A 144,179-nucleotide genomic window follows, 5' to 3' on the forward strand; every position below is an offset into this window, starting at 1 on the left:
CTGAATTCTGATGATTCTGATGTCATTTTCTAAGCTAAAAGTGTTCTTTCAAGTGACATCAATCATGGCTCAACCTGGCCTCTCCTGCCATATATGACAAAGGCTCCTATTTTTAAACTTTCAGACAACTAGAGCCTGTATAACTTTTTTTTTTTCCTTTTTGCCAAAAATACGTCAGTTCAAATCTCACTATTCTGAGCATGTTCTGTTCTTTTGTGATACTTGTCAGCTGGCCTATTTATATCAGGTTTGCAAGAAATTAGATGTTTTTCTAGAAGCAAAATAACAATCTTGGAGAACAGAGCTTCCACCTTGCATTATTAATAGAGCTCATGGTAATCTGTGGTTATATTGTCAAGAAGCACAGAGACTAATTGCACAGAGCCAACAATTCACTCAGCGTGGTGGTTAAAATGGATAAATGGATAAAAATCATTTGTATTAGTGCCTGCAGTCTCTTGTAAATGTCAAATACTTTCTCGACATTCTAAACCCCAGGCTGTACAGCAAAAGTGGGAGAGAAGCATTTTGTATCAATTTAAAAATGCATAAAACTGATGACCCTCTTCTGGCACTCAGTATTTCACTCTTCCACGAAGGCTCTAGGTGCTGCTCATAAATGGGCTGTACTCATTCAGCTTGTATCTCTCATTTTTCTTTCAGCAGAGCAGTGAATGTTTTACTTCAGAGAAATAAAATTTTACTTCCCTTGTAGAAAGATATTTACAGAGATTCTCCACAACCAGTTTTCCCATTTGGAAAAAGTTGTAAATATTCATCTCTGCTCTTTCCCATGCATGGCAGACTTGCCATTCCTGCTGTTCCTTTGGTGTAAATCCCAGTCACATGCAGGTACCTTCATGTGTTTCAGTATTGTCACTTCAGTTTTTTACTCTTTGCTTTAATCACTTCACAGGGTTCAAAGAACACCTGGACATATTCTCATCCCCTAGTCTTTAAAACATTCACAAAATGTTCTAGCATAAAGGATTTATGATATTCCCTTGGTTCACTCCATTTGTGTGTTTACCACACATCTGTTAGATTCCATTTTTTTTTAACTCTGCTATAGTAAAATGATGCACAGGTGTAACTGGATTGACAAAAGAGTTAATGTTTTTCTAAACCAGCTCACTTATATTTAGTACCACTGACATTTTACTCATTGTTCTCATTAGTCCCCACAATTATTCCAAAAGAATGGTGAAATGAAGTCATCAAAAAGCTACCAGCTGCACAAATCTTCTGAAACCTCTGTTGTCTGTCTCTGCCTTATGCATTACAGAAACATGCAAAAAAGCTTAGAGGTTTTTTTTAAGGAAAAAAAAAAAAAAGAATATCCAGGTGGCTTTTTAACTGTGGAATACAATAAAATAAACGTTGGAAAGTATTACACAGAAATGTAATAACGAAAAAACAAGATAGGCAGTTTACAAGTTGAAATATGTAGTGCTGTGGCTTTGCTTGAGCCCAAGTCAGCCCAGCAGGCAGAGCTCACTTTAGGGGGGTTTGCTCACTGCTTCCCAGCACCGAGTTTACAAATGAATGACTAGCAGCTTACAGGCATGCTGATCAACACTAGAAAATCTTTTAAGGCTTAAGGTTAATGAAGGTTAATTATCCTGAATCACTGTTTTAGTGATTGCTGTAATAACTGTTTAAAGTGAGAGAGACGAATTGCTGCCTCCATTTTGAGAGCACTTGGGAAATTACTTTAAAGTGTGTGAGAAGATTTATTGGGAACACGTTGTAGGTGTAAAAGAAATGAAAGCCTGGGAGAAAAGCTCAGCAGCAAAGGGCACAATCAGTCTAACACAATCCCACAGTTTACATTAAACAATTTGGACAAAGTCAATAAATTTATCAGCAACATTTATTTACTATCATGTACTTGACAGGACTTAGATGCATTTGCACTGAAATTCACTTCCAGGTACCAATCTCAAATAGTAGTCCAGAGATAATAACCAGACAAGTCTTAGATGTTTGATTTTTATCATCTTTGCTGATTGTATTTTTATCTCAAAACCAGACCCTGAGCCTAGAGAAGTCATCAGCTTGGTTCCAGGGTAAGAGCTGCCAACCCCATTGTGAGCACTGTTATTGAAGTCAAAGGGACCACACATGAAACAAGGCACTAAAGCTCAACAGTAAAAGTCAGCAAGACCTGGCATTAGATTACAAGGACTTCAAAGCAAAGGCATTCCTAATTTCCCAGGCAGAGAAGGACAAGAGGTAAACCTTTGATACTGCCAACACAAAAAAGAAACTTCTCTACTAACTTCACTAGCACCACAGTTTTACTCACCACCAACTCACCTGTGCCACACTCAACTGGATGAAGAAGCCTGTGTTTTCAAGTGCTACAGGTGAAAGTCATTTGAGGCTAGCTATAAGAATAGTTCCTACTATCACTCATGCGGGGTTGAAGTGGTGTCAGCTATCTGTTGATATTTCATACTTGTCCCATACACATAATACAGAAAGCAGGAGCAGCCCTTAGGTACTAACAGTAAAGCAATCCAGACTAAGCACTTTTCAATAGCACAAAGTGAGGCAATTTACCAGGAAGAGAGGGAGTTGCGTTAACATTAAACAAAGTCTAAGTTATTCACAAGATGCTAAAAGAGAAGGAAGAATCATCAATCCTGAACACTGGAACCATGAGGATCCATAAGGATTTTACATGATGCCAGTGGGACCAAGCCAAATAACCACTGCTGTAAGTGGACCTGTGCAGGGAGCAGTGTAGTAGCACTGATTCTGTGCAGAGCTGTCTCAAGTCTTGAGAGAAATTGTGTTCTCCCCTTTGATTTTGTGACAGGTAAGTTACTGTAGCTGGGAGCAACCCAAGAGTTCCTGCAGAAAATCCAAGCAGGAATGTCTCACTGGAAGTACTTAAATACGATCACAAGGACAATAACAAACACCAAGTGCATAAATGCATGACATTTTGCCAGTGGTAGTGAGAGTTAATACCAGCAATCACCATCCCTCTGGTATGAAGAAGGTGAGGGTGAAAGAGGTTAAGGACTAAGAATGTACTCACCTTGTCAGTGATCCAGAGATTTCAACCACACACACCTCAGGACTTGTTGGACTTGAACAGACTCTAAGGCAAGCTTTAATGCCACTTTTCAGAAGATGACTTCTAGAGACCACAAAGTCAAGAGCTATATTCAGATTATGACACTTCTAAGGGAAGCCACAGGCAGAATGGCACAGAGGGCAGCTGAACTGCTCCCTATTAAATGCTTCTGTGAAGGGCACAGGGGTGGAGACTTCTTCTCATAGTTAAGAGGGAGTAAACAACATTTTGCTGCTTAAATCATTTTCACCTGCTGTTTTCACCCATAGGTTGCTCAGCTTTGTACCAGGTTTGCAGACTTCCTGGTGGTTCAGAGCTCAGCAGAGTCCCAGCTTCTCCCTTCCAGCAGTTCCTGGCCAGCCTCTCTTTTCTGCTCCACATTGCCCACGTTAAACTATTGGCCTATGACATGGAGAGGCTTTTTGAGAAGACTGGTTAGGAAGAAAGAAAACGAGATTAAACAGAATAGGTCATCTGAGAACAGCTGCAGAAATGTTGTCTCTATTTGCTTGGTCTGGTAGCTTTGGAAGATAGGAACTCCACATCAGTTACATTTATATAAAGAATAAAGGCTTTAATTACTCCAGTTCTTGCATTCAAGCAGGCAGTAGGGAAGCCAAAAGAAAAACAGAAGGGTTTGCAGAGTAATAGTGTCTGATAATCAGAAGCATCACATAAACCTCTGAAGATTAAAAACGGGATATCAAATTATTTTTCTCTTTTACTCAGTTACTGTGTAATCTGATCACTAAGAGCATCTCCCATTATAGACACTGTGACACTGATGGCAGTCTCTACCATGGCAAAGAGTGGCATGGAATAGCTTCTCTGGGGCTCCCCTGCCATGCCACAGCAGCCCCCCAGCCCATATGGCTGGCTGACAGTCACGGAGAGAGTAGTTTCAGAACGGGGGTACATATGTAGTTGGACTTTTGAAGGGAAAAATAGAACCTGATACTTCAGTTCCCACAGGATACCACCACAGAGACTATTTTCTGTAAAACGAAACCAGTGGAGTGGTGTTTTACACCACAGCATCACATAAAAGGCAAGACAGTTGGCCCAGTGATACTCCTACACAGACAAACTTCTGTCTCTCCTGACAGGTTCACGTTTCTTTATCTGGCAAGCATAAAATTGTAGTCTGTGTACAAAGCAGGCTTTTCATTTAGGGAACAATTAAGCTAATCCCAGCAAGATTTTGTGTTTAACCAACTTTGCAGTGAACAAGTCTGCATTCAATTAAACTCTTTTTAACTTTCACAAAATAGGGGCAAAAAAAGTGCATTTGAATGTAAAATTCTAAGCTTCCTGAGATGTGTGAGAGTTCTGCCTGAGTAAAACTACACATCTATTTGCTGATACTTTGGTATTGTATCAGCAGACTTCTTTCTTTAGTCTGGTATTAATCTTCCAATTAAGCAATGAACAATATTTTTGTAAGCCTCCTTTTTTTTTTCATTAAAACACATTTTTATCCACTGCAGCACTTGATCAATACATCCATATGCACACATGCACCATAAAATACAGTTGTTATTGGCATAAAGGTAACATCAGCTGCACTCATTACAAGATGCAAACTCTTGGCCTTCAGAGTCTCACCTATTCAAAAGTGCGGTCAGAGTCTGTGCTTCTTTCAATTTGATTTGAGCAGGGGTAGGATTCAGCTGTGGCCAGTGATGATTTGAATTCAACAAAGTCAAAAGAAGACAATAACTCAGGTTCAGTTCTGGGTTTTGACAAAACTATGGTTCCAATCAATCTTTGGTTTTGGTTCTACTTCCTGTTTAACAGCTGTGTAAAGAAAAACATCTGGAAGCATAACCCAGCAGGGCCAATAACTGAGGCTGCTCTTTCATACTATCCAGATAGCACCAACAATAACAAAGCTTTCAGGCCAGTCTTCAACAACAACAGAAAAACCCAACCAAACAAAAAGTTTCCTTTTGTGATTTATGATCAGTAGTATCCCGGACTGCAAATGGGACTTCAAACACACTGCCTCCATCTGCATCAGTCAGTAAAAGGGACCAAGACCTGTTGTTCTGGCTCTGAAGGAGGACAGAGGACAGCTCATATATACACAGCTGAATTCCCTCCTGCAGTCAAGCTGGTCTCACAGCTGCTAGGTCAAACCTTCTGCCACTCCTCAGCTGTGCTTGGGCACTACCTAGCACAGGCTGAAGCCCTGCCAACAGTTTTGGCTTTGCTTATCAGTAAAGGTTTACTGGTGCTTATTTATATTTACCAAGGAGGGAACAGAAATGACAGAACATTCACAGCCAACTTGCTCCCCTTCTTGTTTAGAGACTTTAGAAGAACAAAGATGCATTTCCAGGGTAGTACTCGTGTGTTAACACTCTCAGTCCCTCTGTGCCATACCCACAGACCCTGTGCCTTTAACACATGCACCAAACCCCCTAAAACTCAGTTTACATGAGCCTGTGCATAATCCTTGGAACATCTTTGTTAAATCACAAATCTGTATTTCACTGAAGAAAACTATGGCATGCCTTCCTTTAATTTATATTAATATGATTACTGAAAAGAAATAGACCTCATCACAAAAGAAATCATGTCCAAATTTTCTCTGTTTCTTATCAAGAAGTTTTCAAATATTGCTTTGTGCCATTCAAGCCCTTCTGGAAATCCTGAAGCTATTTTTCTCCATTCATATTTTGAAATGTGTAGCTGACAGCTTTGTGCCACTAAATCTTTAAAGTTCGGTTTAAACAGACATGAGCGTGCAACTAAAATAGAAGCCAAAAAAAAAAAAGGTCTCAATAATCACAAGAGGATTTACCCTCTTTGTTAAAATGTTGGATGTCAGCTACATGAAATGCCCCAATATTTTATTATAGAGATGTAAAATCATTCCATGCAGTCTTCCAAATATCCAACTTGTATTTCAGACACAGATACCAAGAGGGAAAAAGCCTCCAGCTGTCTACAACTCAAAATTCTCTCATTTCTATTGTCATTTAAAATAACACAAAATTTAAGACCAGACTTTAACTGTTTCCAAATGTTTTTGTGTAAGTTTCTGCTGAAACCTTTAACTGTTATTTAGCAGAAGAATTCTAAATAACAAACACATCCACTGCATTCCTTTGTGTTCAGTTTTCTGCTGAATGCTTGGTATCATACATTAATCATGGTAATACGTGATAAATACTTAATGACTTTGACAGCAAAAGGATCTTGGGCAAATTGCAAGCACAAATGATTTTAAGCATCAATAGTCAGAAAACTCTTAATCCTATAGGGAAATGGCTGTAGATATTGCAGCAGCAAAAACAGACTCAGGTTGTAATTTTTAAGTGTAAATCTCTGAAGAAACTATTCACCCTTTGAGACAGTCTCACCAAAACTAAATATGAGATTTAGTGAGTAAAAAATTCTCCACACAGAGCAGAAACCTCAATCTAAATACGTGTGGGAAATACAGAATTCTGCACAGCAACAAAACAGAAGGGGCTTAAAAGTTTTCTCTCTAATCCTGCTATGTGTTAGGCATATTGTAAAAGACCTAACTAGAGGCAAAAAGTAACTTAGCTACTTAACTTTCTTTGAGCCCTACAAATGAACACAACCTCCCATGGGACTTATGAGCCACCTAGGAGCATCCACCGGTGTCCGGTGAAGCACACCCAGCTTGTAACCCATGTAGCAGTCCAAGCATGTTACAAGCCCAGGCAAGCCAATATCTCAGTTTCATGGAATCACTGAAAGGCTTGAGTTGGAAGGGTCCTTAAAGGTCATCTAGTTCCAATACCTCTGCCATGGGCAGGGACACCTCCTCTACTAGACCAGGTTGCTCAAAGTCTCATCCAGCCTGGCCTTGAACACTTCCAGGGATGAGGTGTCCACAATTCTCCGGACAACCTCTTCCAGTGTCTCACCACCCTTGTAGTAAAGAACTTCTTCCTAATGTCCAAACTAAATCTACACTACTGACTTAAGCCTTCCCTCTCAGAAGGAAAATGGTTTATTTTGGGGTGTGCTGCAGGAAAGGGAAATCATCTGTTTTTAAGAACGAAGCAACAAAAGTAAAGATTAAGAATTTTAGTCCTTGTTCTAGGTTGCTTTATTTTCCCACTTAAAGATAATTGGAGGATTACAGTTAGTAGAAAGACCTACAGAATAACTTACTAAGGCAGTTGTACTTCTGAGGTCATTAAGCCTATATGCTGTGGTGCAATTTACAAAAAAGAAAGAAACACCTTCAGTGATATATCAATAATTTATTGGTTTGCATAAGAAGGTATGATCAGATTTCAGGTAAGACATCAACCAAGGACCTGATGGCAGATTCAAGTATAGAGCATGGTACAATATTAAAAATACTACCATTTGTTTGACTATGGCAAACAGCTAAAACACAATAAAAACATCTGGACTTAACTGTCAAAACAGAGAGTTCTCTAAAAACCCACACAGCACAAACTGAATATTGGAAACACGTTTAGTTGTCTCCATTCCCAAATTCTTAGGAGTCAAAGGAATAATCCCCACACTCCCTCCACCTTGATATCCCAGAACAATTCAGCACATGTGCGCAGTGTCCATCATGACAAGCAGGCTCCTGTCCTGTTGAAACTGTTGGGTTAAGACATTTTTCTGCCTCGACCTGCTATCAGTTCTGCCTCGTGGAGGCTAGTGGCTAAGATTTATTTTGTTGTAAGCTAACACTGCAGTAATGATTTTCAAGAGCAATTCAGTAGTTGCATTAAAACTATTTCTCACTCCTGAAAGCCCCTGTGCACATCTTACTCTGTTGGTTGAATTTATGCTTCTGTGATTCCCTTTCTTTTGCAGGTGTTACAATTCAGGAATTAGCTCCTGGCTTGGAGTCGGGGCAGGCAGCCATCTGTCTAGGAAACTCTTGGCAGGACTGTGCTGAGGAGCAGAGGGTCAGTGTCTCTGTGAATGCAGCAAAGTGCTACACAGTGTCCTGCTGCCCTGCACAGCAAACTGCAGAGAGGGTCCTCCTAGACCACACTGAGCCAGGAATGGGAATGAAATCAATTTCAAAAGGACAAGAAAAACAGTCTGCAGGTAAGGTAGAACTGTTTCTACCAGGGAGTCTGCAGATTACTCTAGTTCTTAAAGAGAAAAGCAGGTCCCTTACACGAGTGTTATTGTACACTAATGTTGTGTGACAGCCCAGGTTAGAAGCAGCGTTAAGAGTGTTTCTGCAAGCACTAAAGCCCCTCTTGCTGGAAACAGTCAAATCCTGAGAGATGCTGAGTGCCCTCCCAGTTTGGGTTCATGGCAAGAGATGATGAGGGCACTTGGTGTCTCACAGGCAAACAGACCCACTGAATTCCAGATCCCCTGAAACAGTTTGATTTTCAGTAATAAAATTTAAAAAAAAGAAAAGATTTTCTTAGCTCACATAATCTCCGTGCAATTAATTTAATCAACAAATTCTTATTCATTTTACAAAAAAGTTTAAGTCCACCAGGAAAAGGGTGAAATTTGACAAAAGTTACATTGGAGCTTTCCAAGCAGAGCATGTATCCCTACTGGGATTCAGGACACCTGTAACTCCTGCACAAACACTTCCAGACTCCTAGGGATTTTGCTGTTGTTCCTTTCATTTCATTTGTTTTGTCCGACCCTAAGCCAAACGCAATGACCCACACATTAAATACACATTTAGAATAAAACTACAACGTCTGATGGCTTCATCAGTGTAGGAACTGAAATTAAATATTTACATGGAATGTTGAGCTCCATTTACAGAGACAGTGTTTCAAATTACAGACTTCGTAATCTCTTCAGTAAATGATCACATTCACAAGAAATTTAAATCTGGACATCCCTTTCTCAACCCTTTCATAAATATATAAAGTTTCACTAAATTCTTTTCTCCTTAAACAAGACAGCTAAAGTCTCTTTACAGATTGCCACGAAACATGGTTTCTTCTTTGAATGCCACAGAGGGGACGATCTGAAGTCAGCAAGTTCCTATCCACAGCCTGTACTTACAAGACATATTCACAACACAACACACAGGTGTTACTTGGTCTTTACAGCTGTACTCATTTCCTGCATATCAGTAGTAAATGAAGAAAAATACTAAATTATCCATATTAAAAATACATAATCTAATATACATTTGATTACACTGCCACAACAGATTTTAAAATGAGGTTTCCACCTGTGTCTGACCAGTGACAAGGATATTTTTTTCACAGTGAGGTCTACACCACTAATTAATTTTGGAGTGGAGACAAAATATCTGTTCTGCTACCAAAAATATCACTATGTAGTAAACAATAAAAAAAATAATTTCTTGCAAGTGCTTCCCAGATCTCCTCACTGGCATCCTCACTGTTTGCAAATTTCTGAGGGGAGAACTGTTCTAAAGGATGACAAAAAGACTTGAAATTGATTTAAGTGGGGGAAAAAAAAGGTTACTCTCTGCTTTGTTGCTATTAATATCACTTTGCCACTGATTTTGCAGATGAATCCCAAAGACTTTGAAGTTATATACACAGTAACTCACTTTTTCCCTGTTTAAGTACATATTCCCATGAGTTTTCTTTGTTGTGCCATAAAGCATGCATGAAAAGAATTTCAACCCATGCATGCTCCCAGCATTAAGCCACTGAATACATCTCCCTTTCCATGACTGTAAGTGCAAAGGAATCCTAACATCACTCTGGACAGACAAGACAAGGTTCACATCTAGAAAAGTAAAAACATTTATCTCGATACGTAATTAAACTATGATGTCTTCCTCATAAAAATCTTGGTCACTTTTGCCTGTTTCAGTTCTCTCAAGCACTTAGGAGTAATGACTTCCAAGTGCTGATGTGCTCTTTATGGGAGCAGTTATGCTTAAAACCATCAAAGTGCTGATCTCCAGTATTAATTAGGATCTTCTGCAAACTCTCCATTAAAAAATCTTGCCTTGGAAATACACAGATGATGACAAAGAGGTGTTTGGCAGTTTTGCTACACTAGTATTAGCTCACTTTATGGAGCAGAGTAAGACTTCAGTTTAATCTGACCATTCTACCCCAAAATCGTGGGCAGGTGGATTGAAGACACAGGAAAACAAGACCAGTTCCAAGTGCATGAAGAATGTACCTGCTGCTCAGGTAGAGTTAGAAAGCCCTCTTACCAAGAAAACAGCCATTGAGTAATGCCTAACCATGCCCCATGCTTTGATGCTGAACACAGATTGTTTTGTCTGTTTAAAACATTGTTAGGAATGTAGCCAGCTGACAGGAACCCAGAAGGTCTCAGTCTCCAACCTGTCAAAAGTTGTTTTCAGCTCGCTGTAAGCCGTAGCGAGGTCATCGTTGACTATCACCTTATCAAAGAGGTGGCCGTACTGGCTCTCCATCACATGGGCAGATTTAATCATTTCTTGAAAATCTTCTTCCTAATAAGACCAGTGCAAGGTGTAGTCAGACCAGAGCAACATTACATCACTCATTCTGCAGCAAACACAAAGCTACTTGCTTAGTCCTCATCTCATCAGGAGATAGAAACTGCGCTTTAAATTAAAAAATAATGACAGGAATTACCACGATAAGTGATCTCCTAGAGCATTCTCACAAGCAGACTTTACTCAACAAGCAATTCTTTCAAGTCTTCCCTTGCAGTGGCACAACTGGTCACTGTGTGGTAATTACAGAGATGTTTTCTGTTAGCTGTACCAGTGGGAAATGTTTCTGGCTGTTTACTTTGATGATACACTCGAAGTTTCATGACTTTAAGTCTCAGCTTGCTGTCAGCATGTGATAGATTACAGTGCAGGGGTGATCCAGGGATCACCTTTGTGTTCAGGGTAAACCACTGCAACAAAACTTTTAACAACTCTCCTGTTTTACTGTCTCTAACTCTACTTACTGTAAAGGGTTTTGCAGTACCCTTATCATCTTTACTTGAAATAATCTTGGCATGTTTTCTGGTCTCTCTCAAACGGTCAAGTGCTGGAGGCTTTATAAATATAACAAATGGTTTAAATTCGTATGTCCGTAAGTGTTTCACTGTCTGGGAAAAGGAAAGATTTTAATTAATTAATTTCACACAATGGAATTTACCATAATAAAAGAAACTCTCCACCAACCAAAATAAACCCAGAAAGCATTCCTAGAAGGCTATCTGTCGTTTACTGTCACCCTGCTCTGCCGATTGACATGGATTCGTGTAAGGAGAATTTTCACGTGAAAGATAAGCAAACCATTTCTCCAAGGGTGACCATTTCTCTTGATTTCTACATGGCTTGCTGGAAGACTCCATTAGCACAGCAAAGGCTGGGCTGTGTACACCAGTGCCACCAGCAGCAGGAGGATGAAGGGGAGCAGAGGGCATTCAGGAGTGAAGGAAAAGTGCAACACACTTTATTGAGAATGATACTTTCGGTACCCATGAGAAGCAATGGGAAAAGCTGTCTGGGACACTTGGTCACAACACGTCAATGATTTTTCCCTTCAGAGCTGTTTGTCCACCACACAACTCCCTGCTCTTCACTCCCAGTCAGTGGAGTGGTGCTATGGTATGGAGTTAGAGGTAAGTCTTGTGATTCTGATTGCTGCACAGGGTGAAGCAGGGATGGCCAGCTGCCCTTTTCACAATGTCAAGGGCCACAGGAAAATGCTGTGTCAGACAGTGGGATCTCAGGATGGCTGGATCCCCAGAATTTCTGGTTTCACTGGAAAACAGCTGTGCTAGACACAATATCAGCCCCAGGAGCCCAGCTCCCCTCGTGTGGGGTCTGGCTTGCCTGGCCACTCCTCTGCCAGCACAGCCCCCCTGTCCTGCTCCTGGGGCACAGTCTCATGTCCAAGAACTGGTCACAAGCTGCAAGGATTCAGAAGTCACAGGCTGGTCATGCTTGCAGAAGAAATACTTTAGCTGGGTTAAACAAATTAGTCCAGCTCCTGGAAGTAACTGTGGTTATTAAGCAGCATAGGAATTCCCAGTGGAGCTGTTTAGCAAGGTTGAAAGACAAGGTCAGTGAAAGAACAAATGGTTTAGAGAGAAATATTCTTAACAATTATCCAGCCAACATTACATTTAGTGCAGATCTTGACTTGTGTCCACCCTGCATGTAAACCCTTGGTATAAACAGTTTGGTTACACATGTGGGAGAGAGCTGCTGGACTGGGTGATTGCTCAAAGCCATTCTGAAATTGCAGTTTCAGGGAGAACCTCTAACCTCAACCAGCAGAAAGACAAATGGAAATATAGGAGCATTTTGTAATTAAATCTTTGGTATTATGCTGCAGGATTTCAATTCCCTTAATTGCCAAGCTAAATACCTGCCAACATGTATTGAAGTTTCCTTCCTTCTCCTTTCAGAGAGCCTTGCTGTGATAAAGAGACCCAGCAAGCCCACTCGACTGTCATTCAGCATGGAATAAAATATACATTTTAAGAAACAGTGTTTTCCCTTGAGTATCAACATGCAGTGTGAGGAAATACAAGACTCCAAGAGATGTGCTTACTTACATGAGGCTGCACATCCAACAGGCAAACTTTGTTTTTAGCCAAAACTGATCGCACAGAGTCCAAGCTCGTGCCGTAGTAGTTGTTCTTATACTCGCCATACTCAATAAACCTGTGGCAGAAGGTGAAAAAAAGATGGAATCATTTCCATTTTCTCCAGAAAACAAAACAAACAAAAAAACCCAACAAACCAAAAAACCTTATCAGTTTGGTTTATAAGATCTAATTCAGGAGGAAAAATATTTTACTTTACATGAGAGTTTTACCATGTTTCATAAAGGAAATGCTGTCAAGTACTTCAGCATGTCAATTTTAAGAAATCTTCTACTTTACCACTTTCAAATCAGTAACACCTGCTTGTATTACAGTTAAAGAGAAAAAAGTACTGTAGTCCAACAGCCCACTAATGTTTTCCATCACCTCTTTTTCTGAACTAATGCAATGTAATAAAACAGTGGATAAACTAAACAATAGAAACTACTGAAATTTCATTGCACACTACAGAATATCCAAATTCTCTGTCTCAGAAGAGGAGGAGGAGCGACGATGGTGCTAATGGAACCAAGGCGGCTGGTTATGTGCTATAAAAGTGCAAGTGCTAGTTGCCAAGAAAGCAAACCACAGTTTGAAATTTCAATAAAACCCACAGCTTTGTGTCTAATACACTTTTGCCCTCTGAAACACTGGGGCAGAATTTCAAGCTACAGCATTTTACAGGCTGCTAGAGAACACGATGCTACCACTGTCTTCATTTTAGTTTAGTTTCTGGAGGGTTTACAGGCAAAGGCTTCACTGTAGATCTCTAAATTCAAAAGCAGAGGAAGTGCCTGGTCTGAAAGAGAGCAGAACTATGCAAACATTGACTCAGGTACATTTGCAGCACTTCCACTCCCACCCTGCTCCTGGAGCTGCAATGTCTTATTGCTATGATAGATGATGCTCTATTAAAAGAATGCTCCTCCCATTGAACAGCTACAATTTGAGTGTCCTGAGGACCTGAAGTACTTGGAAGCTTAAAAACATTTGTGTTTGCACATACTGCCTTTTTTTTTTTTTTTAACTGGGTGTTTTTGCCAGCTGCTTTGAACTGCTTATATATCAAAATGTTGTTTTAACACGTCTCCAAATCACTGCAACTTACATCCACACAGACTTATTATCTAAAATTACAAACAGCCCCATTTTATAACAAAGCCATTGTTTTAACAGTGGTTTCAGTTAAAATCTCTTCAACATACTTGTTATTCTGCACGTCTGTCTCAAACAAGTGCTTGGAAATGAAAATGTATTCGACACCATCACTTTCTTGGCTTCTCCTTGGACGGGTAGTGTCTGCAGTTTCATTAAATGGAGAGGAAAAAAAGTAATGAAAAAGAAAAAAAGGAAAAGAAGCACAAAACAACATAATGCAAACCAGCTCAGGAAACAGTGAAAAGCACACCAGCCTTGTGTAATACTCAGCACAGCAGTCCCCTCACTTCTGATAGACATCAGGCTGCTCTGGAGCTCATGAGCAGCACAGAAGCACATGACAGGACTGAGTTTTAAAAGCATGTAGGAAAAGCAGGAAAAAAACCTACTGGACAAGTATCATATCATCATTTTTATTAACTAGTGGAAAAATCCAATAAAATGAGGACAGCTGAATAATAAGAGGGGCAGCAGTCTGTAACAATTACCCAAGCCTCACCACTTGTTAAACTTATTAGCATATGAGACCATAAAGGGAAACAAAGCTCACCAACCTGATTTATAAAATGTTCACTAACAACACTTGTACCTATGGCATGTGAAGCACGCTAATAATAAAATGGGGTGTGAATTTTATGTTTTAGTGCTTTTTCTGGTGATGGAGTTGCTTCTTCTTCCTGTAGCCTTGTAGTATTTGCACTTCTTACCACGAAGTACTAGGTATAAAGTTTGTGCTTATCAATGGAACTTATTTGTGGGGTTGCCACTTGCACTTAATGAACCCATTCAAAAGTCCTATTTAATACAAGCTGTAGGTTACAGCATCACATATTGTCCATCACATACAATCAAACACAACCTGCTTGCAGCAACACAATCTTAAGTGCCATTTGATAGCACTCCTCTCAGGCTGGCACAAACAGGAACATTTCCAAGATGAGAACCCCAGTCCTCCCTCCAAGTCCTGACTTACTGAATTTCAGGAAGAGGGATTTCTTTACGTGTTTATTTCAAATCATAACCACGAATTTGGAAGAGAAAAGAGAGGAGGCAGCTTGATGAATACTGGCAATATTTAGAGACATATTTTTGGGCAGATGATTGCATGTGCTTCAATGTGTTAAATATTTGGGAACATCTGGCTTTTTGTTGTTTTTGTTTTCAATACCCAGCTGAAGCAAATATGTGTAAAGGAAATTATTTGCCAAAACCAAATGTAATAATTTTTCTACTTAATTCATTCATATATGTATAGAATAGATTCATTCATATATTTACAGAATATCTGCACTTGCAATAAACCTGTGACAGTATCTCCCATACTCAGAATGCTGGACCCATATTTTGAAGGATTCCTACAAGAGGTACAAGTACAAGTGTAGAGCAAATCAAGAAATGAAAGACTAAACCTGTGAAGTCCTCCACGTTAAAGAAAATCCAATAAAGTGTTGTAGAACTTAATATAGCACAATGCTGTTCAATATTATGAAAAATCAAGAGGAAAAAAATCCCCAAATCACCTTTTCTAAAGTTAATCAGAGGGATTTAATTAATTTATTCACAGGATTAAACTGTTTATCATCAGTCTTCATTTTTCAGCCAGTCTAAATTACACAGGCCACTTTGCTGAAAGCAAGCATTGCTACCAGAGCATGTTTCACTGCTTTACAGCCAAATCCAGGGTGTTCTTCAGCTGAGTTTCATTTACTATGCCTCACTGACATCAATCATGTTAAACTCATACTAAAAGTCTACTGCAGTGCCTCTGAGCCAAAAGCTCCTATCACTTTAATCAATGCTATTTAAAATACAACTGCAGCAGCACTTTTCAAAATTAGAAAAGTTATTTGGATGGCAAGCAGGCATTTAAAGACCCAGATTTGGAAGTGCCTTAAGGTAATGCAATAATAGAGGACAATAATGAACACATAGCTTTAGGAGAAGTGTGATTTTACTTACGTGGCACCGTCACCCCGTAGTGCTGGGTGTCACTGATCAGCAATTTCCGTTTCAGTTCATTCAGGCCAACCCCAACAGGACCTGGAAGGGAAAAAAAAAATCTGTGCTGTTTCCCAGCAGGCAGTTCTCTCTTGTCTTCAGGCCTAAGTGCTCTCCGAGATAAGGCTACACAGCAGAGAGCTGTAGCATGTACTGGCTCTCAATCAGTCATTTGGAAATGCCCATGGATCCAGCCTCTCCTAGAATACAGAGCCCTGACAAATTTCAGGGGATGCAGCTGGCAGTTACTCTGCTCTGACTTTATTACTGAGGGAAAAATCAGTGAAAAAGTTGACAGCAAAGCTCATTTTCTCTTCTACAGTGACTACTCTCAATACCTGCCTATCTCCATCCTCAGCTCTAGTGCAGACCCCTGAGCTCTAAACTGCAGCTCTCCAGCACAGATTCTGGTTTGGCTATTCATTTTGCCAGAATATCCTCAGCTCCTGACAAGAAGACTGCAGCTGGCATGCATGAAGTTCTCCCCGAATCATCTGCGCTCCATGTGTCAGCATGGCCTTTTCCTCACTCCCTCCAGCAATCTGCACCAGTCTCCCCTGAGGAGCATTGCTCTCACCTCCCTCCACCCAGGGAGCACTGCTCCTTCCAGCCTTCCAAGTTGCAGGAAGGAATACTGCCTGGCCACTGGCTGGCTGTAGCTGCTACCATCCACCTGGGTTGACTGGGTCAAGGTGTCATTGCCCAGTGAGAGCAAAAAAGGGCAGCACTTTCCAGGTCACAACCCATTTAGGCTATTTGAGTTTCTTTGTTGTTGATTTTCTTTTAAGCTATGCTTGTCTCCTGCATGCTCTCCGAACTGGTCCAAAGCAAATGTTTCCGTCTTCGCACTGCTGCCGAAGAGAGACGATGGCAGGAAGAAGCAAAAACTGCAGGGAATTTTTGTGACCCATCTCCTCCACCTCCACTTGAGCACTGCTGTCTCAGAAGCAACTGCACAGACATTCCTCTTGGCTTTTGGGTTGTCCCTAACTCAGCCATTTTTCAGTGGTGCTTTAGGTCTCAGTGAGGGCACCCTGTCCTGTGAGGTGTCAGGCTCCAGGGACAATCACTGCCTGCCCCCAGGATCCCTTCCTGCTGGGCTTCAGGCTGCCTGGTCTCTCTCTGGTGGGGCCACAGTGTTGCGTGTGTGAAGGGAGCTCAGCTCTGCATGCTCATGTGATTGTGATGGTGCAGTGGCTTCATTTCCACAGATCCAAGTCAACAGCAGAACACAGAGGACAGTGAGTCACTGGAACCATATCCCAAACAGTACAGGGATAACACATGTGGTTTTAAGGAAAAAATCTGTCCCTTCTAGTAAAAGTGACACATCTATGCATGCAGTGCTTCTTAACAGAGACACTCTAGACATTAGAAATACAAAACCTAATAAACATTTTAATGAAGTAGTGATATATTGGTTAAGTACTAGTGAGAGAGTGGTGCTTCAGCACCTTCAGGTGCCTACTTGTAAAAATTGATATCTGTCCTCTCTGGTGTTAGAAACACACAATGATGAAAAGCAAACATTTGCTACTTTGCTGCTACCCCCAGACTGTGATCCCTCTGTAAAACCCTAGAGTTTTCTGCATTTATAATTTTTATATGTTTACATAAGTCAAACACACAACCACATTTCAAGCCACATCTCTGAGCTGCCTGTAAATTAGTCCATCAGTATGTATAAATGTTTATTTAATATGGTGCACAGCAGCCTCTACTGGTACGTGTCTGCAGAGGAGAGCAACATGTTTTGGAGATAATGGCATTGCTTTTGTAAAAGTCATCCTTTTGAAATAGTTTAGCTATTTAAAGGAAGTAGAGATTTTAAAAGGGAAATTAATTAAAATTCACAATACAGCCTAGCAAAGTAGAATGAAACAAGTAGAAGTAAAATTAAAAAAAAAAAAAATCAAAGCACTCCTTTCCAGCAAAACATCTTTTCCAACAAATCTATACAAATATCATTTCCTCAGTCTACATGCTGTCAAATCAACAATATGCTTTTAGCTCTATTTATACATAAAGAATCCAGGCTTTGCTACCTGTGACAGATGTTCTGGAAACTTAGATCAAATGTCTTTCCAGACCAAAACCTGACTGCTGCTCTCTTTCCCCTTCCAGATTACCACTTTAAAATAATCTTTGAGTTGCACTATTGGAAGGTGTGAATTCTTCTTTTTCAGTGCTGTCTTTGCAAAGTTCTCAGAACTGTGGCACATGGGTGCTGAAGGTCAATTTCCAGTTAGCAACACCACCCAGCGTGCTCATTTCCACATTACATCCCCACAGTGTAATGTACACTTCTATTCTGAATTGTCTTTTCATTTTGATGAAGCATGGAAAGATGCTAGTTTCTAACAAATATGAATCTGAACACAATTTGAAGTCAAGAAACCTTCATGGGTATATCTCTGGTCCTTGCTTCCACCACTGCCCACTTAAGAAAGGTGCACCACCATGGGTGACTGAAGCACCTGAAAGGCTTTGCATTGACTCTGGTGAAAACACTGCAGGCACATCTCAGTGTGCATCTGGGGGGATGTGTGTTCATGGCTCAGCAGTGCTGACCTTGCTTTGTCTTAGCACTGCCCTTCAGATATCCCTGACTGAGAGGACACTGCTCCATGTAAACTTATAGCACGAGGCACGTCTGTTCTGACTTTTTGGAAAGAAAAGAATGAAGGCTAGTCTGGCCTTCACCATTTCTGAAGCAGAGCCTTTGTGAGCAGGACTCTAGAGATTTTCAAAGTGCACCTGGATGTGTTCCTGTGCAGCCTGCCCTACGTGATCCTGCTTTGAGAAGGGGGTTGTACTCAATGATCTCCAGAGGTCCCCTCCAACCCCTAACATTCTGTGATTCTGTGACTCTTTCCTCATTAATGGAAATGTGTGGTTTCCAGGCACGCAGATCTGTGTGATTCTGTGATCATCAATATTCAGCTGTGCCCTGGCCCAGCCCCAGCTGTTTGCTCAGGCAGGAGGGTCTTGAGAACAGGTCTTACGAGGAGCAGCTGAGGAAGCTGGGGTTGTTTAGTCTGAAGAAAAGGAGGCTGAGGGGAGACTTTCTCACACTCTACAACTCCCTGAAATCACAACTGATAGGACAAGAGGAAATGGCATCAAGTTTCACTAGGGGAGGTTTTGGTTAGACATGAGGAGAAACTTCTGCACCAACAGGGTTATCAAAGACTGGAACAAGCTGCTCAGGGAAGTGGTTGAATCACCATCCCTGGAGGGATTTAAAAGCTGTCTAGACATGGCGCTTAAGGATATGGCGCAGTAGTGGCCCTGGTAGAGTTAGATAATGGCTGGACTTGATGATCTTAGAGGTCTTTTCCAACCATGGTGATTCTGTAAAATGAACATTCTAGTGTCCAAATAATATGTTTCATATTAAAATATTCTGTGTTTGCCTGACAGGGCTGCAAGGTATCACACTTAGCATGCAGGCAACATTTGTGAAGTAAGACTTCAAGGATTCGTTTGCCACCTGGGAACAGTAAATTACCAGAAGACATCGTTTTGGGTAATTTTGTTTTTAGCAGACATTCACAACACCAGTACAGCAGAAGCTTCTGTATCATTACTGCTTCAAATGACCTGCTATTTTAGCCCCAAGGATGTGGGAGACCTAATTCATGAGGCTATATCTGCAGACAAAGTAAAACCATGACAAACTAATACATCTAGCTGAGCCTGAGACCAGTATAGCTCACACTGCAGGGGGCTAGAAAAATACTCTATGTGCAATCTGCCTTCTGTAAATTAGGCTAGACCTACTGAAAAGAAAGCCAATAGAAATTTTCATTCCAAAGTTGTCAAAGAGCAAACCAGAACTTAAAAAACAAATAAAAATCTTCCAACAGTAAATGAGACTTCTAGGCTCAGCATAACAGACATTTAGTGCACCCACCAATTACAGCTATGAATTAATTACATCTGTTCCTGTGTTTCCTAGTACTAATACCCAAATGACATTTGACTGATCACATTGAATGCTACTACTGGCACACAAAAGGTTTGCTTCTCCCCTACCTGCATTGCTTAGCTCTGCTAGTTTTTCCACATTTTGCCCAAGACATTTTTATGGTATTGGCCAGACGTAAGCTGCTCTTAATATCCAGAGAAAAACATTAGAATTATTGGAGTCTGCAATAAATTTCTGAACTGCTTTTGTTACTGAATAAGCACACTTTCTTCATTTGATTTATTACAACAAAAATCAAATGAAATCTCTAGGTATTCCTCAGATCAGACATATGCAATTTATTATAAAATGTCTAGTTATCACACTTTTGCACTGCACTCCGTTGATGGAACTGTAAAGTCAACTCGACCATGTTATTACTTGTTGTATATAGCCTACAATCTCACAGTGATCACACTAGTAGGTGGCTGAATTTTAGTGCTGGAGAGTGACAAAACTGTTTATTAAAAGCTAAATTTAATGTTCCCTTGGATATGAGCAATATAAAAACACAGCTACTCAACAGTTCGTAACAGCCCCTGATAGAGGGTCATATTTCTTTGCTCTGCTGCTTTCAGAATGAGGAAACTTTCCTAATGAAGCATCAGCCTATGTGCTAGTGGCAAAGGGAAAAATAAGTAATGAGACGTTATGTACAGGTAGGAATGGTTCCTCATTACTCACTGGTAGCCTGGGAGCTACCTCTGAAAAGTCCAAGATGATGTACATTGGCTTAGCAGGGGGAGACTGAAGCAATGCATTTTGATTAGATAATAAATGCTGTAGGGAAGCCATGGCAGTGACAGACTACAGAAGAACAGAAAGCTGACTAAGGATGGCATCTTGAGTCTTCTGCAGCTGTGCTTACATCTGTTCTTGGCCAACAGAAGTCCACCTCCCAGGCACCTTTTTGTTTACTTGTCTGTTTATTTATTCTATCACAGTAGATGGTTTTGTTTCTTTCCACTTAAGTGTTCTGCCTGACCTGTGAGGAGAGGCTGAGGGAATTGGGCCTGTCTAGCTTGGAGATGTCTTCAGGGGGACCACCAGCACCCTCTGACACCCATTGAGAAGATGAAGCCTACCTCTTTATGAGGTGCGAGGTGGGAATCCAGGAGAAGACACGGTGGGAAGAGAGGATCCCAAAGTTGTTGTCATCATCAACCTGCTCTGAATTCAGTTTTAATCCTGCTGAGTGGGAGGCTGGACCAGGTAACATTTCAAGATCCCATCCAATCTAAACGATTTTTTGGTAAGCATTGTGCTAATCAGCTGTGCTTTGTTTGACTGCGTGAAAAATAAAGGAAGCAACTTACCCACCAAAACTACAAGCCTGTATTTGTCACTAGGCTGTCGTCTATATTTTGCTACTTCTTCATACGTTGGGATGTCTGCTGTGTCATACTGGTCACTCTTCTTGCACTCATACATGGATTTGTTTGTTTTTTTGTCTTTTCTGCTAAGACGGAAGCTTCTTCTAAAACCAGCTGCAATAAGAACAGGGTTTTTTCAAAGTAAGAAAAGAAAGCTTCTCAAAACAGTTGAAAACAGTCTCTTCCAAACATTCTAGGATTGGTGCATGGATCAAAAAAAAAAAAAAAGTATTTATATGTTTAATAAGCCAGGCCATTAGAATATTTTCCCCCAAACTACGTCAGGTGGCTATTTACACTGCAAAATGAAGATTATAAATACATTGTAACAGTTGCAGCACAAGCTGTAAAATATAATTCCTGTAAGTTGTTAGCATATTTAAATGAGTATCTTGTACATTAGTGCATATACAGAAGGAAATTCATGCAGTCTAGACACTCCTATCACACAATGCATTTCTCTTAAATCACTGTGGCACACAGACATCCAATATGACATATGACAGAAACACATCTGATGGCTGAAAGGGTTAATGAAAACTAATCCTTGAACAATTTTTGTGTGCTTAGCTCCACAACGAGAGTATAAAATAAGTGCTCCAAACCTTCCCCAAAGTTGTTTGAAAGTAAAACCAAACACTGTTAGTTAAATTCCCAAACACTCTGAAACATCTCAGCCAATACAGTACCAATATTACAGATGTGTCAGCATGAAATTGAAAGTTAATATTCCTATTAAATTTGCATTTGCAATTGTGACATCTCCACTGCTTATCAAGAAGACTGGAAATGTCACACCTCTTGTCAGTACACTCTGAGGATGTCTTCATAGGCACTTTCAGGCAGAACACCACAAGAAACCTTCTACACTCTATGTTAAGAAGCAATTAATTCTTCTGTTAATGATTGCCTTACAGTTTTCAAATAAATCTTTTACATGACATGGTATTACATTGTACTGGTATCTCTATGGCACCACTAGAAGGAATTAAAAGAAGGTTCCAGAAGGAACCACATGCAGGACTGCAAAGCTGAGTTCATGATTTGGGGCTAATACAGTAAGATATGAACTACATTTCAAGTACTGGAAAAATCCCAGCAGCTTTGCCCAGAATATTTCATTGGGCAGTAAACGTGTCTAAACTCGTGGCAACCCCACATTTTTCTGCTATATGATTTCAGAAACTGTAGTGGCACTGATGTTTAGATTTTTGTGAAGTAATCATGATACAGTTGTTTCTTCACTGGCACTATCTGTCAGGACAAGGGAGGTAATTCTCCCACTCTACTCTGCTTGGGTGAGGCCCCACCTGTAGCACAAGAGGACATGGAACTGCTGTAGTGAGTCCAGAGGAGGCCATGAAGATAGAGGGCTGAAGCACCTCTCCTATGGGGACAGGCTGAGAGCTGGGAGAAAAGAAGGCTCTGGACCTTAGAGCAGCCTTGCAATACCTTAAGGAGGCCTATAAGAAAGCTAGGAAGGGCCTTTTTACAAGGGCTTGTAGTGATGAGAAGGAATGGATTGAAGCTTGAGGAGGGGAGACTTAGACTGGAGAAAAGACTCTTTAAAGAAAAAACTCTTTACAGTGAGGGTGCCCAGGGAGGTTGTGGATGCCCCCTTCCTGGAGACGTTCAAGGCTAGGTCGGACAGAGCTTTGAGCAACCTGGTCTAGTAGAAGATGACTCTGCCCATGGCAGGGGGGTTGGAACTAGATGATCTTTAAGGTCCCTTCCAATCCAAAACATTTTATGATTCTATAAATTCTATGAATTCAAAGGCTCAGTTCTGCACATATTTAGAACCAGATATGACACAAAATCCTACAAGACTTAAGTCTTAGCCTTTTGCAGACACAGGGTTTCATTGAACCTAAATCTCTGCAGAATCTGGATCACAGAGGATGCTAACCAAGCTATTTTACTGATGTGATACCCTATGGGAATCTGCAACACATGCATACACACAAAGAGGGAAGAAAAATTCCTTTGAATATACAGTGATGTCAAGCTGTTCTTATTCTGGTAAAGTTAATGTTAGAGGGGGAATTTTCAACCCACCACAGCCAACATCCACAGAAAAGGCTGATGGCATTTTTAATAGCTGCACTACTGTATAGGCTGAGAAGGACATGGGCTGGTATAAAAAGGGGGCCAAAATTTAAAAAATACATTAAATTCACTACAGCAAACCAAATCCAATACTGATGTGCAATAGAAACCCAGAATTTCTATAAAATTATTCAGCTTAGAAGTAAAATCCTATAAGGAACAAAAGGAAAAAGCACTGCTTGCCCAGAATATCTGATAATATAAACCTTGGTGAATATGAAAGGAGCTGCAGGCTATACTGCCTGTGCAATATAGATATCAGCAGAATTTAACCTGAGCTGCCAAGTATGTAGGCTGTAAAGTAAAAGGGGAACATTCTGTCACTAAAGCATCATAAAATTCTGAACATTGAAGAGCTTTCACCAGCTCATTGGTTTCAGCTACAGGACTAAAAGCTTACTGAACATGCAAACCCATAAACTACTGCTGGAATGTAACAGATTTGGTAAAATAAAAACCTCTGGAAAGAAAATATGAAGAACAAATGTTCTCGAACTACAGATGTCTCCAAACCTTATAACACTTCTCAACCTGAAATAAAAAATAAAAAGGCAATACTAATAAATTAAGGCCCAATAACAATCCAAGAAAAACTACTTACATCTCACAGAATTAAAAAAAACATTAGCAGGAAAGCGTGATTATTCTTTTAACCAACAGCAATATACATTTGCTCATCTCACAACAACATCTTTCTGTTTACAAAGAGAAACCTATTTGGACCTCAGGCAGAAATCCAGCTGTAAATGGACAATGCAAGAACCTGTCTCCCTTAAAATATTTTAAAGGGATGCTGATGTAAAAAGGGATAGAGAGAGTCCAGAGGAGGGCCACAAAGATGATCACAGGGCTGGAGCATCTCTCCTACAAAGACAGGCCAAGACAGTATGGAAAAGAGAAGGCACTGGGACCTTAGAGTATCTGCATTTGAGTATCTGAAGGGGACCTACAGAAAGGCTGGGGAGGGACTATTTAGATGGACCTGTGGTGTCAAAATGAGGGGCAATGGTTTGAACTAGGGCAGAGTAGATTTAGGTTGGACATCAGGAGGAAGTTCTTCACCATGAGGGTGGTGAAATACAGGAACAGGTTGCTCAGGGAGGTGGTGGAGGCCCCATCCCTGGAGACATTCAAGGTCAGGTTTGATCAGGCTCTAGCAGCCTGGTCTAATTGGAGGTGTCCCTGATCACTGCAGGGGGGTTGGACAAGATGACCTTCGAGGGTTCCTTCCAGTCTAATGCACTCTGTGACTTTATGATTCTATTTGAGAAAAAAACTGTGTGCAATTATATTTAACTATTGAATCCTAAAGAAGTGAACACAGATTGTGACTATGTTGTGCAAATTAAAATCCGAATATATGCACGAAGGTAGAAAATTCCGTTTCTTAAATTCAGAGAAATGACACTAACAGCAAATATTATCATTTAAATTCACCTATGACTCATATATTCACCTGTAAGGCTCCAGAATGCTGCAAAGCACTTACACATGCTTTTGTTCACATTCACTCACTAAAACAAGTGCTTAATTATGTGCTTAAATTGTGTATACTCTTCACTGGATTTAATCTAATTTTACATAATTCAGATTCTGTTTAGATTGTGTTTAATTGTAGATGTATTTATGAGTACTTTTTCTATTTCTATTACTGACAAAAGTAAGTTTGTTATTGTGGTGATTATGCAGGTTTGCATGAATACCATATTTTTAACTAGCTATTTCTGGATTATTCCCCCACCCACCCACCCACCCACCCAAATACTGGGATTTTTTATTCTGGCTCATATACCAAGTAGGTCTATTGTTACACAGGAACTGCACAAACACAGAGCAGACTTCTTACTCTGCTCACTTCTGGACGGATTCCCAGCTTGCACATTTAGACAGGGTTAATAAAAACTTAGATTATGTCTGGATTTTTAAGACAAAATTGAGAATAGTAAACAGATGATATTCATCTATATTTACTGTATGTTCATAAAGATTCAAGTAATGTAACTAGAATTTAAGCTTGGCAAAGGAAAACTCCTAATGTTCTCCCCAGCAATTCCTCAGGAAATTACAGCAGAATCATACCATTCTACACTGGAACTTGAAATATTAGAATTTGGTGAAAAATCATGACATTTATCTGAGTCACTTTAGAGGGGAACATTCAAAATTAATACTAGCATAACCTTGGACATGAAAGACCTGACTCCAAATGCAGACACTCAGCCTTTTGAAACCTGCCTCTTCTGCTCCTCTTGATGGCCATCTCATGTATGTTTAAAGCACAAACTCTTTAAGAGAGGGTCAGATGTTCACAGAATATCCTGGTTCACAGACTGAAATAGAGAGCCCTAAATCCACAATGAGTCATAAAATCAACTGAAAATTCATTAACTGATCTTTGAATTCTTGTAGTTCTCTTGGTGTGACACCACACCATCAAAAGCTGCATGGAGCATGACTTACTCATTCTAGTTTCAGGAAGTAACTGGTCTATCTCTGCTTTGAAAACTGCTTCTAGAATTTAGACACACAAACAATTTATCATACTTCAACTTACCTCCTGCTAACTCTCCACATGGGTGAATACATATCAGGCCAACTGCTTCCTCAGCAGTTAAGCTAGTTCAGACTTCCTTGCTTTTCTAATAGGTTGCAACATATAGATAGGCAGTCACTCAGGTATCACCCTGAACTTGCTGGTGTGACCCAAGTCCTCCAGTGACAATGTTTTAGGTTTCATTTTCAATGTACTCTGTTTAATCAAGACTTTATGTTATAATAATGAAGAGACTTGTCTAGAAATTCTTAGCTATTTAGCACAAGGGATGCCATAAATGTCTATCAGCTTCCATGAACATGTACATTGAGGAAAAGGGGATGTTCAGGATTCACTTCAAAACCAGTGCTGAAAAGCACAGGTGGCCATTCAGAATAAGCCCTCTTCAAAAAATCAGACATACTTGTTTTCCCACTCTCCCAAAAGATCAAGAGGCAGGGAAAAAATGCATATATTTTGAAGGCCTTCACTACCCTTGGGATTGAAGGAAGCAGTGGGAAAGAGGCCCTTCCTAAGCAGGAAGGTGTACTGCAGCACTTAGGTATGGTATTAGCTCCCATGTACTTAAGAGAGGTTTTATAAAGTGTCTTTGCCTGGGACTCCTTTACCTATAGACTGAGAGTTTTTTGCACAGCACAAAAGTAAGAATTTTCTGTCCTCTGCAGCTACTCAGCAAGATTTGCTCAAATTAGTACACTTCAGGCAGTGGCATTTGTCCACCCTGGGAAGTTATTCCACAGTAGCTTGTTCCTTGATAAAATACAACTGAGAAATAATTCAGGAGAGAAGCAACCCTAAATGTGACTTAATAGAATTGTCCTTCTAATGGTTTGTGAATCCAGGTGACCTTGAAGCATGAGGCAGTTTGAATTACTGATCACTGTGTCCTGTTACCATACACAAAGGAATGATGACATCAGCTTTCAGAACCTACCTGCTTGATCTTCAGATAGGATATTTAATGAACCATTCTAAGTGAAGAGCTCCAAGGCATCTCTAAATTCTAAACCAAATAGGTAATTATTTGCAAACAATGAACATACTTGTGTTCTTACCCCCAAACTGGTCCTAACCTTAGACAAGTCTGTTTCTCCCTATTGTTTCATCTTCTGGCTCTCCACTCCAACATCCCACTTCCAATAGCAAGGACTCAGGATGACAAGACTGAAGCTACCATCTCTGAACCGATGGTAGCACCACACCATGTGGAAGACTTCCAGAGACCAATCACTGCCTACACTGTAGTCATTCTCCAATATTTTTGTAAAGTTTTGACTAAGTAAACTACTCCCTCACCTTTCTGTTCTTTGCATCAGGGAAAACAACAGCTTCTTCCTTAGGACATCTTCCCAGACTGGCCAAGCTTTTCTGGTAACCATAGGCCAAAATGTATTACTGAAAGGGTTACAGCACCAAGAAAAGGTAGACTCTGTTTTGCCACCTTCAATTTTAAATAAATCAGCAGCTGACTAAGATCTGATTCAAAACCCATGACAGTCTCATCCTGAGAATTCATGCAATCCATATTTGCAGACAGAAAGAAAAAAATTTGGGTGTGTGTGTGGGGGTGTGTAATTGTCTTTTCTCTTTCAAAGAGAGGATTTGATAAAGAAAATGCAGTTCATCTTCAATCATACCCAAAGTGTCATCTCCCAAACATATTTCAATCTCAGTATAATTACAACTCAACATCAATTTAGTTGATTAACTAACAAGGGTAAGAAGTCTATTTTCAGCATGATCAGATGACCACTAGTTCCACAAATGCATAATGAAATTATACCACATGAAGGTTTTGGAAAGAGGTTAAAGTTCTTTCAGTTCTATAGTTAGTGTGCTCCTGATGTAATTTATACACTAAACTTAAAATCAGTGTTGTGCAATATGAAAACCATCCCTAATTTACAGCAGTGATCTAGGGTGTTTCAGTGAGCCCCATGGCTTGGATGTACTTAAGCACTTTGACGAGTTCCTTCCCATTCCTCTTGTAGTAGGAGGATGAAAGCCTTGGGAAAAGGGCTGGTTGCCACACAATCTCCTCCAGCCAGCCTTCAGCTGGCAGGAATTCTGGACAGTTTCAACTAAAATATTTTTGCATAGCTTTTAAAATGGCACAAATTAAAAAGTTGAACCATATCATGGAACATTCACCTTTTTAAAATGTTACTTTTGTTTGAAATTTGGAATGTTGAAGCCAAAGCCAATGGTCTCCTTCCCCTCCTCGTCCTCCTTCCCCGCAATGATACATTGAGCCCAGGCTAGCTTTAAAGCTAAATTTAAGTTGTTGAGTTATTATAACTTATTTTATTTTGTAATGTGGAAAAAAGAACCAGAGCCTGCAAACCTGCTTGTATTCTCATTGAATACTCCCCAAATTGTTAGACAGACATGTACAAAGAAAGAAAGTGTAAGCAAAAGTTGGATAAAACCTTGGCAGTGCGTCTTCAAAGACTTACTCAAACTTTGCACCATACAGGAAACCTTTTGTTTCATTAAACACATTGCTGCCATAGTGTACTTTAAATGTCAGTATTTTCCCCAAAATTTATATACAAATTTTTTAAAATTTTGACTTAAAAGTCAAACCAGTATTTTAGTAGCTTATGTTTAACCAGGTAAAGGGACACACTAGATAAATCCTTTATGTCAAATCCAATGAGCCATTTTTAAAACCTTAATGTTCATGCTTTCTTCATGCACAGTAAGGACATTTGTATGCAGATTACCCCCAAAAGCAAAGTGGACACAGTAGTTCCAGGGAAAAGAAGCTGAAAGAAAGGAAAAAAATTGTCTTTTGTAACCAATTGCTCACCTAGATAGGATCCACTGTTGTAACCAGCACATTCAGCATCTTCTGGACGAAGGGTAAAAGCATACAGAATAAGAGCCGAGAAATAAAGCAGAATAGTTAGAAGCCCAGCAAAAAAATACAGAAGAAACTACTTAAAAGATGAAAACTGTACCAAGCATAGCATTGAAAAGCCTTCCATAAGCCATTGTCTTAAAAACATAAAACAATGTTGATTGTTTTATATTTTAGCTGGAGATATTCAGGAATTTTGCAGCATGCACACTGATCCTTTCACCTTTAGCAAGCAAAAACTGGGATGACAGCATTCTAAGAAGTTCTAACACTGTATTATTCACACTCTATCAGTTAGTAGAGAATACAATGCCACTTAAAAGAAAGCAAAATGTATTTGATGTAAATCAAGCTTTTTTTTTTTTTTGTCCATTCCCCCCCCCCCCCCCCCCTAAATTATCCATTATCAGACTGTAGCTTTAAGTTTTGGCTCACTGGATTAGACAGAAAGGTTTTTGATCAAAAACACATCCTCTCATTTGATGTAAAATAGCTATAATGTGTATTTTTACATGCCAGAGGCCCTTTGATCAAAAATATGAGCTGCAATTTCTAATGCCTTTATAAACAAAGGCCTCTTAAGTTAAAACCCCCCAAGAAATAGAAGAGATCAGCTGCTGTTACTTTAACATACGCTGCAAGCATAACAGTAACCAGCTACACTCGGAGGGAAAGACTAAAGGTGATACTACATGCATGAACTTTCTATCATCTCAGAGAAATACTTTGTTAGTATTAATTAGAAATGCAAGACCTCTCATGGTCACATCATTAAGTCAGAACCATCCCTGCAGCCCAGCCCGCCCAAGTTTTGCTAATGGCGTTTTATGATACTACTTTTCTATACAGGGAAGTTCAAGAGAGAGAAGGCAGTTTAAAACAATAGTTGGAATCATTGATCTTTACATGAAGCAACAAGGAATAATCTGGTATTTTTATCTACTTGAAAGATGATTCAATGTATTTGGTGGCAATATAAAAGCATTCTATGCATAACATCTCTTAGAAACGCTGGACTATATTCAATTTAATTCTAAACACATGTTCTCTAAATAAAATCATTGGGCTATGCAGGGAAACTTTTGTACATGTACCTTCAATTTCCTCTGAGAAGCACAAAGGAAAAATAGGAAAGGAAATCATTAAACAGAGTGAAAACATAACTTAAGAAAGCAAAGTTAAATTGAAGAAGAAAAATGCACCTACCACACTCAATCGCTTCCTCATCTTAGAACAGCCAAAAAAGCAAAGTATTATTGTTTAATACTTCATAAACAGGGAAAAAAAGTCACTTTGTAAGCTACTCTAAAATCCCCTTACAGGACCTATTATATTGAGGCATAAACCAACATAACAGCACCAAGTTGAATTCACATTTAACTACACCATTAGAAAATAACCTAAAAAGACATTGAAATATTCTGTGCACTTTAAATTTCCTTCTGTTTCTCCCAACATTTATTAGGGAGCAATGACCTTACCCAGTTGTCATGGAAAAATCACTTTGGTATTAAAGGCAAAGTTTGTTAATTCTACTTAATTAGTCTTAACCTAGAATTTCTAACAACCAGTACCATGAACATCAACTCAGTATTTTTCTGCACTTATACACCTTCTGCTTGCCTCTATAAGTGAGTAAGTTTCTGCCTCCTTGATAGTGGAAAGAGTATATTTTCACAATCACCTTTGGGATTTCACAGAAAGGCGAGAAAATATAATCACAGAATGCCAAGTTGGCAGGGATCCGAAGGATCATCTGCTCCAACCTTGCTAGGTGATAGTGAGGTTGGAATGAGATGGCTCAGCACTCTGTCAAGCTGAGTCCTAAAACTGCCCAGTGTAGGGGAATCCACTGCTTCCCTTGGGAGATGATTCCAATGTCCAGTTGTTCTCACAGGGAAAAGTTTTCTTCGGGAGTCCAATGGGAATCTCCCCAGCAGCAACTTGTGCCCATCACCTCTCGTCTTTTCCATGTGACTCCTTGCAAAAAAGGAGTCTCCATTCTCCTGGTATCCATCCTTCATGTACTGGCACATGGTATTAAGGTCCCTCTTAAGCCTTCTTTTCTCAAGGCAGAGCAAACCCAGTTCTGCCAGTCTTTCCTCATATGAATAATGAATTTTTGCTCAAAAGATACTATGTACTAAGGTCTAGACTTATAGAGAGATTTTACAATCTACATCTCATTCACAATTCCTTTGGAATTTATCTGTATAAATATACTTCAGATAGAAATATTTCAAAGAGTTTCCATGAACATGAAGAAATTACTCAAGAGATATTTGGAACCTTTCTGGTGTACCAAACAAAGGCTAGCTTAAAAATCTCCTGCTTATTCAACTGCATGGAAGAATTTTTCCCATTTCATGTCATGCAAGTCTTTTTTGCTTTGCAGAATCAATTTGCTGAATCAACAGTACTGTTTTGCAGAATCATTTCTTGGTACCTTTTTTTCTTGCACGCGAATGCTTTAAAATATTGATTTGGAAGATTTCTCTTAACCCTGTTTAAAGTTTATTTCTACAGTTGAGGTGATCAAATGGTTTTAGAAGGCTGGAAACCTCTCTAAGGTGGTTGACCACATCTGGTGCCTTAGCAGCATGACGACAGTTTTGTGAGTTGAGACTGAAAGTGTTGGATCCTTTCTCCTCTCCTGACCTTAAAAGCGCACGGTTCTTGAAGTGATGAATGCCCTAAAGCTGGACCTAGGATGCCAGGCTGGCTTCCAGGTACTATTTCTTTCCTCTTCTCTGTGCTGAGAGACCTCTTACACTTCCTGGTATGTCTGACGAGTTTCTCTGCATTTCTATTTCCATGACTTTCAGTAGGCCACTCCTGCTAGTAATAAATCAAAGACATCAACATTCCCAAGTGAACCACCTGATCCCAGAGAGTACAAGCCAAAATGTCAACAAGCTTGGATTATACTGAAATAAACTGAAGAGTTCTGAACTTTTTGTGTGTTGCTAAAAAACTTCATTCTTAATACTGCTCTTGGCTTTCTTGAGGTACTCCTATGGCTGAAGATAACAGCTTAAAATTAAAAGATGTGGGAAATCTGTGGGTTTTTGTAACTTAATGCGTCTATGAAAGAGTCATCAACATGTAGCTTCCAATTTGAACTTTAGCAGGAATTTTACCAGGGTTTTTGCCTGTGCCTGTCCCCAGTTAAGCCAGAGGGTATTTGCCAGGAAACTTTGTACTATGATTCACCACTAACTAATACAGCTCTGTGTGTTTGAAGGTGTTGAGCCCATGCAGCAGATACGTTCCTGAAGTTATCGAGTTTAGAGACATGGAAAATTGGTGTAGATTTCAGGTTAATACAGTTTCACTAAACTGAAGTGGGGTGTTTGTCTGGAAGGAATAAATAGGAGACTAAAAGATGACAGAGAATAAAGAGGAGGAAATTGTATGGGAAGTGAGGAAAAAAGGCAGGGACAAAACTGAAAAAAAAAAATCCAAACAAAAATATACCCAAAACAACCCCAAACAAACAAACAAAACCAAACCAAAACCAAACAAACCCCAAACCCAACCCATAAGGCAACATGGAGCAAATAAAAGACCAAGAAAAGAAGATCAGTTAAATGTAGTGTGGTAAGAAGGGACAGGAAAGTACAAAGAAAATAGTCAAGGAACAGGTTTATGAAACAACAGCAAAGCAGAACAAAGACATAAATGGGAAAAAAGAAATAGGAAACAAGCACAATGGAAGCTTAGGAAGTAGGAGTTTTATTCATTGTAGAAAGATTTCAGCAGAGCCAATCTGCTAAACTCTAACAACACAAACCAGTATCACACACGCTGTATTTTTATACCTATTTTAACCGAAATATATTAAGACTTGGTTTCGGGGGCCTCATCTAAATCATATTCCTTATGTAGTTCAAAACCAGTGCCACTCCAGGAACTTCCTCAAGTCTTTGGAACAGTCCAGCACCAGATAAAAAGTTCAAGCTTTTGCTGACTTTCCTTCAACAATATTTCCATCAAAGAAAATTGCTGAAATATTTCTCAATCTAAAATTAGACCCAGCAGCTCTCTTCCCTTTCCTTAGAAGTTATCCTTTAAATTCTATTTCACTCTAGTAAGCAAGAAATTTGTGACATACAATGATCTGCATTACAGTGAATATATTAAACACTCCTGAATTTTGAGTGATGAACAGCCCCACACAGCAACCAACATTTATACTCTTTTGCAGGCTTCTATTCTATAGGATTCTGTTGATTGAACAATACATATATGTTCATGCTATAGGAAATTTAAGGTGATCTAATTTAATCTTCTCATAACATCATCAGATAACAGTATCTCTACCAAGATAATTTGGAAAATGAAGAAGGATAGTCTTGCAGTGAAGGACAGAGCAAGAGTTTATGAGATCCATTTCCACTTCTGTCTCATGTGACCTTGACTCAAATGTGATCCAGCTTCAGGTTTCCTTATTTTCTCTGTGGTAGCAGGAAGTTAGCATTTGTAAGGAGAGGAGAATTTTGAACAAAGATGCTAATGTGCTAATTTAACTGGTTTATTTTTTTGTTTTTCCTTGTAACTACCTACAGGTGGGCAATCAAGTTTCAAATATGAACAAAGAAAAATACTGAGGAGAAAGGCAGAATGAAGATCGTGCAGCAATTATAACCAGCAAGAGTCCTACTATGCATTTATCCTAAATGCTTGGTCTTCAAATAAAAGTGGTACAAAGTGTTCATTCTTTCAGCCTGTTTAAATTCTTTTGTTGGCAGAACATGATCTTCAATTCACAAGACACTCATCTATGGATAAACTGGGTTACATCTTGTTTGAATGAACACCACTTGGCTGCAGTTAAATATTTCCTCTTGCTCATACAATGCCAATCACATATGGTAAATCAAAATTGAAAGTAAAATGGGTTTTAAGCCCCAGAAAAATGACATGATGATGGCTTTGCCACAGTGAGTATTTACAATGAGCATTAAATATGCAGACCAAATGTAGTTTCATGGAAAAGCCATCTCTGAACAGCTCTGTCGTGTAGGCTACACACATATACATATTTATATATAACTATACACATACACATATGCATGCACTGCCCAAGTTAACACAAGTTACAGGCTATGCTAGCATAAAATATAAAGTTACCAGTAATTTTCATACCAGAGACAACACATATATAACTTAAGAATAAACACAGTAACCACTGTGAAAGCAAAATCATGCTGAAGGAGCATGTCATGGCTGATTATTGCAGTTTGTGATAACTGCAGAACAATGAGTTCATTCTTATTCAAAGAAATGTACTTTTTTAACCCCCTCAAAAACCCCAGGTGATCACAGTTTTATCTACAAATTAAAGAAACATACAAAAGCAAGAATGACCATGATTTTGATGACTATTACAGTCAGAGCATGAGAAGTCCTTGCGTTCAAGTTAACAGACTAGAAGCTATGAAACAAATGAGTTCTTCCCTGTATTGAATCTCATGTCACTCCTATCTGGCCAGGATGCAGCAACAGGAGACCTTACAGAGCTAACTCTGGCTACAAAGTTGTGCCCAGGCTAAGGCAGGAATGCTGTCAAGCATTATTGAGGGACACCAGGTGAGCAGGTTTCTGTGGAGCTGGCATTCAGTGGTGGCTCACAAGCTCAAACACACCACAGCTGGTTGCATGCAGCCAGACACACCTCTATTGTGCCTTCCCCTGCATCTCACAGAGCTCCCACCCTCCCCACATCAGGGGAACTGCACCTGGAGGATTCATCCTACTCATACAGTCTCATGCAACTCTGGTCCTTTATTTTCATTCCATTTTCTTGTTTTCTTTTCTGTGCTTCTTTTTCTTATAATTTTCCCCAGTGTAATTTTCCAACAGAATTACTGCATAACACTGCTTCTTGCTGAAAAGTTGTTGCTAGCAGCTATTGAGAAAAACACTGAAAATGCATGAGAGGTTTGATATCCCTCCAGCATTTCTGCACTAACCCAGAGCCTGGGAGCTAACACTCTCCATCCTATCAGCACATCTGACTACCACTTATCTCATGCTTTTGAGACGTACCAAAGATTAACATTGAACTTATCGAGGATTTCTACCAATAATAACAAAACAAAACAGGGCAGAGATCCCATTAGTAGTTTCTGCAATCACCATTTCAAAGACTTTTAACAAAACAAATATATTAAATAGAATCCAGCACCAACTGAATTACAGTGCAAAGAGTAGCAATGCTCTTGTCTAATACTGTTGTGTTCATCTAATCATTTCAAAACCCATCCTCAGTGGGGTTTTGTCTAACAAGTTTCTGGGCAGCTTTTGTCCATCTGTTCTTCCATTGCCCTTTTGCAATACTTGCTTCTTTTTTTCATCCTCAATATGAAATTTTACTTTCCTGCTTTTGCCTTTATTCCTACTTTTCCTGCACCTTCCTCTCAATGTAAAACTATCTCCTGTCATTGGAGTCTCCACCTATATTATCAGTTTCCGTCCTACCTCCCTCTCAGGTAACATCAAACAAGTATTTAGGATTTAATAATGCACATTCTGCATTTGCAGATGAGAAGGTGTGCTTGCACTTACCTTTCCACACAGAATGCACAGTTTTGCCCTATCCTGCAGTGTACACATGACAGCTTAGAGGTTTTTCTCTTTGACTGGCACAAGATAAGAATGATTCTACTTTGACTTTCAAGAAAATAGCTAAAGGCTGGGAGAGGTGTGTGTGTGGATCTTCCACAGAGCTAAAGTATTTACTTGTACTTGCATTCACTTTGCACACAGACACAATTAAACACTTGGCTACTGAAGTCAAACTAAGAATTGGCATTTCCATTCTAAACTGATCCTTTTAATAGTTTAGAACTACACTGGGTTTCTGGGTTGGGTTTTGGTTTTGCGTTTTTTTTGGGTATAAATAATTCTTGCTGAAGAAGTTGAAAGTATTGTCTCCTCTCTTTCCTCACTATGTGTATACATACAAACATCACCAAAAAAGGCCACTTTTATTTCGGTTCCAAATTGGTGATGCACAAAAACATGCACAGATGAGCAACTTCACACAACACGCATTGCTATGCCGAAAAGAGTGAAAAATTCACAATGCAAAATAGAAAGAAGGCTTCTCCGAAGTAACCAGTCTAGCTTCTTGCAGGTTTTGAACCTTATTTAATTATCAAAGCAAATCCTGATGGATGTTAATGTTACAGTTATTGACTGTTTCAGTGAGCTCTTTTTCTAGACATGATAATCCTTCCTGGTTCTACAACTGGCTTGAGAGGTAAAAAGGAAGTTGTAGGATATTTCTCGTATATTATAAGATTTTGACTGATTTTCAGATTAATTTTCAAGTAGAAGGACCTTATCACTCTGGAAGCTCCACCTAAGAAAGTAGAGCTGACTCACATTTTCTGGGTAGCTAAGAAAATAGAATGTTTCTCCCTGATTCTCCCTGACAAAAACAAAGCCACACACCCGGGTTTCTTTACAAAGTGTGGGATCTGTGGAATTAGTTGGCTGCACAGAGCAGGCTGACATCCAGTGCTACTAATGGTGTCCTGTCAGGAAAGGGACTTGTTAGCAGCTCTTTTGAAATCAATCGGGTTTTGGTTTTGGGAGGCTATAAGAGTATCAGCTGGCAAAATGCCCTTTCCCACCAAACTAAGGAAATTCAGGTTCAGCTGCAAAACAATCAACCTCACAATACACAGCTAGTTCAGGAAGATCTACAGAGCACCAATTTCAACATTGGAGAAGCTGATGTCTTTCAATACAGGATTAAAAAAGAATCAGACTAAATCATGCATTACCAATTTCACACTGCACAGAACTGTTTTGGTTGGAAAAGACCTTTAGGATCATCAAGTCCAACGATTAGCTTAACACTGCCAAGACACCATTAAACCACGTCCCTCAGCATCACATCTATATATCTTTTTAATACTGCCACTTCCCTGGGCAGCCTGTTCCAATGCTTGACAACCCTTTCAGTGGAGAATTTTTTCCCTGGCACAACTCAAAGCCACTTCCCCTTGTTCTATCACTTGTACCTTGGGAGAAGAGAGCAACATACAGCTTGCTACAACATACTTTCAGGGAGTTCTGGAAAGTGAGGTCTCCCCTGAGCCTACTTTTCTCCAGGCTAAACAACTGCAGTTTCCTCAGTCACTCCTCATAAGACCTGTTCAGCTTCGTTGCCCATCTCTGGACCTGCCCCAGCACCTCAATGTCCTTCTCGGAGTGAGGGGCCCAAAACTGAACTCAGTACTCAAGGTGTGGCCTCAGCAGTGCTATGTACAGGGGGGCAATCACTTGCCTGGTCCTGCTGGACATGCTGTTCCTGATACAGGCCAGGATGCGGTTGGGTATCTTGGCTACCTGGGCACCCTGATGGCTCATGTTCAGCCAGCAACCCCACATCTTTCTCTGACAGGCAGCTTCCCAGCCACTCAGCCCCAAGCCTGGAGCATTCATGGGGTTGTTGTGACCCAAGCGCAGGACACAGCACTTGGTCTTGCTGAACATCACACCACTTGCCTCAGCCCAGTGATCCAGCCCATCCAAATCCCCCTGAAGAATCTCTCTACCCTCAAACATCAACACTCCTGCCCAATTTGGTGTCTGCAAATGTACTGAGGGTGTCTCGATCCCCCCATCCAGATCATCGATAAAGATGTTGAACACAATTGGTGCCAGGACTGAGCCATGGGGAATACCACTTGTGACTGGCCTCCAACTGGATTTAGCTCCATTCACCACCACTTTTTGGGCCTGGCCATTCAGCCAGCTGTTTATCTAGCTCATCCAAGATATGAGCAGCCAGTTTCTCCAGGAGGATGCTGTGGGAGACAACGTCAAATCCTTTACTGAAGTCTAGGTAGACAACACCCACAGCCTCTCCATCATCCACTGAGCAGGCCACCTTGTTGTAGGAGATCAGGTTCATCATAAACCCTGCTGACTGGCCTGATCTCCTGGTTACCCTGTATATGCTGCATGATGGCACTCAAAATGATCTGCTCCACCACTTCCTTACACAGGAACTTGTTGAATAAAACTTTAGAGTACAGTAATCAGTGGGCCATGCCCCACAATACAGAAAAGGGCTAAAAAAAAAAAAGAAAAATCAGAACCAGCAGCCCTTTCCAATTTTGTTTCCTGTGCCACCTTCCTTACATGTTTCCAGTGCTGGCAGTATGCTGTTTGCCCAGTTGGGCAATGCATGATTTTCCATTATTGTGATTGTACAAACACAGAAACAGCCTCCACTTCCAACAGCTTCACTGCTTACTTGATAACATGAAAAACTGTCTCACTTTAGAAGGATCACAAAGGCAGAGTTTCCCAGATTACGTGGAATATTCCTAAGAAGCCAAGCAAGTGGAAAGTTTTCCTGAGAGCAACTTGAGCTAAGTCCTAGTCACAACGATTTTTTATAGCTGAATTCAGGTCCTCTGTGAAGATCTGACTCTCCTCCCAGCACTAAAACCCTGTTTCATCTTTGTAGGAAGGGATGGACCTCTACTCAGAACAGCACTTCCCCTCTTCCCATGGACATCTGGCAAATTGTCACAGGATATGGGGATGAGAGAAAATGACAAGCCTGGAATCCCTCTGCAGTCTTTCCTTGTTCAAAAGGCACCACTGCCTTCTAGATGGCATTTAGCTGGACCCTGATTTGTTTAAAGAAAGTCTAAAGGAGAACAATAACAGAGACACTGCTTGACTCCGAGGCTTTGTCATGTTCTAAAAGAAAGGGGAGGAAAAAAGTCTCTCTTCTCCCTTGTTTAAGCAAATTAAGGCAACAGCAGACAACAATAGTAGACTTTGCACTGTGGGTCTTATTTGGGTTGTAATTTTGGCAATTTTCAATCAAATCTGGGCTGCCTATTCAGAAGGCTGAGATGCATCTTGTCGAGCCTTTCACTTGAAAGTCACTAAAAAGATGCAGCCCATAACAAAAGGAACCATGCAGGTTTACTGCAGCAGGTGATTTACCTCTTCAAAAGCACCAGTGCCACCTTAATTGAAGGCTCTTGCTGAGGGTATTATCCAGATTCAAGAACAGTGGACAGAGAGAAATAGCTATACCCTGGGATCAGACACTTTTCCAAAACTGGGGCAGAGCAACTTGACCTAGAACCTAGAAAAACAACAGATTTACTACAAGCTGGAGGAGGCTCCTCTTTGTTTCTAAGATCTGTGTAAGTTAGAGAAGCTATAGTTTAATCATAGAGTCTATTATTCTAATTACCAAACTAATTAAAGGCTTTGGAGTTAACAATAGCATTAGGGCACCCCATGAAATAGTGAAATGGAATGGATAATAGAAAAATGCAGACTATTGGAAAACTAACAGTAATTATTAGTAATGGTTAAGCTTCAGAACACAAAAGCCATAGCAAGGAGTTAAGAAAACTGCAATAAGAAACCTCAGTAAGAAGCTTTAAAGTTAAAAGCATTTAGGTTTGCACTTCGTGTGCCAGCAACCACTGCTTGCCATAGTGTCCATACTCTCTGTTTTAATGTTAGAGAATGAAGGATGTTTGGAAGCTTTAGATCACTTTCTGAATACTTCTAGCTGAACTCACAAACGGGTTGGCATTTAAGATTTAGATCCTGCTGAAGCATAATAGCTTCTAACACTGCACTCACTTTGCTATGAGCCTGTACAACCAAAAGAAATAACAGGTCAAGTAAAAGACACAGTAACAATTTAAACAGATGTTGATGTAAATTCCAGTGGGAAGAAAATATTAGTTTTGATGTATATGCTTTCTTGGAGCTTATTTTTCTTATGTTGTGCAACTACTGTACTTAAAAGACTACAAAGAACGAATTTTAAACAGTAAGAAGTGGCCTGTCAAAGAAATGAAAGTCCTGACTTTTAAAACTTCTTGCTGCTTCATAGGACACAGGACCACACCAATGATATGGGAAGCCTATCTGACCTTTTATCTCACCTTCAACATAAATTTCACTATATTGATGCAGACCAAATTATCTAAACTCCAGCCAATTCTGCACTATTTCAACAGGAAAAGAACACTCTTCAACCTTTATAATATTATATATCAAAACATTCATTTGGCTCAGTGCTTCAAAAACAAAGTCAGAGGTTTGGGGAAAAGTCTTAGCTGCTTTTAAAGCTTTTAATTTCAGCTCTTTCATTTATTTTCTCACTGATACAATGTGATCAAGAAGATGTGCCCAGGAGAAATGCTCCTGTAGTCATAGGGCTGAAAGGAACTGCTTTATAAGGTGAGAGATCTGGAGTATGATTTCTATGCCAGGTTAACAGACTTACATGACTTTCTGTTGGAAATTTTCAGTGGTTGAATCTGCACTTCTGGTCTTCTTAGTGCAAATCTCCTATAAAATGGGAGGTGATAGGGGAAAGACACAAACTCCTCAGTTTTCACTGCAAGTTTCAGATCAATAAACACTTAACATCACAAGACTATTGCAAAATATCCAGAAGATTTAAAAAATATATTAACTTAATGCAATCTATTCACCATGTTAAAAAAAAAAAAATCCTCAGCCTCAAATTTTTGTTAGTTCTCCAAAACCTCCTGCAGTTCCTATTCCTGCAGAGCACATCACTGTGAATGCAGATACTGATGTGCTCTTTTCCATATGTTTTTTCTTTCACTCTGGATCAGTGATATCCTATCAGTTTTTATCATTATTGATTCCAGCCAGACAAATAAGGAAATCTAAAGGACTCCAGCAACAGGTTTCCAAGTTCAGTTGTCTTGCTGCAAACGCAGGTTTATCGTACCCATGTAACTATGAGCATTACTTACGTCAACCATGCTAACTTAATAGCTTGGCAAATGAGTGTCTTCTCTTACTACCAAAAAGAATGAAACTGTGCTTCTCAGTAGCTCACCTCTCCTGGAAATGCTTTGAAGGGATCAAGCCTGCTCTGGGATTGGCATCACCTTCATGTTTGGCCTGCCACCAGGTTGCATCATCCTGGCTCATGATCTGAAGGATATCTCCTTTTCTGAAAGCAAGTCCAGCTTCTTTACAAGGAATTGCTTTATCCTCATTAGGATCATAGTCAAATAGGGCTCTGATAAACATCTGAAAGAAACCATGTTTGATCTTTATAATCAAAGCATTAAATCTAATCCAAAGGTATTCCCCTTTTCTGCTTTTACTGTTCAAAACTGTTGAACAAAATAACATGAAGCAATAAACATTTATAGCTGTAAAACACTCTCATTGAAGTCTAACATTAGAAGTTCATAACTGAATGTTAAATTCATTGCTTCTGCAACCACCATGTAGTAAAGTCTCTGTGGTTCAAGGCAAACAGGACTCTGCAGGTGCATAGTGTGCCCATATGGGGGACAGAAGAGAAGATACTTTTGAACCAAGGTGCTGTCAAGTCTGTGATGGAAGAAAAGGAGTACTTGGAAGCAAGTCAGGTCCTCGCTGAAGATGGATGATTACCTATGTGATCTTCACAGCTGCAGAGTCAGAGCTTAAGGACCATGTTACACTCACCTGTAAATCCAGCGCCTGAGTACTGAAGTGTACAATGCACTACACGTTGTCACATTAGGAAAACAGAGTCAGGAGGCATAAATCATATTTTTTGTTCTGTTATCCAAGCAAACAATATTCATCCTCAGCACAACAGTTACTGGAAAAGCTTTTGGAAAAGTCTTGCCTACCTTGCCTTCCTTCACTGGCATTTCTTCCTTCACACTAGGTATAATTTTAAATGTAATCGCTCCTTGAGACTGAGCCTGGTGAATATTTGAAGAGAAAATGCACTGAGATTTAAGCTGTACATTTCAAAGAGAGCTTAAAAGAAATTCTAATTAGTTCTAAAATACTGAAATAGAATTAATCCATCCTCTCACAAGCATGCTCCATAGAGTTTGACATCTACACTATGACAAACTTTACATTGCAAAAATTAAAATGCTTGGTTTTATTTGCTTCATTGATGGGCAGAGACAGATTGTTAAAAATTGGGAGCTGCACGTTGCAGAGGTCCCACTTTGGCACTGAAAGCAGGAACAAATGCTACAGCTAAAATATATGCATAATAGAAGCAACTGCTAGACTCCTGGCACAGTTTGGACATCCCTGGAAAAATCCAACTAACATTTCATTTTTCAAAAACACAGAAGATAGAAAAATTCAAACAGGCTTATGCCATATTTATCATATAAAACCATTGGGGGGCGGGAGGGGATTTATTCTTTTGGCAACTTTAAGAAACTAGAAAAGAAAAACATATTTGAATAGTCTACGTGTACTAGATGGAATAAAAAGAGCTCCACTATAAATCTTGAAACAAGTTAGCCATCATCAACCACCTCATCCATTCATCTTTCCCTACATCCCACTTAAAGTGTGTCTGGCTGCACGTTACTTATTAACCGCAATATATTCCCACCGCCTCAGTGACACTTTGCTGCTGAAGGAAGTGCTAATCAGCTGGAGCCTCTGCTTGCTATTGCATGTGGCTGAGGAGTTTCATAAAACCAGGAGAGTGCAACAGCCAGCCAAAGGTTCTGGCAAAATGGAAACAGCCCTGTCCACTACCAGGCGAGACACACTTCTGCCGGCACGTCTGCGCTCCAAGAGCTCACTGTTTGACAAGCAGCAGCCAAGCTCTGATTTCACCAGCCCTAGCACTGGAATCAATAATTCTGTTACTTTTGAAATCTGCTCAAACTAGCTTTTGATGTTTATATTGTACCTCAAGGAGATAAATGAGGAAATTGTTCACACCTTTTCTAGTGCTATTGTGTTTCTAGAGATTTTTAGGTATTCGTTTTTGCTGGAAAATGTTTCTGTAGGGAACACAAAACCATAAAGGAAGTAGGAATATTAGCAGGCTAACACTAGAAATTAATCATCAGGGTCATTGAACCAAAACTGTGAGAGAGGCACTCAATTCAGCAGGCCAGCAAGGTATTAATGTATATTGAACTGCCTACATCATGACCCTCAACAGCTTCTTTGCTGTAAAAAATACTAATTATTTCATAAGAAGTCTAAATTACTTACTTTGCAACAGTGCTACATAAGTGAGAAAATTAGACTGGTTTCAGGGACTGTAGTTCAGAGGATTGCAAATGCAGTCAGATATATGGATCCATACCTCCAATCCATATAAAACATAATCTTAGTACACCACTTTTAGATTCTATCAAGTATCATGTATCATGAATTAATTTTCACATGGAATTAGTGTGTTGCTAATTAATACATTTTAAATAGTTTAAATTCAACAGCTCATGATGTGCCTTAAAAACTGTAGATTATACATTGAGGTCTGCAATATTCTGCAACATATTTACAGTCATATTACCATCATTAACTCTTTACAATAACATGTCATTGCATATTCCTGTAACATGTGGAAGATAATGGTTTAAGAGAAAGGAAACAGAGGTTTGTAAATTATGGCACTGGAAGAAAAGTCATTATTGTAGAATATACTTTTTTCAAAGAAACACATCAGAAATTGTGAAGTCCAATTATTTTTTTCTTGACTCTCCTAAATTACTTTTCAAATGTTTGGTATTTACCAGGATGTGTATTATTTCTTCAGGTTTTTTATCATCTACTGGAATTCCATTGACTTCTCTCAGTTCATCACCAACGTGAATAAGACCTACAGAAGACAAAGAGACAAACTGACTATGCGTTATACAAAAAATACCTTTAACATTTAGGGGTTTTTCTCCCTTGTTCATCCACTTTAAGATCTAATTTAAAAGCAAGACTATATGATGAACATGCCAGCTACTGTCCTCACAGATAAGATGAGAGGTTGGTTTACTCATCTCCCTTCCTTCCTCTTGAAAATTAGCACCATTTCTCTACGACTTTTCCAGACCAATACGCAGATGTTTGAAAAATGTCTGTGCCAATTCTTTTTCTAATCCTACTTTCTTACTGCTACACAGCTGCAAGTACTGCAAAGATCACTGAAGCTGCTGAGTGCTAATTTGTAGCACAAATGCTTACTAAATTTAAATATATATATATACACACACACATATATCTATCTAGATTTACTCCATTACCCCATCTTAGTGTGAAAAACTGTCCTAGATTCTCATCAGTGAAAAGAGGCACTTCAGAGTCTAATTCAGGATCTCCTCCTTGTTCTTGTAGTCTTTGAGCACCCCGAACTAAACAATGGCAGTCAAGGATGTGCTGCTATTTTAAGAATTACCAGCTGAAACTCCAAATGGATGTCCTAATACAAAACAGTACAACCATCCTGAGTTACTCCATCAGCAGGATATGATCCTGGCATATCCCATTATTTCTAAGTGGATGTCTTCAATTGGAAACAAATAATGATTAATTAATTAATTAATCAGTGTATATGCTAACTGAAAGATACTTGGTTGCAACTAAATAGGGGGGGGAAAAAATGAGCAAAAAGATTTTCACCAGTATCGAAATATCACTTTGAAAAACTGTCCAGACCCCAAATATTTTTGTGACAGTGACATATTTCATTTCTACAAAGGATGCCATTTTATCTCATCTTGTTCCAGGCTCTAGAACTTGAATGGCTAGTGCCAAGCAGCAATATCTTACCACTTCTATCTGCAGCTCCTCCACGCATTATCCTGGCCACCACAATTGCACCAGTTTGTTCATCCCTTTTAATAGTAGCTCCCTTGGTTAAAAAAACATGGAAAGGAAAAGGAAAGAGAAAAAATGATGGAAAAGGGGGGAAAATGGGAAATGGGAAAAGAGAAAGGAAAGGAAATGATTTGGTTAATTTCACCATAACTTTAATTCTCAACACTGAAAAATGTTTGCTTTATAAAGCTGCAAAAAGTTGTCAGCACATCAATGTGTGAATAAGCCAGAAATGATACTTGCTCTTGAAAAGAGAATACAAAATATGTTGCTCTGTTGCCATCCTCTTAAATTAAAAGTGACTTCTTTTCCATTTCCCATTCAGCAGTAACTTGTGCATTCTGTATGGACACAGGTGTGTTTTGGGGTTTTTTTGTGGGTGCAGGTTTTTGGGTTTTTGGTTTGTGCTTTTTTTTTTTTGTGCAGCCACTCATCATCATTTTGCTTTACAGAGTTATTAATAAATAAAGACAAATTTGAGAATTGCTCCTGCATATGGGGGATCACCTGGAAGGCCCACGGGACAGAAGTGCAGAGGAGGGGAACGTTTCCTGAGGTAGCCACGGCTGTTTTCATACATTACACAAACACAGTGCGAGGCATTCAGGTTAAATGACATCATGTAGTTGAATTTCCAGCAAACAGCTGTCTAGATGAGAGAAATGCCTTTGTAACTAGAACTGCGAGGGCCAGCTGAAGAGAGGCACAAGGTGATGGGAAATCAGCAGGCAGCAGCAGTGCCAGTAAGAAGGAAGGGATGAGGAGGCACAGAGTTGCTGCCTTGCAGACAGATGGGAACCAGTGAGGAGAGAAATGCTGGACCTGCTCTGGTGGGTGGAATTCCCAGAATAAGGAGGAGGATTTTAGCTAGATAAACATACTGTATAATCATCTCCAAAAAGGTTATTTGATCCAATATTTAGAACAACCACTAACAACAAAAATCACAAAAAATGCACCTTCTGGCCAATCGCTTTTTACTTGCACAGGATTATTTTGCCATGTCTTTAGTCACCTGTGATAGGCTCTGTCTTGGTCAATCAGCAGAGAGATGTTGAGGGCTCTGATAGGTAAGGCAATTTGCTGGAAATTTCTATAGTTGTGTTTGGTGAAGGAACAGTTTTTACTTCACCTCTGAGTATAAGAGTGGTTAGACTTTCATCGAAGAAGTGTTGTGCTTGAAGTAAGGTTCACCAGTACTTTATGAAGTTCCTTAATTAGATTGTTTTTATAGCTACCTTCCTCTATTTGCTTACGTTAAACATGAACATGATTTTTATCACTATTTCAGGTTTTCACTGTTTCATAAAGTTGAAATATGTGCAAATGAGTAGCAGGGGTGACATTTTACTGCAATTAACAGTTTAACTGACTATTGTGGCAGGTTTAGGGTTAAGCTTGTTTCCCTTTCCTTCTGCCTCTAAGATAAAAACACAATGCACGACATGAAGACAAAACAAATGGGAAATTAATTACTATTTTTTAATATGTAACTTACATGTAGGACAAACAGAGAAAAACTGGAACAGTCACCACACATTCTTTCTTGGTTGAAACTTTAACAGCAAACAGCACTCCTCAGAGAGACTGATGTGCTGTGTTTATGCATTTTGTTTTACATCTTAAATTTATTAGTATTAAATTCTATTCATAAGCAGAGTAATTCTGCAATTTACTAACCTTCTTATGTGGTTTTTATCATGTAATTACATCAGGAAACATTTGTTTGTGTTACAGTTTTAAATGAGCCTGAGAGTTTCAAAAAGATATTTAACTACAGCTAGTCTCACTTTAAAAACACACAATTGGACTTCTGTACAAGCATTGCATACCACCAGAAATGTGTTAAGCAAAGCATTAATGCCTCTAGCCTATATCTCAACAGTAAGTTCTGACCTTGCAGCAACAGATATTAATTTGAAGTTTATTATTAATACCTTGAAAGTTACTCTGTTGAAAAGTACAAAGCCTCTTTTCTCTCAATATGTCCATCAAAAAAGAAGAAAACGACCATTAGGATGCTAGAACCAAATATAAATACAGGATATTTCCACTATATTTTTCATATAAAACAGAGCCTCCCCTAATTAATCAGGAAAAAAAAAAACCTTGAACAGAAAGGCTTTATGCCTTTTACCTGGAAGTCAACACTATTAAATGCTACTGAAGGCAAAAGGATTTCTGACAGCCTTCCACTGTGACCACCCAGCTACCCCAGCCCTGTGCTGATGTCTGAAAATGGGTACTTCATTTCACTTTGTTTTCAGACAGACACTGAAAAAAAACCCTTGTGTGCAATCAAAGCCCACAGTATTGACCCAGACAGCATCTGGAAGTAACAACAAGGCTCTTGTCCAAGTGGAGTGGTCATTTCATACTCGATATCATTATCCCTATTGGCACAAAATAAGTTTTCCTAACACAGATTAGCCAAATTTGAAAGATGCCAGAGTAAAGATAACAGGTAAATTGGAATTTTTAAACAAAGCACAGAATCAAGTTCACATTTATAGGGAAGTTCTTTAACCCAAGTTAGCTCGCTGTCAATAACTCCTTTACAGCAAATGCAAAATGCATGGGCAGACTCATGAAAACCAGTTTGAGTTTATGTATTTTTGCTGTACATACAGTACACAAAGAAAAAAGTAGGTTCTTTAAATTCCCCTTCCCTCCCAATTTAGAACACTTAAGAAGAAAGCAAACACAAGTGGATTTCTTTTTGAAAATCCAGAGAGCTGATTTTCTGAAAAAGCAGCTTCTCTTGTACTGCTGCCAGCCCTGCTTAAACTCTGAGGTATATATAATCTGGCAAGATTTCTCCTTATGAGATGTTCAGCTCCAGTACTTTCAGTTACATGTGCAGTGCAGCTCCTCATTTAGAGCTTTAAAAATGGAAGAAGGTTAGACTGGACCTTGAGAGCTGGAAAATATTTTTAGTGCTGCTAGCCAAAAGTGTAAGTTACCCTAAATGAGACATATACAGATGTAATAGCATAGCTCAGTTTAAAATACTTTTAAAGGGAAAAATAAGGAGTTTGGGAGCCATATGGTGATCAGACTGAGAAAATGTTTAAAGGTATACCATGCAAAAGCACTAAAAATAATATAAGCCCCTTCAGCAAGGCTCTTTCATTGGTTTTTGGGTTGGTTGCATTGGGGTTTTTTCACTTTTAGCATGAGAATCACACTGATTGGTGAGCATCACTTAGGATTTCACAGGTGGGACCTTTATTTATCCATATATCTGCAGGTTCCAGAATATAAACATTGTAAGCCTTAATTTTTAAAGAAAGAAAGACTAGCCTATAAAAGAAACTGTTAATAAGACAGTTTGAAACATCAGTAATATTTTTTGCATACCTTTCTGTTAAAAAAGAGCACATGCAGTTGTTGAATGGAAGTGCTTCAATAAGCTTTATTTTAATTAATTTTCTATCAAAAATGCAAATACAAATATCAGTTACTTACCTCATGGTGAAGAGTTAATCAAAACCAAACTATGCACACTAAAGCAGTCCCTACACCCAAATCAGTCCTTATAAAATTGTGGGGTTCATTCATTACTAAGAATCATAGAATCCTAGAATGCACTGGGTTGGAAGGGACTGAACTTGAGAAAGTAACTTTCTGCTTTCATGCAGAAGCACTGCTTTTTATAGAATAGAATCATAGAATGCATCACTTTGGAAGGGACCTCTAGATGTTATCTAGTTCAACCCCACTACAGTAAGCAGGGACATCCCCAAATAGATAAAGTTTCTCTGAGTCCCATCAAGCCTGATCTTGAATGTCTTGAGGCAGGGGAGTCTGCCACTTCCCTGGACAACTTGTTCCAGCATTTCACCACCTTCACAGTCAAGAACTTCCTAATATCTAATCTAAATCTACCCTGCTCTAGTTTAAAACCATTGCTGCCTGTCTTAATGCTACACGCCCTTGTAAAAAGTCCTTTCTCAGCTCTCCTGTTGTCCCCTTCAGGTACTGGAAGGCTGCTCTAGGGTTTCCCTGGAGCCTTCTCTTCTCCAGGCTGAACAACCCTAATTCTCTCCACCTGGCTTGGTTGGAATGGTGCTCCAGCCCTCTGATATGCAAGCAAGAGCTGTAGAATCTGCATGGGCAGAACATGCCAACGACCGTTTTAAGTCATCACCATTCATTTCACTCAAGTTCCACTACGGAAATCAGGTTTGTAGTTCAAGCTACATAGGAGTTAGTCTCCTCCTATAGGTAACAGAAAATAAATAGGAAGCTCCAGAGAATGAATCATTCCTTCCTTAAGGCAGGTGTCTACAATGGATGTCATTCTCTAGAGCTGCCTGTTTATCTCTTCTCTATAGACACAGCACAGAGATTAGTTTTCAAATGGTTATATTTAAGTGAAATGAGCCTGTGTGACAAAGAGTCCTAACGTGAAAAAGCATCCTGTTAAGAACAGCTGCATGACAGCTGTAACAAACCTGGAATATCATTTGGGAGCTGGAAGCATTGAGAGGGCAGGAACTGAACTGCTGGTAGTATGGTTTTGCATCTCAGATATCAGGAATGCTAACTGGGAATATGGCAGTGGCTGAAAAAGCCCTGGAGAAGCAAGCATAAACAAACCCCTTCCAAGCTGTCCAATAAAAAGCCTAATTACAGCCAGGTGATTTTTGGACTATCTCTAAAAGAAAAAATGTTTCTACTTCTCTTTATTTAAGATTCAGAGATGTTCAAAATTACTTTGTTCAGACAAAACCTTCTATTCTAACATAATATTACCTTTCTTGAGTGAGATGCTCTGGGAATGGCATTTGCCAATAGAGGGAAAAAAACCAATCAACCAACCTGTGGAAGGATTAGCAAAAGTTCATATCATATTTTCAAAAAAACTGGAGGAAAGTTCAGTACTGACTTCTGAGCTGATGAAATCTGGCAAGCAGAAGGTCCTCCCACAAACCATGTGTTTCCTTCTCTTTGGAGATGATTACTCCAGGGAACTCAAGCTTCATTAATATGTGATTAACACAGGCTCAGCACACCGGAGAGGTGCTTAACTCAGAGAAAAGCACGAACGAGTACAAGGGAAAATGTGCTGCACTTTTCTATAGAGATGTTCACTAGATATATTCCAAAGAAGTTAAGAAAGTGTCTGATTTGCTTCAAAGAGAGCACTGCTGAAAGTCATCCAAAGGAGACATCCAATTCAAGAATGTCCAGGGTGTGAAACTGATGTAAAGTTTAAGGCTTTGCAGAAAAACAATCTCTGCTGTTTGAGTACAGTAGAGAATTGGAATGTATCTGAGGTGAAAGAAAAGTTCAGAGAGCTCAGTATCTTCCAGTCAAGAAACCAGAGAATCCTCATCCCAGAAAAAAATACTATATGGTACCTCCAGCCTCAAGCTCAGTAGCAAGAATCCTGATATAATGATGAAAGCAGAGGAGGACAGCTGAGCCCAGCTGACCAAAGGGATATTCCAGACCCTATGACATCATGTTCAGCACACATAGCTGGAGGAAGAAGAAGGAATTGGGGACGTTTGGAGTGGTGGTGCTTGTCTTCCCCAGAAATGACTGGGTCTGATGGAGCCCTGCTTTCCTGGAGATGGCTGAACACGTGCCTGCCCATGGAAGTAGGGAATGAATTCCTTGTTTTGATTTGCTTGCACATGCAGCTTTTGCTTTACCTAATAAATGTCCTGGTATCAACCCAGAAGTTTTCTCACTTTCACCCTTCTAATTCTCTCCCACATCCCACTGGGGAAAAGGAGTGAGTGCCTGCATGGGGCTGAGCTTCCAGTCAGGGTCAAACCACTACAGACACAGAGGTGCCTGAGGAGCTTGGTATCTTCTGGAGTGAAGGGGCAAGAGCGGATTTTGAGCTACAGACCAAGGATAACCTTTGGCTAAGACAACTCAAACTTTCTGCTTAAGAGAGTTTAAAAATCTCAAAAGCTAATATAGAATGTATGCATCTCATACAAAAAAAAAAAAAAAAAATATCCATCAGTGTTGTTTTCAAAGTCATTTCCAGTACCTGAAAGGGACCTACATGAAAGCCAGGAATGGACTTTACACAAGGGCTTGTAGTGATAGGATGAGAACAAATGGATCGAAGCTTGAGAAGGGGAGATTTAGACTGGATATTAAGAAGAAATTCTTTACAGTGAGAGTTGTGAGACACTGAGGTACTCAGGGGGGTTGTGGATGCTGCCTCCCTTGAGGTGTTCAAGGACAGGTTAGATGAGGCCTTGAGCAACCTGGGCTAGTGGAAGGTGTCTCTGCCCATGGCAGGGGCGTTGGATCTGGATGATCTTTAAGGTCCTTTCCAACCTAAACCATTCTGTGAATTATGAATTTATCCAATTCATTTGGAGATACTATTAACTTACAGTATTTAATTCACAAAAGTCCTAATAGCAAATCATGCTTGAAATGTGCAACTATGTAAATTAAGATTTTATTAAGATTAATTGAAGAGAAAACAAACCTAATTTCATTAACATTAAAAATAAGCTGCTCAATTAGAATTCATTGCATACTATATGTTCTAATTTCTTCACACCTTTCAGAATTAACGCTTTCTGATACAGTAATTCTAGAGCAAGTTTGTTTTCTTTCTCAAAGAATTTTTTTGATTAAAACAAACAAACAAAAACCAACCAAGCAAAAAGAAAGCTTAGAGCTGTGACTTAAATATTTGTGATTTTAATTTTTTTTTATTATGCCCATGGTCACCTACAGCCAGTCAATACCAAAGCTTCTTCCTTGTTTATTGATGCCAGAAATCCATCAAGAATAAGACTGATAGTGAGATATCTACTGTGGGACACGTTATCTCTCTATGTCTAACAGAGGCACTGCTCTCCCACTGTCATCTGAGGTACAAAAATCATGACTTTCTCAAAGTAACTCTGCAGATATTTGCCCAGGATCCATTAAAACAAATATCCAGTACAACATAAAACAAAGCTCTTACTGGTTTTCAGGAGAAATATAGTTAAATTTTACACAAGATGACTCCCACTCTACAGCAAATAAAAATATCCAAATCAGTACAGCATTTTAATATACTTGCAGCACAACCTGGGGTTAGTCCTTTCATTTTTCCAGATATCCCCATGAAGATATTAACTTTCTAGTATTCATAATCCAAAGTAAAACAACAGACCTCTTAAATTTGACCAAACTTCAATTCAGGCATTTTAAAATATGTTTTTATGCTTTCTTTCAGTGTACCAAAAGGTCACTTTGTTTTTCACATGAATGCTAACAGGCACAGTTCACAACCAAGGTCAAGATTTCTGTGGGGATTCATTCTCCCTCTCTCCATTCTAAATGATTCAAATTCAAGATAAACGATGAATATATTACTGATCTAACTGCTCAGGCTGGCCCACATATGTAATGCTCAAACATCATGAATGAACAAAATCTTATTATTCATTTCCTGTGCTTGATTAACAATGACTGTGAATGGAAGTCACAAGGGTATTGCTGAATGTAGGAACTGCTGGAGAGAGTTCAATGGAGAGCTAGGAGGATGGTTAAGAGACTGGAGCATCTCTCTTATGAGGAAAGACTGAGAGGCCTGGGGTTCTTTCACCTGGAAATGAGAAGGCTTCAAGGGGTCCTTACCAATATCTACAAATATCTGAAGAGAATGGCTTTCAGGAAGATGAAGCCAGCCTCTTTTTGGTGACACCCAGTGACAGGATGAGGGGCAATGGGTGTAAACTCAATCATAGGGAATTCCACCTCAGCATGAAGAGAAACTCCTTTACTGTGAGGGTGCTGGAGCTCTGGAACAGGCTGCCCAGAGAGGCTGTGGAGTTTCTTTCTCTAGAGAGCTTCAAAACCTGGCTGGATGCATTTCTGTTTGACCTGCCTTAAGTGGTCCTGCTTTGTGGGGGTGGTGGACTCAATGATCTCTGGAGGTCCCTTCCAACCCCTAGCATTCTGTGATTCTGTGAACAAACACGTGCAAAATCCATCTGTCCACGTTTCAAGGTGATGTCACCCACTCATCTTCATCATCTGAACACAAACACAAACCCCCCAAACAAAAGACAGTTGCTCACCAATGGTTCCCTGTTTTTGACAAGCCTGATTATCTTAACTGAGTCTTCTTCCTCATCGATATCATCAGGCATGGGAGGCAAGACAGGATCGTAGTTCTTCTGAGCAACAGTATCATGTACAGAGAGCAAAGCCTGGAAACATTAATAGTCAGGATGTTATTTGGCATCTGCAAAGCTCATGAAACACAAAGCAGAGTCTGATGCATGTCATTCTTGCATACAATTTTAACACAGGTCAAATTGATGTAAGAACTCCATAAAGTATGTGGTTTTGTCTGCATGATGTATGCCACCTAGAAAACTGTGTCTTTATCCACACAAAAATATCAGCTGCTTTGCAAATTAGCTTGAAATTACAAGAACTATGAACAGAGCACCTAGTTTCCTGAAGTAAGGACATCTTTCTGTTTGTCCTGCATAAAAAATTTCTTTGTGACAGTAAGCATTCCTATCAAACAAATAAGCAAATCAAGCATTTGCCAGTACTTCTGATCAAGCATGAGATGTATGTCATTAACCATTCCTTTCAGAATTCCTTCTAGAGTGGTTCTAGAAGCTCACCTGGTTACTGGGTACCTTTCATACTAAGACCCTTTCATACAAGCTCCACATTACGTTAGGAATTTTTAATTTATTGTGGAATTCACAACTGAGATTGAGGAACATAGCGCTGAAATATCTTGGTTCAGGCAGGTGCTTACCACTCACCATCAGGCATGTCATTTTGATAAAAAACATTGCAAAAACACTAGTCATTTCTGGTTTTCTTCCCAAGTCACAGTTGTACTAATTACCACCAGTAACTATCAGATCCTCCCCAACAAAGATTAGTTTTACTTCAGATTTGAGCTGAAAACTTCAGGCTTTGTCCTAGACAAGTATATTACGAAGTATTACTGATGTAAATGGGGTGCATTATGAAAAGTGGTCTAGGGAGGTTCTCCTCCCCCTCCACTCTGCTCTGGTGAGACCACACCTGAAATACTGTGTCCAGTTTTGGGTTCCCCATTCAAAACAGAGAGGGATCCACTGGAATGAGTCCAAAAGAATGCTACAAGGATGATTGTGAAACTTGATCATCTCTCCTACCAAGAAAGATTGAGAGGCCTGAGGCTGTTTAGTCTTGAGAAGTGAAGGCTGAGAGAGGATCTATAAACACCTGAGGGGTGAGTGTCAGGATGAAAGTGATGGTCTCTTTTTGGTGGTTCCCAGTGACAGGACAAGGAACAACAGGTACAAGTTCATGAGGAGAAAATCTTTTCCTATGAGGGTGCTGGAGCCCTGGTACAGGCTGCCCAGAGAGGTTGTGGAGTCTCCTTCTCTAGAGACTTTCAAAACCCACATGGATGCATTCCTGTGTGACCTGCCCTAGGTGATTCTGCTTTGGCATGGGGCTTGGACTCCATGAGGTCCCTTCCAACCCCTAAGATTCTGTGATTCTGTGAAAAGCCATGCAATCGCACACAGTCCTCTTAAGATGTATGTGGAATATCAAAGACCTACTAAAACAAAAGCAGTGTTTGCTTTTACTTCAGGCTACTTACAGTTAAGACTTCTAACACTAATCTTCTGCAATTGCATTTTCCATATGAAGCTAAGGTATGTTCATGAGCTGGTTCAATTTAATGAGGTTCTATATTGCAGTTCAAAAACAATCAGGTAAATAAAGAAAACATATTAAAATAATCTGAAGCATCACTTCCAGAGTAAAAGGCAGCAATTTAAAACATGTTCAAAAGAACCTATTGTTTACAATAAGAGTAGTGAAATACTGGAACAAGTTGACCAGGAATGCGGTTGAGGCCCCATCCCTGGAGACATTCAAGGTCAGACTCAGTGTGGCCCTGGCAGCCTGATCTAGTTGGAGGTATCCCTGATGATTGCAGGGGGATTGGACAAGACTACCTTTGAGGGTCTCTTCCAAACCAATGCAATCTGTGAATCTATGACAACGAAACTTGCAGAACAGATTCTGTCCACTACGCCACTGAGTTCTGCCAGACAAGACTCTAGGGGACCACATAGCTGCCTTCCAGTACCTGAAGGGATCCTACAGGAAGGCTGGGGAGGGACTTTTCATAAGGGTGTGCAGCAATAGGACAAGGGGGAATGCTTTGAAGCTGAGGGAGACTAGGTTTAGATTGGATCTTAGGAAGAAGTTCTTCAGTATGAGAGTGCAGGGACTCTGGAGTATGTTGCTCAGAGGTGGTGTGGATGCCTCTTCCCTGGAGGTATTCAAGGCTAGATTGGATGAGGTCTTGGGCAAGCTAGTTGAGAAGCATCCCTGCCCATGGCAGGGGAGTTGGAGTAGATGATTCCTGAGGTCCCTTCCAACCTAAGCCATTCTATGATTGAAAAACCCTGTGTATCAGCCTAGACTTTTATAAAAGCAAACAAAATACAAGTGCCAGGAAATAAAACTTGTATCCCATGATGAACAAGCTTCACCCAGAGTAATGGTGCAGCAAATGTACAAGGCAATGTAAAGGCAGTAGTAGTGTCTTTTTTACATAAGAAGTGATCAATTTACTTCCATAATCCTAATTTTGACCTGTCACAAGAAACTGCAAGAAGTGTAGACTTTTTTTTTTTTAATGTTTGGGGTTTTGTTTTCAAATAGACATCTCTTCAGAACTATGCATCTATGATCCAAGATTCAGGTCATGTCTATTTAAGCACCTCTGGAGAAAAAAGATTTTACTTCAGCTCTAAGTTCTATGCTTATGATTCACTAATGTAAACACAGCCCATATTTATAACTTGAAAGAGGGTATGATTCAAACTCCTGCACTACCTAAATATAAATATTGATGTTCAGCTAAATTCTTAGACATGATCTAGCTGGAAATGAATACTTCCATCAGACTTTTCAAATGTCTAATAACTAGTGCTATACTTTTCATGTTAAACCTATCACTGATTATTTCACAGTTTATAAATTGACATTTTACTCTATCGACTTACACACAGAAAAATCTGGAAACTGGAAACATTCTTTTTTCTTAAAAGTGTTCTGAAACTTGAAATGTTTACTTAAATTGAGAATGTTATTAATGAAAACAGTTCTATATTTTGAAAAATGTGTACCATCTAACTACACTGGCAACATTTTTGCTCCTGTAAGAAAATGACAAATTTGATACTATTTTTTGCTTTATATTTTGAGATCTGTAAGAGTAAAAATACCCCAACTAGCTCCTGACTCGTGAACACAGCTCCTTATGTTGTTTAATTCTCTTTATTAAACACACACACACATAAATTATATCTCAAAGCTTTATATTTTGGAAATATTTTGCATTTATTAGGCTATAAAAACATTTGAGACATTTTTAGAAATGCTGAACATTTAACATCAGTAAATTAAATAAAGAAGCAAGAGAGAATGGACAAAGAAACAAAAGCATCTTTTGAAGGAAAACCCAAATATGTTAGAAAATGAAGTAATTAAGATTATGGAGATAAAATTTATAGGGACCCAAACCAAGCTTTATGAAAGCCAACAGCTGTAGCAGGCCGTGTCACTGCCAGCCCAGCTGCTGGTTACCTTGCCTCCAGAGTAGATTACTGTCCTTGGCAGCAGAGTCAGCAAAATGGGACAAAATGACCCATGACTTTGCCATCCTAGTCCACAGCTCAGATCATTAGCATCAACCACCTTCCCTGGCAGTTCAGCTTGAACTCGATCAGGTGAGATCAAGACATATTCCCACCTGCTTGCTTTGCTAGGGTGATGGTAACTTGCACTGAGGCTAGCACACAGAAGTTACATCAGAGGGGAAAAGTAACTTCATTAGCAACCACAGCAACATGCCTCTGAATTCACCTGGCAGAGCTCCAGAGAGCCCTAGCCATATTGCATTTTCTTTTGAGAGAAGGTTACAGAAAACAAAACAAAACACACACCAAAACCCACAAACAAACAAACTAAAAATATTGGGGGAGAAAATTACCCACGACTGGAAAGATTTATTCATGAGTAATTTGCACAAAGTTAAATGAAGTGAGTGAAGTGATCCTGTGATACATATTGAAGAAGGAAAGCTGAAAGAGCTGGGAGAAGACTGAACCCACTGAAGGAAAGTCCATCAAAATGGAAGGAGAAGCATAAGAGAAGTAACAGCTAAATGTGTAAGGGTTTTGAAAGCTGGAGAATAAAATTAGATCCCTTACACTTTCAATTTGACTTTGAGGCAGTTGGGTCACAGTAGTGATTCAAAATATTGAAAACACATAATCTAGATGTAATGGGTTTGTATTTTTAATATCCAACATATATTAATGGTCTTAGCATAGCAACATCGCAGTTAGATCGATATTCAGTATATATTACTTTTTCCTCTTCACTATGGTGGATTTATTCATGACTATATTAACTTCCTTTCACAAAAGGGTAATTTCCCTGCCTGAAAATGCAGTTTCTTGATTTCAGATTCACCAGTCTGAACTGATGGGTTTACCTGCAGCTGGTAGCCAGACAGTGATAGCCAGCAGAAAGTGAGCATTCTGCATCTTCAGACTCCTGCTTCCTCTGGCTCCTTGTTCACAGCCCCTAGAGATGCTTCCAAAGTCAAGCTGTTCTCACTGTTCACAGAAACATTCAGCCCATCTATGTCATCTGGTAAAGGTGTTAATATTCTTCCAGATGACAGCTCTATGTTTTTCTTCAGTTGTGGATAATGGTAGAATATGCTCTGCTTTTAAATCAGTAGTGAAGAATCTGAACAAAGTCTCTTTTACAGTTGCAATGTGATTCATTTAGCTAAAGTGTTCTTCAGGCTTTAAGCCCTATTTAAGTAACTTCCAAGAGGACGGATTGCTTTCAGAGTGGAAAATACTGAGACAGGAGCACTCTTCCAATACCTTGGCAATCCTTGATCAACACTTTTTTTAAGGAAGTGGCAGCATCCTGATGATATTAAATATCTACAGCAGTAGCAAGTTATCTTTCTTTGTTGGAAACTACCTGAAAACACTTACAGCCCTGCAAGTAGTCCAGTGAAAATATGGAGTAAAGAAAAGGAAAAGCTGAGCTGGCAGTTGCCCTTTCTGAAGAAGTGGCTCTTAGAAATGACCCAGCATTTACTTGACAACAGCATGATGTAAAAGACTTAAAAAGAGAAGAAAAACATCTACTGCTCCATGAGGTTAGAAGAATCTCAACATAGTTAATTGCTCTAGAAAATAGTAATATATGTCTGTTTATGATAAGGAGGGTCTTAAATTCAGCTACAGAGTACTCAGAGTACACGGACACTTAACTAAAAATATTGAAGCAATTTATTTTTTTTCCTGCTTTGGAGTTTTCCCATATTCAGCATTAGAAGTTTTATTTTTATATACCGATTGCACTAAATTCACATGTTATTCTGGAGAACCAAAAAAAGCTGAAGCTGCAGTGAGTCTTATCTGCACCATTAAATACATGTAAATCTTCTTTAAGTACTTAATGAAGACGTAAACAAAGAACTATAAAATATTAAAAATAGATGTGGTGCAATAGAATGAATCCTCTTAAACCAGCAACATTCTTTTTAAAAGGCCAACAAAATAGCAGGTGTAAGGAAAGAAAAGCTCTCTAAAATATTTGTGATAAAGGTACTTAGAGATTTATGAGTTATATAATCCGAGTCCTACCACTGACTAGAAACCCAGCAAGATGCAAAAAGGAGAAAAATAATGATACTGGGCTGTTATTTATGATTCATCAATGAACTAGAAAAGAGAAGACTGTTGAACAAATGAATGGAGAATTCAAATAAAATACAGTCTGGCAAATGTGGAGGAAAATCACCACTGAAGGAAAAAGCAGCATAAAAAGATGACAGCTGAAAAGAGATGATTTGCTTCATATTGTGCAGTTTTTCCATTTTCACTAGCTGAATAGAACTGCTAATTGAATGGGATGATGCTCTCCATAGTGATTTTTTCCTAACCCTAAATTACCAGCTTTAGTGGCACTGCCAACTGGATTGCCATACTGGATGTGAACATTCCAGTCAGGTGTGCACAGTTCAGTGTTCTTACATGGGCTAGAGTTGGGTCATCATTAGAGAATCATCATAGGATGGCTCAGGTTGAAAGGGACTTCAGGGAACACCTACTCCAATTCCACTGCCTTTGGACACGGATGTCTCTCAACTAGACTTGGTTGCCCAAGGCATCATCCAATCTGGCCTTGAACACCTCCAGAGAGGGGGCATCCATGACCTCCTGGGGCAACATATTCCAGAACTTCTTCCTAAGATCCAGTCTAAACCTACTCTCCTTCAGCTTAATGCCATTCCCCCCAGTCCTGTTGCTAGACATCCTTAGGAAAAGTCCCTCTCCAGCTTTCCTGTATGTTCCCTTCAGGTACTGGAAGGCAGCTGTCAGGGGCCCTTGGAGTCTTTTCCAGGCTGAACAACCCCAGCTCCCTCAGGCTATCATCATAGCAGAGGTGCTCCAGCCCTTGGATCATCCTTGTGACCCTCCTCTGGACTTGCTCCAACAGTTTTATTTCTTTCTTATGATAGGGATACCAGAACAGGACTGGGTCCTCCATGTGGGCAAGTCTGTATGTGCAATCAAAGAATTTCTTTGATTTGCTTTGCAAATCTTTTCTACTGCCAATCTGTCAGGTTTCCCTTTTGTTTGTTATATCTATCTCTTTGTTTATTATCTGCTGGCTGCTAGCGAGCATTCTCGTGTCCATACATCTGAGAAGATTGACAGACAAGCTGTCCATTGGACATCAGCTGAGTGATCACAGGAGACAGACCTGACAGCATTTCCAGAGTAATGTGAGGGTGGTTACTTAAACATATTCATGCAGTATTCTTTCACATCCTTTATATAATTTTACATGTATGCTTATGCTAAGTTGTATATTGTTATACGTATGTTCTGTCAGCTCCTACCACAGAGTTGTGCCATAACTACTTGCTGATTTTATCTGCCTGTCAGATGTTGAAATTCAAGGCTTTTCTTGCTGTTTTAAAAAATACTATTTTGCTATTACATTTTCACTTTGCTTACTCCACTCCAGTAATGTGAGCATTCCAAAAATAAAGACAGGAATGCATTCACCCAGCACTCCCCACTCAAAAAGTTCTATTAACGCTCCTTTGAAATTGAAAGAAGGAAATCAAGGGCTAAAACTTGAGAGTTAAGAATCAAATCTATTTTTCCTCTAATGAGGACACAAAGATGAATGATAGGGGGTTTCCCAAAGTAGCAAATTAAAGTTTAAAGATAGAAAACACTGGGCAAAAGGATCTCATCTGCTTGCCAACAAAAGTCTTCCCAGCAATGTCTCCTCTCCTGCAGCTTCATGGCTGGTATGCTCAGAACATCTATTGGCTGCCCACCAACCAGTGTTACCAAACCAAATGCTGTGGCCCCTGTTTATTGTTGTGGTAGTCTGCATATATTACTTAGGGGGAAAATGAATATTTCACAGCACATGACCCAAAATCAAACAGGCTCTTGCAAATTTACAAATTAATGGTGTTTGATTTTGCAAAAGAGGACTACAGAGGTAACTTTTGAGTTGGGAAATTAAGCAGAATGTCCTTCAGCTCACCATACTAATAAACTAGTTTGTATAGCAAAATCCCTGTAGCCAGTCCTACCAGCAAGTCTCAAAGACCACTAATGAACAAATAGTTACAAATTACAGGAAATCACACTCCCTGAACAGACATTGTAGCTTGTGTTGCCATGTGTGAACATGAATATTACATACAGAGGAGGAGAACTGTCTCCTAGGACATGAGTGTTCACAAAGACAGGTCTCTAAAGGGACAGGGCCAAAAGGTCCCTTAGGTGCCTGGGATAAAGAAACAGCCCAAATATGGCTCAAATGTTAACTGTCCTGAAATTTGTATTTGGGTACCACAAGTGCAAAACGTGAACAGTTGTAGGCAAATCCCAACAATTTCCATTGGAAAATGTTGACTTTGCAGAAATCACATATTTCAGTGGAAAAGCCCTGATGGAAAATCCTGAGCAAGTCTAACTAGAAACAAAATCCTGGGAAGGAGACAGAAGTTCAGATTAAATTTTTTATGATTCCATATTACAAGAAATGCTTCATGAATTTTTCAAAGCAAAATGCAAAAGCCTCTTTTGGTTTATATTATCGTAGCCCAGTATTTGCTCTGAGTGCTTCGTATGTTAAAGTTCTTGTAGAAAAAGCACCTGCTGTTTCCTGCTCAGTAAATCATAACATCCATTTTTGCCAGTGGCTGTAAGGCAGCTGTACAAGACTGCTGATCAAGGCATAAAACACTTGGGTTTTTAACTGAACAAGAAGCACTTTGATCAAACCAGTCCATTAGGCCACTGTGCAAATCTAGTAAGATGGATGGGATGATGGTATCAGCAGTTGCTTATCAAATCCAGTTTAGAATTTACAAACTTCCAAGTAAATACACAACAAACAGAAGAGGAGAGGACAATGGATAAGGTCTGCTTCAAGCTAGAAGCAGCACTGTTTCTTCTTTGAAAGAAACCTCAACAAATGCTGGAAACATTTATGTAAAGAACAAAGAGCCCTAGTTTCATTATCTGCAGTTTTAGGTTTTTTTTCTCTCATGGTTCTATTCTGAAGAAAAGCTACAGTGGAATTTATTAGATGAAAATGTTTACACATGCAGATTGTTTATGCTTTCTGAAACTGAAACGAATTGCAAATAAAACAGCAAGTGTAAAGCCTAATTTACAAGGGCTTTTTGGTGTCTGCATCTTCGCCATTTGAAATCAAAATAAAACCACCCAAAAACATCTTAAGGAATCTGTATTTTCTCTGAACAGTACATTGAAGCTATCCATGGATAAATTAATCTGAAAACATTCCCAGTCATATGAGAGCACTTTTCCTTTCACTCTCTCAGTTATCTTGCAAAATTCTGTTTGTTCTGCTTTAATGAAAGAGAAGCCAAGAAAAACATTTCGTGTATGTCCACTGCTTGTTCCCTGGGCTACAGGTACAATGCCCAAAGTGATCCAAATACTTCACATGCTTGTATACCACGATGCACTGAAGTCATTCACAGTCCTGCCTTGTGCCCTTATTTAGGTACCTGTTTTATGTTTCAGACTAGCAGCTGCAAACCTTTGAGCACACATAAACAGAAGATAAACTCCTCTGAAACAGGCAGAGGCACCATTGGCATTCTCAGGAGGTTTTAAAAAGCTTCATTTACTCTGAGTCATAAGAGGTACAAACATCCTTCAGAACAGCACAGTGGTGTAAGCTTTCAAAATAATTATTTGTTCTGCCCATTACACCAACGACCACGAAGGATGCATTTAGCAGGAATTTAAACCACACTAAATTTACCTTAATAGAGATGAGGTTCAAATGGTAAATTGCTCATTTGGATATGCAATGATCAGGAATGTAACTGCTGTTATAAACGTGAAGTTAAGAGCCAGTTAGATCTGAATAATATATCCTGAGCCTCTCTCAAGGTTAGCGTATTTGTGATAATTTTGTTCAATGGACTCAGAGATGGCACATTCTTTCTACAATCTTTTCTGTTTGCAGCCCACATCAGCAAAACAAGTGCCTAAAATGCTTATTCCTATAATTAATTGGTTTAGGATTTCAGATTTCAAATAATTTAAAAAATAAATAACAATTATGCTTCTGTGCTATGTCATTGTCTCAGAAAGAACACAGCTTTTTTCCACCTTCTTATAAAAGGAACAGAGAGCTACTGTTCAAGAAAGCTTTTTAATTAAAAGTGGAAGCTACTTTGGAAGTTTTAAAGTCTTCCATCCTTAGTTTGATCATCTGTCATATATACTACATCTCCTTTCTGACAGTGCCTCTCACTGAGGTTCTGGCCAGTCACTGACAGAGCAACTCCAGTGCTCTTCTTTTCTTCCCACTTGCATCCCTACTGACAGGTAAGACCAATTTGCTAACTTGATTGTGACATGTGCTTTGAAAATCCAGAATTATGTTCCCTTTTAGGTATAGTTTTATGTTAATATCTTGAATCTTAGACTTGCCCAATTATGTTTTATTATGTTGTTTTGTTTTGTTTTTAAACAACCAGCTCAACAGACCTTTTAGACTTGCATGCCCTGGAAGTGTAAGCAATTATTAACAGTTATCCTCAACTGACTGCAAACATTTGATCACACACTTGTGGTTTTGAAGGAAAAGAGCTGAAGCCTAATGAGTTGCTGTACTTGTGCTTCCTGAGTCAAAGATAACAAGATGCATTTCAAAGAGCTAATTTCTGATGTGCTTAAAAATCAAATACTGCATTCAATTGGATTTGGGTGCTAAGGTGTGGAAATGCTGTTTTACTTGTTGATATCTTTAACAAGGTATAGCAGGATTACAGAATGTAAATTCTAAGTCTTATCCAACATAGGAAGTTAAAAGCAGCAGATGTGGCTGGCCTGCATCCATGGGACTCAGCAATGATATTTTAACTCTATAAGGCGAATGCAGTATCTCACACAGAGATAAACAAATCCACTTGATTTCCCAGAGCTGCAGGCTTTGTTCTACTTCCAGAACTCTGTTTTAATCAGAAAAGATAAATCACAACCATTAATAATTCATTTAATTGTGGTAAAGGATGCCACATTTTAGAGCAAGAAAGAACCCACTCAGTGTAACTGGATATTGCATCCAGTTTTATTAAAGACCAGAAATACTCCTTTTTTTTTTTTTTTTCCCCAGAACAAAATGCACCTGACAAAACCCTGGGATGACTTTTAGGACACTTTGAAAATCTTGGCTCTGATAAATGTAACTGCCTCCGAGAAATTATTTTGTTCTTTAAAACATTTCTCTGCAGAGGAAAACCACCAACACCACAACTTGTCAAAGCTTCACTCATCAGCACAAACACTCCGAAATACATTCAAACAAAACAATGTTATAACACAAAATGAAAATACAGAAATATTATTGATGGAAAACTCTCCCAGCCTTTTGGGGCATGTTAACCAAATCTGCAATGCTCTAATCACCTTGCTAGACCTGTCCCTTTACATCATCAAGCTGATGGAAGCAGTGATGTAGTGCAGTAAACTAATCCTAACCATCCTTCTTTGTGCCATGAACATGAGAAGGAGAGCTGTAGGAAAGTGAATGCTCTCCTGCTGGCTCCAGCTAACATTGCAGTTATAAGCCAGGTTACAAGAACAAAGCTCTTTCCCAAGAATAATATGCAACCATTTAAAGTCAGTCCCAAATCAAGCCATATACAAGTTTTTAGATAGAGCCTATGAAACACCATTGGAAAAGACAGATTAATTATCCACAGGAATTTCAGATCTTCAGAGAAGATGTTCTAGACATCATTTTGCTGTTGGAATCTAGAAGGTAAGAAACAAAGAAACCCTCTCTAGCTATCAGCCTAATAGTGAAGAGTTAGAAAGTTTCATGCAATGTAGAGCATAAGCTGAGATACAGCTGAACAGATCAGGGCATCTCTGGGAAGGAACTGGAAATGCTGAGTCCCTTCCTTCCTTTCCTCTTCCACTTGTGAAAGAGCAGGGGAAATCAGCAGAAGAATCTCAGCTGAACAGCCTCTGACTGAATGCAATACACCTGCCTAGTCAACGTGAAGGAGGAAGGAGCAGTGATAATTTACCACTTCTTCCAGACATGCTTGCCATGAGATAGCAGATGGAGAAGATAATGGATAGAAAAATCTATCACACCTACAGTCAGTTCTTTCCTCTAACTCACACAAACACCTGCAAACGATGCAGGGCAGGGAAACATACACCTTGTGCAGGATTAGGCAGCGTGGCCACACAAAGGGCTTGGTACCCTGCAGCTGGCCACTCCCCTCTGCAGCCAAGACAGACGTTTAGCTAAGTTGCTGCAGTTGTTCAATCATATTAAGCATGCTGAGGGTAAGACACTTGATTCCCTGAAGTCCCAGTAAGATTATCACATTGCGTTTAACTGCTTCCAACAGACATCAAAAGTGAGTGAGTGGATGGGAGAGAGAAAAGGAGAGAGGAGGGGAGGGGGAACAAGACAGCAAGGGTGGGGAGAGATAAAGAGAAAACTAGAACGGGAGAGATGCAGTTGTGGCAAACAAGTTATCCTCACACTCAGTTTACTAAAGCTTCAGATGTATGAAATACACTAAGGAAATAGCTGCAGTAAAGCTTAGGATCTATGCAATTCCTCTGATAGAGGAACCAATAGTTTCTCTTGTAGTATGGCATTGGCACTGCTTCCCCTCTCTGTTTTCCAGAGAAAAACAGCTTGGCACTTTGCAAACTATGGAACAACCAACTGTGCAAAAAACCTTTAAAAACAAAGCATAATTGGTTTGCAAAATTTGTAGCACTCTAAAAATATCACAGTGCCTCAGGTTTCGAGATCAGTGTTTTACAGGGAATATAAGGAAACAACAGTCTTAAAACAGGCTCCACTCCACAGTTTTTCCTCTGAACTTATCAACTGCTGCATTTAATTATCATTGCAATAGGCAACTACAGCATTATGTTCTGTGTTCTCTTTAGAGTGGAAAAATAACGTGATAGTGTGCATAAACAATGATACACAAGGGAGGTTCCTGCTGGATTTAAGGAAACAGTTTTTACTAGGAGGCTAATCAGTAATTGGAGCAGGCTGTACAGAGAGGTTGTGGAATATCTGCTCCCAGGCATTTTCAAGATTTGGTGGGAGAAACCTCTGTGAGCAGACTGCTCTGAACTCAATGTTGATCCTGCTTTGAGCAGCATGTTGGACTAGACAATCTCATTCCAACCTGGGCAACTTAACAGTTCCATAACCTACTGTCAGATAAAATCCATCAAGTTCCACAAAAACACCACAGAGAACTCCAGGTATTTTCAAGATTAGATTTTTTTAATAATATCCATCAGGAATTCTGTTTCAAGTACCAGGCTGTGTTACTCATGCACAGTACAATTAAATCGATGTTATAACTGAAAAGCTTTTAGTAAAAGCCCATTTTTAATAAATTCATCAAGTGCATGCAGCAACAGTTCGTGAAAGACACAAAAAAGATCTATTATCTACTTTTTGGAATATCCACTGTAAATAGGTGATGGCTCTTCACTGAATTCCTGTTATAAATATCAGTAAAAGCAATAACAATGTATAAGCAACATTAAATATGTTTCTTCCTGAAGGGCATTTCTGATTAGCACTGTGCCCCTTCTTAAAAGCCCAGCTATTCCTTAAGGCAGACAAACCCCACGCAGCCCACGGAAGCAGAGGCAGACACCCATACGGAAAACACTTTGCAGGTGCAACACATCCTCACCTTGAGATTGGGTTTTGAGAGGAGTTTCAACAGCTCTCTGATCTCATTGCTCAGTGGCTTGCTCTGCAGCTCCTCAGCCAGCTGGGTGGGAGATGGAATCGACACAAAGACCGTTAGCAAAGTGTTGTTTTACCCAGTGCATCAGTGACGACCCAGAATCTATCTTGTTCAAGGTTATTGCTTTCCAACGTGTTCAAACAGAAGCCAGCATGAAGAAAAACACCATTAATCACCGCGCTTCTTTTTCTGGCCCTCAGTGGAGCAGATTTAAGCCAGGCCTTTTGGCTCTGTTTAACACAAGTAATCATTTCTGGCAAGGGTGCAGCCAGATCACATTCTGATTTATAGCAATGGGGGCAAATCCCAGCACTTCATTGAAGTGAATGGTCCTTTGCGTGCAGACAAAGGACTGCTTGTAAAAATGACTGGATCAAACTTTGACACTGTCTATAAAAAACAGTTTTGAATGAGGTGGTGAAATCCACACTGCTTCCAAAAACCCACAGTAGCTGTGCTGTTTAGGAGTGGGATAAGAAAGCAAAGTGCCCCTACAGTGCAAGCAATCTGACCCTTTTATTATGTTTACACATACACTGGAAGGAGCTTGTTAAATGTGAAGCAGGTTAATCATAATATAGTTTATAACAGGTCATCAGCAATTCAAGCCCTCAAAATGCACAAACTATGTCCTAACAACAAGATCAGTAATTTATGTTTGGTTGTACTACAAAACTGTGGTTTGCTGAACAATAGAGCAGCAGTCTAACATTTAATCCCACAGCTATTTGGCTCATGCCTTGAGTTTTCCTTATCACGAAATTCTCAACTAATTTGGACTCAAGAGGCATATTTGACTGCAGGATTTCAGATTCAAACTGCTTTTCCAGAAGAGGGAAAAACTAAAACATATTTCACAACACTGAGCTTTAAAATTCTGAGGCTACGTAGCTCGTAATCCAAAACGTGGTTTCAGATAATCACTTATTTTCTTTGCATTAAATCAGCCTCATAAAAATGTCTCAAAGAAAGATTGGTTATTTGCAGCAAGTTACTTCATTCATCTAACCTGAACTTAAATTTGTACTTTCATTTTGTATACATTTTCCAGAGAAATGGATAGAAGGATGCTTTGTACAACTATATATAACAGACAATTCTAGAAGCAATTATATGCATCAGACATGGTTTGAATAACTTCTAACCTTCAAATTAATACAGGGGTAACAGGATTGAAACAAACAAACGAAAACCCATCACCTGCAGTTCAACAGCCTTTTAACTATTAACAGCCATCAACATAGAATCATAGAATCATAGAATCTGTCAGGGATGGAAGGGACCACAAGGATCATCCAGTTCCAACCCCCCTGCCATGGGCAGGGACACCTCACACTACATCAGGCTGGCCAGAGCCTCATCCAGCCTGGCCTTAAACACCTCCAGGGATGGGGCCCCAACCACCTCCCTGCACAACCCATTCCAGGCTCTCACCACTCTCATGGGGAAGAACTTCTTCCTCACGTCCAGTCTGAACCTCCCCACTTCCAGCTTTATTCCATTCCCCCTATTCCTATCACTACCTGATATCCTAAAAAGTCCCTCCCCAGCTTTCTTGTAGCCCCCTTCAGATACTGGAAGGCCACAATAAGGTCACCTCAGAGCCTTCTTTTCTCCAGACTGAACAGCCCCAATTCTTTCAGTCTGTCCTCACAGGAGAGGTGCTCCAGCCCTCTGCTCATCCTGGTGGCCCTTCTCTGGACACCTTCCAGCATGTCCATAACATCAAATACATCAGTGCTAATCTTAACAATATTTGTGTCTTAATGCCAAAAGATTAGAAAATTATCTCTGTAGGAAAGGTCAGAACAAAATACTTTAGGCACATAAAGCCAAGTATTGAGGTAATCTGCCTGCAATCTCGTCTGCAAAGCTGAAAATAATCTATCATAGGAATGACAGCAGGTATATGGCACAGGTTGCCCTTGGTTCTCTTTTCATTCTTTAGCTTGTACTACTCATCATTAGACAATCAAGTCTGTGTTCCATTGATGGTGACTAGTAATCAGTAAGAATGACTGCTTCAGCATTTCTCTCTCAGGTGAATTGTGCACAAGCACCTATTAACTTCAGCAGAAATGGGGTTTGTTTTGGTGGTGCAAACGTAAATGCAGGTACAGAAGGTTTAGAACTGTGAGAAACAGGAGGATATATTTTTTTTATTGCTTTAACAGGCTTTTAAATCTCATCATTTAGAAAATATTTGTTTGGAGATTAAATAATTTAACATTTGTTTTCAGTCATACAATTTCCAAGGGTTTTCCAAATATTTCCGTAAGTCTTAAAGGCATTTGTAACACCCCATGATGGAAGAGGAGGAAGACAATGACTGAGAAGAAGGAAAACAAAGCCATGTTTCCAGGTGAGCTAACAGGTATCACCACAGCTGCTTATTGTGCTTCTAGCTGTTTTGGACTGGATTTTTATTTGTTGTCACTGTTGAAGTGCTGAGATTTGTGACAGCTAGCAGCACCAGTACCAACTGTATGAAATACTTTGGGCACACTGATACCATGCTAATCACCTCCTACACCAAAGACTGCAGGAAAATCTGTCTGAGAACCAGTTCTATGTTTCTCTATTGAGGGAACCATAACCAAACACTTTATGAAGAGCTGCCAATATGGAGATGGGAAAACGAAGGAAAGGCAAGAGACAGACATAGAGTGAGGCTGGCAAGATGAGGAGCACCAGGGCCTGGGGGTTTAAAGCTTCTGGAGAAAGTGCTGAAACTTTGTCTCCCAGAACAGTCTTTTTTACAACCTAGAAGCCTTATGTTAGCAGCACCTGAAATTTAGGTTTTAAATCAGATGGGATATATTCACCTGCTAATAAGAATATCTCCTTCATTGTTTAACTATAGAACAGTTATAATCATGAGAAGACAAAGCATTAATTCAAAGTCTATTGAAATAAAAGTGTGTTTTATATCACCAATAGGCTCTTAAATTCCTGAGGCTGACATCTGGTCAAGCATATGTGCCAAAAAATTGAATAACACTTTAATCCTGGAAATTTGTGGGTTTTGGAGATACAAAACCCACTGCATATAAATTATCTTCCTCAGAGTTCACTGATAAGTATTCATAGATCCATAGAATGGTTTTGGTTGGAAAGGACCTTAAACATCATCTAGTTCCAAGCCCCTGTCATGGGCAGGGACACCTCCCACTAGACCAGGTTGCTCAAGACCTCATCCAACATAGTCTTGAACACCTCCAAGGAGGAGGGATCCACAACCTCCCTGGGCAACATGTTCCAGTGTCTCACCACCCTCACTGCAAAGAATTTCTTCCTAATCTCCAGTCTAGATCTCCCCTCCTCAAGCTCTAAGCCATTCCCTCTCATCCTGTCACCACAAGCCCTTGTAAGAAGTCCCTCCCTAGCTCTCCCGTTTTCCCCTTCAGTTACTGGAAGGCCCTTCAAAGGTCTCCTGTCTCCCTGCCCCAACTCTCTCATCCTTTCCCCATAGGGGAGGTGCTCCAGCCCTGTGACCATCTTCATGGTCTCCTCTGGACCCACTCCAGCAGCACTGAAACACCCAAAATCATGCACTGTGCTGGTGTGACTTCAGCTGCCACGGAGACATTCTCACTCTATGGGATGCTGCCCATAAGACCAACTTTTCAGCTCCACATAAGCACATGAGCAAAATGGAGAACCAGCAAGAGGATCTTTAAAAAGAAGTTGTGCTTAAAAAGTAGGCAGATGTCTAGAGACACTCATGTCCCAACATGTGTGTGTTAAAAAAATACTACCACACATATAATAATACACTCATGGGGTAAAAAACCCTGACCTCATTTAACTGAGGAATGACAGAGGACTTTAATTTGGGGATTTCCAAAAGTATGTGTTTTAAATGGGGCTGAACAAAGAATGAGATTGCTCAGCACTTCTGAATATATAAAAAACTAAGCTTTGCATCCAAAAATAAGAAATGTGTCTTATTAAGAATTTTAGTCTAGAGATTCATAACACAAATGTTAACAAGGATTATTAATATGTCACCAGGAACTTAATGAAGAGAATTTCAACCAGCTTTCTAATTTTAAAAATTACTATCAACATTATTCAATGCTACTTGAAGGTTAAAAAAATATTACTAATAGATGCCTGATGTCAAAGCTAATGCATTATAATATTTGGTATGTTACAGGATATAGCTCTCCTACTGAAACATGATTAAATTACATTAGATCCTTTTTTCAATTGACTTCAAATATACTTTTAATTTACTTTTTGGTTAAAATGTTACCATTCTCAATTCACAACATCTAACCATATGTAACATTTAAAAATCAAAAGCTATTAATTATATTTTAAAAAAAAAAAAGACAGGTAAGATTTTAAACCGTCTATAGAGCGTGTTTAAGTTCCAAACATGCTGTCTCTGAAATGGAGCTGAACACATATTGCTGTTTCCAAAAAAACAACCCAAGATCATCAATTGAAACAAAGACTTCTGGATTTCACCTAAACCACAGTTTATTAAACATTTCTCTATCCTGGCCTACCTCAGGTTCAGCCATAGTTTATACAGGTGTGTGCACAATTCATCTGAATCCTAGAATTAACCAAATAGCAAGAAATGGCAGGTTGGATTTATTTTTTTTTTCTTTAAAATAAAAATTACAGTAACAGGAAATTAACTACTCCATCAATGCCCACCACTTTTACAATTTAGTTTTTGGTTATGAAGGTAATTTGGAAAGCTTCAATATGAATAAATCACTACTGTATTTTTTTTTCTTAAATAGTTTTTGATTATTATTTTTTTTTCTAACAAACCTCCTTCCTAGGCATTTCATATGCTCCATTTCTGTAGTATTATCTGTCATTTTTCATGTTCTGTCAGCAGTGCTGATATCACATTTGTCTTTATTTTTCCAAAGCATTCCTCTTGTCTGTGACTTTCTCAAAACATTAACAGTTGACAGCTTTTCCCCTCCCAGTAGACTTCCAACCTGTAATTTCTATTACGTAGATACTAGGGCAGAACAAGAGGCTATCTAGATGCAATGTTTTTATAACAGGCAAGTGAATAAAAATCAAAGTAATATCAGCAACAAGCCTGGTGATGACAGCACCTTTGGAAACATTTGCAGCTTCTTATGATTTCAGCTCAGAGGATTACATTCATATGCTTGCACTATGAAGAGTTCTGCTTGCAGACAGTTTTTGGGAGACTTGGTACCAGTGATCTCAGCAGGGGACACTTACATCATCTGCCAAGGCTGCTGCACCATGGAGTATGGGCACTGGGTTCTGTTTTTCGTAATAATGGAGTTTTTCATGAATCTGGAAGACAATAGCAGAAAGCAGTAAGTTTATTTAGCAGCACACACAAAAATAACCAGTACAAAATGACCCTGTTGAGCTAACCAATCTGTTGAGTGTTTGTAACTAAAGAAACATCCTTATAGTAACCCACAGGCAGCAATCATGTAAATGTAATTCATCATCATCCTCTGTTGAAGTGCTAAGAATATGAAATCAGATGGAAAAAATGCTCGGCATGTAGACCAACCCACAGAAAAACTAAACAGTTGTGATTTTTCTCTCCTGGCTTTCTCTGTCCATATTTCTAACATATTGCTTTAAGTATCAATTACATTTTATATTGCTGCTGAAAACACAAAGCATAAAGTGTTTATCCCCAAGATGGATATAAAAAACCCTGTAAATTATGATTTATGAAGTGAAATAATAGCTTGCCACCCACATCTTGACAGACAGCTTGGTGGAGTGGCTGCCATCATTAAAATAATTCAGAAACAAGGGCAAAGTAGTGCTAATATGAATTCTAACACATCTGAAAGAAAAAGGCAGTCCTTCAGCAAGCTAAAGTCATTTAGGAGCACTTAAAGTTTTTAATGGGGATTTAGCAACATTAAAAATGCAATGTGCTTTAGTTCTTTCAAAAGTGGAAAGGATACACCATCATTTAAATACTCAGCCTCTTCCCTCCTCCACGAGTTATGCATTTCAAAATTTAAATTTGTTTTCCAGTGTGAAAGCGTTAAAGAGCCAAAATATTTTAAGGCTTCTAACAAGTTTCTTAAAAGTTATTTCAGAATGGCATAAAGTGCCACATTTAACATTTAAATCTATTTACATTAGTTTCCTGAAGATGCACAGATGTACAAATATTTTAAAGGAGAAGACAACAGTAGTCTGACGTGATGCAAACACCTCCCCTTCTTAGATTTCTACTTTAGTTCCACTGCTCTGAAGAAAGCATGGACTCCAGATGGTTGGAGGAGTTGCAGAAGGAGCTAAATCAGGGACTTCTGTGCCTGGCCAGAAGGGAAAGATGAGGTCTGGCACAGGCCATGGGGTGAAGAACTTGGCTGGGAAGCCCCTTGCATCCTTGGAGAACGGAAACCCTGATGATATTCTACACTGGCCCAGCACAGTGCAGGGGGAGGAATGGGACAGATGCTGAGCAACCAATACAGCTTTAAAGAGCAACCAACCCAGTGGTGTTCGCACACAGAAATTGCTTGCAGTTGTATTTGGTTTTCACTGACTGAAGGGCAGTGAAAAGGAGGCTGAGGGGAGACCTCATTGCTCTCTACAACTACTTGCAGAGTCGGTCTGTTCTCCCAAGTAACAAGCAATAAGACAAGTGCAAATGGCCTCAGGTTGTGCCAGGGGAGGTTTAGCTTCACTGAAAGGGTTGTCAAGCATTGGAACAGGCTGCCCAGCGAAGTGGTTGAATCACCATCCCTGGAGGTATTTAAAAGACATGCAGAAATGTCCCTCAGGACACGATTTACCAGTGATTTCAAGAGTTAAGCTTTATTTAATAGACAGCATTTTGCCTTCTTTGTAGCTGAACCTATTTATTTTTTTTAATCAGATCTTTACGTGACGATATCCACCTTCCATCTCTCTGTAATTTAAAAGATTTACCTAGGAAAATTACAAAAGCACTGATCTGTGCACAAAGCTGTAACCAACACAAAATACATATGCATCATAAAAATGGTACTGCCTACTGGGCTCCTACAGTTACTGCCTACCTCTAACTTCTGAATAACTAAAGTATTCATCATACATGCAGCACACATATAATAGCTTCCTGAACACAGTAAGACAATAGATTTGGTGGAATTCAACTAACAAAGCAAACATTTCAGTGATACAAAACCACTAGACCAGGTTGCTCAAGACTTCATCCAACACAGCCTTGAACACCTCCCAGGAGGGGGCATCCATCACCTCCCCGAGCAACCTGCTCCAGTGTCTCACCACACTTACTGCAAAGAATTTTTTCCTAATATCCAGTTTAAATCTCCCCTCCTCAAGCTTCAATCCATTCCCTCTCAAGCCCTTGTGAAAATTCTCTTCCCAGCTCTCTCGCAGGCCCCTTTCAGGTACTGGAAGGCTGCCCCTTTACAAATCTCACTCAATGAAATCAAACTGTAACAGAAATGAAAACCAGCCTGAAACACTTTGAGACAACTATAAGACTGGATTCAAAAGAGTAGAATAGAGAGCATTTACCTGCTCAAGATGAAACCTTTTATATTTGTAACCAGTTATTTGAGCTTCATTCTGAAGAATTCTGTTTAATGCAATTGACAAATTTATTTTATATCCTGTGGCTCTGTCAGATGTCCAGAAACTTGAATACTTTAATTCTTCTCTCTAGCAGAAACTTATGGAATGTATGGAGAATATAGGACTGGATCATGCTTAAAAAACAGAAAACATAGTACATCTGTTTTAAGTTCTTCTAACATTTAAGTGTAAAGCTTGAACCCTGAAAATCTCTTTGTGGATGAGACTGAGTCTGTTAAAGCAGGAGCTATGTATTGCAAATAAAAGATATAAAGCTGTTCTGCTGAACAGATGACTAAGTTGCTGGGGTTTTGGTTCTGGATTTATTTTTTTATGACTACCTGTTCATTTCACTGCAGGATACTTTGAGAAGACTTATGAGGTTGTGTGAATACTGACAATTTACTCTGAAGACATACCCCAGGAGGGAAAAATAATAATTTGCAAATCTATACAATTTTTGGCACATTTGTAGGCAAGGGAAATTGCTTCTAGAATTTCCAAGAGGGACTGAATTAAGCTTTCTATAACAAAGTATCACAGAAATATGTTTTCTGCAGCATCCCCAGCTTGGACTATTTCAAAGTCCACAGGGAGATTTCCGAGTCAGAAAACCATAACTCTTTAGCAAAGAATCATACAAAATAATCTTAATTGCTCCTTTTATATTTCTACAGTTTCTACATCTTTCCAAGCCATTCATGACAAAAAATGACACATCTATGAATAGTGCCAACGTTTACAGAGTCTCAAAGATGAGAATCAGAGTCCTTGTTTGATCACCAACGGTACTATCTTAATTCTAGAATTTAGACAGTAAGTTCACTGTCCCAACACTGCCCCAACTACCCGAATCAAGGTAAAAGAAAGTACCTAGGATGAAAAAAAAAACCAACAATGGGTTACAGTGAAACAAACAAAAATAACCATAAAAACATTCACAAAGTACAGCTGCATACCATCAGCTACGCTGACGGAGGTTGCACAGTTTGCTTGATGTAGAATTTTCATTAAAAGCTTTTTAATTCCCTTCTTTTCTCCCCCCAGAACCCTACTGTGTCAGATGAAAGGAAGCAGAAAAATTATCCTATTTTTTTCTTTCTTTATTTTCATCATTTAGCACGTGCCTGTGATATGGGCTGAATGCAAAACTTACTTTGCATTTCTTCTCAAAGTTTCCTGCAGTACTTACCATTGCAGCTTTGGCATGCTAATGAACTTAAGTATATGAATAACTCTGCAGTAATATGGCATGAACAACACATGAGCTATAGAAAAAAATGAGCAGCAAATCATATGCCAACTCATTTCAAATACCCAATGCAACATCTTGAAAAGTTGCTTTCTTAGAAGACACAGAGTCTTTAAATCACATTCTATTCAGGCCAATTGACTTGAATTGCATAGAACATTGCTGAGAATTTAGCATTACGTATTTTAGAAAAGACAAACAAAATCAAAATGCATAAATCATAGCTAGCTGCTCAAAGTTTGCCCAGGGAATTTAATTCCCCATAGCAGCATTAAATTGCCTCAAATACAAATTAAGTGATTGCACAGTGCAGAAAGGCTTTTTGAAAGAACATTGCAAGTATCAAAGCAAGGCTCAGAAGACGTTAAAACAGATATTCAGAAACCTCAATTCTGGCCCAATTTTCCACTGTAAAAAGTTTCATCACAACAGATGAGCAATTCTCTTTCAATGATTTGTTTCAAAGAGTAGAAGCATTAAATTTGTAAGAATTGAAAAGCAGGCTAATGGCATGGAAATATCTCTGCCTCCACTGCTAAGAGTCAAGAGTCAGAGCAATGTTAGACAATTGTAACAAAAGAACTAAAAAAATCACAGTATAATAAAAGGATCACAAACTATCACTCTAGCATGAAATTGCTTTTAAAAAAAAATCAGAAAGCCTGCAGACTGTCTGGTGTAAACTGTTGTAATGGGCCTGGTTAGGAGGGAGCTGGTTTTCTTCACAGCAGCCCATACAGTGCTGGGTGGCAGATCTGCAATGAAAACAGTGCTGGGAGCACAGCAGCGCCTTAGCTATTGCTGAGCAGTGTTTATGCAGCATCAGGGCCTTCTCTCTTCTCACTCTAACCCCTCAGTGACTAGGCTAGGAGAGGACACAGCTGCAACAGTTGACCCCAAATGACCAGAGAGATATTCCAATCCATCTAATGCCATGTTTCTCCAAAGCAGCCATTGCCTGGGAACTGGATGGGGCTGTTGGTAAGTGATTGCTTTTTCATCACTTGTTCCCACTCCCTGCAAACTGTTGAGCAAGGGAATAACCAACAAAACATCTACATTTTTTATGGAAACCCAACACCACAGACTCTTTAGCTTGAGCCTTGTCTCATCTGCTGCTAAAGGGTGTTTTCTTTTAGGTGGAGAGGAGGGTTGAAACTGAACACATGAATACCATTTGAAAACACAGGTGTTTCTGGCCATGATAAAACTTGCTAACTAGTTCATTTAGCACTCCTTTAATTAAGCAACTCATTCATACAAATGAAACAAAGTGCAAGAGTGAATTTGTTCATTTATATCAGCTTAAAGCATTATGTCCATTGAATATTAAACCCATCCATGTCATCACTCCAGGGAATATTCCAAAGTATCACATGAGAGAAACCTGTTATCAAGATCCTAAGCCTGCAAAAAGCAGGTGATTTCTGCTGAGCTCATTTTTGTGCTACAGCTGAACATATGAAACAAAAGAAACTACCAAAGGTCTTTTTTCCAGGTCATAGGCATAATTGAAGTTCATTATTTGAAAAGAAGCCAAAAGCAAATATGCACATTGAGACCAGTGCTCAAAGTCTTTGCAGTTGTCTTAGAAGATTGCAAACCAGGCTCCAAGCACAGAATCATAGTGTGGTTTGGATTGGAAGGGACCTTTAAGGTCACCCAAAACAAAGCCCCTGACATGGGCAGGGACATCTTTCACTAGACCAAGTTGCTCAAAGCCTCACCCAACCTGACACTCAATATTCTAGTAATGAGGATTCCACAACTTCTCTGGGCAACCTGTTCCAGTGTCTCAGCACCCTCACGGTACAAAAATGTGAATTTTAAATCTATATTAGCATCTGTTTGGCTCTTAAAGATAAGGGTGCTAAAAATCCAGGATCATGCTGGATGACACTTAAAAAGTGTTCTTTCCCCAACATTCAGAATTATCTGTATCCAAACCAGAACTCCTCCAGAAATTCCTAATTGCATTGCAATTTCAGAAATAATTTTTCAGAACTGTATGCACTGTTAGAGTAATTTTCTGAATTATAAAATGTGGTAACAGAGTTACATGAGATCATATTTAAGGGCATTTTTCTTGTCACATTATGCTTTGTAAAAATTATACAATGGTGTGCTACCATTTACAGAGTTACTGGCGTGGCATTAGTTCAAATCAGGTGCTATCAATGCAAATCAGCAGCTGCCTGGAGAAGCCACCATTTCAACTTAATATTCTCAACAAGCACTTGCTGCTTGGACTTTGAATCAGCAAGCACTTGGTTATGGAGTGTGCCAGGGTTGGTACAGCAGAAGTGCCCAGTGAACAGCAATGGCAAATCATAGAATGGTCTGGCTTGGAAGGGACCTCCGAAGGTCATCTAGTCCAACCCCCAATATAATGTGGTTGTTATGAATTAGATTGATAAAGCCAATAAATGAAGCATAACATGCTGGAAATGAAAGAATAATAGAATGCCAGGGGTTGGAAGGGACCTCCAGTGATCGAGTCCAACACCTCTGGAAAGCAGGAGCACTTAGGGCAGGTCAGGCAGTAACACATCCAGGGGCGTTCTGAATGTCTCCAGAGAAGGAGACTCCACAACCTCTCTGGGCAGCCTGTTCCAGGGCTCTCTCACTCTCACAGTGAAAGAGTTTTCCCTTATGTTTATGCAGAACCTCCTATGCTCCGGCTTGCACCTGCTGCCCCTTGTGCTATCATTGGACGTCACTGAGAAGAGCCTGGCTCCATCCACCCAACACTTGCCCTTCACATATTTATAAACATGAATGAGGTCACCTCTCAGTCTCCTCCAAGCTAAAGAGACCCAGCTCCTTCAGCCTTTTCACATAAGGGAGATGTTCCACTCTCTACAGACATAGGAGCAGCAGCCCTGCACTAAACTTGCATGTTGCTGTAGACTGGTATCCTGACTTCTCATCTGATTATGGAGAACAGTCATTCATGTTGTTTGTGTGATGGTCTCATCAACATGAACACTTAGGTTACTTCTTCAACCATCTCTAACTAAACCCAAAGTCTTTCAGTCTTCCCCCATGGATCATGTTTTGCAGTCCCCTTGTTTTGCTGTTCTAACCTCTCTTTTCTGGAATTTCTACAGCCTTCTTAGTGGCCTTACCTGTGATCTGCTTACGATAAATACATTTTTTTTTTCTTAACTACTCATAATCCACAGTACTAATACACAGAATCTACTTTTCATACAGTTGATAACTGTTAAAATGGCAAATACATGAAATGTTAATTTCCTTAGTCATTCCCATTTACAGAGTAGTCTAACATGCTTATTTGTGATTTTAACCCTTTTATAGCTAACCTTGTGAGATGCTGCCCTTTTCCATCCTTATTTTTAAAAGCTTTTTCTTTAAAATTTGTTTTGACCTCTGGGGTTTACTTTATTTAGTCTCTGTCACATAAAAAGACAAAGGACTCCAGAATAAGAAAATTCTGGTCTGAATGAACATGAAAGCATATGATAATAAGACTAATGTATCAGCTATTTATTTTTGCAGTGTTAAGCAAAAGAGATTAAATACTGGCTACAAAGCCCAGCTATTCCTTGCAGAGTTTCTTAAAATGTTTATTTTTCTCTAAAAAACACTTTTCACTTTGAATTCATTGTTCCTTATACAATAAAATAAAGCTGCTATTATATGAGATTTCACAGACTTCATTCAAATGCACTTTTTTTTTTGGTCAGTAATAAGAAAAGGTTTTGATGACTTTGCTTATAGGAAAAGGGTCCCTAGGTAGACAGAGGAAGTTCAGACCAAAGCCAAACAAGTTGCACTTGCTCCAAAATAAATTTCCCTGCTCCTTTAGAGCCAAACAGCCTACACGGCTACTGTATACAGTATTTTCAGAACTGTTTTTCTGTACTTTTAACCCCATTTCTAAAGGAAGGATCATCAGAACAATTCCAAATTTGAATGAAGACACTGTCTTGTGTGAGCTGAGGACGTGAAGTCCTTGAAGAGCAATAACAAAAACTTTTCCTGCTTTGAAATAAGCAGTCTACAAACCAGAATCCATGGATGCTGAAAGATCCCTACAATTTTATTGTACTATCCATCCTAAATACATTAACAAAATCTGAGCAGGAAGCCCATCAAGTACCAATCTGAATTTGCTAAAATAAAAGTATAGCAAATCTTTACTCCAAAAGCCTACACTGACCTATGTGAAAACACCTTACATTTGTTAAAATTCAGAAGAGCAACACTGAACTCAGGATTCCAGGTCACAAACTGCTCTTTCCAGTTTATGGCTCTTCACCCTTCTGCCTAAACACTCCCACTCTGGCAATCTTTACTCACCCATCCTCATTATCATTACATTAATAAACAGACTTTTTAAATTGAATCATTGGTATTTAAACTAAACAGATTTTGAGGTGGCCTCACATAAGTGTCTTTACTTCTCTCTCTCCCTTTCAGTAAGACAATGACGAGGATTCATCATTCACAACACAACAGAACAAATCTTTCATTAAAGATCCTGACCCATCTGTCAGGAAATTCTTTTGTGCAGTACTGCAGACACAGGAAACTGATCGTGCATACAACAAAAATATCCAAGTCATAGAAAAAGGGGAAGGACTGTTTAGAAGAGCTGGTAGCAGTAGGACAAGGGGTGATGGTTTGAAACTGGAGCAGGACAGATTTAAGTTGGACATCAGTAAGAAGTTCTTCACAATGAGAGTGGTGAAATACTACAACACTTTGCTCAGGGATGTGGTTGAGGCCCCATCCCTGGAGGCATTCAAGGTCAGGTCTGGGCAGCCTGATGTAGTTGGAAGTGTCCTTGCTGACTGCAGGGGGGTTGGACAAGGTGACCTTTGAGGGTCGCTTCCAAACCAATGCAATCTGTGAATCTGTGAAAAAGACTGAAATTGAAAATGGCAACAATTTTAAACTAATTTAAATAATCTCATTGTCAGCATTATGACACCATTTTTTAGATAAAGATTTCAAAGCATGTTACCAAAGGAACTAAGCATCAGTTCCCTAATCATTAAAAGAAAGGCAAGGACTAATCACAGACACAAAATGTATTTAATCTTCAAACCAGTATTACTAAAATTACTTATAATCAGAAAAATACTCTTGTAAGATCATTTCTTTTTTTGGTATTCCAACTGCTGCTAGTGAGATAGTTATAAACAATTACATCAGGAAATGTGCACAAGTTACTTAGAAAACACTTAAAGAATACTTGATGTAAGCAAGAAAGAAATTGCAACTAATACTGAAGGTCCTCAGTTTTGAGTACTCAGTGAAGTCGCAAAGTTGTAATTAAATACAGATGGAAATAACCCTTACTGCAACAATCAAACAGCTGATGTGGCTACATTGATTCTAAATACAAAACATGAGGAAAAAAACTTATATTCAAAACACAAACTTAGACTGATCAGAAAAAAAACCCAAACAAACAAAAATACATCTGTAGTGTTTCAGTGTCACAGTGCAACAAAAATCCTGCTTTTTCTTTCTTTCTTTAAGTAAATTTTCCCTTTTTCCCCACTTAAATTGACTGTTGGAACTTCCTTCTTAGGTGTTATAGATTCATAGAACAGCTTGGGTTGGAAGGGACATTAAGGATCATTTGATGCTGTGTACCTAATGTAACAAAGACCTGCAAAGTGTATGCTTAAGTAATTGGAGTTTTTATTATGTGTAACACAAAATCCAAAGAATTGATCTAAACCATAAGAAAAAAGAAAAAAACACACAAACCCCCAAAACAAACAAACAAAAACCCCAAAACAAACAAAAAACCCAATTTCTTCAAGTCTTGGGATTGGTCAGATTTTAAGAAATATGAAAGTTCCTTTAATTTTCTGACAAATTTTTTTATACAGTACAGGTATAAAGTTACTGCTTTATATAGCAAACGTGTTTCTCCATTATGAGTTTGGTACTTTAAAGATCTTTATGAATTTGAGAGGAGGATTTTTATATTTTTTTTTTTTTTAGAAAAGTCAGCTTTCAGTAGTACAGAAAAATATTCAAGAGCAAGAATGATAATATCAGATTTAAATAATTCAAAGAAAAAAGTTATCTCAAATTTAGAGATAAAAATATTTATACTACTAAACAAGAATTGGAAAAGGAAAGACATGAACTGGATTCAGCCAGAATGTAAAGAACAAAGATCCTGTCAACAGCTGGCTGACTGATTGGAAGCTGTCATTAATTGAAGTCCTTCTAAGAAAAAAACACACACAACCGTCATCTTAGTGTTGAGACATCTGGGGAAACTGAAATTGTAAACAACTCATGACTTGCAATTAAATTTGATTATCAAATCCAGTAATTTTAAAAAAGAAAAATATTTCATTATTTCCCCTGCTGTATGCTGGCATGTTGATTAGCAAAGAAAGAGCCATAAAGCGAATTCAAACATAAATCTACAGTACTTTCTGTGCCAATACTAATACCCCTTCATGTTAAATTATTCACAGAGTCCAAATTAGAGGACTGAATAAGCAACTTGCTAAGAATATGGAGATAGTGCTTTTATTTAAAAAAAATAAATTAAAAGAACACTTTTCCAAATAAAGAGGCTCTCAGGACGTGTTTTAAATGAACAACTCTACGATCCTGCCTCATCAAACAAATATAGCTGAAAAGGCAGCTTTGAAGCAGACAGAACTGAAATATGAGAGTTGTCTTTGGAAATCTCCTAAGAAAGTAAAGCACATTAAGAGCAGGTAGCCTCCAATTCACTGTTAACACCTTCCTTAAAGGCTAAGTTCCGGATTTCATTTAGATGCTAAAACAAAACAAATATGTGCCCAGATGTAATACTTCTCTCAATAAATGCCTTGTCTGTTCCTTTAGAAAACACAAAAACTTACATAAACATTAAAAGGTTCTCATTTGCCTACAAATACCTTTGACTTGTAACAATTTGCTTTGTAACCTTTATTTCTCTTGATCCTACTCTTTTTAAACCCTCATCGCAAATTTGAAAAGGTCTTTACTTTTACGTCATTATATAGTACTCCTTTTCCAAACATTTTTCCAAAAGCAAGTGATTTCCACTATCCTCTTAATAATCTCATTCCAAAGGGAAGAAGTTTCTTAACTGCTCACAAATTAAGCAGATTTATAACAGGAACACAGGCTAAACTGTTCTTCTGGTTGTCAGACAGATTTATTTGTTTCCACCAAGCTCCATTCTCTACATAACTAAGATTTTACAGAAATGCCAATTAAACATTAATTAAAGAAAATACACAAATCTCCTAGGATTTGCCGCATACAGACTCAGAAGCCTTGGCACAGACTCATTTGCTGTTCAGGCAGAGCATGCTAAATTTAAATCGTGAAGAGTTTGGTTTATTCCTGCTTAAAGCAGTAAACAACCATCCTTACAGTCTCTACACAATTAAAGTTAGACCAAGATCCAATTCACTTCAGGTTCCCTGACTTCCTAATATTGAAGAGATCACTTCTGATCTCTTCACAGGACTGACACAGGATTAAGCTATTCAAAACCCAACTTCAGTCACAGATACAGTCATAGGTGCTTGGAGTTAAAATTAAGTGTACGTTTTATATATACACACACACACAGAGAGATATATATATATACACAGAGACATACATTTATCAATTAGCACCATCTAGTGGGGTCAGTCCATCTGATGCAATATAAGAAATATGTAGCTCACTGTTCAGGTTTTCTACATCCTATGCAACACGATACAGCAAAGGTCAATTAATAAAATTTAGATGTAAAAAACAAACAAACAAAAATCAAATCAAAACAAACCCAACAAAACAAAAAAAAAAAAAACAAAAAACAAAAACAAACAAAACCCCACCACTACCAACCAAAACTCTGACAACTTCCAGACTGTCTCATTTTAATTCAGAAAATTATATTATTCCACTATAAATTCACTGCAAGAAAAATACTGACACTGGAGGCTGCATGCATATACAGAGGAAAATTCATTAATAGGAAGAAAAAAAACCCCACCAATTAATCATTCATACACATGTAAAACAGTTACCATTTAATTCATTATTTTTTTTTTCCTCTTCTGCTCTATCACACACTTCCAGAAAAAAATCCAGCATGTTTTAAAAGAAGCAAATCTGAAGCATGCAAATTATGAAATAAAACCCCACTTTTATTCAAGGGTTTTGTCATCTCATTAATGCCTATAAATATCTGAGGGATGGGTGTCAGGATGAAAGTGATGGTCTCTTTTTGGTGGCGCCCAGTGACAGGACAAGGAACAACAGGTATAAAGTGGAACACAGAAGCTTCCACCTCAACATGAGGAGAAACTTCTTTATGGTGAGGGTGACAGAGCACTGGAGCAGGCTGCCCAGAGGGGTTGTGGAGTCTCCTTTTCTGGAGACTTTCAAAACCCACCTACATGAGTTCCTGTGTGCCCTGCCCTAGGTGATCCAGCTTTGGCAGGGGACTTGGACTTGATGATCTCTAGAGGTCCCTTCCAACCTTTAACATTCTGTGATTCTGTGACAGAATGCTTACGAAAGTGTTAATAAGGATAATTAAAGGAAATTAAATGCACAGAACACAAAAGGGAATTAAAGGTCAGTCGGACATTAAAAACAGTAGAAAAATAAATAGAAAATAATCCAGTTCTAGTAAATTAAAAGACCAATGGTCAGAAAACACAAAGACAGGCCAGAAGAATAAAGTCACAGGTTTTACTCAGTGGTTATCTGATATGCAACAAGATGGAACTGCTGCTTCACCTTTGGGAGAAGACAATAATAAAACTTGGTCATATTATTAGTTTGAATTAGTTAGAAATTGGTAGAAAGTGGATGTTTCAAGATGAAAGAGCTTAGGCACACAGCTACAAAGATTTTGTTGCTTGGCATGTGCTATGACATGATTTGCAGTTAGCTTTTAATAACACACCAAACTTCTTAGTGACCATCTTAGCATTTCGGATGCAGATTAACATGATTACAATCATGGGTTACTTTTTTCCTAGAATGTTTGAAACTTGGCAATTCAAAATTGCACCCTGATTTATGGTTTGATCCTGATTAAAGCCATGTATGTCTGTAGCGTCATTACTGGATTATTTAATCACAAAACTTCAACAAAATCTGTTCCTTTCCATGAAACTCAATCTATAAAGCACATGAAAATTGAAGATAATTTATGAAGATGATATCCATACTAAATGTAAAGCTATCCCATACATAATCCCCAGCATTTGTAGCTGGCATATTTGGGACCCTTTTAACTCTTACATGTCAAAGTAACTGAGGCTGCTTTTTGTCAATGAATGACATCGCTGAAATCTGATTTCTAGCAAAAGTCAACAAGTTTAAAAGAGATAAGGAAGCAATATGATTTATTCTCTAATGGACAAAGCAATTATCCCATCATCTCCACCACTCAGTAAATATGCTCTTCAACAAGGATTACACCATACCTGAGCCACTGAACCACAGAGCCAGTGGCTCCCAGGTTCAAAATCTCCTCTTGGGAGAAATGATTTCATGTTAGAAGTCTATGAAATAGGCTGAAGGAGAAAGGCAGCAGGCATAGCTATTTAGTTGGACTTGGAGCCTGTGATGGTATTTCAGGGATCTGTAAATGTGGTTCTGCTTAGAAATCTACAGTGAAGGCATTTTAGCAGTAAGCTTCAACCCTGACCAGGCAGAAAGAGGCAATGAGACCAAGGCTAAGGCCGTTGGTGCTTATATGTGCAATGGCACTGCTCTGCCTGCAGTAGCCTTTCTAGCCAGCTGGGCTACTGGCATAGGCGCTCAACCTCACTACTGCTTGGACCTGGGAAGAGCAGCAGCCACGTCCATCTCTCAATGCACCAGACTGAGCTTCTGCAACTGAGACAGAGGAGCCCTCTCCTCTGGGGGTGAGCTGCTCTTAGCCACTTGCATAATACCCTCAAACTCCAGTGCTGAACAGAAGATTAAATATGTGATCTAGTTTGCATGCAATGAAATAGTCTCACTTCGCAAATATTTGCAAGAATAGATAAAAGTACAGTTTCCCTAGGAATTGATATGGTCACACATGGCATACCAATACTTCACTTTTATACATGGTCTTGATTTCACTAGGAATTAATGCAATCCTTAATTAATAGATAAGAAATAGAAGAAATCTGCATACATGCATATGAGGACACACAGAGGGAAAAAATGGGTTTAGTACAAAAAGTGGAAGGGGAGGAGGCAGCTACAAAATACATGACCATAGCATATGCACATGCAACTCTAAATGGCCCACCAAGGCACCAGTGGGTTTTGAAAACAAATCCAAGACAGCTGTAATTTTAGACAATTCAATGTTTCTAAAACTGTCACAATAGGAATAGGAAAAATTCTTACACTACATGTACTAGACTGGTTCTGGTGCAAGAAAGCACAGAAGCAGCCCATGTCACTGTACTACGTCAGAGTGAATCTGTACATTTAGGTTTTGCTATTGCAGTGAAGGCACAGCCAAGCTATACCAAATCCTCATTACAAATTACTCATCCTTGATTTGCAGGGACAAGTAAGCCTTGCATGTTTTTAAATCTTATTTCTTCACCTTATTGGTCTTTCCACTGTGACTCTGCACCACGTGGATAGCACTGGTATGTTAAGCACTTACGTGCTGCAGCTCTCAATTTAATGTAACTTATGTTTGAAGTGAACTTCCACTGACATCACCACATCTGCAAAGTGAGCACTGGATTCTACAAAGAGACACAGAAGCAGCTATTAGAGAACAGCTTGTGATTAGGAGAACACTCCTATGCAAGCACTGCTGTATGTAAGCTGAAAGAAGCAGAGAACATGGAACATACCATGCTGCTCATTTCTTTTCAGGATTTAAAAAGAAAAAAAAAAAGGTTATAACAGAGATGAGTGGAGAAAAAGATGTTTTAATAAACTGTTTAAGATGGCACAGATGAAACAAAAGGAATGGGGAACAGAAAAAGATGAGTAAAAACTGTATGTGCATGCCTGTGTCTCACAGAAAGGAGGAAAGACAGTGAGGATATGTGATATACATACTACTGAACACTACAAACTAACTTCACGAGGCACGAGCTGGAGGATGGGCAAAATCAAGATTTAAAAAACAAAACAAAACACACCCAAACAAACAAACAAACAAAAAAACCCCAACCAAAACATGTCAAAACAAAACAACACAACCCAAAACAACAACCAAAAAAAACCCCAAGTTAATGTAAGCAGTACAAAAACCTGCTGGTAGGAAACACACGTAGGCATTTTTGCTAAAACTTACTTTTAAGAGCTTTATTAAATCTTACTGTATCAGTTTACATTCTTCAGAAGGATTTTATAACCATCCCATCCCATTCTTCTTAACTCTTACAGTGTTTTTGCACTGCAGAGGCTTGTTTGGGTAGTTATGACTTTATGTTCTTGAAAGGAAAATAGTCCAAGACAGTAACAGGAAAAAAAGAAAAGACTTTTAAGCAGTCCCTCACATGCTCTGCCACAGAATTTCTGGTCCAAGGGAAAAGAAAACTGTAGAAAAACAGTTTAAAATTACATTATCCTTGGATGTCTTGGATTTATCAGACTACTATTACTGAGCAGCTTATGAGACCTTTGATTTGCCTCAGTATCACAGACAAAAGTATCACTTTGGTTAAACAAACACTGTACAAGCTTTGTACAACAGGAAAAATCAGCATATGAGCATAGGTTTGGGTTCTAAAACTTCAAACTGCTGCACCAGTTTTGTCACCAGGCTGGTAGGTTGCCCCCTGGGTAACAATGAAATTATGAACTATTTGTCTTAGAGGGATTGATTTACTTCTTTTATGTCCAGAACATTTTGGCTGGATTTCTGCTACTCTTTGGAGGTTTCCCAGCAGAAACTTTAAATCATTTACTACTGATCCAAAAAATGCCTCTGTCTGGATTTTAACCTAAACCAAAGTTTATTTGCATTCCAGAGCACTGATTTATTCGCAAGTTTCAAGTAATAGTCATAGACCAGCACTTCACACCTCTGATTTAATTACCTTATCTGCTTTATTTTTAATTTCAAAAGTTTGTGGGACACTATAGCTGTAAAGACCTCTGAGATCAACCCAACAGCTTTTATGAGACTAAACTGTCCACAAGACAGTTTAATTGATACTTTGGAAACGTAGCTTTCCATTGTTTTCTTATTATAGTTTTTAATGAAGTGGGCTGAAAGGAGGAGTTGACGACAGGAACAGGACTTCCTTATAAAAATCTTGATGAAAAGTTGCAAGTATCTAATGCTAAACACATCAGCAACTCTGATGTAGAAATTCCAAGATGCTAGAGACATAGGTGCCCCAGCCCTCTGATTATCTTTGTAACCTCCTCTGAACTCACTCCAGCTGGAATTCATTTTTGGTTTGCTCATTTTTGTTGTACTGCATTTTTATCCACTAAGAGCACAAACAAGTCAGTGGGAGCTCAACACACACACATCAAGAACCACCTCCACCCCAATCTCAACAAGTGACCACTTCCTCAATGCCTGGCTGCTAGCTACCTTTTCCCTAATGTTTCCTTGGAAACAGTATTTGCCTGAATAAAGGAAAGATTCAGTACTACTTTCTATAAAACTTCAATTACCTTATTGTGATTAATCTGATCACTGTTCCCATAGAAATTAATTTTAAAGACAGCTGACTGCCTCCAGCTAAGAGTGATCTCTTTACTTGCAGGTTTCAGTTGTTGGCTATTGAGCAAATCTCAAGAAAATAACTTTGGCTTCAGAAGTAACACTAAATTTATGTGGCATTTCATAAGGAATGACACCTTGCATTACACTTTTTTTTTAATGTAATAATTTGATGGAAGCAAAATGACTCATTGCTTCAGTGGTAATTACTCCAAGTACAAATGCAAACTATTGTCAGTTATCAAGAGGCTTTCTTACAGAGTGTTATTTTCCCATACGTTTTTATCTTTTGGTAAGCAAGAACCACATGGCAAGTTTATATTTCAGTATGTGAATTAGAGCACTGCCTACAAATACACTGGATGAGAAGAGTACTGAAATTCTAGCACTAGTATCTACAACTCCAGCAGGAAGCTTCAAAAATTAACTGGAGATCATGCTGCCTCTTCAGATAGGAGGAGGAAAATAACAGAAAAAAAATAATAAACCCCTTAAATTTCATCCATGCAGCTTTCATGTTGCTTTGCAGATTGTGTAATCCTAATACTGTTCATGCATACCTTACTGATATATAGTTCTGTAGGGTTAGAAACTGTGGATCATGTGTTTTGCCAATAGGACCTGAGGCAAGACTGGACCATGCATCTAGAGACATTTGCTGAGCATCCTTACAAAAATTCACATTTCCTTCACCTGTGATGATCCGGACTGAAAAAATTGCTGCCTTTTATCCAGTACATCAACATAATAATTTCCTTCTCCTCTTGCCAGAATAGTAAAGGTTTTCAAATCAGCACATGGGACCCCATCTGTGCATTGTTTGGACAGTCAGCAGTACCAGAGGGACAGGTTTACTCTTGCCATCCGTAGGCTTTGCATGCTTTCTCTGACTGAAAAATGTAAACCATAACAGAAGCAGCAACCTTGTTTCATTCTGCTCTCCAGCACGAAGAACAATTACTTCTCACTGGCCACGAACTGTTACTGGCTGCCAACCACCACACTCACACCTCCTCCACCAGAGGCCAGGTGGTAAATGCTTACTCACACTGCCTTTGCCTTCATTCTTCCCCATCTCCAAAGCAAACAGCACTTCAGACCTCCACAAGAATGCACAGCACTACAACCTATTTCCTCTACTGGGGAGGCACAACTTTTCAAAAATAAATACAGTTGAGAACTCAGCACTAAAACAACCTTAAGAACTTCAAGTACCAAAGCACCATTTTTGTGAATGAAATATCAGTTTCAGTAATTCCACCCACTCCAAAGTGGTCCATATGTCTCTCCAGTGCTTTCTCCAAAACCCACAACCCATCCACTCTGTTAGATCTGAGGTTAGATGCCACCTATGGTCTACCAAACTCTCTTCTAGTGCATGGGTAATGCAGCTCCTCTGAGTCTCTTCTGAGGAAGTTGGTGTTGTCTGCCCTGAAATCAGAAATCACTTGCACGATTCTCTTAACAGAGACAAACTTACTAGCCATCACAATTTCCCCAACAAACACGTCCTGCTCTCTATGTCTTTTACAGAATGGAATAGTTAACAGGAACGTGGAGCACCAGAGCAGGTTGCCCAGAAAGGCTGTGGAGTCTCCTTTTCTGGAGACTTTCAAAACCCACCTGCACATCTTCCTTTTGTGACCTAGCCTAGGTCATCCTGCTCTGCCAGGGGAATTAGACTAGATGATCTTTCAAGGTCCCTTCCAACCCCTAACATTCTGTGATTCTGTGATATGATTAAATTCACATGCCAAAGAAATTCCACCAGGACGACACTCGACTCTTTAATCTTTTGAAAGTTGGTAGCCATTGACATGGACAAACATTAGCACACACAAAATCATTTCCCAGAACTTCAAGCTAAGTCATACCCAGGTGGAATTAACAGAAAATTAGCATAAATTCAGGACTGCAGGGCCAGCTACCAAAAAACTACACAGTTATAACAAAATTAGACTAGATTCACCAAATATTCCTTACTTCTGCAGTAGTTTTTTTCTTTTCCAGTGCCACGTACTGCTTTTTGGATGTACAAACTCTTCCCTATCAAGAGCAACAGCAACACCACTTGCTGTGGCTTCTTTTACATAATGTACAGTACAGGCTAAAGAACTGTGTGTGCTCTGAGCTGGCCAAAATCAATCAGTAAACTGCAACTGGTTAAGAAACATTTCGGTAGCAGCCCAACAGATAAGCTTACTCAGTTCTTGAGCATTACATCCACAACCAGAAATGTTTTAAGGCAACAGTACAAGTAGAAATTTTGTCCTGAAGCTAAGCAGACAAACAGTAAAACGTGTGTGGTGCACTAACAGCAAGCAAATGCACATGGAAATTCTTGCAGCTCCTCTAAAAATAAGCTAAACGAGTCATTAGAACAGATATTTTTTTATCCCTTCTGCTCCTCTAAGAAAAAAATCCAGGCAGAGCCCATGTGCACTATTTCAGGTTTCAGCTATGTTAGTGCTGGTAATGACCCCACAGGATCATCTCTTCATGTTTCTTTTCGACAAATCTCTAAGAATTACTGGGATCTCTGCTATATAAAAGGTGATGAGATGGCTGAAGACTTTTGGTAGAACTTGAGAGAGTCATGTAATAAGACAAGGAAGTAACAAATTGAGGGAAGCAGAGACAAATTTTAAACATTCACTATCCAGAGCCAGCTTTCTCTTCCAAACCTTCAATAACGGGTGTGGGCTCCCTCCTCTCTATACATTGCAAACTAAAATTTAATCAACAGATTCCTTTATTGAGAAAAGTGACAGTAAGAACAGTTGCATCAGTCTGTGCTGGTTTTACTTACTACAATAGGAATGTACTGTAGGGAACAATCCAGTATTTGCAGGGGAATGGACTAGATGATCTAATACAACTTTTCCATTCCTAACTTCTCAGAACAGCTCAGGCTGATCCAAGTTCACAAAGAGATTTCTGTCCAACAACACTGAATGAAGAGAACTCCCAAGACAAGGTTTTTGTTGTTTTCTTTTCTTTCTTTTCAATGTTATGGGAGCCAGAATAGCAAGCTGTATGCCATAGTGTACAACCATGCAGAAAATACTATGATAATTAAATAACCATAAAACTTAGAGTATCTGCAGGAAAAGTAGAGAGTTCGTTTTATGCTTAAACTTTTCAAACAATTTGGAGCATTTTATCAATTTTATAACTTAGAAAAAAAAACTTTTTTCTAACATTTGAAATTATTGAATAGTAAGGTAAGAACATCAGAGAAGTGTCTATCTTAAATAGAGATATATTAGTGCCTAATTAGTAGGGTACTCATGCTGATTTTCTTCCAAAACTGACACATACTGGGACTGCAACATCCTTGGCTCTAAGTCATTTTAATTATTATTATTATTATTATAAAATATCTGTCATCATTCTCTGCCTGAGGAATTAAAAACATTTGTCTTTGCAAGTACAGTTGAGTTTAAGAAGTTATTGCTAGGAAAAATAGTCTTTCAAATGAGACACCAGAATGAAGATTTGGCACTTCTGCTGCCTTATAACAGGGAAAACCATGGCAGATGGGGTTCTGTTTTTTACTGCTTTCTTCCAAAAAGGCTATGGACTGCCTGCTCTGAAACTTGATAGGATACTGAATAATCCTTCTAAAAATGTCTTAAAAGTCAAAGAAATGCCATGAGCTTCAGATACAGTTAAGCCCATCTTGGGGCAGGGATATGAACTAGATAACCTTTTGAAAGCCCCTCATGCCCTTCTTTCTATACATGACCTCCACAGAAACCAAAAGGTGAGGTTTGACAGCATGGGATATGCACTGGGTCAGACCAGATGCTCTTAATAGTCTCAATTCTTAAATTAAAAAACTTTTTGAATGCAATTCAATGTGGCACATTAAAGAAGTGCACTTTCAAGAATTAAGTGTATTTTAAGATGGTATAAGACTTCATAGGACATTAAAAGAAGTATTCACAGGGTCAGATTTATGCATCCATTTCATACCTGGAGCTAAAACATACAAGATAAATAACAAAGATGGTTGGAATACTTCAATGCCTTCAGATTCTAACTGCAATAAAGTGGCCATTCACTGTTCTCCAAAATTTTGTCTCAAGAAAGCTTTCTCATTAATTTTTTTGGTTGAAACCAGAAAGATCAATCCACCCTACAAGAACAAGCAACATAGTAACTAGGAGATCTCATAGGAGAGGCAGCTTTCCAGAGAGTATACTTAAGGTGAACAAATCAATTACTGTCATTTTACCTTTGTCTTCTTTTGGAGGAAGGGACAAGAGAGCAAGTGAAGGAGTTTGAAGAGGTTTAGGTTTTGCCTCAATAGAAAATGAAAACAAGTGCTGAAATGTCAATGTTTCACTCCTTTCACTCCTTTTCCATCCAGCCGGCTTTAATTCTCAACCCAGAATGAAAATTAATTTCCCAACTAGACTAACATTTTGCTTACATGCACACCACTGTCAGCTTGTAGTAGGAAGATGACTGGTGTTCCTCTTGCAGTCACCTTCTAAGCCACCTGAACCGACTGCTGCAGCAAAGCAGTAAGGAGCCTAGGAACCACTGCACTTCAGAGATTTGATGCAATTCTTTAGGCCAGCAAGTACAGCCAAGCACTGTTCCCCTGGCTGTTGCATTTGTGTTATCAGTTGCCAGAGAGTAAAATCATAGAATCATAGAATGCACTGGGTTGGAAGAGACTTTTAAAGGTCATCTAGTTGAACCATCCTGCAGTAAGCAGGGACCAGCAGTACTTGTGTTACTTTTATATGTAAATTCTCAGCTATTTTGAAAACAATTTTAGCCAGTTATCAACACTGTTACATATTTTTCCAGGAAAAGATAGCTGAAAGAAATGGAAGAAGGCAACTCTTTCAAACCCCCATCAAAATAATCCCAACGCTAAGCTTCCTCTAGATCAGCAACTGACAAATTCTGCTCAATTATGTGTGAGTCTGGATATATTTATGACAGAGGTTACTACCACCTCCTGACTCATCTGAGACCTCAGAATTTCCTTCCAGATCTGTACTAGAGACTGAAGACACACATTTTATAGGAGTGCAACATATCTAACCAGCTGATTGGTCCCTATAAGCAGTATTAACATGATCAGGGTAGCTCTGCACACTGCCACAGCATGCTTTGATTTCTTGCTGCTGATCATTTTCATAGGAGGACACTTAACTCAAGTATTCTTCCAAACTTATTTTAGGTTGTACTTTAGTCCAACATATTTATGTGCAAAACACAATTTTAAATGGAAGCAAGCCAGTAAAAGAAACAGCTTACTAGAATTTCAGTTGACTTTGTTAAAGGAAATTATTTTAAATTAATGTGGCTACTGAACTGTTGCCATACTTGACCTCAGAAAATATATCCCTTCTAATTTTTGCTGTGAACATTTATTTATTTAAGCTAAACTCCAGGTCTTGAATGTTGACCATAAAGAAGGCTCAGATTTCCTGCTACTATTTCGTACTCTTTTTCTTTCTTTTTTTTTTTTTTTTAAACAAGGGCAAACAACATATGTTTGCTGCATTAGCATTGCACTGCCAAAACATCACTCTTAAATGAAATCATCTATGTATTTTTGGTTGAATCTCATTTAACAACTTCCACCCCTGACAGAAACAGAGTTGAAACAAGGCTGTTTTGTTTTCACTGAGCAACAGTTTGATCGCTGGTTTACTAGATGGCGCTCAAAACATTTTTCCATATGCTCTTCTCGAAGAGAATCTGACTTAAATGTGGTTTACCTTCACCAGTGAATGAAGGCTTTTTTCACCAAACATATCCCAGAGGAAGGTCAGGTCTTCCTGGCTGTCCACATGTGGCTGCAGCTGGGCTGGCAATGCAGCCAGCAGCTCGTACAGACCTATAAAATGAAAATAAAACACAAAGTGTAATCTAGGGGTGATCTCATTAATTTCACTTAACAGTTCTGTGTAATTGGCTGCCTGGAGCATGTCATTTTAACTGAACTGGGAGTCTGGAGTATCCAGCATCACATTAACTTGTAGAGCATTAAAAAAAAAAATACTAAGAAGCAAGTATTAACAGTGTACTTTTTACCTTGTCACAGTTGTCAGGCTTCTATATCCACATATATTTACACAAGGTTATGCAGAAAATGCATAAAGGTTTTGAAAAAAAGGACAAAACCAGAAAAAAACCCCATACATTCCTTTGCTTAATCGTTATTCCATTTCCCTTGATGTTAGCCAAAGAGTGAAATGAGTCATGAATAGGAAAAACTTCCTTAAAAGAACAGAAACTGGATAGGGTGGTCTATTAAAAAAAGGTTCATGGTTTCTCTAAATACTTCTTGCTAATAAATTGCTTGGTTGGGTTTTTTATCTCGTGCTCAGTAGGAATCCACAGCAAGACAAAAGGAGCTGCTCTGTTTTGCATGATTCAACCTTAAAACCCCAAACCAAAGCAGTCTTCCCAGACACGCACACACAGAGAAGTATTTCAGTAACAGTTTGAACTTGCAGGTATTTGAGATTCTCCATAGGGTTAAAGCAATTGCTGCTCCCAGATATTTGTGGCACACCTCACCTGCGGTCTCCGAGGGGCAGACAGTAGCACACTGTTCCTCAGTAGCATACGGCATAAAATATCCATCATGCACACAGGCCATCAAACTGCTGTCCAAGAAATGGAGCAACAGTGTTTGCAGCAGTCCTCTTTAGGGAGGTAACCTGGCATGAGTTGATATCAATTCATAGCACATGTTTAATTTTCCAGTGGGATTACTTGGGGTAAAAAGGACAAAATGCCTTTTTCTCCTGTCTGCTGTCTACAAAAACACCAGTGGTCTCCTGGGATCCAAGATACACGGTCCCGTTATTATTTTTAGTCTGAGTAAGTGCTGCTGTTCATCACAAGGACAAATTTACAAGATATTCTACTGGTAAAGAACAATGTTCTAAGTTATAGCTTACCTATCATTTTATGCCTATTATCTCCCTAAAACTTATTATTTAGACTGTTTACTGGGAGACATAATTTCACAACCTTTCCAGGCCCTACATTCCCATTCCAAAATGACATACAGCACCTTCGGGATCCGACCATTTCACATTTTTGTATTTTTACTGCCTCTCACTATAATGTTCTGGAAAGAAAAGTTCCTTCCAAATACATTCTTTTGTGGTTCAAGCGTTTTTGGTGGCTGACATTCACCTCTATTAGAATCTTGCTTTTATTTAAATCTGCTCTTGTTTATGCTTCAGAAATACTGCAATAAAAGGATACAACTTAAACCACTGCAGTTCTGCATGGCAGAAAAAAAACACTGAGCCTTACCTAGCAAAGACACAGTCAGTGATTGAGATGACACTCAGAGAAAAGAAATTCGAATGGGGCTCTTGGCTCCAACTTTCTGGACTATTAGAACTTCAACACTTAGCAAAACCAGTTATTTTTATCAGGCAATTTATGCTTTCAAAACATTTGCACTAAGAAAATAAAAAGTCTTTACACTCAGCCTTCTATTTCTGCACATAGCCATTTCTCTTACTACAAATACATTTACTTCTGAATAACCTGAAAGTTGTTAGAAAATGGAACAGAAGGTTCAATGTCAGCTACACTGTGGCATAACCTCTATGAGAACAGGGTGAGGGAGCTGGGCTTGTTCAGCCTGGAGAAAAGACTCCAGGGGGACTTTAATGATGCCTTCCAATACCTGAAGAGAGGCTGCAGGAAAGCTGGAGAGGGACTTTTCATAAGGGTGTCTAGCAACAGGACCAGGGGGAATGGTTTTAAGCTGAGGGAGAATAGGTATAGACTGGATCTTAGGAAACAATTCTTCAGTATGAGAGTGGTGGATACTCTGGAATAGGCTGCCCAGAGTGGTTAGAGATGCCCCCTCCTTGGAGACATTTAAGGCCAAATTGGATGATGCCTTGGGCAACCAAATCTAGTTGAGAGGCGTTCCTGCGCATGGCAGGGAGGTGATGATGCCTGAGGCCCTTTCCCACCTAAGTCATTCTATGATTCTATGATAACTGCTTAAGCCCAGCTCACAGGTGCCATTCAGAAGAAAGAAAACATCAACTTCAGCTACTCCCTTCAAATAAAAAATGAGTAACAGACAAAACTTCCTCTTCCTGGATCCATCAGATCTGCTTAAATTTCACCTATAAAGTTATTCTACTCTTGTAACCTGCTCCTCAAAGCTTTGATAATTACATCCCCAGTGAAAATAAAATGAAAGTTCATGTTTCTGATGGATTAACTGTTATAGCAGTGACAAAGGGTGAGACTGAATCTGCCTATAATGAGACTTAAGTGTTATGCACAAAACTCCCAGAAAAAAATTCCTGCCTGCCAGCACTCCAGGACTGACTAACCCTGCAGATGCTTGCACACATCAGGGTTTCCATACTCAGCTCAAAAGTGCCTGTGCACTCCACTTATTCATACAGCTTTGAATTGTCCCTCCTAAAGAAATGAGTACCCATGTTCCTAGTGCACTACTCCAGCCTTGACAGCAGTGCATCCAGTCTGTGCAGCTCCCCTGGGGAATCACAGAATCATAGACTCATTAAAGTTGAAAAAGTCCTTCAAGATCATTGAGCCCAAAAGTCCACCCAACACCATGATTCCCACCAAAAATTAACTTGCAATAAGGCCATACCTATACCCCCTATGTTCAGATGAACTGTTTCCTAAATTAAGGATTCATGTCTGTAACATAAGCCATGGAATGAGCTGTGCCTCAGCACCACAGAACTGAATGTTACAGTTGTAAGCCCATGGCTGCAAGGTCTTGCTTGTGCTCTTGGTCTCAATTTGTTGTTTCTGTTTTAAGTCCCAACTCCTTGAGTCATATGACATGCACAGACCTCTTACAAAAAGGAAATAAAACATTTATGTACACACTTTTGTGAAGATGCTCACAATTTAAATAAACATATAAAAAAACCTTTAAAAAAATATGTTGACATTTTGTTTAAAAAAAAAAATAAAAATGGTGAAAAGCCCAGGGAAAAAAAAGCCTGTTTGGCTCTTTTTTTTGTTTGGTTTTGTGGTTGGTTTGTTTATTTTTGGCTTTGGGGGTTGCTTTGGGTTTGTTTGTTTGTTTCTTTGTGGTTTTTTTTTCTCTTTAATGCCTGATGTTTGCAGCACTATAAAGAGACCTGCAAAATAAACAACAACCCCCCCCCCAAATAATAATAATTTTTTAAAAAGACAAAAATATGCCTTTTTTAATACACTGCTGGTATTCCAATGAGGATCTTGTCATTTTTTAAAAAGTCTGATTTGCCTAAATTTAACCAGCTTTAATCTCTAAAAGAAATCATATGCCCACTGGGATTTTCTAGTATCAGGATCCTTCAGGTGTCAATATTCACTAAAGTAAACATGACTTACACACGAAAAACTCATTAACTTTGATTTGTAAAAGCAAATTAACAGTGAGCTTAAACAGACATCTAAACTGGTTTGCAAATATAAGAGGGCAAGTATGTCCAGTCAGTCCTACAAATAAGGGGGAAAACCCACAAACAAACAAAACAACGAACAAAAAACCCCAAATAGATCACAATGTGATCATCCTTGACATTCACAAATCATTGAAAGAGGAGAAAAAGCTCTTTCTAAAAGAAGTCAGTTTCAGGTAAACAAGGGAGCTCCTCATTTTAGATCTTAGTACACTGCTATTTCTATCCATATTACATAAATTAAGTACAGTGCCTAAAACTTGTGTGAAGCAAGTAAAAGCCTATAGCATGGGAATGTAAATAAAAGGAGACAAGCTTTGCATAGAAGAATACTATAAAACTCTTCTAAGAGTGAAAGGGTTTGTTCAAAGGTGTTTATATAACCTATTAAAACTGATCACCTGGTTGGAGAATAAAGAAATTTAAAAGTACTAAATAAATACTGGACATAAAATACACTTTTCATGGAATTTGGTTTGGCCAGGAAAAGCAACACAAGGAATTGAAAACCAATGACTAGATACCCTTGCCTACAGAAACAGTGCATACAAACCATACACATTTAGATAGTCTAAATACACGCACAGAATGTGAAACTAAAATTTATAATAGCTTGTCCTGGGTAGAAAAACTACTCTGATGATTTTGGACTTGTTGGAAGAGCAAGATAAAATGGCTGCAGAATACAGCTTATAGCAGTCTGCCAGCTTGGACTAAGGAAATAATTTCAAGGGAAAAATCCAGCCTATATTTGAAAACCCAGCACTGTCCCTGCTTTAAAAGGTAAGAGATAAATTTCAATTTGTTCTTTTAAAACATTAAACAGTTCTCCTCCTCAGAGTATCTTTAGTTTTTCCTAAGCTTAATTAATACAATTTACTTTCATTTGACCTGAAAAACAAAGTGTATAATGGCAATTCCAATTTAAATGTGTATGCTGAATTTGCACATGCAATACAATTTCAGACTAAGCAGCAATGGAAAGCTTTTAAATCAGAAACAACGAGACACAAAGAATTTTTCCAGTTCCAGAAAATTGCTTCCTTCGTAGTATTATACTCTGTAGAAGCCTGCTTGTTCCTAGGAGAAGAATAAATGGCCAAGCAATTGATGAAAGTGTTCCCGTACTGAACACTGCAGATTCCAGATGCTCTACATTCTTGACATCAGAATGGAAAAATTTACTGTTAGTCTAGAGAAATTTAATATCACCATTCTTGTCATATCCTTCATAGCTTCATTATTAGGACAAGTCTGTGGAAGCTATAAACTAGTGCTAAATGATAAAAAAATATGGTCTCTGCATTCCATCACTCTTGCATATTACAAGAAAACACCAACGTTGTTTTGGTTAGTGTAAGGAGAGAAACGAGACAAATGGATGTGCATTTGCTTTCATATGTTAATTAATTTCCTGAATTAGCATTCTGAATAATGATGCCAGACTTCAAATCAAAAATTTTAACAGTAACAGAGGGACAATAAACACTAAAGAACATATATCTAAGCCCAGAACAACACTGTAAAGTTTTATTGTATTAATAAAATGGGACACACCAACCTTTAAATTTTCCACTTTGTCAAAGGTAAAATAATCAGCACCATTTGCTGCCATTTATAACAAGCTGACATTTTTTCACATTTGAACTATACTTTACAGTTCTATAAAGGCTCAGACAACCCTTGCCTTACACAAAAGCAAACAGCATCACAGCAGAAACACTCAGTCTGACATCCTTGCTGCTGCATAATAAAATCAGTCACTAACACCAAATTATTTCATTCTGAAGTTTGAGATCAGTATTTATGCACAAGTTCAAATAAAAACATATGCAGTACACATGCCTTAGGACAGACACACTGCACCGTCCTATCAGGCTCCAGCTGTAAAAAGACCACTATGTGCTCAATTTTATGTGCTACAAATAGTTCTTTTTTATGTTCTCTTAAGTAATTCCACCAAATATATGGGCTTCCTGACACTGCAGAAAGTTAAAGACTAACAATTTTTCTTTGTAGAACCAGAGTGATTAACTCATTCCAGCACATGCCTTTTTTTTTTTTTTAATTTTGCAGTTTAGTGCTTCAAAAGAAAAAAAAAGTTTCAAAGGTACAGAATACTGAGTACCTGGGTAATCATGACATGCAAGTGATTGACATCTTGGGGAAAAAAAAAAAGATCTGGTTTGATTTATTTGCCAATTCACAAAAAAAAAAAAATCAAATGTTGAAATTCTTACAGATGGCACAGCAATAGAAATGTCAATGTTCTATTTTTTACCTAATGAAAACAAGAATTTTGTGGTACATGTCCCTCAAAGAAAAGATTATATACCCGCTCAGGGCAATACAGTCTTTTAACTTAGAAGTTGTACCTAATTTTTATTCCTCCAAGCTGCAGTAATTTGTTAACCCACCTTAAAACAATGTTATGACAGAAAATGTTGAAAGGGAGTAATCATTTAAGCCCACCACTTTCAAAAATATTATTTCCTTCAAAACGGAAAAGTCTTTAGTTTTGGAACTTGGCTTCTGGAGCTAAAGAATCCGCAGTTGTTTGAAGCAGTTATGGGTCTTTTAGGAATTGTCTCAACATGTGTATTTCAGATTTAGCATACCACATACCATTACAAGTTAAATGGATGATCCCTATTTGCATTCACACAGGGCAAGGCTGCTGCAGCAGAGCTCTTTCTTGTACAGCTCATCAAAGCTGCTCCAAAATCGAACCCCTCAATGTAGTTAACGAGATGCTGTGTCAACAAGGATGCTTGCAAAGTTCATAAAATGTACTTTCAGGCGTATTCGAGAGCTCTCCTATTATCTGCAAGAATAACACACACACACAACTGATTTAAAGTGGCCTATCAAGCATAAATTAATAAGCAGCTTGTGGAAAGCTCATACAAATATGACATTTGTATTTTTTTCAACAGCTCTTGGCTCGTCCAGCAACACCTTGAATGACCTTGACTAATTGACTGGTCCTTTGTACAGACACCACATGATGAGTCTTCAACGTTTCTATGTTGATCTTCATCAAGCCTAGAGAAGGCAATAGCAAGTACCTGGCAGGCAGGCAGGAAAGAACTCATTCCAGCACTAGGATGTCACTAGGCACACTTGCCATGTTTAACTCTTTAGTTACAGCTTACAAGGTTAAGAGAGTCAAGGCTCTGGGGAGAGATGGCAAAGGAATACTACAAGTGACATTTTACATCTGCAGAAGGAGCAGATCCTGAGATCAGCCATCAGCCTGTCTTCACACAGCTCCCAGAGTCATCAGCCTGTCCTCAAATGGATCCTGGAACAGTCATCAACCTGTCCTTGGGCAGCCCCAAGAGTCCAAACTCTGTCCCTCTGCAGGATGTTATCCCAAGTGTAAGCTGCTATCTTGTGTTTCCCAAAGTGTTTTTTCTAACTCTGGTTGCTGAACATGAGAAGTTCCATCTTAACATGAAGAGGAACTTCTTTAATTTAAGGGTGATGGAGCTCTGGATGGGACTGTCCAGAGAGGTGGTGGAGTCTCCATCTCTGGAGATATTCAATATCTGCCTGGACACATTCCTGGGTGCCCTTCTCCAGGTGAACCTTCCTTGGTAGGGGTATCAGACTTGACGATCTCCACAGGTCTGTTCCAACCCCAACCAATCTGTGAATCTGTGACACTATCTCATTAAGAGGCTGAAGAGTTAACAGAAGCCAAGATTATTTTCAACTCAGTTATGCCTAAAACTACTGGAAACACCACTTAATTACCATGCATCTCAACCTTTCATACTGCGTCTTGAAAGTAGAAGCAAAAGTGCTACAATTCCAGCACTGATGCCTACTAACATACCAGTACATGATTTCAGTGCTGTGATTGACTGCATGACTGAATTTCAAGTTTAACACTCAAAACAAGTAATCCCACTACACCAATCAGTCACATGCAGACACTCACACCTGAGGTACAACTCTATTGAGGTATACAGGAATATACAAAAGTTTAAAGTGTCGAGAACATCATCTTATCTCAAAACTCAGTTTAGAAAATTAAACTATTTGATACACCTAAAACTATTTCTTAGTTTATCCCTAAGATTAATTCACCACACAGGTGCTTGGTTAGGCTTGTTTTAAACCAATGTGCTATTTTCAAAGCAAAATCATCTTTGAACCCGTGTTCCACAACAGGCAACTAACAGCTAGCAGGAAAGCTTCTCACTACTTCTTAGCAGTACTAAATTTCCTTAACAGCTTTAGTTCTACTAAATTAGTCGATCCTTGATGTGATGTTGGGCTGAGAAGCCACAGAACCTTTCATCTGACAGCAATTGACATAATACATACACTCTGCTAGCTAACCTGAATGCTGGCACAGCTCTGTGTGAGGGGTACAGCATGGCAGTCTGCTCTCAGCAAAGGACATCTGGCAGCAGTAGGGACTTCAGCCACTTGTGTAATCGCAGCTTTTGTGTCAACAAACATAGCTATGCATTTAAGCCTCTGGTTAGAAATAATATAGGCTGCCATATTCTCAAATTTACCACAAAACTACACATCGTTCACCAAAAAACCAACAACAACAAAAAAATTGAGTAAAAATTGATGCAGCTGCCAGACCATCTGAATTTCAGATTGTGTCCAAGAACTATAACAGTTTTAAAGAGTTTACCATTAGTAAATATAATGGCACACGTTTTCTGATTCCTCACAGTTGAATCAGTCTAGTGTAAAATATTAACCCCATACAGCACAGCTTAGAGAAACTTCATTTTACTTTGGCCAACACCACCCTCGCTGTAAAGAATTTCTTCCTAATATCCAGTCCAAATCTACCCTTCTCAGGATGCAATCCATTCCCCTTTGTCCTATCACTACATGCCCTTATAAAAAGTCACTTCCTGGCTTTCTTATAAGCCCCTTCAGGTACTGGAAAGTCACAATAAGGTTTCCCTGGAGCTTTCTCTTCTCCAGTCTCAATAGCCCCAACTCTCTCAGCCTGTTCCCAGAGGGGAAGTGCTCCAGCCCTCTGACCCTCTCCATGGTCTCCTCTGGACCTGCTGCAGCAGATCAATGTCCCTCTTATGCTGGGGACATCAGAACTGGATGCAGTACTCCAGGTGGAATCTCACTAGAGAAATTTTCCAACACCAGCAAGTTTTATTTTTAAAAATTAAATCTGATAGCAATTAAAGCTTTGCCATAGGTCTCATACTTTCCCATGTTACCATTAACCTACAGGCCATTTAATGCCTCTGGCAGCTGGAGATGGGGAGAATTCAAGAACGCATGGTAAAAATATTGGCTCTCTGTATTCATTTAGTATAAATTTTGTCTCAGCTGGTGTAGTGGTTTTCATGAAAATCTAGCCATATTTGTGCATTTCAAGGCAGTGAGAAATTTAAGCAGCCTTGAAATCGTGGTTTAGCCAAAAGTATTTACAGACTGCACTTGTGGCAGCACCCTTACTCCTAAGAGCAATGAAGTGAAGCAGGCGAATGAAGGCTTTCCATCTGCTCTGTCCCCACCACAGCATGCCAGCAGGGAAGCAGAAGCAGGCCGGAGCAGGACCCAATCACCCTGCAAGCTTTCACCCTGGGAACGTCCAAAGAAAGAGCTATTCCCAGAAATCTTTCCTTCATCACCCTCCTAAATTCCTTTTCTCTTTATCTCCTAAAAATGAGCCCAGATTTCTGGCCACCATATTCCCTAATTAACTTTTTTCCCCAACAGATTGCAAAAATACAAGTCTCCAATTTCTACCTCTCTCCTCATTCTGAAAACTGGTTAAAAAGGCTACAATCTTTAGCCACTTGAGCTTAATTTATCCTTCTCCTCTACAGATGTTTCTGATGTTCACCTCTCAGCTCAGCTTTTTCTTTGTGTTTCTTCTTTTTCCTCTCCACTTCTTTATCCTTTTAATTATTGAGAATTGTTATGTAGGATTATGCTAAAACTGGCAAGCTGATCAAAATGCTTTACCTGGAACAGACTGCCCAAAGGAGAGTCAGACTGGATATTAGGAAGAAATTCTTTACAGTGAGGGTGGTGAGACACTGGAACAGGTTGCCCAGGGACATCGTGGATGCCCCCTTTCTGGATGTATTCAAGGCCATGTGGATGAGGCCTTGAGCAACCTGGTCTAGTGGAAGGTGTCCCTGCCCATGGCAAGAGGGTTGGAACTGGGTGATCTTTAAGGTCCCTTCCAACCCAAACTGTTCTATGAATGAATAAAAAACAGTAAAAGCAAGGATAACTTCTTTTGGTGTTGAGATGATTGTAAAATCATCTTTGAACTTCACATTACTTGTGGTGGTCTCATGTCACCAACAGGTAATTCATATGGACTATGGAGCTATCATATCAACTTAAAAAGCTAGCAAAATTTTTCTACCAGCATTCAGCACATCCACATCAGCAGCATACAGCTTTAGAGGTGGAGATAATTCTTAAAGCATCACAGAATATGCTACTAAAAATGTAGGTTGGAAAAATACCCAATATTTTGAACAACTTTCATCTCTGGATTTTGTATTACTACAAAAGAGAGAAGAAAACATCAAAATTGGGAGTATTTTAGAGGCCACGTGAACTTACGATTTGGTTAGTAACAAATACATTGGGTTTTTTGTTGGTTTGTTTTATTTTGGGTTTTTTTGTTTCTTTTAATTAAAAAAACTAACATGTGTTCAGTTTTACAGGCTTGGAATACCAAAAAACCCCTCCATCATCTGGCACAGCATTAACTCCTATATGTACTCAAGAAGAAACTAATAAAAGCTCTGCACATTTCTCCTTTCTATAATTTATAATATTCAAAATCAAGAACTGCTTCTGACTTTCATTATATTTAAGCAATATCACATTCAGCTTTTTACTTGGTGGCCAAACACAACCCATAAATGTGATTTCCCACTGACAATACATGAATCAGAAACATAAAGTCTGCGTTGTACATTCATCTGCTAGGTTTTGAGGACAAACAGAAAAGCAGTTTTAAACTTGTCAGCCAAGCAGGCCCAGTACAGGCTTGAGAGGAAAGAAATCTGTCACAATTTTATGATATTTTTCACACTGAAACAACACTTAAAAAGTACAATGATGTCATCTAGGCTCCACCAAAGTCAGCAACGAAGCTGCCATTAACTACCGTGAAGCCAGGACTGCAAACCTAAATCTTCCTAAATAAACCAGGTAAGTGAATGCCAGATCTCAGAGACTTGCTTTACTTGCAGAAGTGCTGTCTTCAACCTCCATTTGATCGGCTTCCACATAAGAGTCCAAGCAGACTTTTGAATCAGAAAATATTTAAAGCATCAGATACAGCCTCAGGAAGGAGCTCAGCCTTTCATTCAAGAGGGTTGCTTTAAAATAACTTTGACCTGACAGTGACAGGACTATAAACCTTAAAGGAGGAGCAGGATCATGTACATGTTATATGTAACACACAATTTTACTACTATTGTTACTGTTGTTATTATTAAATTAGGGATTCTACGTGGCTAATGGAGAGTGGAACAGAATGAAGCACATGCACACTTTAAGCCCTTCTCCTCTACCTTAAAGAAGCTAGATCAGACTGGTACGGTACACGATTAACTTCAAATTCACTTGATGAATCTAAAGTAATTAAAATAAATGTTTCAAAACAAAAGATTGCAAATATTGTAGCCACGCTTTTGATTTATCATCATTTAGAGCCTGGTAAATGTCTCTGGAAACAGACTGAAGAGGCATGGGGGGGTGGGTGTGGGGGTGTGTGTTCAGAAGAAAATATGTGTTCAGAAGTTCAAATATGGCATAATAAAAGCATATATAAATATATGAAGGAAACACCTCCAAGGAACACGGTGACATCCTTAACAAAGTCTGTTGACAAAGGAAAAGCAATGTACAATTAACACAAGTAGGTCAGCAATTAGTCTGACATGGCCCACCATAAACACTACCCCAGTTTTGACAGTGGTTTAATGTCTAAGACTATTGATATTAAAAAATATATATATATATATATCATCAATGGTTCCACACAAGTGTCCAAATTTCCAATAGTCCATGGCTTGGCAACTCTCCGATACTCACAGATGATACATTTCTATTTAATAGTCCTCAATGAATTCTTTCCCTCATTTTAAAATGCAGGTTTACTTTTACTTCACTGGGATGTAACAGACAAAAATCAGCTAGGCTAGGGTTTTGTTTGAATGCCTTAATCCATCAGTCTTAGCAGACAGGCTAAAGCATGTTGCATGCCTACCCTAACGGTGCATTTTTTAGGTCCCCACTAAGTGACTTGCTAATTCCATAATATCCCAGATAGTCCACTCAAGGAGTTTCAACTCATTACACATCACAGCAACAGCTTATGCATGCAGGATGAGAGAAATACTGGTCTGGGGAGCAGCAGAGGTAAGAAAATTATTTTTTTTTTTTCAGTTTCCTTTGTTTCTAATTAAAGAGTGAGAGTAATTGCAGAAACTCCAGCGCTCTGGTTAGAAAACACCTGTATTATAAACAGGCCAAAAGGCATAGTTTGATGTAATCATTCAAAACCACATGAATATCTACCTTCCCGATCAGGAAATACCACAGAGGAATAGGAAGAAAATAAGTAATTCCCTTTTCCCTCCAAATGCAACCTTTTATTTAAAGAAACAATTTACTGCTTGCAGCAGAAATTAAATTGGATTTAACAAGCAGTATTATTGAACAGCAAGATACTAACGAGGCGTGCCATACTTTACTAGACAGTTCCTGGGACAATGGAGGGAGGTAGCTGAGCTGTATCACACAACATAACCATTGAAGGTGTATTTAGAGCATCAGATGCATTAAAAAGCTGACTAAAAACATGTTAAACACAAATTTCAAACTGGCTTCTCTCCTTCCTCCAATTTTTGGAGTGCTTTTCTTTATTTATTCAGAAAGTATATCCATGACTATTACTTTTTGGTATGCCAACATTCCTTACACAATAAAAAAAGCAAAATTGTCAGCATCAGGCACCACGCTTCACACATTTTCCTGTTCTTCATCTCAATATGTTCTCGAAACTTCTGAAATGTCTGAAAGCATTTGACCAAGCAATAATTTTATTTATTTATTTATAGGTATATATATAAATTTTATTAGGAAGGACATAAAAGGTTACATGATAAAGACAGCAAAGATCCAGAGTGGATAATCAGCTTCAACTCTGCTTATTTCCATCGTTGAAAGGGTGAGAAAAGAATGGTATGTAGAGGTAATAGCATTGGCAACATGAAGTTCAAATCCTTTAAATACAGGAATAGGAAGACAAAAATTAAAAAAAAAAAAAAAGGGCAAATAAATCCAAGCACAAACCTCCCTCCCTATGGTAATAAATAAGTATACCCCCAAAACTCTGATAATTAAATCACTTCTTCTAAGAGAAATTTTACATGGACTGGAGGTGGAGAAAAAAATAGAAAATAAAATTAAATTAAATTAAATTAAAAAAATAAAATAAAAATCATCACTGCACTGTACAGTCTTTTTAAAACAAGAATCAAATGCAAATCCTTCTATACCTAATTTTTTTAATTCTTTTGTTGTGACTAAAACAGGAACAAAATCATTGACAGCCAGAGAACATACAGATAGCAGCAAGATGAGATTTTAACCTTTGCAGTTTTAGGCTATATCCAACAAGAAGAGTGAAACTATGGAAAGCTCCCTATCTGCATTCCCACTGCCTGCAGTCAGTGATGGGAACTGGACTCTGATGTGGAAGGCAAGGGAAGGAAGAGAACTTGAGACAGTATTTTTCTTCTCCTAATTTGTTAAAGAAGTGTCAAAACTAAATAGTCTGTGTTCAGAAATAACTGAACTGATAACTGTAACTCACTGAGGGGATAGTCTAGACTGTTGCAAATATTAAGGCATGTATGATATCATCTTTCTTTTTTTCCTTCTCCTTTTTCAAATTAACATCATAGGAGCCATGCTCGGAGGTGAATCCAAATTCCTCAGATCCATTTATAATATCTGTTTGGAGTTGTTCCTCCCCTCCGTCCTTAGCCTCCTACAAACAAGGAGGTGGTGGCAACTTAAAAAAATTATTTTTACCTTTGGTGTTTCATGTATCTAAATTAAATCTAGGAAGAAAAGGTTGTTCAAATTCGGAAATCAAGCATCTGCTGAAACCATAATTAACTATATTATTTGATGACTTTTGAAATGTAGACCATAGACTTAACAAATAAGATCTGGAGGAAACATGTGGTCCTCCTTGGCTTGCATACCTGTGTCACTTCCAGATCCAGCTGATAACGCTGGCATGATTTAGTCTGCAGAGTATCAGGCAGGAACGTCAGACCAGCACTCCGCAGCCAGAAGGCAGAAGTTAATTTCAGTTTAACTGCTCACGGCCAAGCTGTCTACGAAGATTTACGCTCTTTCCCAGCTTCTCCTAGAAAGAACAGAAACAGAATTTTACAATTAAGAACACTGTTAAACTGCAAATTACAGCAGCTAGCCAAATCCAGTCATTATCACAAAATAAGCTTTTGATTTAAGACTCTCAAAACAAAGTGCTGTGCATTCATTTATGACTATTAAGATTTTTTTTCTCCCCAGGTGAAACAACTTTTGTTTTCTTCAGTCTAGCCTATAATCCTATTCTGCTGTAAAAATAATTTAACACATTTCCCTCATGTGAATTATACTCTTTAACTCTAGTGTGTCAGATATTCTGGAAATAACGTCTAGGGTTATTTTATTAAAAGAGTGAATAACTTGAGTCACTCAAATTTTGCTACTGCTTATCCCAGAAACAAAACCATTGCTTACTAGCATAGTTTTTTGGTTTTCCGCCCCCCACTCCCAGTGTTTCTACTTAAACTCCTTTCAATTGTTTTCAGTTCATTTAAGATCTGACATCCTTTTTTTTTTTTTTATTTGTCATCTGGAAATATAATCTAAATTTTAACTGACATTGTAAAAAGCAGGACTGGGGGAAACACTTCTCTAAGGTAAATCGCAGTTTGATTTGTGGAGTTGATGGAGCCATTATCATGCACACCATGTAAGGGATTTTCCTGTAATTCATTACTACAAAGCCAGTATTTTTAAAGACATATATTTTAATAACTGCACAGGCTTATCGATATTAAATTTTAGGTATTTGTTTTAAATATCTTGAAGAAAATTCAGAGCAAATGTAACAAAAATAAGTAGCAAAATAAGCACCCACTTACAAACGTAAGTGAAGATATTTAAATTTAAGTATGGTACAATGTGAAACTGGAATAGAAACTTGTGATAAGAAATTCAGAGTTAAGACTGGAAACGTTTACTAATAGCAGGGCAGAGACTGATGTGTTTGCTGAGAGAAGGAAGGAAAAGGGCAAAAAGAAGCTAACAGAAAACAAAGGTTTTCTTCAGATTTCAGTAAACAAAAGGTCCTTATAGAAGGAAAGCACAGTTCTGCTTTAGCATATGCAAACAAATAAAAGAGAATTTTGCTTCTGCTGTTGCTGGTTTCCTTTTTATTGGTTTGATTGTGGGTGGTTTTGTTTTGTTTTGGTTGTTGTTTTTTAAAGATGTTCATATTAATCAGAACAACTTTTGAAGTCATCCTGGCTTTGAAAACGCATATTTTGGACACATTTGTATTTGGCAATAGTCTTGTGGAAGACTAACATACAGGTGCTGTAAACACTGTATGCTGCTCAAAACTTTTTTAGCAAAAAAAAATTCCCCATATTGCTACATGTACTGCAGCATATGAAGGGCCATCCATGAGATTTAGTAAATTTTAAACCAATTTTTAGACATAAGTTAGTTAACTCATCCCTAGGCATAAACAAACCTATAGCTTAAATTGTCTGCCAACTTTTTCAAGTGTTTTTTTCTTCCCCTAAGCATTTACCCAAAGAAAGATTTTGCATGTGAGCTCTCGATCTCCAGTCAGTCTGGTTTGGTTGGTTGGTTTTAAGAAAACAAATAGAGCAGAAGTTACAGCCCTGGATAACTTCTATGATGAAAAGGAACGAACAAAACTTTAAAACCTGTTCAAACTGTTGTGGAGTTTTGGGGGTTTTCTTAGTTATAGAAGTTTATGATGAAGAAAAAGTAGTAAGTTTTTGTGAGAAAAGCATCAGCTTCCAAAATAAATTTTAAATTCATCAAATCAGCACAAAGTCAATTAACTTAAAATTTAAAGCAGAGATAAGGAAACGTTTATTTCCGAATGAAAGCTCATCTTATGACAACAAAGTTGCAAAACATCTATCTGCAAAGCCTACTCAGAGTGCAGTTTAAAAAGAAAAAAAAAAACATTGTAGCAAGATCAAGCTGTGGCAATTAAGAAGGAACACATTTTCTTTGCATTAATTCTGCTTTCTTACTTTTAAACACACACAAGTGTCGTAAAGAAGAAGTGATGTCCTAAGCTCATTCAGTCCCAGTGTGAGCACACCCCTACAGCCATGCGAAGGATGGAGACATTTTTAGTTTTTACATGAGTAAGAAACTAGTTTAAACAAAATGATTTACTATTAATAGGACATCTTTGATTTGTATGCAGCTTAACATACTTTCATCTATTAAAAAAATACATATGCAAGGCATTCTCATTATAGGTGCATATTATTGGTTAGAAATTTAGATTCCTCTAGAAAAGCTGACTGTGAAATGTACAGAGTCTTGTTGGTCTACACATATGTCACACAGTTAAACTCAATGTTTATTTTTCATTATTTCATGGTAAATCATTCAACAACAACAAAAAATTCAAGCCCCGTATTATTTAATAAACTTATATGCTGCATAAAGTTATTCCCCACAGATCCTAAACATATCTTAATGAAACATAAATGACCTGATGAAATTCTTACTAGTAAAATGCTTAATATTTTGCTAGAATGGAACAGGGATTTGTTTATTTATTTATTTATTTTATCCCCCCCGTCTTTCAAATTAAGCTACATTTTTGCAGTGATGATGTTATTTTCTTTGGCTGGCTGTATTGAAAATGCTTTGGAAGTTTTTGCCGGAGCCCAGCCATAGGCAGTGCTGACTGCTGTATGGAATCGATTTGCCGCAGCACAGCAATACCAGCTGTTGCAGTATGTCCTGAGAGGGATTACCGAATATTCTGAAATTGAACTTCAATCCATCTTTCCATAAAAATCAGAAGCCAACGCCAGGAACGTAACAGCAGTATCAAGTGCACCTGAGGCATTTACAACACCCAGCAGGACTGTTACAGCCCGCCTTTAAAAAGGGTTTATTTTCTGAGGTTTCACGATTCCAGCCGTGCCTCGCCTCTGCACCTCGCACCGGATCGGGTGTTGCTGGCACCACCAGCTGCGCACGGCGGCAGCGGGCGGGCGGCGCCTGACACCTAGCGGCCACGGGGCACCCGGGGACCAGCCGGGATGGAACGGGACAGGACAGAACAGGCTGGCCGGGCCTCAGCTCCCGGGGTCAGACCTGCTCCCCGGCTTCCCTGGCCTGTCGAGAGAGGAACTCCGCGAGAGATACCAAGCCGCATTCGTGACTTCTGCTTTTGATTATGTACGTACAGAACGGAACACATCGTTTTAATTGTTTCTGCCTGCATTTACTGAACCATAGAATCGTTTCAGTTGGAAGAGACCATCGAGTCCAACCATCCTCTAACTCTATCAAGTCTGGTGCTAACCTATGTCCCTCAGCACCACAACTCTGCAGCTTTGAAACACTTCCAGGGATGGGAATTGAGAACCCTTGCACCAAAGAAGTTTTTTCTAATATCCAGCCTAAACCTTCCCCGGTGCGACTTGAGGCTGTTTCCTCTCATTTTATCACTTGTTACTTGAGAAATGAACCCCCACCTGGATCCAACCCCCTTTCAAAGTGTTGTAGAGAGTGAGGTCTCCTCAGTCTTCTGTTCTCCAGACTAAACAATCTCAGTTCCCTCAGCTGCTCCTCACCAGACCTGTTCTCCACACTCTTCACCAGCTTCTTTGCCTTTCTCTGGACCTGCTCCAGGACCTCAGTGTCCTTCTTAGAGTGAGGGCCCCAAAACAGAACCCAGTACTCATGGTATGTCCTCAGCAGCACTAAGTACAGGGACACAATCACTTCCCTGGTCCTGCTGGACCCACTATACCAGATGCTGTTGGCCTTCCTGGTCCCCTGGGCACACTGCTGGCTCACATATTTACTTGCATAATGACAGAAGTTTCTATTTCTAGGGCTTTTTGGTTGAATGATGTAGTAACAAACAAACAAACAAAGCTAGTTGTCTGTAGAAGGACCACAACTGTTTCCCTACCTTACGATAACTTCTGCTACTACACAGGCACGTTTACCAGACAGTTCCAGTTGGCTTCACTGCCAAGTCCATTCAGGTGACATTACTTACCAGACTGCCAAATCCCCCAGCTATAAACAGCCAGGAGCAGGGCAGAAGTCTTATGATAACAAGTTCCAAAACTGCAAAGTCCTAGAATTACAGCTCTCCACAGGAACCCTTTTTCTGCACATCCTACAAATGAGAGGTCCCTTACCAAGGGAGCATGGGATAAATCTTGTTCCTGATCACCCATGTTGTCAATACAGGAGGACTAGTAATGATTGACAGAGGCAGTCAGGTAAAACAAGAGGCTTGGAGGCAGCTGAAGACAGCCAAGATGAACAGCCTTTCCACACAATTTTAGCTTTAGTAGCTTCTTTCTAACATCCTCTATCAATTTTGAATGGAAGTGACTCTCTTAATCAGGCATACTTTTTCTTTTTTTTTTTAGTCAAATTCATTTTTCTACAAAAATATGATGTAGGAAAATCAATTCAAATTTGTCCTTATGGCAAACAGCATGCATCTGCAGACTGCACACATGAAGTCTTGGTTCTGCCTTTGACTCCTCATCCAAGCCTCAATAAACTGTATTATATTTATTTCTGAAAGTTACCTAATATTTTTGGCACTTCAATGAATAGAAATTGTTTGGGTTTTTTCACATCTAAAAAGCAGGCTGAAGACTTTTGACTGATTTAAAACAGGTAAAAACATAAAATGTATGAACTTAGTGACGTTAAAAATTGGGTGGGGAAACATAAAACCAGGTTGTTTGATACAAGAACCTGTTTTGCTAAAGGATGCTACAGTTATGAAGACTATAACTTTTATTTCCAGAACTAAACCAGCATGCCTGCAAATGGTATTTAAACTACCAGATAGAGATTTCATGTGGAGACAGGAAATTTGACAGCCATTCAGTCTTGTATTCATCATGGGGCCTCAAATAATTGAATGACTACGGACATGTGTACAAGTTCCCAAAATCTACTCAGCACAGGAAATTGACAAAAGAGGTTTTCTAGACTGGGAGAAGTAAATCTGGTTTTGGTAGACAAAATCTGAATTGAAAATGGTGGTCTGCTCTTTTGGAAGTTGTAATGTAATGACATCTATTGGATCTTTAAACTCTTCTGAGGAAGTTTCCACCTCTTCAATCACAGGGTCTCTGACAGGCTACTGGAACACGCTTGCAGCTCCTGACAGGCTTCCAAAGCTGTTCAGCTGCCCTTACAGGTGGTGCATGCATGTTGTCATCAGGAACCTTCAAAAAATCCTGGAACTGGAATTGCTGCATAGGAGACAGCAGACAAACGTGATGGGACTTAAAAGGCACTGCAGAAGCTACCTCCAACTCCCTCAGTTGTGAGTATACTGGAAACTAACAGAGTGGCAAAAACCTCTGGGTATAGAGTCCAATAAAAACCAAAAATATCTGTGGCAATTACCAGATGTTACTAACTCATACACCAACATAGACAACACAAACTGTCCCAACCAGAAAAGCACAACTGCTTCCCCACTAACTTTCTCCTGGTCTTACAATCATATCTTCAGCTATCAGAAGAATTTAAGGCTTCTACATAATATTTTCTCATGTAATGTTCAATCAGTCCTCTCCATTTTGTGTAGCTTACAGATATTTTTAGTTCATACCATGGGGATGTCAGAAACAACCTCACTTTGCTAAAAGGCAGTAACAATTTTGACACTCCTAAGTATCCACTGAGAATGTGTAACTGCTTGACTTTTAGTTGATGTACTTGTGGGGAAATTTTCCAATGTTTGGAAAAAAACATATCTCTGAACTCTATCTTGTAGAGTGCCTTGTACTTCCCAGCTCAAATTTAACTGTGAAGCCTCAATACATCAGAAAATAGATCTCTCTGGTTTCTACTTTCTGGAATATTTTTTACAGATGGAGAAAAAAATTATCCAAATGATAAAGCCCACTACAAAAAAAAAAATAGAGTATAGACGAAGTTGTGTTGACAAACATTAAGACATTAGAAATGAATCCTCATTATTCTGTGATGGTTATTTCTGAGTGTTCAGGTCTTATAATAAACAGTTTGATCAACACCAGAAAGAAGCAAGGCTGATTTCCAACAGCCTTACTGACTGTGGTGCCTATACTACACGTTTCATCCTTTACTCTTCCTCTTCAAGGATAAGCTCCCATTAGACACATCCCTCTTTGTATCACTAACAGAAGATACACAACTCCAGCTACTACCTGATCACTCATTTCTAAAAACATGCCAGAAACTCATATATTGAAGTTTTTTCACTTCTGAGTGAATTTTTTCAAAGGGCTCAGAAGACAGGCAGGAGGGAGAAAGAGAGAACAGCATAATAGGATTTGCTTCTTTTACAATTTCAGCAATCTAAGTTCCTCCTCCTGAAGAGCTTAATCCTGTGTCATTTGGAAAAATGTCACTTACCTAGAAACTCCCATACCAACAGTGAAACTGATATCCCAATTTTCTTATTCTGGACTGTTTTCCCCCACATTCCTCCCCTGCCATGGGGGCCATAATACAAGGCACCACCTTTATCCGAACCCTCTCTAAAGAGAACAGTGAAGTACTTTTCAATGACTCAACCTAACATAGAAAAAAATAGAAATAAAATATAGAATATATTAAAATATAAAATATATCACAGGTAAAACTATTATCTATATAATAATTATATTCTACTGTACATTAGAAGTATTAGACAGATCCTTACTGCCTTAACACTACCATGCTACAAGTAAAACTTGTTCAAAAAGCAGCAATAATGAAACAGTGGCAAGACTGTTTGCAACCTACACCTTCCCTGTCTTTAACACAAAAATCCCCACATGAGCTCTGTCCAGACTCAGATTTTTAGATGTGTTGGAATTGAACACATTCCTTCAAATGCACACATTCCTTTAAATACATATACTAAAGCTAACAGTTTAATTTAAAACAGCATCACTGTAGTTGATGTCAGATACCCTTAGACAGATCCAATTTTCTCCACATAAAATGTACCGACTGACAGAAAAATATTAGCTTAATAAACTAGTTTAATAAAGCTATTCATTAAAATATGACCTAAACTATGTTGTTCTTTTGGTTTGAGTTACTGGTTTGGGCACAAATTTAACACTTTTCCTCTAGCTGCAAACCATTCCTTTTCTTGGAAAATACCTGTCAGCAGGTACCACAGCCTCTCCATTAATTACCTGCACAAACAGATATGTTCTGGCGTGGTTTCTTGACAGCCTGGTTGAAAACCTTCAGTAACTACAGTAACAGACAAACTTTAATGCCCCCCCTGACAAAAAGACAACGTTAACGTTTTCTCTAAATGAGAAAGTGCAACAAAACCTGCTGCAATGTTTAAGAAAAATGTGGACATGGCACTTCAGGGCATGGTTTAATGGCCACGGTGGTCTTAGGCTGAAGGTTGGAACTGATGATCTTAAAGGTCTCTTCCAACCAAAACACAAAACAATCCTATGATTCTATCAATGACACACGCTTTGCACCAAAGGGCTCTGCAACTCCATTTGAGAAATACACTCCATATTGTAACAGTTTTATAATTCTATTGGTTTAAGCTGACTGGCCCCTAGGTAGGAAGGACAAGAGACAGGGGAATGGGGTTACACCCCCACCCACCCACACACACTATTGGCACAGAGCAACAGAGCAAGCTGGATTATGTATTCCACACCACGCTGATGTTATGCTCACTGTATGACAGGAAAGGGGTTGGCTGGGGTTTATGGGACTTGTAATATATTCTACAGTTTGTAAAGTTGCCTGTTGTGGGTTTTTTGTCTTTCTTCCCCAGTTTCCAGGCTGGGGGTTGTCCCTTTTGTTCTGGTTTTGGTTTGCACACAGCAGTGGGTTTTGTCTGCTGTGTACACTGGTACCTTTTCTCCTGTTTTCTCTGTTTTTCCCTTTGTGTAATCTGATATCCCTGCAATAAGTACATTGTCCTTATCTCAACTGACATTTTGGCTTTCCCACCTCCTTCCCTCCTGCCCACCCAGAGGGGAGAGGGGTGGGGAGTGAAGGAGAAAAACCCTCTGTTGTAACTGGACTGCCAGGACTCAGCTAAGTTAAAACCAGGACACCATGTTTACTGCAAGGGAGTTGGACCAGATGGACCTCTAAAGGTCTCTTCCATTCCAATATTCTGATCTTACAGTACTTCCATACTTTATTATGGAAGTTCTGACCACTCCTCCTTTTTGAGATCAAACTACTGACTGTTTCTTCCTTGTTCACAGCATAACTTCCATAATCAACTTCTGTCAAAAATATGGGTGTGGATAGAGAAGAAGATAGATAAAGGGAAGAGATGAATGAATAAAAAAAAGCAATATTTTTTTTGCAACTGTAAAAGAACAACACCCACTTTCTTACACACATTTTAACAATTTTAAAAAACCCTCACTACATTAATTTTCATTTTAATCAGTTTCAGATTACTTTAATGTGAAGTTTAAAATTTACTATGAGCAATCTGAAAAGCATATGCCTTTGCCTCAATTTTAGAACAAGTTTTGATTTATTGAGTGACAATTTATTAGTTGCATCTTGAGCAGAAGTAACAAAAAACTTCCTTACATGGACCAGTGCACAGTAAAAACAAAGTACTATACATGGACAGAGAGCTAGTCTGAGGAAGTCCATGTGTTTTATTTGCAGAAGTTTACAAGCTTTGCTAACCAGATTTCTCTGGGATGCTAAGCCTGTAGGAGAAAACAAAGGTGAATCTGAAGGGCCCAGGCAGTGAAATGTTCCAGAATCTCTGCACTGCTGGTACATCAAGCACACTAGAAACTCCTTGCAGTCTTTTGTTCCTCCCTGGAAGCCCTCATAGCTGTTCTTCAGCTTCAGTTCTGTGATTCCCTCTAACTCCCAAGTGCCATCACAAAGCATTCTCCTCTTTCTTCAACCTGGCAAGCTTTGGGAGCACCATCACACAGAGCCCACAGTGTCATCTGTCACCGAGGACATGCTTCCTTCCAGTTTTATTTTCATACTCTTCATTTTCTCCAGTTCCCTCTTTCTGGGAGTGAAGCTCTCAGATCTTGCTGTCCCAATTCCACTTTGCAGTTTCTTGCTTCACATCCATATCCATCTCACCCTTTCCCAGGATGACACTGCTAGATACTCACTGTTCATGCCATCCTCCACTAACAGACTTGTTTTACCCTTCTCCTTACAACATCCCCACCTCCTGACACTTTGCTTTTATACTTCCCTGACCACTTATACTTTAACCTGTCTCCATTTCCACTCCTGACCCACCCCTGCCACAACCTTAATGACCCTCTTTTTCACACCACTGCTTTCCAAGCCTATATTTGCTTCCCAGATCCACTATTGACCAATAAGTTCCTGCTTTACTGCTCTCAAAATATCTCCTTTAGGCTCTTCCTTTTATTCTAGATCATGGATAAGCTTAGTTCACACAGGCAAGAAACTAAGTTTATGACACATGCAAGCAGTTGCAGATAGGAGCAGGTGAGATGGGGAGACTTCTCTGCCTGCAGCTCTGTACTGTCTCCAAGGTGGAACCACCCCCTCAGAGCAAGACTTTCCTGTGCTCCAAGTTACATCTAAGCAACGCTCAGTAACATCTGGAATACTCTAAAAATTCTGGAACCCATCATGTATGTAGTTTCCAAAATTATACATTAAAATTCAAAAGAGATGCAGTTAAGAGTTTGTCTTTACTGCAACACTTTAAGCTTGATTTATTCTGTGAGTGCAGTCATCTGCACATTTTAGTTGTATACAAATTTAATTAGTAGAAAATAGATCAATTAGAATTAATTGCAAGTTCTATCTTGCCAATCTATATAGCCCATTACATTACCACTGCCAACCTCTGAAATTCAAGTCATATTTTTAAGTTTAAAAGCCACGTCTTCAATCTGAGATACTAATGGATGAAGAAGAGTCAAATTCAAGGCAAGAGGTAAATCATATGTCAAGTTCACACTGCAGTGAAGACAGGCTCTCAGATTTCACTTCATCTGGTCACAAAAATTATATTCAATCTTTACGATGAAAATATTTCAAACTTACAAAAATGTCAATAAACACAAATGGTAACAGAAATTAACTTGGCAGCGTTAAGTACATTAATTTTTTTCTGTTTTTCTTGTTCAGCTCACAGCTTAAAATGTGACTTTGTCTTAATGTATACCAGGAAAACACAGGACATGCAGAGAGTCCAAGTTAATGTTGCTGTTGGAAACTTAATGTTTGCATTTCCTGGATTTTGCAGTTTTGAGTCGGTGAACAATACTGCATTGACTGTGTTTTGGCATTTGCTACAGAGTAACAAAGTATTTCTTCTTATTTTGTCTGAGACTGTATAAAACAGAGCTAAGTAGTTTGATATTTTCTGTTATTCATAGTGGCCTCTCCAATTTACCTATCTTGCAGCTCATTTGGTGCTGACAATGGTGATTCTACACAAACCAGTTGAGCATAACTGCTCCAGCAAACAGAGGAAGAAAATCTGATGCTTTAAAAACCAAAATACTGTGAACACACACAAGTTCTGATGAACAATGCAAAAATATTCTACATTAAAAAAATGCCTCTTTGAGATGGTGGAGTTGAAGATTCCTTAACACAAGAGAAATTAAAACAGGGATGTGCACTGCTCCTGTGCACATCATATGTTTCCTTCTTGTCTGGGAGGATATAACCAGAGGTAGTTCAATCCTCCCTCTGAATGTAAAAGCTAAAATACAGAAGTACAAAAAAACCCAGAGGGATGGCAGGTAATTGAATTCAGCTAAGTGCAGCTACTTGAGGAAACAAAAATTGTACAAAAATTAACAGTCACTGCAAGGTAACTGCAGTACCTTCAAGTACCTGCTAATGTCTGTTCCTTGTGACAGTAAGATAAGGAACTGAACTGTAGCTAGTGCTCATCTGGCACTCTTGGTTCCTATTTTAACAATGATTTATAGGTACAACATTGACAGACATCAGCTGAATACTTGTTTTTTATCATCCTGCATTCCCGGAATTAAGAATTTCACTGGTTGTTTTATTTATTAGTATTATTTGGGGTTTTTCTTCCTCTTAAAACAGCTACAGTGAGAGACCTCTCCCCAGTGTCACCTTTTCCAAGTCAGGTTCCTAACCTTGGAAATGACATCGCATGAGAGACTGGGATGCTGCCCTCCCAGATTTAAATATCTCCAGAACTACAGTATTTTTCTGAGCATTTGCAATATTGGAGAGGCTGTGAAAGAAAAATGGTTTAATAAATACAAACATCAAGGAAGCTTCTTCTCTCCTACTGTTCCCTAGATGGGTGGGAGGGGAGAAAAGAGCTCACAATATATACACCAGCCGTAAAGCCTTTTCAATGTTCTTAGAAGACTCCACTTCTTTCTAAGCATGATGATTTATGGGGCTTTGTGCCAAGTGACCATCGAGGACTCATGACTGCTAACAGTTGTAAAAAGCTCAAGTGGGGCTTCAACGAAGAGAAGATACTAGGTTTGCAAATAACACTTACATTGACCATTGCTGTCAGAACCATGCCAGCAACAGCACAGCTCACTTACAAAAAGGACATCTGCAGTCTATGATGGAACAAAGCAGAGGAGGTTGGACTGGATCTTGGGATGTCCTTTCCAACCCAGACCATTCTATGATGCTAGGATTCTGTGAAAACATAGATATTGTACCTGGAGCAGAATCAAAATAGGCATCTGAAGGTTGAACCAGATTTTATCATGCCTGTCAGGATACCAAAAAAAAACCCCACACATACCCAAATTTAAACATATTTTACTACTTAACTGCAGAAATGTGATTTACTGAGAATGTTCCCATAAGCTTTCAATTTGAAACTCTCTAGGCCAGAAGAGGGAGCTCCTGCACTTTACAAATACGTCAACATGGTTTTCATCTTGTCTTTCGTAGCAACAAAGCAGCTCTCCTCACACTCCACACAGGTCTGCATCTGTTTGCTTAAACAGCAAAAATACAGTAAGACTCTAAGATGAAACTTTAAGATATATGATACTCTAATCATAGCTGACTTATACAGATCTTAAAAACGGGTTAAAATTAGCTTTATTTCCCCTCCTCACAAATGTGATAATTTTCACATTATATAAGCATAAAGTTGAAATAATTGGCTGCAAACTGTTTAATAAGTGAAATTCTTTAATCTATAAACAACAACGCAATCCATATGGAAGCCCACTGAATTTACTAACACTTGAAGGAGTATTTTTCCTATCTTTAAGTTGATTAACTTGAACACCTCTTGTCTAGAATTACAGAAACGAGGAACTGGATTTTGAAAATGTTGAAGAAAGTTAGGAAAACTGAGAATTGAAACAAATATTTACCATTTATTGCTGCAGATGTATATCGTCAATATTCTCAAACCAGAACAGTTATTAATATAGCACTTATTTTTCTCCTTTTGTAAAAAAATGACAAGCATTACACAGATTGTGTGGTCTGCTTCCTCACTTATAAAGGCAATATTTACTCAAAATAAGAGTAGATCACAAAAAAGTCAAAGGGGACAAAGCACAAGTTTTCACAGCATGCATCATCAGAATACATTCCTTATACCAGTCATCATGGTGATGCAAGTTACATTTTCTAGGTTGAGGGGGAAATTAATGCAATAACATGGGAGTAGATATTTTAAAACATATATAAATATAATTATTTTTAATCTCACTAGATTCATTCCCATTGAAATATTTTAAGCTGTGAAAACTTCTCCCTAGAAAGCATCTGCCAGCTTGAAAAGGAAAGATGTCAAAAGTATAAGATGAAGTTTGTGATGAATTTAGGAAATCAGGTATTTCCACCTTCCAGTGCTTTGAGTTGCAGGTGAGCACTCCAGTTTCCCACTCCACATGCCTTTTTGCTATTTTGATCAAGATTCTCAGCCTTCCAGGTTGCCAGGCCAGAGGTTTGGATCCTGATACAGTATTTCATTTTCCCCAGAGTAAAAGTGACAACATTCTGCCTTTCTTTCCAAAGCAAACAAAGCAAATTTCTTCCACTCCTTACTGATGACTGTATTAGCATTTCCCACACAACTCTCAGCTTAATGAGAAATATAAAACTCAGCATCATCATATTCCAGCAACCAATTAGCCATCTGGTCTGTGTAACTTCTAATTTAGTGATCTTAATATTCTTGAACTAATGTTCTTGAAGCTGGAATTGACATATAGCAGAATCTACTCATCAGGGTCAGTCTAACTGGAATAGTCTGTGCTACAAACTTCAGACATTTTTGTCCAGCTCTGAGGTCCCCAACAGGAGAGACACATGGACCTGCTGGAGCAAGTCGAGAAGAGGGTCACAAAGATGATCAGAGGGCTGAGGCATCTCTCCTATGAAGACAGGCTGAAAGAATCAGGCTGAACAGCCTGGAGAAGAGAAGGCTCTGGGGAGTCCTTGGAGCTGCATTTCAACATCTGAAGGGGACCTACAAGAAAGCTGTGGACGGGCTCTTTTCAGAAGAGCCTGTGGTGAAAGGATGAAAGGCAATGGTTTGAAACTGGACCAGGGCAGATTTAGGCTGTACATAAGGAAGAAGTTCTTCAAAATGAGAGTGGTGAAATACTGGAACAGGCTGCTCAGGGATGTGGTTGAGGCTCCATTCATGGAGACAGATTTGATGCGGCCCTGGGCAGCCTGATCTAGCTGGAGGTGTCCCTGATGACTGCAGGAGGGTTGGCAAGATGACCTTTGAGGGTCCCTTCCAACCCAATGCAATTTGTGAAATTTGGCTTCATGACAGTGACATTTTCTCATTGCATTTGTTATGACCTTCAACTGAGGTGCCAAAAGATGAGAGAAAGAAAAGTCACAAAGATAAAAAGCAGGGCAAAAGAAGCAGTAATATTTGCTGCCAAATTTCAAATCACTCTCAGCTTTTACAGTACAAAAAATGTCATTACAGAGTCTAAATTCCATCCAATTTCAGAACTACTATTCTCTCAGTTGTAGGCTTCAGATTTGTGGAAAGATTAGACTATATCTGTTTTTCATAGTATATTTTTTGCCAAAATATCCCTGTCACAGCTCATTTCAGGTACAGCAGTATGATTACAGCATACTAAGAGAGCTATGACGTGCAACTTAATTTTCACAAATATTGTCATCATTACTCATAACATTATAAACTAGCTTAAACAAACATGAGGATCTAGAATTTAATTCCCTAGAAGTTATTAAGTGGATACCAGGAGGTATTTCATCATTACGTAGCCCACCGGTTTGAAACAAAACAAAATACTCCCTTTCAACAGAAAGTAATAAAGCCATCATCAGCAAGAGAGTGGCAGGAACATGGAAGTGCAAGAGCACAGAAGCACTCTGGAAGAGTTTGCCAGTGAACCCTAAATTCATGTATCTGACAGCACAACAGGAAAAAAAAATAACTGAACACAAAGAATACAAAAACAACACAGCTCCAGTGTTCTTTGCTATTAGGGAAAGAAACTTAAATCTGATTAGTGCTAGTCAGAGAGAAGTTTCATGTAGGATTTTTACTGGCTCACATTTTGATCAAAATTTTATAGATTCAGATTAATTTTTCAAAAGATATTTCTCTTTGTTTAAACGTTAAGCATATGTTGTTTCTTAAGACATTCTTGACGCCCAAGGCTGTGCCGCTCCAAGGTCAGCTCCTCCATCAAAGTCTTGGCTACAATGCCATTGTCTCTGTCCTGCCCCTAGCTGGGAAGGAAAGGTGGCAGACAGAGGAAGAAAAAGCTTTCTTCACATTGTTTTCTTGTGTTAAAATAAGTAAGCATAAGAGTAACTCAGAATTTCTCAGCTCATAGATACAAAATAGTAAGGTGGGATTTTAAATGTCACATCACACTACTGCCAGCAGAAAATGTACACCCAAATAAATAATTGATAATAACCAAATTAAAAAAGCAAACCCCCAAGGGCTACTCAACACATCATACACAGGTAAGTGCATGTAAATAATCAAATAGTGCATTTTGAAGATCAGAGTGTGCTTGTGTTGAATATACACCACATATGCTGACACAGAAGAAGATGAACAAGAATTGGCAATCTTCTCCCTCTTCTTCTGGCTACAGGCAAAACCCATTCAGGTCCCCACAAACTTCAAATTAGGAAAAACAAAAAGTCAAAACTAGTTCTAGTTTAGAAAGCAAAACAAAAAAAAACAGTGTTGATAGGGGATTTTCAAAAAACCTCTTTTGCAGTGATACGCTGGAATAATACAGAGTAACAACACTGGGCACGGCCCAGCCTTTAACCTCTCCACAGCCATAGCCAACAGCAATGAACGCTCTGGTAATACCATCACTTTCAGTACAAAAGATGTAAAATCTACAGTCTGTCAGAGTTGTTAGCAATGCCATGGGTGCTTCTGCAACAGTTACCAAAGCGAAAACACACAAGTGTGTGAAAAATATACCACTGCTGCAGGAAGGGGAACTGGAAAAAAAAGAGGTAGGGAAAAAAAAGTTTGTAGAAATAACAGCCCCTAGTTGTAAATTTAACTCCGAATAAAATAATACAACATCAATTAGGCATTCAGTAAGTTACTCATAACCATTAAAAGCACCAAAACACAATGCTTAACAGAGTGGAGGAGAGAGGCTGAGTTAGAGCTAGCCACCTTTGCATTTTGAGACCTAGGGAGTCTGACATCCTGCCAACATCAGGTGGTCAGCTTGACTCCTGAAGCCAAATGGCAGTAGTGACCAGCCTAATCACTATCTCTGGTACCTGACAACACCAGGAAGCAGCCACCCTGCTATACACGACCAGCCATTAGCCACTTCTTGAAAATGGTTTAGCACAACCCCAAAGGCCCACAACAGTTCTTCCCACTCCTTCTCTGGTTGGAACTAGACAATCCTCAAGGTCCCTTCCAACTCAAACCATTCTATGAATCTATGAATTTCCAAAGACTCACAGTGGAATCTCAAACTCAAGTATGCCTATTTAGCAGCATCTCTTGCAAACTTTTTAATTACCCAGAAACACTCATTAAAATGTGGCTGAAGTCACTAGAACAGCTCAGCTGCAAAGGCAGGAACAGGACACTATTCCCTGTTCCAGTTATCCAGTGCCTTAATGCTACCTGACCTTCCCTTTCCCACAACCTTCTGCAATAGCTATAGGCCCTCTGACTTTCTCAGCACCTGAGACTGAGGCCTCTCTTCAAAGAGCATATTGGGTCACGGAAGACCAGCAAAACATTTACACAAAAATAACTAAAATAAGCTAAATTAAGCTGCTCAATGTCAGTGCACCTGAATTTTAGTGCTATTCCTTCAGATTTGGTTGTGAAAAAACCAGTTTCCCCGCAGTGTTCATACAAAGGCTGCTATGTTGACAAATCATCAACACCTACACGGTTCATTAGCTCAGTGAACTGGAGCTTCCTGAAACATTGCACGGATCTTTGCCAGCAGAGCTTACCCCAACTGGCAGCAGTCATCTGCCACCACCTACAGAGACCAGCAGCAAGAGGGCCCAGTGCTGGGAGTGCAGGAAAACCGGCATTACCAGCTCTGCTATACATCCTTAAAGACCTGCTAAACCCACTGATGTTTGGCAGGCCATGGGCACAAGACTAGCTTAGCAAAAAAAAGTGAAAGTGTCATCTGACACAGAGACAACATTGCCCTGGCCTGCTGCTAACCAACGTACAGATAGTCCAAAAATTGTTTAGTGTAAACCCCTCAGTCTCCACAGCTCTCCTACCACTAGAAAAGAGAACCTTGCCAAAACCTAGGAGAAAAATACAATGTTTTTCCTGTGTTACCAAGAGAGAATACACAAATCAGCCCAACACCAGAGGAAGAGGAATGTCTCTATACAAGTTTACATGCCAATGTTTACAAAGTTCTCCCCACTTTCAAGAAGCTTTCTTTAAAAAAACAGATCAGAAACAAACCAAGTTGGTCATGGGCAATTACCAAAAAGAAAGTCACACGTAAAGTTACGAAAGAACCAAAGAAACCAAGGTGAAACTTGCTGTCTTATTAATCTGCACTAAAGCACTGGGAGGCTGCCAAGTTAGTTAATCCAAATACACAAACAAGTTAATGATGTCCTAAGGGAGCAACAGTGGATTTACACATGGAAGGAAACATCATGTAGGAAAACGTTAAGAAGCTGCATGTATTTCAGCGCTCTGTGCTATGATTTCAAAAGCTCTTTAATTCACCAGATGGAACCATGTAATGAATACAGAGAAGTGGAGCCTCCCTGAGGAATCCAGCTGCTGTCCCCATTCCCATCACAGGATCGGAATTCACATCAGAAACTTCAAAGTAAAAGTAGCAGTCTGGTTATAGTGATTTTGGAATATTCCAACATGCAAGGTCCTTCTTTTAAGGACCAAAATGGCTTACTGTGTTTTTGTTCATTATCAGAGTGAAACAGAGAGACAACATCATTGAGGATCAATAGGTGCAAAATGCAAGGTCCTGCACATAGGTCAGGGCAACCCTTGATATCAGTCCAGGCTGCGAGATGATGAGATGGAGAGTAGCCCTGCAGAAAAGGACTTGGGGGGTGGATGAGAAGCTGGACGTGAGCCATCAATGGGCACTTGCAGGCCAGAAGGCCAATGGTGTTCTAAGCTGCATCAAAAACAGTATGGCCAGCTGATGGAGAGGTGATTCTGCCACTCTGCTCTGGTGAGACCTCATCAGGAGTACTGTGTCCAGCTCTGGGGCCCCCAAAACAAATGAGACATGGACCTGCTGAAGCAGCTCCAGAGGAGGACCACAAAGATGATCAGAGGACTGGAACTCTTCTCCTTCAAACACAGGCTGCAAGAATTGGGGCTGTTCAGCTTGGAGAAGAGAAGGCTGAGGGGGGACCTTAGAGCTGTATTTCAGTATCTGAAGGAGACCTACAGGGAGGCTGGGGAAGGACTGTTTAGAAGGGCTTATACTGACAGGACGAGGGGCAATGGTTTGCAACTGGAGCAGGGTAGATTTAGGTTGGACATAAAGAGGAAGTTCTTACCATGAGAGTGGTGAAATACTGGAACAGGTTGCCCAAGGATGTGGTTGAGGCTCTGTCCCTGGAGACATTCAAGACCAGACTTGATGTGGCCCTGAGCAGCCTGATGTAGTTGGAGGTGTCCCTGCTTACTGCAGGGGGATTGGACAAGACGGCCTTTGAGGGTCCCTTCCAAACCAATGCAATCTGTGAATCTGCTGAGTCTCCATTCAACCTAGAACTTCCACATTTTAATACCAGAGAGTAGAAATCTGTATTCTCTACACAGAAAGGAAAGATACTTGTTCGCTCCTGCCTTCAAAGATGCACATGAAAACATTTTGATTCCCAGTCAATTGCTGACATTAAGTAAAATATATAGATAGATTTGTCAGCCTCTCTGAGAACAGTGGAATTATTCAGCTTCTGAAAAGGTTTTCAAACTTAACAATGAAGAAGAACGAGGCATTACTTCTAGTTTCATAAGTAGAGAGATTGGTTTACAGCCTAAAGACAAGATCAGACACAAACATGGAACTGAGAAGTCTACAAATCCACTGACAACTCCTAAGATAATTGTTAATGTATTACATTTTTCCTAAGCACTCTATTTAAAATAATTCTTTCAAATCTTGTTAAAAAAAAAAAGGAAAAATAACTTGCCACTTTGCCCCAGAAAAATTAAATACTATTTTTCAGTTATCAGAGAATATCTGACATGAACAGAAGCCTTTTTGCTGCTACATTCATATGCTCCCTGCATTTTTGTTCAATTTTGCAGATACAGGTGAAGAGAAGGAGAAGTGAACTCAGTGCTGACAGTCGATTTATCATGAATCATGTGTCTCCCCATCTCTCTTTTCATCACACTGACTAAATACACCAGAAGATTTAAAATCTGTCCCCAAACAGAAGCAATCATTCAAGCATTTATAAAATTTTGGGGGAAAATAATTTTGCCTAAGGCTGTGGATTTTTCCATTTCCTTTCTGTTTATACAGAACCTCAGGACCTTCCCAGCATTTCATCAAGTATGTAGGAGTCAGGGCCCAACCTCTGCCCATACACAATAACTGGGTCACAAAATTCAACGCTCATTACATCATATGACTTGCACTGGGTGATGGAACACAGCTGCATGCTCTACTTCTGATTACAACATGCTGCATCTCTTTTGTCATTCTTAAGGGAAAAGAAAGAACCTAAAAGCTCAAGATCACACTCAATGCAGCCCCAGGCAGCCTGATGTCTCTGCTCACTGCAGATAAAAGTGAAACAAGTCATTGACAGCAGTATGGTGTCAAGTGCAGCAGCTCCAAACTGCACATGGAAGTCATCACAATTAGAAAAACTGTAATGTGACTAACACCTTACCAGTTGTCAGAATTGGTCATCAGCTATGAAATAAACATACAATATTTTTTTAAAACATCCAAGCATCGGGTGTAACCTTCCCAGGTGATCCTGCTCTGGCAGATGTTTGGATTAGATGATCTTTTGAGGTCCCTTCCAACCCCTAACATTCTGTGGTAGATGTATATGTTTGTTTTCCTTGGCATCATCTATTGAACATAGCAATTAAAACAGGAGACCCTCATGTGCAGCTTGTGAACATTCTAGAATGCAACAATTAAGTTCATTCATTACAGAAATCTATCTTTTTATTCCTTATATCCTTAACAAGGAAATTAGTCTTTTGAAACAAATTAAGTTTTGATGTACATAATATCAAACTAACTTAAATCCCTAGAGCTACCAGTTGATACTTTCTATAAAATGTTTCTACCAGAGATGATTTTTCCATTTCAGGAAAGATCTTCAGATGTTCACCCATTAAACCACAACTCTCCATCACATAATGAAGTCCTTCAATTTCAACACCCCTGTAAGCTAGTCATTACAAGTAACACACTACAATCACTTCTTAATTGATCTAGCAATACACTATTGATGAAACTGCTAAGAAACATCTTTAAGACTTCAAGTATGTAATGGAAAAGAGAAAAAACAAGAGAGAAAGGATTCAGAATGCTCATTAAAATGAAAAATGCCTTCAGCAATTACTCCATAGAAAGCTGAATACAGCTATTCACTGGAATTAGCAAATTAAGTTTGTCCTTTTTTCTCCCTATTAATATACAGACAGCATGGCAAAAGAAGTCTGCACCCACAGTCAGCCATTTTTATTGTTTTGAACTGGAATGTCTCAGCTTTGCAAATATATTTAGAGACAAACTTGACTACTTCTGCCGTTCCTTAGATACATCTTCTTTCACCTGTCCTACATGCTCACTTATGTTAAATTTGTGACCAATTCCTATACAAATTGGTAGAAATTTATGCACACTAAATAGAATTAAGAACCAGCTAATTTGTATACATGACTGTTAGAAATAAACAATTAGAAAATCCCTGGATTTGGTTCTCATTTTCTTTCTTGGAACTTTTATAATTATAGTTTCCAGTAAAACCACACCTTCATGTGTTTTCCTCATACCTCATCAACTTGACTATTTGAAAAGAACTATTTAGTTTAGATTCAGGAGCTGTACTGCTAAAGTAATTACATTCTGTGTAAGAAAACATCCAGATACTTAATCTCTAAAGTAGCCTCTGACTTCAGATCCCTTGACTGCGAAAGATTTAGGCTGGCCATGTAAAAACATTGTGCATTCGGTCAAGTTTCAAGACAGGTCCTTCAGAATTTTACTTGTGATTAAAACCTAATTCCAGGCTAAAAACCTACTTGCGGCCCACCTTTGAAATGCTAGAAGAATTTTAATTGGTACTACATAATTAAGGTACATACCCTACACGTCACAGTACGACATTATTTACAACCCAAAATACCTGTGTAAGCAGAGTGCCTAGAAAGCAACAATCCAGTTATGTGACATGGTTTTGGGACTGCCACTCAAAACAGATGCTTTGGATAGATGAAGAGGTCTTCCCTCAACACTCTACTGCAGAACACAAGACCACTATTAAGCTGAAGTCAAGATGCCTTCTGGTTGAGGAACAGTATCTGCCTTGCCTTCCTCAAGGTCTTTTTACATTTAGAAAGAGAAAGAAAAAAAAAAACTATCAGAAGAAATGCATTTACTTTATAATTATCTCAGGAGCACATCCCTTGGGGCAGCATGAGAGAAAGCTTTGAGACATTCACATTAAGATTTAAATAGAGTCATTAAGGGCTGATTGGTGGTGGACTCTTACATATCAATATACTGATGGTGAGTTAATGACAGGTAGGATAAGAGCAGATAAGGAAAGGACTTTGAAGAGAGGTCTGGTACCTTGCATATACTCAGTAAGAAAAAGGAGGAAGGAAAATTGCATGCTACAAGCAACAACTTCATAAAACCTTTGCAACAAGACTGTGTTGGGGAGAGAAGCATGACTAGATTCATAGAATGGTGTGGGTTGGAAGGGACCTTGAAGGAGTGCAAAAAGGGACCAAAAAGGAGTGCAAATAAGCTATGCAACTCTGCTAAAGATGATTGAAAAGCAAATGCAAATCAGGCAACATAGAGGAATTACAAGCTTCCGGAACAAAACCACTCATCTCCCAGCAAAAAAAAAAGATGTTCCAGCATGTTTCAGGTTATTACTTTGAAGCATTTGAACTGAATATCAGTAAATACCAGCTCATGAAAGAAGATTTCAGGAAGAAGGCATGTGCTAACATTATAATGTTGCTTTCTGACTTCTAAATAAAAATAAAGTAGGATGCTTCCACTCAAAATATTTAATAAGGCAGGAAATCTAAATCTCCTATCCAATTTTCTTTCACCAAAACCTCTTTATCCTCAAGATTACAGCAACTTCATTTAGTCTTAACATTAACAGGTGCTGTTTGAATTCAGTGCCAAAACGAGGACAGGACATAAGCATAATATTACATTTGGAAACATGAGTGAAATTTGGCAGAAGCTAACGTGTTGAGGTATCCAAGACACTGCACATGTGCTCCTTGCAGCGAACTGTGCCAGCTAGGAAAACTAAACCACTTTAAGGTAAGATGTCTCGCAGATCAGATGGATGGTCTGCACTCACTTCAGATTCCAGACAACACAGTGCACAAAACCCAACCCCACAATAACCCTCCACACACACATTTTCCTTCCACTTTACAGCCAACTCCAAAAGGGTGCAATCATATCAGTGTTCAACACATTTTTCATGGTTGCTACTTCGTAGTACCCAGGAACTGTACATCTAAAGAAGTCATTCATGCGTGAAAGCAACCGTTGTCTCATACTGAGAAACCCAGAAGATTTAACTGTTGCTTTTCAGCTACAGAATCACAGAACATATTTGGTTGGAAGAGACCTCCCAGGTCATCCAGTCCAACCATACACCTGGCACTGAAGAATCAACACTAAGCCATGTCCTTAAATGCCAGGTCCACATGCTGCTTGAACACCTCCAGGTGACTTCACCACTCCACTCCAGTCTGCTAATATGATCATTTTCATTGTTTCATTGAGTAAAATTTGTCACCTTTTTTTTTTCACTTTCAAGGTAACTAACTCATTAAGAGCCAAATTTGGCTCAATTTCATTATTTTACAGCTTTACCCAGGCACAGCTTTTGAGAATTATCACACAGGGAGCAAGCAACATGGAAGCACACAGAACATGTTTATTTTTGAATGGTTCAGAAGTTTAACAGTCAGGAAGTTTCCCAACTAGGTTATCCTCTTCCAAGATCACCTATTTTCTGTAATCTCACTTTCTTTATCTGAAGAGAAAAGGGATATTTTGAACATGTTATGCCATCAGGTAGTTAAAAAAAAAAAAAAAAGAAATCTAACTTTGTAAGTAAACTCATAGCTCCCACTATAGCTCCATAGACACAAAATACATTTTATTTTAAATCAAGAGTTAAAAAATTCGTTTTCCTGCATCAGGATTCAAAATCACAATGTCTGTCTTAGACAACAAAAATACACATTTTTTTTTTTTAAATAAGAAAAAAACACCAAAACAAAAAACATAAAACCTACAAAACACCTCTGAATTGAAAGAGCTCCAGAACTTCATCCCCAGAAGTGATGAGATCAGTGACAGTCATTACGATTCCTTTCACAGGTTAGTAAAATATTTTCTGGTCAAGCATTAAGTGGAAAACAGTGCTGAAACAATTGCTAAGAATATCAAATTAAAAACAGATTTAACTGTAGATTCTATTATTCTCCAGTAAGAGAATTTCCTTTCTGGGAAAGTAAAGAGCAGAACTGAATCCATATTGCAAAGCGAATACCTCACTCACCAGCCTGCAGGGTACCTTGCACTGGACCGCCCAGTCAACTTCTTGATGAAGTTGACCATAATACAGCCAGAAATGCAATCTGGTGGATGCCAGACAGTAGGCAAGAAGCCTGAATCTGCAATTTGGTGATTAGGTTGCTTACCAGTTATGAAAAAAAGTATCTTGTGGCACTCTTGTAAGAAGAGAAGATCGTGGGCTTGAGCTCCCTCAGGCTAAGAGGAACCCAGAATTTAGGCCTCCTACTTCTTGGAGAAATAAGCTAATTAACTGCTGGTCTATAAGACATGTATCAAAAGCATCTTCCTAAGATAAAACTGCAGAAGGTGGTCTGGAATCTATTTGCTGATTAATGTGAGGGTTATGTGAAAGTCTAAGGTATGTCCTGGTTGCCTACCAACCAGTTTCACTGCACAAGCGCTTCACATGACGGATTTCAAATTCTAGCCAGGAGATCAGGATCCCATCAACACGTGGTCCTCAGGTGCCTGCCTCCATACTTGCTTAGCCAGGGGTCTAATCTTTATGAGCTGCAATGCCGAACATTAGAAGGCTTAAGTTCTTTTTTAAACCTGGGACATGAAACCTGCTACTGCATTTTAAACAGGGTTAAGTGTTTGTTTTATTTTTTCCAACACAACTCCATGGGAAGAAAGTAGGTCAGGTCTTCCTACTGAAGCTTTTTCAAACTCCTCCTTTTTTTTTTTCCCCTTCAAAACTTCATAGTGAGATTCTGCAGAATGTATCTGCCTCTCATATTTCATTAATATCTTAATAACATAAACCTTTGAAGAGTACTTTGATTTCTCAAGAGCGTTGCAAGTAGCAAGAAATGACAAATATTAGTCAGAAAAATATTTAAACATAATTCCAGTTGTTGATACCTTTGCAATCGGTTTGATTTATCTTTGATCACAGATTTTTGCAGCAACTTATTTAAAAGGCACAAAGAATTTGTCTGTGCATAGATCAGCCACAGATCTGAACATTTAACAGCCTGAAGGCAAAACAAAAAAAAAAGACACCACAAAGCGGAACCCACACACTTGAATCAATCAAACATCTGCCTGCCTTTCAACACTGTTTCCACAGCACTACCTGCATTCCTAAATTAAAAGATGCCACAAGTCCCTACTGTCGAACAGCCTTGCCTGTCAAAGACAACATTCAGAGAGTTTAAAATACAGCATTTTCTACCTCTGTGTTTCTGTTGGTGCACTGCAGTAACGAGGAAGCTCCTTCTTTTATCAGCAGTAGCACAAAGAATAGGACACACCCTTCTCCGGGAACTGGAAAAACCTGCTATGTAAAAGTTGAAAGAGTACCCATAGCTTCATTTTGCTCTACTTTTCAACAGAGCTGAAGGCAGACTGCAAGGACTCGGCCTTAGCCTAGCAAAAGCAAAGCTGAACAGAAAAGCAAAGGCTCTGTATAGATACAATAAGATAACTTTAAAATAATAAAAAATAAAAGGCCAATCTTGGCACAAGAACTGCTAATTAATAAATTTATGTTGAACAGTACATGAAGCTTTCTCGTATTTAGGGCACTTTAGTGTTGGAACAGGCTTCCAATTAAAGCAGTGAGGGGAAAAGGCCCAGCTGCTTTTTAAGACAGCACTCCATATGTCTGTGATTCTATGGCATAAAGCCTACAAGAGCATGAAAATAAACTTGATGAATAGGGAGGTCCTTTCCTGTGCCACGTTCCTAAGAGAACAGTAACTGTCAAGCAAATAACATCACTCTGATACAACTCTAAGATATAACCATCTGCCAGGCAATACCCAAGAATAAATACACCACAGAAAGCAAAACCAGATATTAATATCACAGCAGGATAAACTTTGCTAAAAATAAACCTCAGGGTATCTTTTCATAAAATGTCTTAGACTCATCATCATTTTATGCTAAAAATTTGCTCCCTCTGCAATCAAGGAGTTGCAGAAAGCACACCTCTCATGCAGTTTTCACTCCCAAATCTGAAAGAGCTCGTCTTATTCGGTCTACATGCAACTAGGCAGGCCCTGTTGTCTGCACTCCTAGCACTCTGCACACATGAGGCAGATCAGCTTATTCAAAACAATATTACATCCAAAGTGCTCATTGGGCTTTTTCATAGAATCAACATGATTGGAAAAGACCTCAGAGATCATCAAGTCCAATCTATCACCCAGCACCTCATGACTAACTAAACCACGGCTCCAAGTCGCACGTCCAATCCTTTTTTGAACACCTCCAGGGACAGTGATTCCACCACCATCCTGGGCAGCACATTCCAATGGCAGATCACTCTTTCTGTGAAGAACTTTCTCCTCACCTCGAGCCTAAACTTCCCCTGGCACAGCTTGAGACTGTGTCCTCTTGTTCTGGTGCTGGTTGCCTGGGAAAATAGACTAACCCCCACCTGGCTACAACCTCCTTTCAAGTAGTTGTAGAGAGCAAAAAGGTCACCCCTCAGCCTGCTCTTCTCCAGGCTAAACAACCCCAGCTCCTTCAGCCTTTCCTCATAGGGCTTGTGCTCAAGACCTCTCACCAGCCTCGTTGCCCTTCCCTGGACACGTTCAAGTATTTCAATGTCCTTAAATTGAGGAGCCCAGAACTGGACACAGTACTCAAGGTGTGGTCTAACCAGAGCTGTGTACAGGGGAAGAATGACTTCCCTGCTCCTGCTGGTCACACTATTCCTGATGCAGGCCAGGATGCTATTGGCCTTCTTAGCCACCTGGGCACACTACTGGCTCATGTGCAGCTGGCTGTCAACCAGTACCCCCAGGTCCCTTTCTGCCTGATGCTCTCCAGCCACTCCAACCCCAGCCTGTAGAGCTGCATGGGGTTTTGCTGCAGTTATTACTACGTTCAGCTCAGGCAGGATGATTGAAAACTGGCTGTTAACTACTTTGCTCTCAAAAAGTTCAAATCACCACTTTTGCCCACATATCATTAACCAGGAAAACTGCAGCAACCAGAATGGCCTAACACAATGGGTGAGATACAATCAGCCTGCAGAAATGACATTCTGTTAGACTAAGCTTTAGAGTTTGAAACAGCAGACAGTCTTTCAGGCAAACCAACCTTTTGATTTGCTTGACATCTAAAGATAGATGCAACTACTTACACAAGTTTGTCTAATAAAGACCTGTCCCTACAAGTCTTTCAGGCTAGGAGACTGTTTTACATTAGCAGGTATGGGCCTGACCACAGGGGATCTTTATACCTCTGTTTGTTGTTGCAATGTGTCTGAAACTGAAAACAAACTGCAAAATGTTTTCAGACTCCAGCTGCTTACTTGCAGAGTCTATGATCACATAACACACCCTATTGTTCCCTTCTGAAGGCTCATGTTGAAACACAACTGAATGAACCATAGAGGGGGAGAAAGTATGAGTGTTCATCAGGAGTCGTACATCAAAGGCAAACTGAACAACCATTCACTACTTCTCTCTACTAGCTCAGGACAGTCAAGGAAATTACCTGGCAGCATAAAAGAGCTAACAACAGGAAGCACTTTTTTTCTGTACAATACCTGCTTAAGTCATAATGGCCAAAATCCAATTATTTGAATAAGTACTTGAAACACATTTTGAGAACAGGTTCTTTGGCTGCTATCAAATTAGCAGTCCGGACACAGGCTGTCAGAGACAAAAGTTTGGATATCAATCTTTGTCAACAGCTAGACTGTTACACCAAAACAAAGGTTGATTTACAGCTACTTGTTATTTGCTTTTGCCATCCATCCTCTCTTAGTCACTTCTGAAGAAAGTACAACAGCTCTGACATGCTCATCAGCAGGCCTACATATATATTTTTCCCCTTAATTAGCAGACAATTTCACTTTAAATTTAGAATGAAAAGTCATTTCCTCTTTTCAATTGATTTCCCCTATCCCTTGCAAAACCATTGTGGTTAAACACATAGAAGTTTTGCAGAACAAGAGTAAAACTTGTGTCTGAGCAGTAAAGTTTATGTAAATCCACCTCAAACTGTATTTTCTTAGCTTTAGTCTCTTAGCAAAGCTGAGCATGGTAGCTGCAAGAGCATTACAATCCATTTTCAGTTAGTTTATATCACACCCATAACATTTTCTTACCATTTTAGTTCATCTGCTTACACTAGGCTACCAATGCTTTTGCAAACTTGTCATCCAAACAGCATCCACTCTTATTCACTGAGAGCCTGCAGATCTGATTTATAGTACATTCCAGACACATGACTGTATAATTCAGACAAGTTTAAAAAGAGTATGTTGAAAGAAGATACTACCAAGGACTTCCTACTAGCCCTGTGGAACATAAAAGGACACATTACTTGACCTACCCGACTAAGCTGGTCCTTAGCAACAGATCAAAAGCTCAAATGACCACTTTCAAATCCCTGTTGCAGCTCCACCTCCAGCCTTTAATGTTTTTCTGGAAGTAAAACTGGATTTCTGCTCCTTGGTCTATGTAACAGCCTCCTTGTAATCCACCAGCTCATCTCTCTAGTACCAAGAAGTGGGATTACTCCTCTCAATTTCAACTACATTGTTCCCCATCACATCCAGAAAGGGATATATCTGATGCTAATAAGATCAATTTCAGTCAACTGTTTGCAGACTGGTTTGATTATTTTGCCCTAGGATTGGCTATCAAATGACAAAACAACATTATATATATATTTATATGAATTTACATTTAAATTTTGACATCCAGCAGCCTGACACAAGATTAGCTGAACTACAGGATGAACTCCACTTGGACCAGCTTCTGTTCCTCTAAATATTATAAAATTGTAACCACATGAATTGCTTCAAGTGTAATCCACTGTTGATAAAACTAATCTTACACTGGAGTAAAGTTAGAAGGAATATTTTGTATCACAGAAGGACTTTACCTTACGCTAGGCATTCAAAAAGGCAAGCTGAAGTCTTCAGAAATCCTGCAAGCAAAATGAAGCAGCTGCAAGGAAAAGCTCCCTGTACAAAACTGAAGAGAGCACTCAGAAAACTTGCAGACGTTAAGAACTGCACCTATCTCCAAATGCACTCACTTTCTGCCTTCTGCTTCTCCCAAGCTGCACCCACAGACAGCTTACAGAAGCCCCTGTCAGATATTCTGGTTTCGCTCCCACGCTCACCCTTGGCCTGTTTCCAGGCAGCCTGAATGGTTCTGCTATGGCATGGCAATAACAGCAAATGAATCCTGTGTTTCAGGTAGCACAGGAGGTTTAGTATATTATTTCAAAACAATACTTTCTGAAATACTCTCTTGGAAATCTGACTGAAGACAAATTCCTGGACACAAATTCTAGAGCTCAAGTGTAGTTCATGCCAAGTCTTGGGCTGATAAGATCACACAAGCTTGCAGTTTTTGTTAGCAAGCTTTTTATTCTTTCCTCATTTATATTTAATTCCAAGTTTGTAGAACAGCACAGGGTATTCTGGCAGCTGGTACATTCATTTGCCAAGTCATAAATGAAAGATTCCCACAATAAAATGTCAAATCAGCAAAATTCTGATGAGACACCAGTAAAGGAGAAAGAAATCTGTCTCATCTTGACTGTCAGAACAGAGTCTGGTAGAGCTACATGGAGACAAGGTTTTAACATCAAGTCAGGAACTATGATGAGAAGTCCAAACCAGCCTGACCATACTACTTTTGCTCTAGTTTTGTCTAACAAAGAAAAGGATAAGCATAACAAACATACTCTGCCCATGGCAATGCAGCTTACTAGCTGGGAACTATTAGACCTAGACAGCGATATCATGAAATTAATTCACATGCTGGTGCCAAAAGCAGTTTCTTACTTGAAGACCAAAACAGCTCATCCCTTGACTGCTTAGAAGAGAGGCTTTTTAAATTTTCACCTTTAAAAACCTAAGTGTGTTTCACTCTATCAAAAGGGATCTCTTTTAGTTACAAGACTCCTGTAGGGCCCAGTAGATTAGATGAGCTTTTCCTTCAGCTTTACTTTTCTTGGGCATACAGTACTCCTACTCCATTCCCTTCCAACACAAGCTCAGGAAGAATTTTTCTGAAACACACTGATCCTATTTTAAAAGTTTGGTAAGCAGCTGCCATTTCCTTTTTTTCACCTCATCACTCTTCCAGCTTTTTTCCCCCGGCCTAAAAAAAAAAAAAAAGGTTTCACTGTCAAAGGAGGTGGAGAATAATCATTAGTGAGAGAGGTTTAGTGCAACAATTTTCTAAAACTCAAGGTCAAATGTTTCTCTTAGCAACAGCTGCAGAGTTATGCATGCACAAACACATTCAGTCTCTTTGCAGCAAGGGCTGTCTTGTACTGCAGTGCATACGCTATGAAATAATTCATATGTGTAGTAAATGTGAATAGGAGAAAGTTTATGTATTAAAAACATCCAACCACCATTTAAAAATACATATAATTACAAATAAGAGGAAATTTGTAGCTTACCATGTGTCTGTAACTTGTAGTTTCTAAATTTGTAAGTGGCTCTGCAACAATGTACACACTGCGTTTTGGATTACCTTTCCTACTACAGGCAATAGCCAGCAAAGAAAACATAACATAGTAAAAAACATCATAGCATTTGGCACAAGGTAACAAGAGAGGGGGCTTTCAGTCAGGCTACGGCATGGGGAAGCAGGCTACACGTGCCTGTCACATATGCCCGTATCAAAATTCATCTTTCTAGCCAAGCGTTCAAGTGGAGAGATAACATCTCAGCATACGACTCAGGAATGAGTTCTGGAGAGAAAAAGGTCATCTCATTACTTACTAATTCAGGACAATATAGTATTACATGTAAGGTCTCTAAAAAGCATTCCAAGAACTACAGAGAAATCTGTGTCTTTCTGAAAGCTGCAAAAGAAAGAGGAGGAAGACAATTTCTGTCACCCAGAAGACACAAGGCAGCGACAGCAGAGAGACATTAATGGTGGTTACGGCAAAATCAAAAGGAAGCCCCCCCTGAAAGTGGAAGAAGGCAAAAATATGCTTTTAACCAGGTATGATAGCTAGCACACAGGTCATAAGGCCAGCAATAACTGGAGGTCTCAAAACCAGAAGCAAGGTCACAATTGAATTTGACCAGGCAGTGAACGAGAAGCAGCCCACTACAAGAACATGGGTGAAGATGTCTGGCCTCTCTAGTGACAACGATGTCCTTGTAGACTGGAAACCAAGAGCAACAGAAGCATTCTGGAATCCTCCAGACACTGCAACAGCTTCAACCCTGTCCTGTGCAGGCACTGCAAGGAGGACACACTTATTTTTATGCCAACACTGAGGGACCTTACTAGTTGTAAACTAGCAGTCAAATATTTAGCTCTAAATACCACAAGATGAGATTTGCTTTCAGACAACTGTGGATAACTTGATTTCTTATTTAGATCTCCATAATGTTGGCAAATATAAGAAATCTCTATTAACACATGATGCTGCTCCAACATACTGAAAACTGTTAATAAAAACACACTGAACAGCCACAGAACGAATATTGCCTTGATCCTGTAGTCTGTTAGATCATATTATTGTGCATTCCATGCTTCCTTCTCAGTCATTCATAATATCAAGATGTTTTTTCTTCCTGAAGTACCACCACCATCTCAACAAACCAGCCTGTGAAAATGAACAATGCACCTGCTGGCACTGCATGTCATTCCAGAGACTTTCACTTGTGATGACAGCAGTAGTGTTTTGATAAGTAATGCACGTGTCTATTGAACTGATACATACACTTTAAATATTAATGCTATATCAAAGCTAGATGAAAGCACTAGAGACGGCAGAATAAGCGATTTAATAAGGTGAGACATTTAATTCCCTGATGAAAGCTAGCAGTATGTAAAATGGTGAGTTTAGTTCTTGGATAAAGCAACCAGAATGCCTTCTGTTTTCTTTCAAATTTAATTGCTATCACACATAGCAAGCCAAAAACCCTAGCTGGAACTCATTAAAGAGTGTGATAAAACTGCAAGTCTGAGTAAAATGTAAATTCAACATTAATGAAATGGCATTTAGTCAGTCATCATCATCAATTACACTTGTCCACCTACACAAGTTACAGAATTAAACATTGTGCTGCAGCCACTGTCTGCCTCTATTCATAGAGTAAAAAGAGTATTTAACTAAAACCTATCTTCCTACCAGATGTTTTAATTCTGCACAATAAATGAAGAAATCTAATACCACCTCTGCTTTGCTGAGCCAGAAATGAACCACTAGAGAAGAGTTACTAGGTTACTTGTCCAAAAGTGAAAAGAAAAATAGTATTTTGCAAGGTTTCTGAAGTTTCCTTCATATTCTCATTTATTACATATAATTAGCAGATCAATCAAGCCCTACTGTGAGAAAAAGTTATAGAGTTTGCAAACCTTTGCTAACAGGTATGACCTAAGACTCCTGTGCTGTGTGGAACAAGGACATACATTTCTTTCCAAAATGTGCAATACACTTGAATTACCTGCATATTACATCACTACAAGAAGCACATTGGGGTGCTAAAATTATTGCTAGAGAAGGGCAACCAAGCTGGTGAAGGGTATGGAGAACAGGTCTGGTGAGGAGCAGGTGAGGGAACTGCAGTTGTTTAGTCTGGAGAAGAGGAAAACAAGGGGAGAGCTTCTCACTCTCCACAATTGCCTGAAAGAAAGTTTAGATTGGATGTCAAGAAATGTGTAGACAAGGTCTAATGGCCATGGCAGTGTTAAGTCAATTGTTTGGCTCAATCTTAGAATTATTTTGATTGGAAAAGACCTCTATGATTACCTTTTATATCAGATACCTAGAAAAAAAATACTTTACAACTCTGCTATAACATCCTTCTTTACCTATAGTAGTTGAGCTTCTCCTCCACAGCCCCATCTGCTTCTTCCTTTTAACCAAATTTCTGTATTAGTTTCTAACATCCTTCTGTTGTCACCCCGATCTTTTTTTCCTCTTGAAATGAAGCTATTTAACAGTCTTCATTTATCATTGTAAACAAGTTCAGTGAAAACCCTAACAAAAAGAAATCTTAATTATCTTTATCAATAAATTAGTATTTATCACAAAAATCAGGAGTTAAAAATTCATATTGAATACAATACAAACAGTTTTCAGAGTTTCTAGGAAACAAAAGCCATTTACAGCTGGCACAATGAGAGTTTTCAACTTTTTTCCCAATTGTCAAACTGTTCCTTTTACTCCCATTTCCTGCAGTGAATCCCTCCCTTTGTGGTACTCACAGCAGAACCTTCCACATCTAATTGCCCAGGAAGACATTTTCCTCCACTGTTGCAGAGCTGAAAGTTGCTATTCTCAGTCACAGTTTCTCCTACTGCCTGGGTGCCAGGATGCCCACCATCCACTAGAAGCAGTTATCGTCCAGCAGAAACACACAGAGGGAACTATGAGAGCATTCAACCATCCGCATTTGCTAGCTGTAGCCATGGCTCTAAACAAGAGATAACGTCTGTCTTTTCTATGCTCCTTCCAAAAAAGTGTCTGCCAGGTGACTGACTGCTATCTTAAGAGCCTTAGTACTCAGCTGCTGCTCGTTATTTTTGCTCTCTATTTAACCCTGAAGATCTCTTCAAGACAGATAGTCTTCCCTGAGAAACACCCAGGGTGGCTTTGCCTGATCTGTTCCAGGTCTCAGGGCCCAGGCACATGACTCTCACAGTAGTCAGATGAGGGACCAAAGGCACCACCCTGCACTTAAAGCATGCCATTCACAGTTTTATCCCCTGAGGTTTGTTTGCCGTTTTGATACCCTTGCTCAGATTGGTCTTGGCAGCTGGAAGGTGGTCCAAGTCACTGTATCCTGTTTCAAACACAGATGAAACTTTCACAGCAGGGAGCCACACTCTGCAGCTGGGTTGGGGCAGTTAAGACCTGCTGGGCTGTAGTACTTGTCCTGTCTTCTTAATGCCAAGACAATTTGTAGCACATCTAATTTTGATGTTCTTCAAATGTCTCTTTGGAGAAGTAAACAATCCTTAAATAAGAAACCTACAACAGCTCTGTGTAGGTTGGATGATCCTTTTCCCACAGGAAATTAAATGCTAGAACTTAAGTTCATAATCATAGAATTGGTTTGGTTGGAAAAGATCTTTAAGATCCAGTCAAAGTTGGCATGATTGAAGTTACAGGTTAGCTATTTATGTACAGGAGGTAGCACAGATTTACTGAATCCATTAACCTTGGAGGCTGGGCAGCAACAGGCTCCTTTCAGGGTCTCCAGGATCTACAGATGGCAAGAAAGCAAGAGTGAAGCAAGAACAGGGTGTGCCCCAAGCAAGGCAACTAACAAAGGGCTGTTGTTTGTCCTGATGGGAGCAGCAATAACTGTGCCTTGTGCTGGTAGGAGGGAAAGCATTAAGGGAGGAGCAAAGATTTTTAGAAATGACCTGCAGAGTAGAGATTCCATGCTCTCCTTAGACTTTAGCCTTTATTTACCTTAAGAAGGGAGCAAGCTGTTTCATAAGTAGGTTTTGGTCACTTCTCCAACATTGCTAGTCTCAAGATGATACAGCTTCAGCATTCCCTGTTCCACACTGTGCTCCATCCAATCCTAACACAAAAGTTGACTGTGTTCACCACTTCCCAAATGACCCAGATCACAATTAGACAATTAACTGCTCATGAACAGCTATTCATGGAAAATCTCTGTCACAGTGTCTGTTAAACCATTGAAACCCTTCATTACTCTATCTGTCAAACCTCTGAAAGGAAATTTAAGACTGTTTCTTTAGATCAGTTCTTTGTTTCTGCAACTCTTCTGGACTGTGATAAAAAAAAGCAAGGCCTTCTATCTGCTGAGCTTGCAAGGTGTTTTCTAAAAAAAAAAAACACACATAAAACCCCCATCTGCCAGCTGAAGTTTGCAATTTGGCCGCATATAACATGTGAAATAATTATATTCTGTCTATTTGTAATTAGCAATGTCAAGGTCACTCCTTTAGATAGCATTCATGGCATATTTTTTGTGAAACATCAGCTTGTCATTTCATATCTGAAACTACATTGTTTCTTTTGAAAAGGCTTCAGTTGCTAAAGAAGCTCTGTCCACCGAACAAGACATTATGAAGGCAATAAAGAATTTTCTATGCTCTTCATATAAATGTATGTCTCCATTTCCAAGTTCTGAATCATAATTAGTAGCTCCAAAACACTTTTACTTTATGCTTTTTTGTTATACAGTTTCTTGTGCAATGTGGTTTGTAGTCAGTCACCATTAACTGTTGTGTTAGCAATACACACTTTCCTATTTGTTCAAAATTTATACCAGCAGAAATAATGAAATAACATAAGAAAATTTAGTGATTCTCAACCCAAAACAGAGGCTGTCTTTACAAGACAAAGCAATGCATGATCAAGAAAACTTAGACCATGTATTCAAAGGCAAAGCATTTCACAGCTTCATTTATTAACACTAACCATGACAATTATTCTTGGTCTTTCATATTAATCCACACGTTGTTCAGAACTGCAGAGAACAAACAACAATGTGTCAAATATCAGACAGTGGTGGGCAAAGGTGTAATCAAAGTGATACTACCTGGATGATCATCTTTACTTCAACAGGGACTTAAGATGTACGTTTTCCAGATTGTGAATATATGGAGCTTGAAGGAAAAAGGGAAGGCTAATAGTAACAGGATGATGGATCCAGTGTTGGAAATACTACATAATTTCAGGGTTTTATTTTAAATATTGGGAGCATAAGTTTAAAGTTGGGAATAAGTTTAAAGTATTTAACTTCCCACCAACTGTCTCTCTATGAAGCCCTGCAGAAATAAGAAAAGGCAGATGGGAGCAATTTAAGCTGGGGGCATGGGAGAGTATTTTAAGTTGCACCTTTGTTGTGCCTCCATGGTTGTTCTAGACAAATTGGTCATTGTGGTAATTAAGCAAAATAATGATTTTAAAAATAGGTACTAGCTTTATCTAACATTAACATCCATAAGACTTCACATATCACGTTTTATATGCGCACAATATGCAAGTTCTGGTACAAAACTTTAGGTGTAAGCCACCTTCTTCTGTTGCACTTAATGGGTCCATATAAATCCTGTAGGCACTTGTAAGCATGCTTGGAGTGAAGATGCCAACTTTTTGCTTCATGATAGCTCATCACTCTGCTTTAGAAAGACAGCAATAGCCTAAAAACCATTACTAACTGTGTACACTGACATTCAGCAAATGTCTTTTTCAGCACTCCACCTGGCATGACACACCACTTACATCTCATGCAAACTGAAAACACCCAGTGTATCCTCTTGGCAATAAACTGCAGGAGAAATGTAACATGTGAGAAACGTAATGATAGCAACCCTGTGATATGTAGAACAAGCATCTAACAGTCAAAACAGAATAGAAAACAGCAAGATGGACCTGTTCTTTCTATGTTCACGTCACCATCTCTTCTGCACACTGCAAGCTATAATGTTCACATCTCCAACACATTGCACATCAACAAATTCACAGTGTGTAGTTATAGTTTATGGATTGGTTCAATGATTACCTTTAAATACTGATGTCATTGAGCATGTAAACAATGAGTTCATTTCAGGACATCACTGACTACACTGCATATGATTTGAGAACTAAGAAAGCTCAAAATATTTTTTTTCTTTAAAGCTATAGCAAACAATTGCTAAGGTTGATTTTTTTATTATTATTTTTTACTTCCAGTAAAATATTCTTTCATTCTATATATTTTAAGGAGGTACTGTCTAGGCTGGATTTTAACTTGATCTGTTGTTTCATACAAGTAACATAAGAACAGCGATAGCAGGATCACATTAACCTTCACAGCTGAATGGAAAAGCAACAAAACCCAAGATGTTGGTCACACTAACAGGATGTGATCAAGAGATTAAATATACTGAAACCGTTACATTAGCAGCTCATCTTTTCTCCAGAGCTACAAAGAACAGGTTGAGATCTTGGAACACCAGGTTGATTCTACACATAGTTCATGAGGTAGATTAATAAACAATTTTCAGGACAACACCTGGAATCATGAAAACTAGCCTGCTTAAAATGCTGGTGCTTAAGACAGGTGGAACTTATCAGCTTCTCAAAGTGGAAGGAAAATTTGAGTTCTGTTCTTTGGTAGCTAAGTGCAATGAATATAGATATTCTAAAACATCAAAGCAAGGTTTTTGTGCATCTTAAGACATGCACTATTTTTGCTTTCTGCTGGTTTTCTCCTAAATACAAGGCTGCTAGCTGAAAAAGCATGTCCATGCTAGCTGAAAAAGCATGTCCATGTATCTCTATCATTTATCACTCTTTGGAAACTCACTTCTCAAAGAACTTTACCAAATACTTCACAGTGATGTTCAAAATGGTTCGGTAACATATGCAAACACAAACTCAGAGCTGTTCTCAGACATGCCACATAGTCAACAGCACACAGGGCAGAACTAAATCTGAACTGTCAATGGGTGTTAAGGATACTGCACTGTAAAAGTAATGCCTGCTCTCTCTCTCTACTTCTTTAATAGAGGGCAAAGCACTCTACAAATGCAGCATCACTTGTGACATAGAACATTCACAATCCACTGAAAGCAGGTACAAATTAATTCTGTTACTATATAATAAATTAAGAAGGGACGAGTTCATATACTGTATTTTTTCCTGGTTGCTATTGTTTCTGGTTCTTTTAAGGAGAAAACTTCTCAGGAGATAGTGTCAGGAAGAGTATATAAACAACAGGCTGGAATTAAACATCATTGGCACAACTATGTGGGTAGCTTTCATGATTCATACACAAGTCACATGCTCTACACGGCGAAATTTACCTGATTCACTGCAACAACTTTCCAAAAGATACTCTAGAAGACAACTAATACTTTGCTAGCAGCAAGACTGGCTTTTTCCTACTTTTACTTACAATCACAGCAAGTTGCGTAATCAACCTTAACGCTGATGAACCAGTTCAGAGGGAAGATGCTACTGAACTACTTTTTATAGATCCCTTCCATATGCTAGAGATAAACCAAATGTTCATGGGTGCCCAGGTGCTTGCCACAAAAAACCCAACCAACAACAAAAAAACCAACCAAACAAAAAAACCCCACCACCACAA

The 144,179-nt window shown here is 39.0% G+C and overlaps 1 protein-coding gene across 1 annotated transcript; it reads right to left on the bottom strand.

Annotated features, from left to right (window-relative positions):
- Positions 1–10,310: 10,310 nt before the first annotated feature.
- Positions 10,311–93,748, bottom strand: MPP7 (MAGUK p55 scaffold protein 7). Its single transcript, XM_054389978.1, has 19 exons — positions 93,667–93,748; positions 92,862–92,980; positions 70,847–70,924; positions 65,567–65,647; positions 52,302–52,433; positions 44,197–44,278; positions 43,170–43,255; positions 41,295–41,369; positions 40,502–40,698; positions 39,914–39,978; positions 29,827–29,847; positions 29,715–29,726; positions 28,570–28,611; positions 21,038–21,208; positions 15,713–15,793; positions 13,801–13,894; positions 12,566–12,674; positions 10,961–11,104; positions 10,311–10,490 (listed from the first exon to the last, which is right to left on the bottom strand). Exons 1-19 carry the CDS (start codon positions 93,746–93,748, stop codon positions 10,311–10,313), a joined length of 1,851 nt encoding a protein of 616 aa, XP_054245953.1.
- Between the last annotated feature and the right edge of the window lie 50,431 nt (positions 93,749–144,179).

This window comes from Indicator indicator, chromosome 20, assembly GCF_027791375.1.
Source record: "Indicator indicator isolate 239-I01 chromosome 20, UM_Iind_1.1, whole genome shotgun sequence".
NCBI lineage: Eukaryota > Metazoa > Chordata > Aves > Piciformes > Indicatoridae > Indicator > Indicator indicator.

Coding starts and splice junctions, on each gene's coding strand:
- MPP7 (XM_054389978.1), bottom strand. CDS start 93,748: ATGGCCTGTGTGCATGATGGATATTTTATGCCGTATGCTACTGAGGAA. Junction 44,279..52,301: donor TCAAAAACAGGGAACCATTG/GTGAGCAACTGT, acceptor TTTTTAACCAAG/GGAGCTACTATTAAAAGGGA. Junction 41,370..43,169: donor AAGAAATAATACACATCCTG/GTAAATACCAAA, acceptor AATATTCACCAG/GCTCAGTCTCAAGGAGCGAT.